The 135,780-nt window shown below is 57.6% G+C and overlaps 5 protein-coding genes and 3 non-coding genes across 18 annotated transcripts; 1 reads left to right on the top strand and 7 right to left on the bottom strand.

Moving 5' to 3' along the window:
* Positions 1–16,163: 16,163 nt before the first annotated feature.
* Positions 16,164–32,152, bottom strand: MYO1G (myosin IG). The gene is made up of 22 exons (XM_058725648.1): positions 31,941–32,152; positions 30,279–30,487; positions 30,061–30,154; positions 29,266–29,431; positions 29,038–29,091; positions 28,548–28,643; positions 28,191–28,310; positions 27,396–27,620; positions 27,141–27,286; positions 26,589–26,703; positions 26,305–26,475; positions 26,053–26,123; positions 24,879–24,953; positions 24,554–24,686; positions 23,828–23,994; positions 23,333–23,540; positions 21,429–21,652; positions 20,835–20,979; positions 20,146–20,250; positions 19,884–19,997; positions 19,198–19,352; positions 16,164–18,905 (listed from the first exon to the last, which is right to left on the bottom strand). Exons 1-22 carry the CDS (start codon positions 32,030–32,032, stop codon positions 18,749–18,751), a joined length of 3,042 nt encoding a protein of 1,013 aa, XP_058581631.1. The 5' UTR covers positions 32,033–32,152; the 3' UTR covers positions 16,164–18,748.
* Positions 32,153–34,480: 2,328 nt separating this feature from the next.
* LOC131509667 (uncharacterized) lies at positions 34,481–37,335 on the bottom strand. The gene is made up of 5 exons (XM_058725647.1): positions 36,918–37,335; positions 35,936–35,973; positions 35,583–35,787; positions 35,268–35,424; positions 34,481–34,609 (listed from the first exon to the last, which is right to left on the bottom strand). The coding sequence occupies exons 1-4, from the start codon at positions 37,284–37,286 to the stop codon at positions 35,416–35,418; spliced, it is 621 nt and encodes a 206-aa protein (XP_058581630.1). The 5' UTR covers positions 37,287–37,335; the 3' UTR covers positions 34,481–34,609; positions 35,268–35,415.
* Positions 36,627–36,758, bottom strand: LOC131511245 (small nucleolar RNA SNORA9). The gene has a single exon (XR_009261440.1). It is a non-coding gene; the product is annotated as a small nucleolar RNA SNORA9 (small nucleolar RNA).
* A 6,581-nt stretch (positions 37,336–43,916) lies between the features above and the next one.
* On the top strand, positions 43,917–86,379 carry CCM2 (CCM2 scaffold protein). 5 transcript variants are annotated; one of them, XM_058725643.1, is made up of 10 exons: positions 43,917–44,154; positions 66,194–66,367; positions 77,156–77,239; positions 77,655–77,838; positions 81,338–81,474; positions 82,711–82,810; positions 83,829–83,886; positions 84,042–84,180; positions 85,033–85,171; positions 85,951–86,379. In XM_058725643.1, exons 1-10 carry the CDS (start codon positions 44,125–44,127, stop codon positions 86,229–86,231), a joined length of 1,326 nt encoding a protein of 441 aa, XP_058581626.1. In that variant the 5' UTR covers positions 43,917–44,124; the 3' UTR covers positions 86,232–86,379. The 5 variants fall into 5 exon arrangements, with proteins under 5 accessions (XP_058581626.1, XP_058581624.1, XP_058581627.1 ...); XM_058725641.1 differs by having other exon boundaries at positions 82,675–82,810; XM_058725642.1 differs by lacking the exon at positions 43,917–44,154 and adding an exon at positions 61,702–61,859 and having other exon boundaries at positions 82,675–82,810.
* Positions 86,380–87,710: 1,331 nt separating this feature from the next.
* On the bottom strand, positions 87,711–96,841 carry NACAD (NAC alpha domain containing). 2 transcript variants are annotated; one of them, XM_058725633.1, is made up of 8 exons: positions 96,419–96,839; positions 89,144–94,618; positions 88,888–89,015; positions 88,738–88,812; positions 88,337–88,483; positions 88,115–88,264; positions 87,891–88,013; positions 87,711–87,803 (listed from the first exon to the last, which is right to left on the bottom strand). In XM_058725633.1, the coding sequence occupies exons 1-8, from the start codon at positions 96,483–96,485 to the stop codon at positions 87,789–87,791; spliced, it is 6,180 nt and encodes a 2,059-aa protein (XP_058581616.1). In that variant the 5' UTR covers positions 96,486–96,839; the 3' UTR covers positions 87,711–87,788. The 2 variants fall into 2 exon arrangements, with proteins under 2 accessions (XP_058581616.1, XP_058581617.1); XM_058725634.1 differs by lacking the exon at positions 88,738–88,812 and having other exon boundaries at positions 96,419–96,841.
* Positions 96,842–111,426: 14,585 nt separating this feature from the next.
* On the bottom strand, positions 111,427–119,798 carry TBRG4 (transforming growth factor beta regulator 4). 6 transcript variants are annotated; one of them, XM_058725640.1, is made up of 13 exons: positions 119,666–119,798; positions 118,981–119,085; positions 117,953–118,423; positions 115,639–115,956; positions 114,980–115,151; positions 114,545–114,702; positions 113,950–114,060; positions 113,120–113,264; positions 112,583–112,828; positions 112,358–112,469; positions 112,136–112,250; positions 111,575–111,689; positions 111,427–111,540 (listed from the first exon to the last, which is right to left on the bottom strand). In XM_058725640.1, exons 3-12 carry the CDS (start codon positions 118,364–118,366, stop codon positions 111,588–111,590), a joined length of 1,893 nt encoding a protein of 630 aa, XP_058581623.1. In that variant the 5' UTR covers positions 118,367–118,423; positions 118,981–119,085; positions 119,666–119,798; the 3' UTR covers positions 111,427–111,540; positions 111,575–111,587. The 6 variants fall into 6 exon arrangements, 5 of the variants coding, with proteins under 5 accessions (XP_058581623.1, XP_058581619.1, XP_058581622.1 ...); XM_058725636.1 differs by having other exon boundaries at positions 119,007–119,085; XM_058725639.1 differs by having other exon boundaries at positions 119,007–119,085; positions 119,635–119,728.
* Positions 114,801–114,934, bottom strand: LOC131511239 (small nucleolar RNA SNORA5). The gene has a single exon (XR_009261434.1). It is a non-coding gene; the product is annotated as a small nucleolar RNA SNORA5 (small nucleolar RNA).
* LOC131511240 (small nucleolar RNA SNORA5) lies at positions 115,312–115,447 on the bottom strand. The gene has a single exon (XR_009261435.1). It is a non-coding gene; the product is annotated as a small nucleolar RNA SNORA5 (small nucleolar RNA).
* Positions 119,799–135,780: the final 15,982 nt, after the last annotated feature.

Here is a 135,780-nt window from a genome sequence, read left to right as displayed (position 1 = left end):
ATATTTTTCAGACGTTTTACAGTTTTGTTGTGTAATACATGTGATTACATTGTATATATTTTATGTTTAATTCTAGTTTGTAATAAATGTTGGCGTATACTGTGAAGCAGAGAATCTAAAAAATGTCCTTTCAATGGCCAATTGTCCCAGTGCTATTTATTGAACAAGAACAGATCTTGACAGGTGGAGATGGATGGAGATTATTTGGGGCAGAGGGAACATATGTTCCCAGATGGCGAGAAGTCTGGTTTGACTGAAGCCCGGGCCCAGTCTGTGAGGAGGGGGTGGTGCACACCGCAGTGGGAGCGCCTTGACCTGTAGGCAAAGGCTTGGGCTTTGGTCAAAGGGGAGCCCCAGATATGTGTGAACAGGAGTGTGACATGTCTGCTCTGTATGTCTAGGAGGTGACCCATGGCACAGGACAGCAAGACGTCTCGAATGGGAGGCAACGACTGTTGCAGACCCAAGGGAGTGGAGATGGGACGTGCCTTTGGGGCAAGAGAAGATTCAGGATTAAAAACCAGATATGGGAAATAAAAAATAAAAATAAATAAATAAAATAAATAAAAAAATAAAAACCAGATATGGGGACATGTAACAGGAGTAAAGTTGAGTTTAGAGTGCCCAGGGCTGCTGGGGAGGGCCAGCTCGGGGGCTGATGGGGAGAACCGGACAGAGACCTCAGGGTCCTGCCCCACGCAAGTCACAGTGACTGGTACACTAGATGGGCCGCTTTGATGCATCTTTGGAATGTCAAATTCTTTCCCCAGAAGTTTGTTTCTTCTTAGTGGCCTTAAGCACCTGCTGCGACTGCCTTTTGGCAAATCCGGCACAAATGAGAGCGGGCCCAAGTGTCGGTCGGCATGTTAAATTTGAGGAGCTGGCCCGCTGCCCGAAGGGAGACCTCTAGGCAGCTGTGGGACCCAGACAAGCTAAGTCGAGCAGAGGGGCACAGGTTGGGGAGCCACAGGCAGACAGGGTGGGTCTGACTTGAGCCCCCAGGAGGCTGGGGGGGGGGGGGCAGGGGCAGGCAGACCAGATGGGGGTTGAAAGGCTGAGGAGTCAATGTCACATTTCATACTTGAGCCTGTATGTTGGCTTCCCACAAGCCCTGGCCGAGGGCGGCGAGAATCCTATGGCTCTAAGAGGTGGAGCAGAGATGGCTCGTGGCAGTTCTAAATCCTGTCTCTCATGCCCCATCTGGGGGGAGTGGAAGCCAGACGTCACTGAGCTAAGGAGGAGTGCAGGTGGAGAAGGAGGCAAATCAAGGGAGGCATCAGGCTGCTTCCAGAGGCCCGAGCCGGCTCTGAGGCTGGGGGACGTGGGGCGGTTATGAAGTGAGGGCCTGCAGCTGCCAGGAGCTGGGCATAGAGGGAAGGGCTCAGCCCTGGTGGGTGAGGACGTGTCCTTTTTCTTCTGCGACCAGGGAGAGCGGGTGAGAGACACAGGAGCTTCTGGGAGAGGAGATGGGGCATTGGGCCAAAGGTTGCACCTGCTCCAGGGCCCGAGTGGGGGCCGCCTGCTGGGCGGGAGGCTTGGGCTCGACTAGAGTCCCCCCTGAGCAGCTGGTCTGGCTGAGGCTGGGGCCAAAGCACGCTGCTTCCTGCAGCCACTGTGAGCAGCTGGCGCTGGGTGGGAGGCGCAGATGGCAGCGGGCCTTGCCAGGGCTGAGGACACACGCGAGGAACTGGGGACGAGGGTCTGTGGCCTCAGATGGCCGGCCCTTCTCCTGGTTCCTTCCCCGCCCACCCCCACCCCCCCGTTGTTTTTCCTATTAAGCTTAAAGTTGGAACAGAACCACTCAGGAATAATACTTTTGATGCAGATCCCCCAAATGTCAATATTTTCCCACTTTTCCTTCATCTCTCTCTGTTCTTTCTCACCCCCGAACCATTTGAGAGTAAGGTGCAGGCATGATGCCCCAGCGTTGGGGGTGCCATTCCTGTGGGCGCCGAGATTTCGGCCGGCACCCCATGTGCACCTGCATCTCGGCTTGATGCTCTGGTCACGGCATCCAGCCGGCTTGCGTCGTAGCCTCCAGTGACATCTTCCTGCGCCAGCCATGGAGATTGCCTCATGCTGCTGGGCAGAGGCCCGCACCTGCTGTCATTCTAGGGACACCTGTCTTCTGTGATTCCCCGCCCTGGTGTTGAGTTCCAGGCACAGTTTCTAGCCTTGGGGCGTATCAGTCAATACAGTAGCTCTTCAGGGTTTTGTAGCTCCTCTTGGCCTGGAAAATGCAGCTCTCAGGGCGCTCCTGGAGGCCGGCACAGCTCGGAGCGCACTCGCCAAGCCCTGCTGATCCCGCGCTCACCAGGCCCTGCCATGCGGCCTGGGGAGCTTAGGCTCCTCCTCAGAGCACCCCAGCCTCCACTGCCTGGCACTCGGAGGAGCTGGAGGGATGAGCGGCCTCATTCCTGCTTCCTGGCCCTGAGTGCGCCACCCTGGGCAGGGAGGAGGCCTCGTGCACCTCCTGTGAGCTCCAGAACGGCCTTGCCCCTGCTGGTGATCTTCCTGGTTGTGCGCAGACCTGTTCTGCAGGCTCCCCGTTCTGTTGGGGCCAGCGTTAAATCGAGAGCATGCGTGCATCAACCCCAGAAGTACTTTTGCCTGTGGGGGGAACTATGTTTGTAGGACAAGACAGATGAAACCCCCAACAGAAGAAACTTGAGAGGAACAGGACCCCACAGCACCGGAGTGGCTCAGTCGGTAGGGCATGTGACTCTTCATCTCAGGGTGGTGAGTTGTAGCCCCACGTTGGGCCTGGAGCCTACTTAAACAAAATAAAATTAAATAAATCCTTAAAAAAAAAGGAAAAGGAGCAAGATCCCCAGAAATAGGACACCTGGAGATTGTATTCGCTGGTTATGAATAAGCAGGTGGGGGGAGGGGCATAAGCAGGGTCACTCGTGTTTGAACCCAGTCACTCATGCCCTCAAGGGAGGGTGGCCTCTCCTGGAGGACAGCAGGGTGTGAGGAGCCCCGTCCCAGCTGCTTGGGGACCCATTTGCCCTTTCCCAGCGACCCTTCGCCCCCTGTGGTCTTTCCACAGAGCTGGACAGCAGCCGTCTGTTCTGGCTTCTCATCTCATCCAGAAAATCCTAGGGTTTTGCCCTTGCCCCAGAGCTTCCTGGGGATTTTGCTTCTGCCTCCCTGGCACCTTCCAGAAGGCTGTCTGGCTCAGCACCAGGCCCCTGCCTGGTGACTCCATCTGTCCTTTGTTCAGCCAGATGAGGGCCTCCCGCAGGCCGGTGATGCCGAAGCCTGAGCACCAAGCAAGGCGGCCCAATCAGGAGAGGATGGTTTCTGGCCCCGCAGTAACGCTGACAGCCCGAAGCAAGCTACAAACATGGGCAGGAGGAGATTCAGATCCGAGGTAGCAGTATGAGCTCGTGCTTTCATCACACAAGTGTGTGCACGTTCACACACATACAAGCACACACAGATGCAGACACAGACGGATGTGGAAATCTACGCATGCAGACACGTAGGTGTGGGCAAATGTACTTACACGTGTTTCCTAAAATCAAGGACATCCCAGCGGCAGTGAGCACACCCAGCACACAGATCTTGGTTTCTTGGTTTCTTTCTTTCTTTCTTTCTTTCTTTCTTTCTTTCTTTCTTTCTTTCTTTCTTTCTTTCTTTCTTTCTTTCTTTCTTTCTCTTTCTTTCTTTCTTTCTTTCTTTCTCTCTTTCTTTTTTTTGATGTTTATTTATTTTGAGAGAGTGTGAGCAGGGGAGGGGCAGAGAGAGAGGGGGAGAGAGAGAATCCCAAGCAGGGTCCATGCTCAGCACAGAGCTGGACGCCGGGCTCAAACTCACGAACCGTGAGACCTGAGCTGAGATCAAGAGTCAGATGCTTAACCGACTGAGCCGCCCAGGTGCCCCCTGATCTTGGTTTCTTAATTCCATTCTCTACTGAGAGGAACCAGAGCTGTTCAGAGAGATGTCTGGCCCCAGGGCTAGAGGAGAGAAAGCACAGGCTGAGCCTGGAGTATCTTGTGCCAGGCAGCACTTGCTCAGAGTACGAGGGGTGGGGGTGGGGGGAACATGTCAAAAGGACACTCCTGCCGGCTCCATCTGGGGCAACGTAAGCACCACCTAAGTAATGACAGCTACAGATGATAAGCTGCTGGGTGAGACAAGAATGTGTGTATACCTCCTGAGACAAACACACAAGAGAAATGAAAGCCCAATGATAAAGCAGAGAAGACAGACTCTGAAAAGCACCATTAAGCCACCAGCATCGTGATGATTGAGTCACACATCGCCACCGGAGGAAGGCTCACTGAGTGAAGTGAATGCATGCCTGGTCCCAGAGTAACGTGACAAGGGGCCACGGGTAGCATCCCGGGGAACAGGGCCCCTCGACTTCGGGGCCAACTGTTGTGGTCACTGAGAGGACATGTCCCTGTTGGGTACCCACCAAGAATGCAGACCCTGTGTCTGGGCTTGAGGGAACAGCAGATGAGCCCACACTGCAGGAGGAGCTGCAAGGTTCAAGTGAACCCCACAACGTGCTGCAAGCTAACCACATGGACACAGGGTGTGCATGGCTGACACAGAGCTGCTTCAGAGAAAAGGAGACGGGATGTGAAAACCTGTGGTTTGGGTGCTTCTTCACTGTAAATTACTGGGGGGTCTGAATAGGCCCGTAGATCAGATAACAGTATTGTGTTAATTTCCTGACTTTGATCACTGTGCCATAGCTATATAAGGGAATATCCTTGTGTTTAGAAAATACACCTGCAACATTTATACGTAAAAGGGGCATTGTGGCTGCAGTTTATGCTCAGACGATTCAGAAAGAGACACGTACGTGCACAGTGAGAGAGCCGACGTAGGACGATGGTAGCAGGCAGTTAGACGATGAGTGGGACACATGCTTGCCTGCCAGCTTTCCTACAGGTCTAAAATTATATCAAGATAAAAAGTAAAAAAAAAAATTCAAGTTGTCAAAATTTTAAGTGATCAAAAATTTTAAGTGATCCAAAATGGGGGCGCCTGGGTGGCTCAGTCAGTTAAGATGCTTGCATCTGCCTTTTGATTTTGGCTCAGGTCATGATCCCAGAGTCTTGGGATCAAGTCTGGCGTCGGGCTCTGCACTGAGCGTGAAGCTTGCTTAGGATTCTCTCTTCCTCTCTCTCTGCCCCTCTCATTTGCATGTGCGTGTGCTCTCTCTCAAAAATAAACATTCGAAAATTTATGTTTGTACTGGACTGCAGTCTGTTAAGTGTGCAGTAGCGTTATGCATGAGAAGGACATACACGGCCTAATTAAAACATACTTTATTATTATTACTTTTACTGTTTATTTAAATTTGAGAGAGAAGAGCATGCATGTGCAAGCAGGGGAGAGGCTGAGAGAGAGGGAGACACAGAATCTGAAGCAGGCTCCAGGCTCTGAGCTGTCAGCACAGAGCCTGACGCAGGGCTTGAACTCACAAACGGTGAGATCATGACCTGAATTGAAGTCAGATACTTAACTGACTGAGCCACCCAGGCACCCCTATAACATGCTTTATTACTAAAGTATGCTGATTGTTATTTGAGTTTTCAGTGAGTTACAGTCACCGATCACATTTCACCATAATAGATAAAAATAGTAATTAAAAAAGCTTGAAATCTTATGAAAATTATCAAAATGTGATGCAGACATGAAATGAGCAGATGCTGTAATGGTGCTGATAGACTTCTTCAGTGCAGGCTTGCTCTAGACCTAAAATTTGTAAAAAAAACAAAACAAAACAAAAAAACACAACATCTGTGAAATGCAACAAAGCAAAGTGCATTTAAATGAGGTGTGCCTGTGTTGCGAGAGAGGGAGAGAGTAGGACAGATTATTTTAAGGAATCGCTCATACTGTTGTGGGTGTTGACAAGTCCAGTCTGCAGGACAGGGGGCAGCTGGAGACCCAGGTTGCATCCCAAGTCTAGAGGCCCCCTGAAGGCAGAATTCCCTTCTTCCTTGGGTGACCTCAGTCCTTTTCTTTTAAGGTCTTCCACTGATTGGATGAGGCCTACCCATGTTATGGAGGGTGATCTGCTTTACTCAAAGTCCTCTGATGTAAATGTTAATCTCATCTAAACGACACTTTCACCATGACATCTAGACTGGCGTTTGACCAAATATCTTGGCACTGTGGCCTGGCCAAAATGACACATAAAATTAGCCATCACATAAGTGGTCTCCTGGACTTGAATTTTTTCACTCCCCATTATGGTGTGAAGATTCACACACCATCTTTCATCTAGTTGGAGTTAACTCACGTTCACTGCTGTATAATATTCCATTGAAGGAAAATGGCACCATGACGTGGCATCGGGGCCATGGTTGCTGTCACAAACAGGCTGGGTGCTCTGGGGTTTGTTTTTCTGGGGTACATGGCTGGGGCTGGGGCTTAGGTAAACACCCAGGAGTGGTTTCCTGAGCTGTTGGGCCCATGAGAGGCTGAGTGATCTTCTCAGCCTCTGATCTGATTTTGCCCCTCACCATGTCTGCACCCTTGGCCCTCAGCCTCTCCAGCCCTTGGTGTTGCCAGATGCTTCAGGTCTGCCCTGGAATGGATGAGACACACTTCCTCTTTGCTGCCTTGGTTGGCGTTTCCCCAATGTACAAGGGGCAGATGTCTGTCTTCATGTGTGCTGGCTCTAGGTATCTCCTTGCAGGGAAACTGCCTGTTCATGGCTCTTGCCCATGTTTCTGTCAGGCGGGGAACTCTGTGCGTGTCCTCAGCGCAACCGTGCTCTCTTTTCCTGTTTGCGGTTCATCTTTCCTTTTCCTTGGGTGCTCTTAGCGATGGCCTGTGTGCTGATGTACAAGCGTGTGGCAAATGCTGTAGTGTCCCCTGGCCCGTGGCTATCAGCCTGGCTGCACACTGGAGTCCAGGATCCATGTGTCCTGATGGAATTAGTCTGGGATGAGACCCACCCCAATTCTAACTGAGTGGGGCAGAGAACCTCCTGTCACTCCCCAGTGTCTAGAGGCTGCTGGATCTGAATAGGGAATAAAGAGAGTGAGTTTATGAAGACAGCACAGGGCCATCCCAGCAGGAAGGAGCAGGAGTAGAGGATGGGCTGGGGGAGCTTCTGGGCTTCCACACACACTACGTTTGGATCTGAGGGTCACTGGTGAGGGAAGTGGGCCCTGGGCGCCCTCTGTGTGCTCAGCGCCTCAGGGTCTAGGTAGAGGTCGGCCAGCTCCTTGGCAGCAGTCACCACACACCTGTGTTTGCCCACACGTCCCCCAGATGCCGAGGGGCAATGAGTGTCTTTTCAGTTAAGTGAGCAGTAAATGGATCCCTTCTCACTGGGGAGGTCACTCTCGGAGGGTGCCCAATGCAGCCTGCACCTCACTCACACTGCCACCCCTGCCCTGGGCCTCAGGGACAGCTTGTGGATCTTGTGGTGGACGGTGGCCTGGGCTTTCGCTGCCTGGATTCCCACAAAGCTGTCCCCACACCCCAGCCCTGCATCTCTTCTCCAGCCTGGGCACCTCTCCCTGCCTCCCCCCTAGGATCCCAAGAGCCCAGCCATCAGCCATCACCCGCCCCACCCCCTGCCTCCCGCCCCACTCCCTGCTGCCCCCTGGGGATCCTGGAACCTGGTCACCTCCCCTTGCCCCACCCCCTGGGGATCCTGACAGCCCCTCACATCTTCCTTGGGGGCACTGATGGCTCTCTGAGCTCTAACCGCTTTGCCCCAGGCTGACCCTTCCGGTCGCCATCAGGTGCCTTCAAGTGCTGTGTGGCTCTAGCTGGCTGTCCTGCCTCCACCTCAGACTCCATGTGACTGAGACCCGCCCCCCAGGTCCCCTCAGGCCTGGCCCTGCTGTCCCCACTGCTGGAGGCTCGGCTACGCCATCTGCTCCCGAGGCATGTGCTGTGGCTGAACTTACCCCAAAATGGAGCCCGACACCGCGGGTCAGAGTCACAGCCCAGAGCCTTGAAAATGCCTTCATTTCCAAAGCCCGGACACTCTCCTGTCTTCACAGGACAAAAGGGCAAACTCCTCCGGGTCCAGGGGATCACACTTTCCCTCTCTCTCTTTCTAATCACTTTAGTGTTTTCCTGCCTGCCCGCTGGGGTACCAGCCAGATGCCACCCCATGTCCTCCAGATGACTGCTTCCAGGCTTAAGTCAACTTACAATCCAGGAGATAGAAATGAAGTCTTTTTAAAGTAGCATTTATTAAAGCCTCACTAAAATATTACAGGAAATTTAAAAATGAAAAAAATTGGGGCACCTGGGTGGTTCAGTCTGTTAAGTGTCTGACCTCCTGGTTCGTGGGGTTGAGCCCCTAGTTGGGCTCCATGCTGTGAGTGGAGTGTGGAGCCTGATTGGGATTCTCTCTTCTTCTCCCTCCTCCACCCCCTTTCTCACTTGTGTGTGTGCTTTCTCTCTAAAATAAAAAAAATAGGGGGACTGGGTGGCTGAGTCTGTTAAGTGTCTGACTCTTGATTTCAACTCAGGTCATGATCTCGTGTCGCAGCTCATGAGATAGAGCCCCGTGTCAGGCTCTGTGCTGAAAGTTCGGAGCCTGGAGCCTGCTTGGGATTCTCTCTCTCTCTGCCCCCACCCCACTCATGTTCTCCCCCACCCCCTCCCAAAATAAATAAATTTTAAAAAAAAGCAAAATTTATAATTTTATTTCACTGGATTCAGGCATGGTAAAATTGTGGGTGATTTTTCCTTTTATTTTAAATTCTCAGGGGCTCCTGGTTAGCTCAGTCAGTGGAATATATGCCTCTTGATTTTGGGGTTGTGAGTTCGAGTCCGACATTGGGTTTAGAGGTTATTTTTAAAAAATCTCAGGGCACCTGGGTGGCTCAGTTGGTTGGGCATCTGGCTTCAGCTCAGGTCATGATCTCATGGTTTGTGGGTTCGAGCCCTGTGTTGAGCTCGGTGCTGACAGCTCAGAGCCTGGAGCCTGATTCAGATTCTGTGTCTCCCTCTCTCTGCCCCCCCTCCCCTGTTCACACTGTGTCTCTTTCTCTAGAAAATAAATAAACATTAGAAATTTTTAACAAAAAGAGGACACGCAAATGGCCGTTATGCACCTGGAAAGATGATCAGCATCACTGATCATCTGGGAAATGCAAATCGAACCTGTCACACCCGGCAGGACGGCTGTTACAAAAAGAAGGAAACAGGGTGCAGGCTGCTGGGGACGGGAAAAGCGTGGCACTTCCTCAAAGAAGCAAACGTAGAGTGATCGTGTGGCGTAGCAAGTCCACTCTGAGCTACGTGCCCCAAAGCACTGAAAGCACGAAGAGGCATTTGCACACCCAAACACTGTGTTCACAATAGCATTATGCTAGCCTGCAGGCGGGAGCACCATGGTGCCGTGCTGGGCCAGGGATGCGTGGCTTGTCACTGGTCGTCCACACAACGGATGTGATCTGGCCTTTACAAGGGGAGCCTGCCATTCGCTAAGGCATGGATGGACCTTGAGGACACTATGCCAGCTGAAATAAGCCAGTTGTGAAAGAACAGAGATTGAAACGGTGAGTCCCGGGGGCTGGAGAGGGGTGGGGAGTTAGCGCTTCAAGGGCACAGTATCACTGCAAGAGGATGAGAAGGTTCAGTGGCTGGACGGCGGTGGCTGCACCACAGTTGAATGTGGTCGGTGCCACAAGGCTGCACGCTTCACGGTTACGATGGTGATTTTATATTATGTGTATTTTACCATAATTTAAAAAAGAGAAAGAAGCAGGGGCGCCTGGGGGCTCAGTCGGTTGTGTGTCTGACTCTGGGTTTTGGCTCAGGTTGTGATCTTATGGTTTGTGGGATTGAACCCCACGTCAGGCTCCAAGCTCAGCATGTAGCTTGCTCGAGATTTGCTCTCTCTCTCTCTCTCTGCCCCTCTCCTGCTCTCTTTCTCTCTCTCTCTCTCTCTAAAATATTTTTAAAAATTTACAAAAAAGAAAGAAGAAAGGCAAAGCCCAAGTGCCTTGCTGCTCAGAACGCAGGGACACGTTGGGTGACCAGAGCCCTGAGGCCATGTTCGAGGCCACGTTCGAGGAGTTTGATGAGGCTGGAAGAGGGCCTGGAACTTTAAAGGAACTCAGGCATTTTTGCCAGAATTTGGGGCTGGGTGGGGTGGGAGGCTGGGGAAGGATGGCAGACCGAGGTAGTCCCAGACACGGAAGGACGCTCATGTGGAAGGGGCTTCCGTGGTGGGTGACATGTGGGACTTAGCTGCCACAAAGTCTGATTTCAGCTCAGCAAGAAAGAAAACTTTCTATGCATTTGGGCTCTGACCAATGTGGCACAGCGGGTCTCCTGATGTGGCCTGAGTAGGACCGGGTGCTCCACTGCAGGGCCCACCCACCACACTGGGAGAAGCCCCTGCCTGCCACCAGCACCTTCCCCCAGATGAGAAGGCCTGTGGCCCCTTCCAGGTCTGGCGTCAGCTGTGCCAGATTCCTTTGGTGACCACAGGGCCTTGGCATCTCCCTGTGGGGAGCTACAATCTGAGAGTGGCCTCAGGGAAGAGGCTCATTGCCTTTCCTGTCTCCCTACGGTCTTTGGCAGAAAGAGGCTGTTTCCCCCAGGTGAGAAATGAGAGTCACCTTGGGGTGTGTTGAAGACAGCAGGCCCCCGACAGAGCCACTTGTGCTGAGGCCCATGCCAGTGCTCTTGGACCCAATACCTTGACTTGCCCACACTCCCAGCCCCCCAGAAATGTGACCTCTCACTAGCCGACCTGGGATTTCTTGTCAGCACCAGGCGCTAATCTGCCGATACACCCCTTCCCTTCCCCTGAAGAGTGCCACCTTGCCGGAAGTGACGCCTTCCTTGCTAATAATTTCCTTCTTTCTGCCCCCGCTCTGCCTTTAGATACCGATGTCCTGTGCAGCTCCCTCCTTGGGACTCCTTTGTATTTGCTGGATGGGTTGCTGCCTGATTTGTGAATCATTGAATAAAGCCAATTAGGTCTTCAAATGTCCTTGAAGGAATTTTTATTAATTTAATATCTGAAATAACGTCCTTTTTTATAGTTTTTAAGGTTTATTAACTTTGAGAGAGAACGAGAACCAGCAGGGGAGGGCCGAGAGAGAGGGAGACAGAGGACCTGGAGTGGGCTCTGCACTGACTGCGGACAGCCTGATGTGGGGCTTGAACTCTGAAACAGTGAGATCATGACCTGAGCCAAGGTCAAGGGTCGGATGCTTAACTGACTGAGCCACCCAGGCGCCTCTGAAATAACTTGTAAACCTACACTTGGGGTCAAATACTCAGATTGGGCCTGATGTGTCAGATGTGGAAGGAGTGGACACGGGATCCTTCATTCCTCCCAGGGGGCCTGTGGCCTCCCTGCAACTGTGGCATTGTTAGGTCACACCGTCTACTGACAACCTGCTAAGGGGGGTCCAGGAGAGGCCTTGACCTTTAGGAGGGCCAGGGCTGTAGGTGAGTCCAGCAGCTGAGTGCAGGTTGAGGAGGAGACGGAGAAACCGGGGGCTTCAGCAGGGCCTCCTGCCTGCCCCCTGGCGGCCTCGCGCCGTCCCAGAGGGGATCCAGCCCCCCCACCCCGCCCCACATCTCCCCCCCCACCCTGCCCCACCTCTCCTCCCCCCCCCTGCGGCTCCGGTTCTCTCGAGTCCCTCCTGAATGATCTGCTGGGTGTCTGTGGCCCAGAGCTCCACGGCCACGCTGTCCTCCACCAGCCACATGGCTCTGGGAGTCCAAACTGAGATGCGCATCAGGTGGAAACACACAGTGGGTGTTAGATAGTACCGAAAAGGGTAAAAACTTTAATCATGTTTATACTGGTTACCTGTTGAAATTATAATGTTTTCGATAGATTGTGTTAAATAAAACATGATTAAAATCCACTTCACCTGCTCATTTTCTCTCTCTCTCTTTTTAAATATTTATTTTTGAGAGAGAGACAGAGCACGAACAGGGGAGAGGCAGGGAGAGAAGGAGACACAGAATCCGAAGCAGGCTCCAGGCTTTAAGCTGTCAGCACAGAGCCCGGTGGGGGGCTCGAACTCATGAACCATGAGATCATGACCTGAGCCGAAGTTGGACACTTAACGGACTGAGCCCCCCAGGCGCCTCTCATTTTCTCTCCTCTAAAGTGGCTACTGGAAGACTGAACATGCCATCTGTGTCTTGACCCCTCTTGCCGTTGGACTGTGCTGTTCTGCACTGTCAGCTCCCAGGCTTTGGGGTTTCCAGGGCAAGCCAAGTCCCCTGGGTCTGACCACTGGCTTTCTGCTTTGCTACGTAAGCACTGCTGGCTGAAGACAGGCATCCTGCCTGCCGAGAGGCGTAAGCGTGGTCAGAGTAGAAAATGCGAGGGGCGCCTGGGGAGCTCAGTCAGCTAAGTGTTAGACTTCGGTTCAGGTCATGATCTCATGGTTCATGAGTTCAAGCTCTGCATCAGGCTCTCAGCTGTCGGTGTAGAGCATGCTTTGGATCCTCTGTCCCCCTCCCCCCCGCCCCCACTGGGTCTCTCTCTCTCTCTCTCTCTCTTTCAAAATAAATAAATAAACAAACAAAAAGAGTAGAGAACAGTGAGCCACTCTCCACTGCCACTGATGCACTTTCTTGCTTCCCTGTGGACGCTGGTCTCTCTTCTCGGTGCCCACAGAGTGTGCAGGTGCCCTGCGAGCAGCCGTGGCCCCAGGTGGCGATCGTTGGGCTGTGGGTGTCCAGTACCCGTTAGAGCCGTGTGAGGCAGGTGTGGACACAGTGGATGCCCAGGCGGCTGGAATCCATGCCCGGCAGGACAGGCTCAGTCCGGAGACCTGGGTCCTGAGCGGCGCAGTCCCGGCATTGACCGTGACCCCCACAGCCCATGTGTTTCCAGACCCACAGCACAGGCTGCCTCCGAGCATAGTCAGGGCTGTGGTTTGGGCTCACGAGACTCGCCCTAAGACGCACAGCCCACGCTCGGACATGAGCTCCGGGGCAGGGGTGAGTAACAGGAAATGGACACAGTGCACCATGGGGAGGTCCCCCTCCTGGCTCCCCAAAACTGTAAGGAAGCTACAACTGCTCTGTATGACTCCTCTCGTTTGTGCAGGTGACCTTCCTTCCTTAGCATTACGTTTCCGTCTCGGTCCTGAGGGTGGCCCGGTGCTCCCTGCGTGGTGGCCTGCCGCATGCAGCTCACATCCCTGCGCCTGCGCATTGCCCCGGCTCTGGGCCATCTGTGCTGGCCAGTTGTGGGGTGCGTGTGGCTCCCTGAGGTGCTGTCAGAGCCGCTGGCCCGCAGCCGGTCTGCCCCCGCCGCCGTCCTCCCGCAATTCGCTCCCCTCTGGGAGCCTGCGTGGACTGCTTCAGCACCTCAGAGCCTGCCTGCCTGCCACCATGAGGACGCGGGTGCCAGAGCACCACGCATGATACGGGTATGCCGCCCTCCCCCGGATGGCTCAGCAGAAGGAGGCTGCGACTCGATTTCAGGGTCGCGAGTTCGAGCCCCATGTAGAGCTTGTTTGAAAAATAAATTAAAAAAAAAAAAAACAACCAAAAAACCCTTCCCCTGTATGCTACGATTTCCCATTTCATCAGTTGCCATGTTATTCCACGTATGGGTTTTTTTTCTTTTTTATGAGAGCATTTTGCTTTTCACATAGCTCTGTACAGACATACGACACACATATATGCATACATGTTCATTTTTCTGTCACATTCTATGCCTTGCTCTCATGCTTACAAAGATTTCCCATTGGGGGACCTGGGGGGCTCAGTCGGTTAAGTGTCGGACTCCGGCTCAGGTTGTGATCTCACAGTTCGTGAGTTTGAGCCCCAGGTTGGGATATGTGCTGGCAGCCCAGAGCCGGCTTCAGATCCTCTACTCTACCTTCTCTGCCCCTCCTGGGAGCTCTCTCTCTCAAAAACAAACAAACACTAAAAAACAAAGATTTCCCATCGCTAAGGTAATATAACTATTTAGATGTATATTCAAATTTTCTTTTACATTTGATACTTTTATCAACCTAGATTAATTTTAGTAACATCTCCCAGATTCCTAGTAATTTACCCCAAGAACACTTATTGGGAGGGCAGCAGTTTTTGTTGCTGTTCTTACCATATTTCATAACCTTAGAATGGAATTGTGCTGTGGGCTCCCTGTCTTGCATTGGTCTGTTCTTCCTGTCTGTGGGTATCAAGGGGCCTCGAAGGTAGGAGGGCGTGTCCTCCTGGTTGTGTGGTAACTGTGCGCCTCTCTGGCTATTTCCATGTGTTATTTCTTCTGGATGATCTTAAAACATGATAATATAATGCTTGTATCTAATGTAATTTATATGCTATGTGACAAGCCTCTTCATGACCCTAGAGAGAGAGCTGATAAAAGTCAAGTGCATTTACAATTAAAAACTCAATAAGAAATGTGTCTAGGGGGCGCCTGGGTGGCTCAGTTGGTTAAGCACCCAACTTCGGCTCAGGTCATGATCTCACAGTTCGTGGGTTCAAGCCCCGCCTCGGACTCTGTGCGGACAGCTCAGAGCCTGGAGCCTGCTTCAGATTCTGTGCCTCCCTCTCTCTCTACTCCCTCCCCTGCTCCTGCTCTATGTCTCTGCCTCTCAAAAATAAATATTAAAAAAAAAGCATTAAAAAAATGCATCTATTTCCTGAATAATCTCAGGTTGAAAGCCAAAATCCCCCACATGGGAGCACGATCCAGGCATCCCCTCGATCAAGAAGGCGATAGTGACTTTCACTGCCCTGCTTATTATTTAAGTTTTTTTTTTTTTCCCCTGCAGGAACTATTCTAGAAGTCTTGAGAATAAAAATGCAGGAGATAGGGGTGCCTGGGTGGCACAGTCGGTTAAGCGTCTGACTTCAGCCAGGTCACGATCTTGCGGTCCGTGAGTTCGAGCCCCACGTCAGGCTCTGGGCTGATGGCTCGGAGCCTGGAGCCTGTTTCCGATTCTGTGTCTCCCTCTCTCTCTGCCCCTCCCCCGTTCATGCTTTGTCTCTCTCTGTCCCCAAAAAAAAAAAAAAAGTTGAAAAAAAAAATGCAGGAGATAAATGAAATCCAGGTATTAAAATCACAAAGCAGAGGATGAAGAGAGTTCCATTCTCACAAGATAAGGCTTTGCACTAGGAAAACACGGGAGGGTGGGGATCACAGGTACGTGGCACGTCAATGCAGGGGGCCTGTGACGGGTCACATAGGCACACGGTAATACTCAGAGCCACCTCTAAACACACAGACACACGGAGAGGTAGACTCAAAAACACCATCAGTAAATGAAAGTAGGACTCAGGTCTACGGGAGGGAAGATACTGTCACCGAATGGTGCTGGATACTAAATGTCCATGTGGGAAAACCAATGAACATGTACATTTACTTTACACCAGACGCAAAAACTAATTCCAGACAGATCACAGACCCAGACGTATAAGTGAAAATCGTAGCGCTGGGGCACCTGGGAGGCTCAGTCGGTTAAGCATCTGACTTCAGCTCAGGTCATGATCTCATGGTTCATGAGTTTGAGCCCCGCATCGGGCTCTGTGCTGACAGCTCAGGCACAGCACCAGGTCTGGCCTTGGCTGGGGGTGTCTGGGGGAGGTCTTCTCCCATAAAAGGCTCCTGCCTCCTTTTGGTGACCCTCCCTTGGGCTGGCCGCGCCCTGGGGGGCCCTTTCCTCCTGCCGCAAGTGCATCCCGAGGGCCCACCTGGTGTGGTCCCATGACGAGGTCCGACGACTCCCCTCAGCCAGGAGGTTTGCGCCCATCTGATGGGCAGCTGGTGAGCCAGGCGCTCTCGTTGTTTCAGGTCTTTCCAAGACCATGGGCAGACCACCCTCTCCTGTGAACACCCTTTCCAGACAAGCCCCAAGCTGCTTGGCCTCCCCAGGCCCCCACACCACTCCCCTCTTGTCCCCTCAGGAGCCAGCAGGGGCATTCCGTGGGCACATTTTGGGGCCCTTCTGCAGGAGTGTGTATGCTTCAGTCACAGACACCCTCTACGTGAGCAATTCCCACCCTCAGTGGGATGGCTCGGTGGGTCAGGACCCAAGACTGCACAGCTGGCCCCTTCTGTGGGAGGAGGGGTCTTCACCCAGCTCCTGGGCCGCTCCTGACAACCCCTCTCCATGGCCAAGCCCCTCGTCTATAAACTTGGGGTCCACAATGCTGACCACACAAGTGGATTCTGAGAACTTCACAGGACAAAGAGGCTTACCATGTGGGACCCTTGCTTGGATAAGGATTGAGACAAATATGTGGATTTTATTTTGATAACAGTTCTTACAAACCACCTGTAAAAGGACATTTGGCGAAAACTGAGCGTTGACCAAGTGTTCAGCGACATAAGGGAATTATTACGCATTTTGTTAGCTTTGATCCCAGCTTTTGGTCATGTAAGATAACATGCTTCATTTTGAGAGATGCGTATTGATATATTTAGGGATGAAATGGTGTGGTATCTACAATTAACCTGAAAATATTTCAGGAAAAATTGAACCAAACGTGGCAAAATGTTCACGGTTCACTCTTAGTATTGGATATATAGTTATTGTATTATTCTTTTATTTTTTATTATATTTTTCTAATTTTATTTTTGAGAGAGACAGAGGACGAGTGGGGGGGTGGGGAGGGGGTGCAGAGAGAAAGGGAGACAGAATCTGAAGCAGCTCCAGGCTCTGAGCTGTCCGCACAGAGCCGGACATAGAGCTTGAACTCATGAACCGTGAGATCGCAACCTAAGCCGAAGTTGGACGCTTAAGCGACTGAGCCACCCAGGCGCCCCTATTATTCTTTATAAATAACATTTTTTTTAAAGTTAACAAAAAAAAATAAAAATAAAAAGTTATCATTTACAACAGCACCCAAATCCAGTGGTCCCACGAATTCATGTGATAAAGATGTGCAAGACTATTGCAGAGAAGCTCAGACAACTTATGACAGCTCATTGGCTAGACTTGGGGACACAGAAAGATACGCAGACATGGGTCAGAAAGCTTAATCTTTGTTTCCATTACCTATCACAGTGCAAAAAACATCACCACTGGATGTAGTGGCTTAAAACCACCACTGCTCAAAACTGCTGGTCTGGCCGCCTCCGCCCCACCTCTGTCTCTCTCTGTGTCTCGTACTCTTCCCGATGTGGCCCCTTGCCACGTGTCTCTGGCTTCTCAAGGCCCGGGCCCGGAGATGCCCCCACCTCTTCTCAGGGCCAGCCTGGAGTCTGGGGGATCCTGCTTGGGCGCAGACATCCACCCGAGGCCAGAGGGCACCGAGGCCCTGCCCCGTGAGGGGAAGCAAAGGCTGAGTCTCGTGACTCAGCAAAGCCAGTGCCTTGGCTGGTGTGCTGTGGGGCGTGTGTGCCTGGAGCTGCCCCACTCAGCACATGATGGCAGGTCACAGAACCTGTCCCCTCCCCTCCGTCACAGAGCAAGATAAAGCTCATACTGACCTCTGACCTCGGCAGGTACGGGGCTGAGTGTCATTTGCAAAGCGCTCCTTATGTGACAAATTGGAGGATTTGTAGACTGATGTGAGGTTGAATACAGGGGGTCCAGACCTTCCTCTTTCTGGCCTGTCTCCTGACCCCTCTGCTGGTGTCCAGACCCTGCAGCCTGGGGAACCTGCCCGGCAGCCATGACGCTCCTGTCTGGAGGCTGGAGAAACCACTTTTGGCTCTGGGCCTGCAGCACAGAGCACCCCCAGCAGGGCTGGACCCCCAAATGTGACCAGGAAGTGTTTTCTCCCTCACAAAGCCACAGAGAACCCAGAAAGGAAGCAGGCTGTCTTGCTGGCCTTGGCCAGGACCACCCGCTGTGCAGAGCAGCCAACTCTCCGGATCCCAGGGGATCTGAGCACCCTTCACCGTCAGCTTGCTCTTCAGAGAAGGGCTGGCTTGTCCTAAGGCCACCAGAGCTGGGGACAGACGCGGGAGCGGGCTATGTGGGGGTCTCCATGGGCCTCCAGGCTGGGCTCCCAGGGCAGGAACAGCCTAACACAGCCACCCACCCAGCAGGTGGCGACCTGCCGCACCCCCTGGGGAGGCCTCAGAAGTTGTGAGCCCTTCCAGGTGGCTGTGGTGGACACATGCCACGTCCTTCCATATCAACTGGGAACAACAAGGCAAGGATGCCACCCAAATTTAGTGAGTCCCAGGAGGAAGGGGCCACCTACGGACAGAGATTTCTGGAGGTGGGGATGGCAGGGCTGGGACACTGAGGGACAGAGGGGCTGGGGACCCACTCTACTGGCCAGAGAGGGGAGGCGTATCCATCTTCCTCTGGGTGGTTTCTGAACAGCCCCGGACTCAAGGTCCTTTGTGTCCCAGAGGGAGGGTTCCTGGGGCCTGGAATGCCCGCACTCAGCAGAGACACAGCAGCTGGGACAGTGTCTGCTGTGCTTAGCCACAGCCCTGCCCTGAGGTGGCCCTGGGAGCCCTGAGCTTCCCCATGGCTCAGTAGGGATAAGGCGAGGAGCCTTATGGGAGGGGAACAGGAAGAGACCCTGGCCCTGGAACATAAAGGGCACGTTTCCTCCCGGACTGTGGGCAGCACATCCAGCCGGTCCAGTCTGGGGTCCCTGGAAGAACCGGGTCTTGCTGCCCCACCGAACTGGGCCCCCAGGCCTCTTGCTCCCCTTCCCGTGACTGCACGGGGTCAGCGGAGGATGCTGGGGTTATGTTTCCCAAGTTGTTGGCAGTTGTGCGGACGTCCACCCACAGATGCAAGTCTCGAAGGGCAGAGACACGCTGCCTTTATTGTGCGTTGCGGGGCTGGCGTTGGGTGGGGGGTGGGAGGGGGTGCAGGGCACGGCCAGCGGGTCAGCGGCTCGGCCAGAGGAGGGTGTAGGCCCCGCGGCTGCAGCGGAAATCTGGCTCCGGCTGCTCGGGCTTCGGCTCCACTGACACGAGGCGCCGGGCCCCGCGCTGGCTCAGCGGGATGCAGTCGGAGACGCGGACTTCCAGGGCGCACCCCTCCCTGAATCCGGGCGGGAGGGCCGTGAGGGGCGGGGCGGGATCCGCGGCGCAGCACCCTCCCTTGTGCGCTCCGGCACTCACCCCTGGCAGTGCGCCCCCTGTCTCCTGTCCCAGTGCCCCAGGACTCACCCCTGGCAGTGCCCAGCCCCCCGCGCCCCAAGACTCACCCCTGGCAGTGCCTTCCCACCCCCGCGCGCCCCAGATTCATACCTGCCAGTGCACCCCCCCATCCCCGCGCGTCCCGGACTCACCCCTGGCAGAGCCCCCCCAACCCCCGCGCGCCCCTGACTCACCCCTGGCAGTGCGCCGCCAGCACCCCCACCAGCTCCCCGACGCGGTTGTCCAGCGGTGGCTGGGAGCGGTGCAGACACACGACTAGATCGTCCTGGCCCCGCGCGTGCAGCACCACCAGCTGGTCCCGCCCACTGGTCACGCTCAGCCCGGTCACCTGCTCAGCAAGGGCTAGCTAGGTTCAGCCGCCCACCCCCTCCCCACCGGGCTGTCCCCGGGGCCCCTGCGAGCTCCCCCCCCCCCACCGGGCCCCCGCCCCGGGTCCGCCCCAAAGGGGAGGACTGGCCCAGGCGCTGCTCCTGAGAACTTGCTCCAGGACACGGTGGAATGTTCTAGAAGGGCGCCTCTAACCCGGTGCCACCACTGCCCTGCGGCTCTCACCCTGAGTGTGCTGGCGTGGCCGGGACGCTGAACCTTCTGCCCTCCACCCATTAATGTCTAACCGGCGCCAGCGGCGTGGCCAACGCACCAGGTGGGCCCCCACGCGGTTACAGCACCCCCTCCCCCACAGGGGCAAGAGCGTGGTAGGGCAGGAGACAGGGGTGCGGGGAAGAGGGCCCCGCGGCTCGGTTCCTGCCTTTCCCGCCACCCCAAGCTGATGCTGAGTTCTAGAAAGCTCAGGTCTTCCCAGGTAGGCTCGAGGGGCGGGGCCCCGCAGAAGCCCCCACCTCACCCCCACGGGGCTCACCAAGGCCAGGGGCACGGTCCGCATCACCCGGTACTGACGGCCCGGGTCCAGCTTGTAAAGGTGCCGGTCAGTGAGCAGGAGCGCCCGGTCCTGTCTCTTGTTGAAGCGATTCACCTGCGGGACAGGTGCTTTGGGGGTCCTGTCGCGCCCCAGGGCCTCCTCTCCCTGGGCCCGGGTTTTCACGGACCGGGGTGGAGCTGACCGCCCGGAAACCTCCGCCCTGGGCTGGGCTGGGCTGCGGCTCTCTGGCCCCACTTCTCACCTTACGGACGTGGCTGGAGAAGAGCACAGTCCCAAAGCCGTCCTTCTCTCGGAGAGCGTTCAGTCGCTGGGTGAACAGGCCAGAGGCTGTGGGGTTGTCGGTGGCCTGAGGACAGATGGGGCTTGCCTGAGGGAGGTCCTTGCTCTACCAGCAGCAAGTCTGGTGAATCCACAAGGCTACCCTTCGCTTTGGAAGCCAAGCCGAGTGAGGCCCTGTGAAGCCTCCCCTGGGTTCTCTGGGGGCCCCCCTGCACGGACCGGTGCAGCCCCAGGTTCTACAGGCCTGTGCCCTCCACTGCTGCCCACCAGCCCAGAAGCTGGGATGGCAGGGGCCAGATGGGACCAGGGAAAACTTTGAGCCCCTGGCCTTCATCCCCTGTAGAATGGGGCCAGGGGCACAGCTCCCGGTGCCTGTGTGAGGGCCAAGGGGAGCCATGGCATAGGGGTGCATGAGCCCGAGAAGGGGGTGGGTGGGGGACAGAGGGTGGAGGAGACCATGTTCAGTAAAGCCCAGGCCAGCTGGTTCTGGGTGGAAAGCTGAAACTTCAGAGGCAAGGGGCTGGCGGAGGGGCATGGCCTCCAAGCCGGCTGGACAGCCAAGCCCTGGGAGAGGACACTGGGGGTGGATACCGGCAAGGTCTAGCCTTGAGCCTTTCCTTGGTGCCCAGCCTTCACTGCCCCAGCACTCACAGAGGACAAGTAGTCCCGGGCCCAGGCCCGCCGGCAGCCCCAGTCCTGCCGCAGCTCTTGCAGGATCCCCATGGCAGCCACCTTGGCCTTGATCTGGGCCATGTCTGAAGGTGGGATGTTCTTCACCAGCTGCCGGGCCCGCCACCTGAAGGGAACCTGGTGGTCAGATGGACCCCATCCCAGGTCCTGCCCCCCAGAACTCACATGCATGGCCTCTACTCCCTTCCCCCATGGGACAAGGCCCAGCCTCTCAGCCTGGCCCCGGCCGCCCTGTGTTTCAGCCTCCCTGGTCTGAGCACAGCAGTTGCTGGGGCTCCCTCCCGGAGAACTCCTGCCCACCCTTCAGAGCTCTACTAGATGCTGTGTCCCCCACTGCCTGGCCCCAGCCAGCCACCATCCTCTGCAGGCTTCCAGCAAAGAGACCTCGGGGCTCTACTGATGACCGTGGGGGTGTGGGGACCCAGCTAATGTGCACGGCCTCCTGTTTTCCCGCTTATGAAATGGGGCTTGCGAGGTGCAGGTGACTGGCACCGGGGGTTCAGTGGGCGCTAGCTGCGTGGGGGAGAGCGCAGGGGTGGGGCCGAGGGCTCGCACCTGCAGAACAGCAACCGGCAGGTGTCCTGGAAGGGCTGCAGCACAGCAGGGGGCGTCGGCCAGACCAGGTCCCGGCCATACAAGGGGGGCTGCCTCGCGGCCTGGAAGCGCCTGTGCAGCTCCGCCAGGTGAGCGCGCACTTTGTGCTTCCGGAACCAGCGCATGATGGTGTAGACGGCCCGGAGACGCCGGCAGCGCCACCTGGCCAACGTGCCGCGCCATGCCTGGGGGGCCAGCCAGGCTCTCATCAGGCCTGGCCAGGCCCCCACCCCCTCCACCCACAGCCTGCTGCTGGGCAAGGCTGACCTGTCTGTGTCGCCCAGGGGCCACCTCCACCTGGCGGCAGGCTGCTTCCCAGGTGGGCACACGGCCCTGCCTGTCGGGGCCTCTGCCTGACCCCTGGGAGAGCTCCCGCTGCACACCCTTAGACGGAAGATCCGACACCCGCAGGTGTGGGTGCTTCCCCCCCAACAAGGGGCTGAGCTGAGCTGGCCCAGGTCTGACCTCCAACCCCAGGAGGCCCCAAGATGGGGGGCACCCCAAGAATACAACCATGAAAATCCAGACTGGAGCCCCACAGCAGGCAGCCCAGACTCAAACAGATGGAGGACAGGATGGATGGCACTGTGGACAGCCCTGGAAACATGGGGCCACAAGGACCCAGTGTGAGCCTCCTGAGTCCTGTTTCTGTGACAGAGGCATTGTGTCCTGTTCCTAAAAACGGTCCCTATGTGTTAGGAGAGAGAGCAAAGCTAACAATTATTAAATGCAGTGTGTTGTCACTGGCTGGGTTTGTAAAGATGTGAGAAGTAATAGTGGGACATTTGTGGAAACCTGAACGCAGGCTACATGTGATTCAGGTATACGGATGATGTTTTATCAGCGTTAGGTTTCTTGTCTGCTAAGGTCAGCATGGTTTGACATCCTTGTTCTTAGGATATGTGTGCTGAGATATTTGGGGGTGTCATTACTTTATAGAATTCAGGAAAACAGAAATACACGTGTATGAGTGTCTGAATGTGGGTGTGGGGACAGATGCACAGAGGTGGGGTAGCGGGCACAGGATGTAGCAGTCCAGGTGGACAGGAAGTAATCAGAGAAATCTGTTGACTTTTCAGTAGGTTTAAAATGTTAAACAGGGAGAGACACGGCGGCATCCCCATCCTTTGGAAACACATCCTGAAACGACTCTAAACAAAATGATTTGCTTGAACAGAACTGAGGTGGGGTGCAGGTGTCGGCAGAAAACCACACTGGTCACAGGGTGACACAACTGATTGTGGGGAGTAGGTGGGGGAGTTTGGAGCCCCAGCATGCATGGTTTTGTCCAGGTCTCCCAAGTCTTTTAGAATAAAGAAGAAAAAAGTAAAAAAAAAAAAAAAAAAAAAAAAAAAAAAAAAAAAAAAAAAGGAAGGTAAAAAGATGGCAGCCAGATTCCTGAAAATCTTGTTCTGAGCACCTGGATCCACCCCAGCCTGAAAGAGACAGCCTCAGGACTGAGGTGAACTGAACCACAGCCATACTTTTTGATTAAGTCAGTTTTAGTCCTGGTCTGTCTCTGACTAAAGGGGATTCCTGTGGTGCCTGGAGGTGTGCCTGTGAGCCTGTCGGTGCACGCATACCCCCCAACTCCAGGTGGTGCACACCCACCCCTCCCCTCCTCCCAGGTGCACACTCATCCCTCCCCTCCCCCAGGTACACATCCACCCCTCCCTCCTCCAGGTGCACACCCCTCCCCCCTCCCCCCAGGTGCACACCCATACCCCCAGGTGCACACCCCTCCCCTTCCCCCAAGGTGCACACCCCTCCCCCCTCCCCCCAAGGTGCACACCCATTCCTGCCTCGCCCCAAGGTGAACACCCTTCTCCCCACACTCTCCATGGTGGGCACCCAGCCGGGCACACCTTCTGCAGCAGCAGCACGATGATGGGAATGAGGCGCGCGCGGCTCTGCTCCAGTGTGACCAAAGTCTGGGGTGAGCGGATGAAGAGCTTGGTGTGGCCAAAGGCCACATCGCCCTGCAGCCCGTGCTGCTCCAGGAGGGCACTCGCGGCTGCCCTGTCAGAGCCCAGGAGGTGGTTGGGCCACGTGTACTCACAGGTCATCTTGTACCTGTGATGCAGGACGGGGCGGTGGGCACCATGCTCTAGGGACAGGTGTGGAGCCACCCCGCGCTGGCCTGTCACACCTGGCCCATGCCACTGCCCCACATGCCACTCACTCCAGCCCACGGTCACCCTGTCCCCTGTCCTGCAAGGGTCCTCACTGCCAGTGTCCTGCGTGTCTGCGTCTGGCCCTGGGGGCGTCTGGGACCCTCTGCCTACCCCTCAGACTCCTCATTGGAGCCCGTGGGGGACAGACACTGGGGAGATGGGGCTCCCAGTCACAGGGAGTGGTACCTGAGCAGGAACCGAGGGTAGGGCTGGCGGGAAGCAAAGCCGGCCCTCCGGACACGCACATTCTCCAGCAGCCCCAGGTACTCGACCTGGTGGCGACAGTGGCCCTCGTCCAGCTTTGCAGCCACCTTGTCCTCATTGGGCTTGATGCAGCGGACGTAGAAAGGCTCCTGCCACGACATTGGACACTCAGGGAGACCAGCGTCAGCCCCCCCACCCGGCCACCCGGCAGGTGTGCCCCCTGCCCTACTCCCTCACTGTGTGTATGGGAAAGGGCTCTTGCAGGGGAAAGGGGAGGCTGAGGGGCTGTGCCGGCCTCCCTCTTGCCTCCGCAGAGGCCAGGCTGAATGTCCAGATGTTCTGTGGCTAAGCGGGCTCTGGGGTCTTCCTGAGGTCCCTTTTGACTTTGAGCTCCCCAAGAAGCTGCTTTCCTGTCCCTGTGAGTCCCGCCCATGCACTAGGCGGTGGGGACAGGAAAGAGGCTTCAAACCACGAATTTACTCAGACTTCAGCCCAGCCCAGGACATGTCACTGGCACTGTGGCGGCTTCCTGCTGGCTGATGGGGGTGGGCGTGGGGGTGGGGTAGAGCTCACTGCAGGAGGTGAACACCACCTTTCCCAAGATGTGCAGAAGTCGGCAGGGGGGGTGGGCAGTTTGATGCACAGGCACAGACAGAAGGACCTGGAAAGATCCAAGGCAGGGGCAGGGGCAGGGGCAGGGGGCAGTACCTTGGAGGCCAGGTTTTCCACCAGGGCCACCATGGAGTTCTTGAAGAGGGTGCCAGCTGTCAGGGGGCGCTTGGTCACCTCTGTGATGTCCTGCTGCCCGTCTGGCCACATGGCCCGCAGGGTGGGGTCTGAGCTGCAAACACAGGCCACATCCCCAGCCGCCCTCTGGAGGGCAGCCCCGCCCCAGCTCTGCCACTGGTAAGCTTTGTGGCCTCTGTGTTAAACCTCAGGCTGTCAACCCATGAGGCGGGTGTCAGACCTGGGCATCTGAAAGCCTGTCGTGCTTGAAGCCCCAGGGCTCGGCCTGCACCTCCGGCCCACACACCTGTTGTACAGCAGCCGCTTGAAGTCCTGGAACAGGTGGTCCCTGTTCTTGTCGATGAAGCCCTCCACTGAGTACCTGCAGAGGCAGGGCTGGTGAGGGGCCTCTGACAGCCCCAGGAAGTCCCCACCAGCCTCCCCCTTCCTCCCTCCAACACCCACATAAGACTCCCCTCTCTGAGAGCCTCCCTCCAGGAATATGAGTCAGTGGTTGTGCCCACAGCACTGAACCCTGGCTCTAGTGCATACGTGATGTGTGGCCTGGGACCAGTGACAACCCGTCTGTGCCCTGATACACATCACATGCTCAGAACAGCGCCTACTGAGTTTCTGTAAGTATCAGTGACAGCAATTAAATGAGGAACTCCTGACTCATTGGTGTGTTTTGACTGTGGCACCAAGAACCTCAGATTCCTTGTCTTGCCCTTTGATGACAAAGGCTAGAAATCGCTCAGGGCCAAACTCTTGGCTCCACCTGGGGCTCCGGCAAAGGCTACGGGCATGGGGTCTGACCTCTGGCTGCACTGTCTTCTCCGCTTCTTGTCCTTGTGAGGGACAAGTAGACACTTGTGCCTCTCCCTGTGGGCCACCTCAAGTCCCAGTCAGGATGAGGTGAGCAACAGGTAAATTTGTAAAATAGCACGGAGATTTCCGAAGGACTCCGCGGGCATTGGTACTGAGCTTGTTGGAAACACTGACTTTGGCCCCTTTGCGCCCCACCCCCAGCTCCCAACCTGCATCTCCAGGGAGGACGCCTTCATAATAGCGTGTCCCTCCCCCAGCACCAGCATGGGGTGGGGCCTAGATGAGAGCATCTTTTAAAGCTTCCAGAGGATTCTATGGTGCAGGCAGGACTGAGAGCTCTGATCTTAAAACCTCCATTTCATGCGTTTCACTTGTGTACCTGCTGACAGGCACGTCTCAAGCGTGCAAGAAGGGGAGATGGGGTGCCTGGGTGGCTCAGTCGGTTAGGTGTCCGACTCAATCTCAGCTCAGGCCATGATCTCAAGGTTCATGAGTTCAAGCTCCACACTTGGCTCTGTGCTGACAGCCTGCTTGGGAATGTGTCTCTCCTTCTCTCTGCCTCTCCCCTGCTGTACTCTCTCTCTCTCGCAAACTAAATAAATAAACTAAGAAAAAGTAAAAAAAAAAAAAAAAAAATGGTGAGAGGGCCTTACGTGACATCCCCTGCATAGTGCTTGATCCGGAAGTCTCGGCCAAACTCCATGGTCTTGTCTGTGGGGCAGAGCTGGGGAGGGGGCGGGCCAGGGTCAAGGCACAGGGCAGGGGTTGGCACAGAAGACCGTCCTTGAGGGGAGGCCCGGCCACCAAGGTCCCACCAAGACAGGCAGCACGGTGCCTGTGGGGCTCAGACAGGGACCAGCTGGGGACAGGTGGGGCGGGGGCGGCCGCAGGGGGCAGAGGAGCACCTGGCGGCTGGTGTAGTGTGCATGGTGGCGGTGGTGCGTGTCCAGGCTCTGCAGGAAGATCCGGTCAGTGATGGTGCCCGCGGCACTGCAGGCCTCATCCAGTACAGCCAGCACGCCACGGTGGGGCCGCTCCACCAGGTCCACGATGGTGGCGTTGTTGAAGTAGTCCACCTGCAGAGCGGCTGGCGTCTCCAAGTGTGCCCGTGAGCCTGGGCCATTCCGCGCCCCAGGGCCCCCGAGCGCACCGCCCCCCATGGCCCCCACACACCCTTGCCGGCACTCACGCTCTGCCAGGCAATGCCCTCCCGCTCGTACTCCTCCTGCTCCTGCTTCAGGATAAGCTGGATGAACAGTTGCTGCAGCTTCTCGTTGCAATAGTTGATGCAGAACTGCTCGAAGCTGCGGGCGGCGGAGGGGCCCGCGGTTACGCCCTGCACTCGCCCCGCGGGCCCGTCTGGGGCTGTTTGCTCTGTGTAGAGCCCATGCACCCATTCCGGCGGCCCCTCCCGGAATAGCTCCCCTGAAGTTCCCCCGAGGCGCCCCACTGTGGGGGAGCATCTCCCGCTCCAGACTACTCCCCCCCACCCCCGCCAATGCTCCAGAGTGGATTTGGGAGTCATGGCCAGGGGAAGTGAGCCCCAAATCTTGCCTTCTTGGGCACCACTGGATGGGAAGCACAGTTGAGGCACACTTGGGGGCATGAGCCTGGGGCTAGGGACCAGCTGAGACAGACAGACGCCGCACATCCTGCTCCCTAGCTCTGCGGAGCTCCGTGGGACTAAGGCGGCCCTAGAGGTTGGGGTCAGAGCGTGGGATGCGGTGGTTGGGCCGCCCACCTGTTCACAGGGAACACTTCGAAGCCATAGATGTCCAGCACGCCGATAACTGTGTCCTTGCCGTCACGCCGGGGGTCCCGGCCGCGGGGTTCCATGACACAGTTGATCCGGTTCACCACCCACTCAAACAGCCGCTGGTACACTGCCTGGGGGAGGCCAGGAGCCAGCTGCTTTGAGCTGCATCTGTCCTTGCCTCCTCTGGGAAGGCCTCCTGGGTGTCCCCGCCTCCCTCCCCACAGTCTGCCCCCAGAGTACCTTAGCACAAGCGTCCCGGGCATAGCTGGCCTCCGCAGCCGTGTGCCCCTTCTCAATGAGCTCCCTGCCTCCTGAGGCCACAGTGCGAGACAAGAGGCAGCGCATCACCGACTCCCGGGGCGTTGCCGTCAGCTCGGCCACGTGGTCCACCAACACCTCCTCGGCCACGGCCACGTGCCCCTGCTCCAGCCCGCTCTCCTCCATCTCCACAAACTCGATGTTTCCCTGGTGATGGCGAGCCATGACAGTCAGGCTCCCCGTCCCAGATCCCAGAGGAGCCTGCCTGCACACCTCTACCCAGGGAGAAGAAAGGACAGGCAGGGATAGGGGTGTGGGGGGGCCTGGCTTCTGCCAGGGGAGTGGCCCCAGATGAGGGAGTGGCCCACAGCGCACAGTAGAGCCTTCTCCAAGGCTTCCCACCCAGAACATTACATCCGTGGTCCCGCTGCGTCTTCCTGCACCCTCTATGTGCCCCCTGCTCTTCAAGACACCTCACAGAGAGGTTCAGAGGGGTGGAGCAACTGACTAAAGCCACACAGACCTCAAATGACAGGTGCAAGAGGCGTCCGCAGGATGCTCAGCTTTGTTGAGCCTGCTGAGTGCAGGCTCACCTGCCAGACACGGACGTGGCATGTTGCAGGCCTGACCCGTATGTGGGCACACAAAACCCATAGCTCGGGGAGGCCTCCAGGCTTCACAGAGGGCTGGCTATGGGGCTGGACTGCCAGAGGCCAGTCTCCTCCTCCAGGGGCGGCCCTAGGACACCACGGCCCCTCAGCCCCTAGCCGGGCTCACCAGGTGCAGAATGGCGGCCAGGATCCGGCGCACGGAGTCTACCTCCTCGGGACTGAAGCCGATCACCCTCATGGCTTCCATCACTGCCTGGTGGTGGCTCCTCTCGTCGCTGTCCAGGGGCTGCAGGCGGAGGGGCTCAGCCTCCCGGTGCCACGCTGAGCCCGTGATGCCTCTGACCTGTCCTGCCTGCTCACCTGCTGCACCCCTCCCCACGCAAAGCCCCCAATTCCTCCCCGTGGATCCCCGTCAAATCAGGGCCTCTGTGGTCCTGCCGCCTGCCTATACCCAGTGCCCCAGCACCTGGCGCCATGGAGCCTGGGCACCCTGGTGCTCCTGCGGAGCCCCACCCCCACTCACATTGAGCCCCGATCCCTGCCGGGTGAAGCTGTACAGGGCGGGGTTCCTCTGCAGGTGCAAGTCTTCCAGCTGTGAGTCCTCACAGCCCCGCAGGACCTGGAGGTCAGGCACACCCCTTTGTCAGGCCCTCCGAACTCCAAGGACTCCCCCCGCAAACGTGCAGGAGGACAAAACCAAGGGAGTTCATTGACAGTGTGGACACTGCCTGAGTCCAGCGGTCAGACATGCTGTAGACACCACGGGAGTACAGAGAGATCCCGCTTCAGCAGTCAGGCATGATATAAACACCACCAGAGTCCAGGAAGATCCTATCCAGGGGGCCTCACCCAGTGTAGACACCGCCCCGATGGTGTCCAGGGAGCTCCCCAGCCGCAGGGTGGGTAGGGAACTGGCGGTATCACAGCAGAGGGGAGACCGGGAGGGAAATGGGTTGTGGGTGGGGCAGTCGGAAGGCCTTCCTAGGCGCTACCACACCCCTGCTTTGGCTCACCTGGTAGAAGGCGTGGAAGTTCCGTTCGCCCACGTGCTGCTTGAGGACCCGAGACTGAGGAGAGAAGGGCAGCTGGGCCCTGGCCCCACGCAGGGGACCCCTCCCAGAGCCCCCAGGGTGGTGCGGGCAGAGTGGGTGAGGCAGGCCTGGTGCAGAGGGGGCCCCCTCAGAGCCTGGCACCTCCCAGAAAGTGCGTCCTGCCCCCGGACCCCAGGCAGCAGGGCCCACCTTCTCCAGCAGATAGCTGTGGATGTGCCCCCCGACAGGATCTCCTTTGAAGTCGAAGTTGATGTCCATGTACTTGCCGAAGCGGCTGGAGTTGTTGTTTCGGTTGGTGCGTGCGTTCCCGAAGGCCTCCAGCACGCACGTGGACTTGAGCAGCACATCCTTGACCCTGGCGGGGCAGGGGGGCTGGGCTGGAGGCCGCAGACCCAGCACCCCTGCCTGCCGCCTCCCATCTTGTGGGCTGGGAAGGCCACCTGCCAGGTGCTCTCGGAAGTGCACCTCCTTGCCTCCCAGGCACCTGCAGCCTGCAGGGAGGACAGCACACCCCGCCCTGCACCTCCAGTCCCGGGGTGGCCCAGAATTTCCAGCACTGGGCCCCCAGCCCCCGGAACTCCACCTTGGCTCTCTCGACAGGAAGGGCCCAGGAAGAACTGGGGCTCTCACACAGGAAGCTGCTCCCACGTGGCCCCACCGGTCACAGCCGGTAAGCAGCGGGCAAGGAGGTGGACAGGCGGGCCCTCATCCGGGCCAGGCACTTCCTGACCGTCCGGGCAACTACTCCCTTCTGTGGGGTCAGCCTGAGGGCCCAGCGTCTGTCTGTCGGCCCTGTGCACCTTGCCTCTTCATGTTCCTGGCGGTGGGTCCCCCTGGCACTGGGCCTGCCTCCCCCGGGGTTGAGAGGGCCTGCGCGGGTCACCTGGAGCCCTCCTGACAGATGAGCCCACTGAACTCTTATGGGTCTTCCCCTCCAGGTGTCACACCCAGGGCCACCCCTTGGCCAGCTCTCCCTGCTCTCACCTCTCCACTTCTGCCCTCTGGCTGGGGTTGGTGACCGCAGCGATGTACTGCATGATGTGCTTGCTGGCCTCTGTCTTCCCTGCCCCACTCTCCCCTGCCGGGCAGACGGACAGTCAGACAGAATTAGCGGCTGCTCCCCTTGACCGGTTCCCTGTGCACCCCCCTCCACCGGGTCCGGGGAGGCTAGGCTACCTGGGCCCTGGCGACGGGGCACGTACCTGAGATAACAATGCAGGTGTCCCTGGACCGCCGTTTCATCGCCCTGTAGGCGGCGTTGGCCACAGCGTAGAGGTGGGGCGGCCGCTCATAGAGCTCACGGCCCTGGTACTTGGCGATGGCCTCAGGCCCGTACAGGGGCAGCTCCTGGTAGGGGTTCACGGACACCAGCACCTCGCCGATGTAGGTGTAGATGCGGCCCTTCTCGAACCTGGCACAGGAGGGGCCGGGCCTCAGCGCTCAGGACTGGGGTTGTACACCCAGGTGCTGGGGCCGTGGGCCGCTGTGGGGAGCCTTGGAGAGGCCCTAGACCACCCCAGGGCTGAGAGTGGGAAGCGGGTGAGGGGTGATCTGAGACTTCCCGGTGCCATCCTGCTGGAACCCCACCCCTGCTGCAGGGTCACGTTGGGGTCCACGCTGCTCTCCACGGGGGTACCAGGAATCAGGACCACCCACTTCACGAAAGGCCGATTTGCCGAGGCCACACTGGGAAAGGTGGAACCAGGTGGTCGAGGTCGGAGAGGAGAAAGGGGCTGGGAGGCAGTGGGAGGAGACTCGGGCTGCTTCCGTCCTGAGGCCCCCGCCCAGCCCCACCCAGATGGCTGGGACTGGGGAGGAGTGCAGGGAGGGGGCCTAGGGCTGCGGCCCCTCCCCCTGCACATCCTCAGACCTCTCAGCCCTTCCTTTCGGGACCCCCCACCAGGACCTACATCCCTCCCCCTCTTGACCTTTCTGCCCTGGGAGGCACCCGGGGCTGCCTGCTCCCAAGCGGTCTGGGACCCGCCCTGCCCTAGCAGCTTGTGGCCCGTCCCTTTCAGGGGTTCCTCTTCCTCTGCTGCCGCCTCAGTAGAGGGAGTCCCCCAGCTCAGCTCCCTCCACACACCCTCTCGTCGCCCGACCTGCCCCCTGCGAACCATGTGGCCGGGTTCAGTGCTCCATCGTGAAAATGGAGCTGGGGATGCCCTCCCGTCCCATGGGCTAGGTTGTCAGAATGAAGTGAGGTTATGCTTAGCCCTGGACAAAATAGCTCTTCTCCTGTCCTCCTCCTTCAACAATGTGTGCCGGGCGGGTGGTGCCCCCAAGCTCCACAGCCGCCTTCTGTTCCCCCGGCCGTCCACCTGTCCGGGTCCTGGCGGCCACCCCATCTCCCTATCCCCTGGCTCCTGCAGGGCAAATCAGACCCCATGTCACTTCTAGCAGCCACGCCCTGCAGCACCCCATGCACCCCCCTGAGCGTCATCTCAGCTACACCCGGGACAGGGCCTGCTCGCTTCCCGTGGCGGAGGTGGGGGGGGGTGGTGGGAAGGGCCCAGCACACGATCCCTGGCCAGCCGGAGAGAGACTGTGTGCCCTGTCGGGGCTGGCACCTGCCGGTCCCTGCCAGTCCCTGCCGGGCAGGAGGGGCAGAAGGCAGCCAGACTGTGTTGAAGGCGGGGGTCTGGGAAGCCGGCCCATCACTGGCTGGCCACCCTCGCCCTGGGAGGACTGTCCTTCGTGCCCGACCAGGTCCCCCTGTAGTCACCCAGACAGTGGTCCGGGTGTGTGTGTGTGTGTGTGTGTGTGTGTGTGTGTGTGTGTGTGTGTAAGCACCACCCCCCCAACCTGGGCTGACAGGGACCAGGGAGCTTGGGGGTGGGGGAGGGGGCCCGGTGCCCTGTGTTCACCTGAGCTTTAGGTTTTCCATGAAGTCCTCCATGGTCACTTGGTCCAAAAGCACAAAGTCGGCTTTGCCGCAGTCAGGGCCTTCCTCATCCATCCTGCTGGCGGGAGGCACCCGGGCCAGGTGGCCCCGACCTTCCTGTACAGAGGGACAGAGGGGAGGGTGCTGGGAGCAGGCCCAGCCCTCTGGGCCTGTCTCCCTGGGCGCGTGTGGTAAAGGAGGAAGTGGGTTCTGGCCCTGGGGAGGGGCTGCCCTCCCCCCTTGCCGCTCCCTCCCGAGAGGGGCTTTCACCCTTGCTTCCTGGTTCCCCCACCCAGAGGGCGGACTCCCGACGGTGGAGGCACTGGGGGCTCTGGAAGGTTTCTGCTGACTGCCTTAGTAAGCTTGGACCCTCTGTGGTCTCTATGCCCACGCCTTGGCCCAAGCAGGGGGGAGGGTCACCCGTGTGGCTTGACGTGGTCATGGCTGCCCGAACCCCATGTGTGTGAACTCTCAGAGCTCAACACTAGGTGCGTTTTAGGGTGGGTACCTTGTATCTTGATTAAGAGTGGGGAATGCTGAGGCCCAGAGCTTGGGGCTGGGGTCTAGAATAACATTCTTGTAATTGTGCAAGGCCACACCAGGATGTGAATGACAAACCCTGCTCTAGGTCAGACTGCACCACACCACAGGTCTGGTGGCCTGGGATCCTCACGCTGAGGCTAAGGCTCGGGAGAGTCGTGCCACAGGAAGCCTGTCCCCCCCTCCCCCGGCCTATCCCTTCAGTAGTAAGTATCAGGAATAGTAGAGAGCTCTCTACAATGGGCAGACCGGCTGGCTCAGATTTGTCTCCAGCCTCCTTGACCCCATGGCATCCTCCAGGCGGACAGTTCTGTCTCCACCCGCTGGGTCATGCGGAGGCTGGAGTATCGGCCAAGATTGAGTCATCCGTGGGATGCTTTCGGGGGCCTGTACTCAAAAACTAGTCTGTTTAATAACTGCCTTTCAATGAGGCCACTTTTTGAACTCTGCAGTAACTGACATGCAAGTTAAGGGATTTTTTTTGCCCCTCAAATTCATTAAGATGAGTACAACCTAGTAAGACTGGGAAATGCTTATTCAAATGCCTGATTAAACTGGGCAGGCATCCTTGCACACCCTCTTCTCTTGGGAGCTGTTGGCCTGGCCCTTCCATCAAGACAGGCCTGGTGCTTTTGAAGGGCTTTTCCACACCAGCGCTCAGGAGAATCTTGACCCAGGATGTCACTTCCCCAATCTCCAACCCATGGGGTCCCCCGTCATGCATTAACACTAGAGGAACTCAGGTGAGGTCTGAAATTCCAGGGACACAAAAACCTGAACGGAATCAATTTTCACATCCCTGGATAGTTCTCTTTGGGTTTTTCCTGGTAGAAATGTCAAGACCATCCTGAGGTTGGGGATTTGGCCCCTGGGCGGAGCTTGCTATGGGCTTTATGGGCTGTCAAGTGTGACCTCAGGCCTAACCAGTCTTGTCTGGAGATGGGGATGACATCACACCAAGTCCTTTCCCTTCCTGGTTGCCTCCCCCTCATCTTGGAGGGGGACGACAAACCCCTTTCGGGATTTCAGCTGGGGCACTGAGCAGGAGCACAGGGGCTGTGTGTCACTCTTCTGACCTCATGGGGTCAGCGGAAGTTCCAAGATGCCTCCCTCAGCCAGGTCCCTCTCCTTCCCGGCCCCACCCTGGCCCCCGCTGATGCCCTTGATCTTTTTGGTTTCTCCCTGGCAGGTTCCCGGATCACTCAAGATTTATGTCCATCTGGGGGCAGTCAGTTAAGTGTCCGACTTCTGGCTCAGGTCATGATCTCGTGGTTTGTGAGCTTGAGCCCCATGTGAGGCTCTGTGCTGACAGATCGGAGCCTGAAGCCTGCTTCAGATTCCCAGTCTCCTCCTCTCTGTGCCCCTCCCATACTCATGCTCTGTCTCTCAATAACGAATAAACGTTAAAAAAAAAAAAAAAAAAAAAAAAAAAGATTTACACCCACCTGACTGGGGAGGGCACCTCGTCAGCCACCGCCCACTCTTCTCCCTCCACCCCGGGGGTTTCCTCCCAGAAAGTACACTTCTGGTGTGGCCTGGAGTTACACCTGTGGGCACTGTGCATTCACACTATCAGTTAACAGACTGACCGCATATGTTTTCTGATGCAAGCAGGGCCTGCTGACATTCCTTGCTGATAGCCTCACCAACATGAGCTAAATAAACACCTAAACCTGGGAGTGGGCAGGTGTAGTCCACCAGAGGGCCGGCGTCAGTTTTCCAACAAGTCAACTGGGTGTGCATCGCTCACACTGAGTGTCAGCCCACACATGGGCCTGGCCACCTGCATATGTGTGCAGGTGTGAAGATGTGCCCCACACCCAGGTCTCACCGCGCTGGTGAGGACTAGAGGGAAGTCCGTCAAGGCAGCAGAGGCTGCTCTGAGGCTCCAGGTAAAGCTCCTGATGGTAGGGGGCTGGCGCCCCATCACCTACACAGCCATTTGCAAAGACAGGAGTGACAAGAAAGGAGACCCCTCCGGGCTGAACCACACACTGAAAAGATTTTATTAACTATCCCCATCTTCCCACACAGGAGCTGTCAGAGGGGCCGGGGTCACAATGACAGCGACGAGCCTTGTTTTGGAAGCAGACAGCGCAGCGGCATCCAAACCTGAGATCAGAGAACGCCAGTTAGAGTCGCACACCAGGCCCCAGGCCACCCTGACCCCAGCCTGGGCAGAAAACAAAAAATTCCAGCTGCCTCCATGAAGGGGAGCATGCCAGGACTTGCACCTGCTTTGAGAATGGGAGCAGCACAAGGGCATGTCTGTGGTGAGGCCACACCTTCAGGCAGGAGGAGGAGGGACTTGGAGGCCTGCGGTGAAAAATTAAGTAACTTGAGCACAGCCAGGGACTCTCAAATGCCAGTTGCCATAGAGGCAGGGACAGAACTGGACCAGGATCCACACCCCTGGCCACACCGTGAGCTAACCAGCCCTGTGACGGGACTCAGCAGCAGCCTGGCCTTCCCAGGCCAGCACACCACCAACCCTGGAGGTTCCTGGGGAAAAGGCTGCAGGTCGAATCCAAAACCACCAAGGCAATCAACACCGTGCCAAAGAATCAGGGCCTGAAGAGTCCAGGTATTAGACCACTATCGTCCAAAAATAGTCTTGTGAGCTTGAAAGCAATTAATCTTTCTGGGACTCCATCATCTGATTTTCAATATGGGAAGATCAGAATAAGTTGATGGTTTTGAACTTCTCGGGCAGGGGACTCAGGGAAATTAGTAGACATGAAGTGAAGACAGACCTCTCCAGAACACTCACCACTGCAGATTCCAGGAACAGCCTGGCAGCCACCGACGAGGCCATCTCTCAGGGCTCTTGCATCTTGGGATTGCGGTGGCTGACACACTGGGGGACCGCAGACAGTACTGTCATGTGCTGGGCAGGGTGACAAGGTGGCCCGCCAGTTTCAAGCATGCTGGTAGGACACACAAGGCCTTTGATTAGAGCTGACCCTTCTCAGCAGCAGCAGTCAGGGCGTCGGCATCTTCCCCCAGCCCCAATTCCCACCAGGGGAGCTGGAAAACACCCACACACAGGGAGGGCCGTGTGTTACAGGAAAGCCAAGCCTTTTACCTGCTCTCTGCCCCAGAGGGAGGCACTCCCTTGTATGTCCCAAGGCTGGCTGCTATTCGAACATCTGAAGATGGGCCAGAGTTCAGTCAACGCCTTGCTCACAGGACCGCAGAAACATGAGACTGAGTGTGTCCTCGAGGCCGGTGTGGTTAGTGTCTGCACGTGGACTGAAGAGGCAGATCCCAAGTCTGCTGAAAGCCTCAACCTTCAGAGGAGACGTGGTGTGACCCGGCCACCCAGTGGAACTATGCTGCCCTGCCATGACCACACTGGCCCATCCCTGACAGCACCCAACAGCCCTCCCACCAAGGCCAGGACACCCCGGGCATTCCCCTCCCACCTAAGCTTCCCACCTGCTTCCAGATTCCACTCCTCCCTCTGGGTCTGGCATCTGGAAAAGGGCAGACAGTAAGTAGGGTGGGAGAGGCCTGGTGTCCAATCGCGATCTGCCAGTTTCTGGCTGGGCAACCCTGGACGTGGGCCCCTGTTCCATATCGGACCCAAGACCACCTCTCGGGGGTCCCCAAGGATTTGAACTGGGGGAAGAACAAAGACCAACAGGAATGCCCTCCTTTAAGATGAGCACACGCTGGCTTCACCCTCCAGCAGCCCCACTGCAGAATTTCACCATTTTTTCCCTACAACTTGTGATATCCCATCCATCCATCCATCCATCCATCCATCCATCCATCCCACCGGGCTCGTCTGGCACTGTTTTCCACTCATGATTCCCCGAGGCTCCCCCTTTACCACTCCCCCTAAACTTCATTTCCAACTTTTGCAAGGCTTTTAAGGACAATAAAATCTGCAGCAAGCGTGAACACAGCAAACACCCCCAAATCCACAATTACTTCTGTAGATGTGAACGTTCTGTGAGCTGCATGGTCTCCAACAGTAGCCACTTGCCAAAGGTGTGTCTCCTGAGCACCTGCCAAGTGAGCAGTGAATAAAAACCCGGATTTGAAACTTTACTTCCTCTAAACTCACGTGGCAACTGCAGATGTTTACAACGTGCAGCACATCAGAAATGGAAAAAACGCGGTCATCTGTTCGAAATTTCTATAACCTTGCTCTGGATGGAGCAGGGCAAGGCCTCAAACCGTTTCCCAATGTTCTTGCAAGCGCTGCAGGAATGCACGGGGCCACCCCAGACCCAGGCACGCTGGAGGCTTGCCGCCCACCTGCCCGAAAGCCCCTAGGCCTGGGGCACCGGCCCGGCCTGCAGACCAGACGGGAGGGGCTACCTTCAACGCTGTCCCCCACGACCCTGGAGCTCCTGAGCGGAACTCCCTCAACTCCCAAGAACAGAGAAACAGCCGTACGACCGGTCATTACCCAGAGCTGCCCTCCTGCCAGTCTTCCCGGCAAGTACTCCCCAGCTGCGATCAGTCTCCGGAACGGCGGGCCGAGACCCCCGGGCACACTCGGCGGATTCCGCAAGGGCTTCCGGTGAAAGCGGGGTGGCGGGCGCCGTCGGCCGGGGAGCAGCGGCGTGAGCGGCGTCACTTCCCCGAGGCAGCGCCGCGAGGAGGACACGCGGTCAGCCGCCGCCGGGACGCCGTCCCCGGCCGCGACTCCATCCCCGCGGCGCTGCCTCCACGGCCGATCCTCCCCTGGCCTTAGCAGGGCGCGAGCGCCGCCGGGTACCCGCGATGGCCTCGGATGCCCAGGCCGCCCGACAGCCTCCTGTCGCCAGCGACACATGACAGCGCCGAGCACAAATCAGCGCGCCGGAAGCCGGCCGCAATGACGTCACGCAGCGCGCCGGAAGTCGGCCACCGGGAGGACGCGGGCGGAAGTCGGGTAACGGCTGTCCGGGGCCGCGGGGCCATAGAGTGGGGGGCCTGCCTCCTGTCCGCTCCCATCGGGGTGCGCGCCCCCCTTTCCGCCTCACGGCCGTCTCCGCTCGAGTGGTGTCCCTGACGGCTCAGGGATCCCGGCTCCCGACGCGGGGAGGGCGCACGGCCGGCGGGCAGGGCCGGTCCCGCTGGGCTGAGCGCGAGAGCGCTTTCTTTGTCGTCGCCTCCCGTGAGCGGTTTGCCCGTAGTGGGCAGCCCGTCCCGGTCTATTCTTTCGCTGAAATAAAAGTATTTTCTTCTCTTCTGCTTTTGTGGAGCGCTTGACTGGGTTGGGAGGGCCGCGCCGGGGAAGGTACTGAAGCCGGAAAGGGTGCGGCTGGTCGGAAATTGTAGGGCCTTCTCCGAGGGGACCGGGGGCACGGACTGCATGTTCGGGGGTCTGGGATCAGGGATCAGGCTCGCAAGGCGAGAACGGAGTTCTGTAAGTAAAGAAGAGCTGAGCAGGGCTCGAAACTCATTTTACTTATGGCACCTGCTAAATCCATTCAAGCACTTCAGCGTGTAAGAATCCCATTATGTATTTTATTAAATCTTATGAGACGGGGCAGGAGTTTTACTTCCAGATTGCTCACATGGAAAATAACATTTGCCGAAAGAGATTAGGAGGCTTGCTCATGATCTCTTGGAAGGCTAGGTTTTTCTAGCTCAAGAGTTTGGTGCTGCTTGCCTTCCGTGAGTCTGCCACGAGATAGAGAAACGGTGTGAGGATGTGGGTGTATATGTGTGACCAAAAAAGGTGGGCTCTCCCCAGGACGGAAAGAGAAGAGCTGCTTTCTAAAATCATAACAAAATTCACTAGAGAGGAGACGATGCTCTATGGAAACTGTTTTCCAAAGAATAAGAAAGTGCCAGTGGCTTCTGGGTGGCTCAGTCAGTTAAGCATCTGACTTCGGTTCAGGTCATGACCTCCCAGTTACTGAGTTTGAAACCCATATTGGGCTCTGCACGGATGGCTCTAAGCCTACTTGGGATTCTTTCTATCTCCGCCCCCCCCCCCCAAATAAATAAATACACCTAAAACAAAAAGGGTGCCAAAACATTAAATACCATAGAACCAAAGCTCACTTGAGTTGTACAGGGAGGGTGCATGAGACAGGGACAAAGGGAGACAGACCTCTCAGCAGCATTTTAACGACTTAACAGACTATCAAAAAGAACTTTCTTCAAATCCACATCTCCAAAGAATAACTCCACTATTCTTCCAAGCCAACTGGGATATATGCCTGGAATAGAATATTACCAATTTGGCTCTGGAAGAATACATAAGGAGTTACAGCCAAGGAAATGTCAAGGGGGAGCTGGTGGGGTCTCTTCCACAGGAGGCCACACAGGGTGGCTGTACTCACAGGGACTGTCACAATCTAGAGCTGGTTTGGTCCTTTATCATTTACAGGCCTGGAAACTTGAAACTATAAAGAGAATTCACTCGAAGTGAGTTGAAATTCTTTTCTTTGCTGAGTAAATCAACCCACTGGATTTGTCATGGGCACAGCATGGTATGAGGTGCATGTGTCCAAGGACAACTTGGAGACCTCTCGTTAGTTATGTGCTCTTTAGTCTCATGAGGGAGATCCTGGATGGGGGAGAGGGACAAAGAAAACACTGAAGTTAGCCTTCGGAACAGTGAAAAGATTCACTTAAAAAAAAGGGGGGGGGCACCTGGGTGGCTCTCTCTGTTGAGCATCCGACTCTTGGTTTTGGCTCAGGTCACAATCTCACAGTTCATGAGTTTGAGCCCCCAGTCGGGCTCTGCACTGACAGTGCAGAGCCTGCTTGGGATTATCACTCTCCCTCTCTCTCTCTGCTTCTCCCCTGCTCAAGTGCTGTGTGTGCGTGTGTGTGCGTGTGTGTGTGTGCACACGCTCTCTCTTTCTCTTTGTCAAAATAAATAAACTTCAAACAAACAAAACCTACACCAATTAGCTGGAATCTAGCCAAGACATGAGTCCATTGAAAACTGTCTTTGAGAGGGCCAGTTGAAGATAAATCTTCACTTGTTCAGGGCTTTCTTGAACACTCGAGAGCTTAGCCAGGGGAGACTGTGTCCATCTTTGTCTGGCCAGGTGCACATCATTTGTCTCATTAGAACTTGGACACAAAGAGGAATCCCACACAGTCTCTAAAGGGCCTTACAGTCTAGTAGAGGAAGTGTCCTAACATTAACTCTAGCTAATTAACTCTAGCATCAGGACACACAAAGTATTCTGGGGCTGGAGGAGGGAAAAACTGCATCCAAAGATTGAGTGGAGGAGAAGATACTTGAGCTGGGTGAAAATGCCCAACAGTCAAGTCCACTAGGGATAAACCTAATAGACCAGGTCTGGTTTATTAACCTGTTGCAAAGAGAGAACCCTAGAGATTTCTGTGTTGTGTCTCATGAGGAGACTGGAGAGGGAATTTTGTAAGGTTTGGGGTTGCACTGAATAATTCTGAGGAGGGGAGAGGGGAAGTGAGGGCCATCTTCAGATGGTTGCTGTCACAAAGTGTGGACCACTTAGTAACTGGGTCTTAGGTATTTTTGTTCATGAGGTGGGGCCACAGAGCAGGCTATGGAAGTTACCGGTAAGAAGGAAGAGGCTGTCAGGACACTTCACAGCTGAGTTGTGACCTTGGGAGAAATGTTTTCTGTTAACACTGTACTGGCTCATCAGTGCCTATTATAATAAACTGAATATACAAGTGGCCAGTGGCCAGACCATTTATGAAAATAGGCCCACGGCCTGCAGCAGCCCGCCCAAAACCAATGCCTCCTCTGCAGAAGCCCGCCCAGGAAGCCGGCTGCTCAAAGTCAGACTTGGGGCAATTCAGACTGCTGGCTCTGGTGACAACCCAGAAAGCCATACAATACCCTGTGACAGTCCAAATAAGCCAGATGGCCAGGACTCGGTCAATAACTGACATCTTACCTAAATTTTGTTCCCGGGTCCAACTCAGGACCAACCAGAGAAAATCGAACACAGGAGATGCCCCACTTCTCTAGAGTTCATCTCTGGCTCCCTCAGGCCCACAGCCCCCATCAGGGCACCCCTGAGTCCCCCTTTTCCACCATGAAGCTCTCCCCCTCTCTTGCTGCCTCTGGGCCTCTACCAGGCCAGGTGATGGAGTGACTCCCTCACTATTGCAGGCTCTGAACAAATATAGCCTTTTCTTGTTCTCATTTGGTGGGTCCTCATTATTTCCCTGGGTTCAAAGAGCTCCTGGGTTGGTGAGCACATGGTGGTGCTGGTGGATTGGTGACCTGGAGAGACATGGAATCCCCGTGTCCGTTCCTATACCTTGGTCCAGACATCTCTTTCATCTGGAGAGCTTACCTGTAGCTTTTGTCATATCCTTTTATAATAAGTTGGTAAACAGTCCGTGAACTCTTTTTCTGAGTTCTGTGAGCCACTCTAACAAGTTAATTGCACCTGAGGGAGGGTCATGGGAACCCCAATTCACATTCATAGCCAATTGGTCAGAAGCACAGATACCAGTTTGGACTCGTGGTTGGCATCTGAAGTGTGGGGGGTCTTGCAGGATGAAGCCCTCTATCTGTGGATCTGATGCCGTCTCCAGGTGGATGGTGCCAGAGTGAGTTACTGTGGGATACCCAGCTGATGTCACAGAATTGCTGGGTGTCAGGATCTGGTGTCAGAATCGCTGCAGGAGCGGTAGCTGTTAAGAGTAAAGGAGACACAGGAGGAGAGTGGTTTTTCCTAAAACATGGGCTACCGCAAGCTGTAGTAGTGTTATGGGCTGCTGAGAGTATAGAAAAAGAGTATGGGCACTGAGAGTATAGAAAAAGGTACGTTAGTGGGAGACCCAGAAGACCAGACCTCTGTGCTGGGGTGGGAGCCCTGGGCTGCACTGCTCATGTTTGCGGGGGTGGGTGCCAAACGATGCAGATGGAAGACTGAAAGATCATTTCCCCCACCTCTGCTCTATATGCCAAAGGGCCTGGAATACCTTTGGGAGTGCTAGGGACCAGCTATTTATTTGGTATCTGTCTCAAATAGGGTCCAAGGGATAGGCCAGTAAACGTAAAGAGAGCTCTGAAGAATGGGAGAATAGTAGAGGTAAGAAGGAGCCGCTATTCTGAGGGCTGGGATAAAGCCCCCGGGGGAAGAGACCTCCTTACCCCCAGGGCTGAGGTCCAACTTGCTTGGAGAGAGCCTAGCTACAGCTCACCAAATGGCGGAGAAGCGCTGGCAGGACGTCTGGCAGTCCCTCCGGAGTGCCAGGAAAGCTGTTCAGGGGCGCGCCTTTGCGGCTATAGGGCAGGAGCTGGAGCAGCGTGCTGGCAGCCTGCACCGCGGAGTCGGGTGCTCGCGGAACCTGGAGCTAGAAGAAGCCGTCCTTGGTGCGGGGAGGTGGGCTCCGGGGAGGCCTCTCCTTCTGCAGCTGTCAAGGGAACTCACTGGAGCCGGGCAGCAAAGCCCCTTCCTCCCGCACTGCCTCCCAGGGGGTTTCTTCCCCGGCACACCTCTGCAATGGCCCCACCTGGCAGGGGAAGAGCGCTCAGAGGGCCCAGCTCCATCCTGCAGGGCATGGAATGAGAGTGAACGCGCGGAACTAGAGATAACACACAACCGGCGCAGCAAGCAACATTGTAAAACATCAGTGGAGACAAGTAATGGTTTGTTTGGTATCAGTTTACATTCTAGCTGTGCTGCAAGGTTCTGGAAACAGTTTTTAAACATTTTTTTTTTTTTTTTGAGATAGGGCGTGAGCTCGGAGGGACAGAGAGGATCCAAAGAGGCTCTACGCTGGCAGCACACAGCCAGATCCGGAGCTCTAACCCACGAGCCACCCACGAGCTGTGAGATCATGACCTGAGCCTAAGCTGGGCGCTTTACCGATAGAGCCACCCAGGAACCCCTGTGCTGCAAGGCTCTTGCTAGCAGCTTGGCTTAGTGGCAAAATAGTGTCCTCCTGCTGCTGGCTCCCACTTGCAGTGTGGCGGGCAAACCACCAGACTCTCCAGACTCGTCTGTAAAAGGCGGCAGTTACCCTGGTGACCGTTAAGGTCATTGACTGTTACGGTGACTGTTCTGATAGGACCCAGGCGTTGCTAGTTACTGCATCCCCACCTTCCTGAGGGCTTGTCTGAGCAACACAGGCACTGCAGCAGAGGAAGTCGCGGAAAAGGGCACGGATGAGGCAGACGAAATTTAACGTTTATTTATTTTTGAGACAGAGAGAGACAGAGCATGAACGGGGAGGGGCAGAGAGAGAGGGAGACACAGAACCGGAAGCAGGCTCCAGGCTCTGAGCCATCAGCCCAGAGCCCGATGCGGGGCTCGAACTCACAGACCGCAAGATCGTGACCTGAGCTGAAGTCGGCGCTTAACCGACTGAGCCACCCAGGCGCTCCGAGGCAGACGAAATTTAGGCGCAGATTGAGAAAGATAAAGGAAGCGGCTTCGCCCCGCTGGCCCCGCCCAAGCCTTCCGGTGGCCCCGCCCCCAGCCCCCAATCTCCCTTCCCGCCCCCAGCCCCCAATCTCCCTTCCCGCCAGCCACGCCTTCCTATTCCTGTTGGCCCCGCCCACCCACCCGGCAGGCCCAGTCCTGGGTATCCTACCAGCCCTGCCCCCTTCCCCTTCCTGTCCTCACCTTCCGGCCGGCCTCGCCCCTTCCTGCCAGCCACGCCCTCCCTCCCCGCTAGTCCCGCCCCACCCGGCGGCTCGCACTCAACTCACATGGCCCGCCCCCGCCTTCCTGCCAGCCACGCCCACCCTTCCCGCTAGCCCCACACCACCCCTCCGGCCTCGCCGCCATCTCATAGGCCCCACCCTTCTCTTCGTGCCAGCCCCGCCTCCTTCCCATTCCCCCCTCTCCACTTTCTTGCCTCGTCCCTTCCCTACAGGCCCCGCTCTCACCTTCCTGCAGGCCACGCCCCTTCCAGCTAGCCTCTCCTATCCCCGCCTGTCCCGCCTTCATCTCACAGTCCACGCCCTCCCCGTCCTGCTAGCTCCACCCCCTTTGCCTTCTCGTCCCGACTTTCCTACCGGCTACGCACCTTCCCGACAGCCCCGCTCCTCCCACCAGGCCAGCCTCTTCTCCATACCTGGCCTTTACCTTTCTACCGGCCCGCCCTCCTCCTGGTAGCCCGCCCCTTCTCGCAGGCCCGACCTGCTCTTATGGCGTGCCCAGCCACGCCCTGCTCTTATCACTAGCCCCTCCCCTTTCCCCGCCCCCGCCCCCTGTTTCCATTGGGCCGGAGCGCGGCTTTCCCGAGCGCGAAGCAGGCCGGGAAATTGGCTGCCCTAAAGATGGCGGCAGAATTGAAAAGTTGGAACCACTACTGCGGCCCTGAGGGGCGGGGCCCGGGCTGGGGGTCGGGCTGGGGGCGGGGCAGGCGCGCTCTCACCCCGCCGAAGGGCAATGGGGCGGGAGAGGGGCGCGGCAGACGCGCTCCCGCGGCCGCGAAGGGGCGGGGCGCACCGGGAGCGTCCCCGGCCGCCCCGAGGGGTGGGGGCGGGGCGGGGCGCGGGGCGGGGCCGCGCCTCGGCCCGGAAGTGCGGGGTGCGGGGTGCGGGGTGCGGACGTCCCCTGGCGGCCGCGGCCGGAAACTGCGGCCGCGCGGGCGGGAGGCGCAGGAGCGGCGGCGGCGGCGGCCGCGGGGCCGGGCGAGCATGTAGCGGCCACGGGCGGCGCGGGGCTCCCGGGGCGGGCCGGGCCGCGGGGGCCGCTCGCGGCGACATGGACGAGGAGGGCAAGAAGGGCAAAAAGGTGAGCGTGCGCGGGCGCGCGCCCCCCGGGGGCCGGGCGTGGGGCGAGCTGGACCCCGGGGCCGGGCGGAAGGGCCGGCGCCGGGGGTGGACCGGGAAGGTCCCCCGGGGTCGCGCTTCGGCCGGCCGGCGCGGGGTTCGGGAGGTCTGGTTGGAGGTCGGGCGTGGAGAGGTCGGGGGGAGCGCGGTCGGCGGGCGGGCAGGCGGGAGCTGGAGCGCGCGCGGCCGGGCCCGGGACAGGGCCGCGGGGGTCGGTGCGCGCGGCCGGGGGTGGGCGGCGCGCCCCCGGACAATGCGGTTAGGTGGTCCTGGGCCCGGCCGGCGCGGCGGGGGAGGAAGGGGCCACGCCTTTCCTCCCCTTCCGGCCAGTGCACCCCCCCCTCGCCCCCAAACCGGGCTCTGCACATGGCCATCCCCGCGGGTCAGCGACCGGGGGCTGCCGCGGAGCCGGTCCCAAAGTTTTCCGGGGCCGCAGCCCTGGGGACAATGGGGGGTTCGGCCAGCCCCAACAAGGGCTGCTCAGCGGACCCGGGTGGGAGCAGAGGCTGCACCCTGCAGGGCAGCCGCTCGCCGGCCGAGGTTTGCTCTGCCCGAGTGTAGCCGAACGATTTCAGTGACGCTACATTTGGCAGTTGTGTCTCGGACATAGTTCAGGAGGCGCCGTACTTAGTTCCTGCAGTTTTAAAAGTGTGGCTTTAATTATAGGCTGGAGTCGTTGGTACGCTCAGCGGGGTAAGCTGGAAAATGGGTCTTAGTGCTAAAGGATTTGTCTTCTGCAGAGTTTCGGTAGTGTGCACTTCGTGCGCGAGCTTAACACAGACCTTGGTGGGTCCTCCGAGCTTCGCAGCGGGAGCTGGCCCCGGCCATGACCTTCCATGACCCCTCCGCAGCACCGTGCTTTACAAGGCGCCCCGTTTTAAAAAGGCTGTATTTGAGGTCCAGTAGCGGGGGTCTTCAGGGGGTCGTGCCCAGCTTGTCCTCACTTTCTTTCCGGGTTGTTGTGTTGTGAGCGCTCTCGCTTCTAGTTTTGCAGTTGCCTACAGAGATGGTTAAGTCTGGAAAACAGCCCAAGAAAGTGATTCAGCCTGCAAGCGCCAGACTGCAGAGTGAGGCTGCCCACCTGGGGGGAAAGCTCCAGAAGAGTCAGTGCACTCCATTCTGCTGTGCTGCAGGCAGGCAGCAGGTGGGCCGGGACGCCCAGGACACGGCCTGTCCCCAGTGCATGGCTGCCAGAGGAGCTGTGTCCCAGCACAGCACCAGTCTTGGCCTCCAGGTATATTTCACACCCAGGCCAGATGGTGCTGGCTAAGGAGAGTCACTCCCTTTGAATGGATGCTAACCTGTCTATGATGGGGAAGCATAGGGTAGGCTGAATTCTTTCTAGAGCCTTCCTTCTAGCAGGTTTGGTAGAAACAATATTCAGCAGTGTTGAGAGAGACGGGAAATCAGTGAGGCATTCCTGAGCTTTTGAAATAGAAGTGACAAGCCAGCAAAACTCAAGAGTTTTGGAGTTGGGGCGGTGTTGAGATTCAGGCTAGAGAGAAGGTTAAAGATGAATTTCATTGTCTCTGTTAGAGAAGATAATCTCTTGTTACATAGTTGTCCAAGTCAGGCTTCAGTGTTTCTCTGTATCCTACCACTGCCCTACCTCTTTTTCCCACGGGGGCGGCGGGGGGGGGGGGGGGGGGGGGCGTGGTGCCGGTCCCAGCCGGCTCTGGGACACGAGTTCCCATCCAGGCCACCACTTAGCACACTTTCTCTGTTGCTGTCTGCCAGGCATAACTGCTCTGCTCCTCCATTCAGTGTGAGGTCACTTCCAACTCACGAAATTTGGTGCTTATGTTGTTCTCGTTGGGGTAAACTAACCAGATTAATCTATTTTAAAACTGATACACAAAGGGGGGCACCTGGGTGGCTCAGCCGGTTAAGAGTCTGACTTCAGCTCAGGTCCTGATCTCACGGTTTGTGAGTTCAAGCCCTGCATAGGGCTCTGTGCTGACAGCTCGGAGCCTGGAGCCTGCTTTGAATTCTGTGTCTCCCTCTCTGTCCCTCCCCCACTCGCACTCTGTCTCTCTTTCTCTCTTAAAAGTAAATAAACATTAAATTAAAACCTGATACACAGAACTCAATAGCTAAAATAGCAGAAGTAATGACCTCATCATTTTATGAAAGTACAATTTGGGCATGTAAATTCTCTCTTCAGGGGTGCCTGGGTGGCTCTGTCAGCTAAGCATCCAACTTTGGCTCAGATCATGATCACACGGTTTGTGAGTTTGAGCCCTGCATCGGGCTCTGTGCTGACAGCTCAAAGCCTGGAGCCTGCTTTGGATTCTGTGTCTCCTTTTCTCTCTGCCCTCCTCTGCTCGTGTTCTGTCTCTTTCTTAAAAGTAAATGTTTAAAAAATTTAACATAAATTCTATCTTCAAGTTAGCTCCCTCAAAAAATGCAGATTTGACCTTTATTTTTAATTTTTATTTAAAGGTTTTTAAGGTAACCCTTAGGTCCATCGTGGGGCTTGAACTCATGACCCTGAGATCATGAGTTGCATGCTCTACTGGCCAAGCCAGCCAGGCACCCCCAGATTTAACCTTTAAAAACATGGATTGATAGGCTTTTTCAGGTCTTCAGACCCCAGTCAAGCAGTTATTCAGGCTTGTTCTAACGTGGCCTATTTATTTCCTCGGGATGGGAATCTGTGAGCTGCCAGAGAATAAATAGAACAGAGTGGGTTTCATACAGAGTGGCCCCAGGTACAGCCCTGTCCTTTTTTTTTTTTTTTTTATTAAAAAAAATTTTTTTTATGTTTACTTTTTTGAGAGAGAGAGAGAGAGAGAGAGAGAATCTGAAACAGGCTCCAGGCTCTGAGCTGTCAGCACAGAGCCCGACGCAGGGCTCGAACTCGTGAACTGTGAGATCGTGACCTGAGCTGAAATCAAGAGTCGGACACTTAACTGACTGAGCTGCCCACGTGCCCCTGGACCAATGCCTTTATATGTTCGTCTCTCCAGCCGTCAGAGAGCCTTCTCCACGGGCGTGTGTGTGTGTGCGTGCAAATATTTGTATACCTGAAATGAAACTTTAAAGAAATGGTGTTTAATATAAGCAATACACTCTGATTTTTTTATTCTGTTTTCCCCTCCCTCCCATTAAAAAACTGCCAGTCACGCTTTGTCGCAGCCGGAACTGCTGAGGTGAATTAGCCAAAGGCACTTGGGGTGAATCCCTTGTTTCATCTTTCCTCTCGGGTGGTTTTCAACGGTGATTCTTGGGTGACCATGTGGTGCCCCGAGCATGGAGGCAGGAAGAGCAGTGCACGACGTGCCTGGCAGAGACTGTAGGTCAGGCGGCCAGTAGGTGAGTCCAGGGAGACCAGCAACTGTGAGGCTCATTCCTCTCTGAATCGGAGAGCGTTACACAGGCTCCACGCCCAGCGCGGAGCCTGTCGCGGGGCTTGAACTCACGACCGACCATGAGATCAGGACCTGAGCTGAGGGTCAAGAGTCCAGCCCTCAACCCACCGAGCTACCCAGGTGCCCTGAGATAGTATCCTGTATTTATTAATTTCCAACATGAGGAACGTGGAATCCCTGCCACCTTCAGTCAGATTCCGTGATCCACTGGCCACTGTGCTTTAGAGTCCGAAGGCGCCAGAACCTTGCAGGGCTTGGCTGTTACTGCTCTGAGCATCATTCGGGAGGAATGTCGTGTGGAGGAAAACATCTCTTTCAGCAACCGTACCGTGATGGGCGCGGCTCTGAGGTGAGAATGCCGTCAGCCCTCTGCCCGTGAGGTCAGGGACGAGTGCCTTTTGTCCCAGTGCGCTTGGTCGCCGCGGTGACCGCTGGTCTCATGTTTCTTCATTTCTGTCGGCAGCCCGGCTCTGTGGTGGGAGTCAGACTGTAGGTTTAACACACGGCATCTTCCAGTTTGTTCATCCCAGTGCCTTTGACCTGCCACGTGCAGTGAGGAGAAGGGCTAAGGACACTGCACTTGTTGGGGCCATCACCTCTCACACGTCATTGGAGAAGGAGGGGGCCAGCGCCACTGCGTCGGGAGAGACACGGTGGGCAGCAGCCTGTCTCATGTGGGCGCCAGTTCATGACGCTCAGCAGCGGGGGAGGTGCAGGGACAGCCTGGGCCCAGTGGGGTGGGGGGATTTGGGCCCCAGCTGCAGCAGAAGACCCCGGAGGTTTTCGTACGCCTTTAAGAACTGTTTGTTGGCACTGACCGTGTGCTGGACTGGACGCTGGGGGACACATGAGCTCTGTGGCCACTGAGCTGGAGATGCGGCTCAGAGGGCAGATGAGAGTGAAGTTGGAGAAAGCTTTGATGAGAGTGCGCAAGACCCCTGTTGTTATGAAGACGTCAGGTGCAGGGATGGAGACAATCTTGTACTAGAGTTCCTGTGCCCTGAGTGCAAACATCATCGGTCTTCTCATCCAGCATGTTCCCAGCTGTGATGGGCTGGACCAGGGCCCCCCAGTCCTCATGGGGAAGCCTGGACCCCCGGCACCCCAGAGCTGGTGTGTAGGTGCAGACGGGTCTTTGAGGAGGTGATGGAGGTAAAACAAGGTCACGAATGTGGGTTCTACTCCAATGTGACTGGTGTCCCTATAGAAAGACAGCTGGGACACAGACATGCACGGAGGGACAACCACGTGAGGATACGGAGATGACACGGCCATCTGCACCCCTGGAGAGGCCTCGGGAGGGACCAGCCCGGCTGCGCCTGGATCTGGGACGAGCAGGATTGGGAAAGAATAACTGTGTTGTCTGAGCCACCTGGTCTGGTGCTTTGTCAAGGCCATTCGAGACATCAGGGTGATGTGGCCAGAGTCTGTGCTCGAACTCTGTTGGGGGGAGTGGTCTCAATGTAGCCCAGGGGTTCTGATTGTCCCCACTGACCCCTCAGACACGGATGAGCCACTCAGTGGCAGGATGATGCGTCGCACACTCGGGATGTGTAGCCCATGACAGGCTCGGTGCCTGGGGGTCTGCAGCGGGGGGCGGGCTGAGGGTGTCCGTCCTGCCCCGTGGTCTGCACAGGTACATGTCTCTGCCCTTCCCCATCTCTCAGCCCAGGAACGGCAGCTTGGTTTTAATGGTTCCGCAGGGAGCTCCGCTTTGGATTTGTCAGTGGACAAATAAAAAGGAAATCCCCCCCTCCTGCCTCAGCCAGTGCCAGAAATGTTACACTGTTTCCTCTTGGCACTGTAAAAGTAGCAGTTTCTGGCCACGCTGCCAAGAACTGGGGCACCTGATTGTGGGCATTGGATCCGAGCAGTGAAACCATCCCTTCGCCAGGTGCAGCAGGCAGTCGGAACTGGGGCTTTTGTCTGAGGCTTAGGGTGCTGGGTGTCCTGTAACTCGGGAGGCGGGAAGAACAGTGGACTTCTCAAAGAGCGGCTGGTGTGGGCGGGTGTGGCGCCATGCACTCGTGCGTGGTGGACTGCTCGACCTGCTGTCCCATGTGACTCTGAGAAGGAGACTTCTGTCTTTGAGTCTTTACGGTCCGTCCTATGGTTAGAGTTGCACGCGGTGTCTTTCCCCAAATCCACTATGCCTCCTGGGTATTGTTACAACCTCCCTGCGCTCAGGCGTGGTTCAGAATCCCTCGCTGTAGACCTGGTGGGGACACAGTTCACTGATTTCATGCCTGTGTGTCAGGTCTGTCATCCTGTGTGTCACATGTCATGAAACGTCCCAGGTCTAAGTGCCAGTAGACACGTCACCATACATGGCTCTAACCAGTTCATGTTTGGCGGGGGAGCAGTGGCCGGAGCCGACCTGCCCTTGTGTGCCCTGATGTCGGACCCATTTCCGGCCCCGTTACGAGGCTCCTTTCCCCCAGCACTGAATCTTCAGCCCCCTCTGTGGAGGGAGAGTGTACAGTCCGCCCCCCAGTATTTTATTATGAATGTTTTTGAATACACTGAAGTTGAAAGATTTTACAGTAAATACCTGTCCGCCCACTCCCTAGATTCTACCGTGAATGTTTGCTGTGCTTGTCTTGTCCCGTACCTACTCCTCTGCTTCTGTCTGGACCCCCATCAACTCACTTTGTCCTCCTGATGCACTTGAGACATCATTCGCTTCGATCTGAGTATGGCAACGTGCACATCATTAGCTAGAGTTCAGTGCTGTTTACAGGTTTTTTTTGCAGTTCTCTGTGCAACCGATATAGAGCGAAGTGTGTGTTGTCAACTAAATTTTGACAGTTGTGCATACATACAGCCCAAACCCCTGCCAAGATGTAGGCCGTTTCCCTCACTCAGAAAGGTCCCTCGTGCCATCCCTGGGGCGGGTGTCGTGCCAATCGTGTCCACTCTGGAAGAGTTCTGCGGGGTTACTTTCTGTTCTCAAACCTCACACGTGGGTTCACGCAGTACACGTTCTTGTGTGCTTGGACCCCGTTACCCAGCATCACGGCTCTGAGACTCATCCGTCGTGTCGAGTGGCGCTCTGTTGTGCGCAGAGAGCACAGCATGTTGATGCGTTCGTCTGCCGCTGGCCCTTCGGGTCCGTTCCAGCTTCGGGCTCTTAGGAGGAGCTCAGAACGTTTGTGAGCAAGTCAGTGCGTGGATGTATCTTGTCGTTTCTTTTGGGCAAATACCAAATGCTGGCATTGCCAAGTATATGGTAACCACGTTTTAACTTTGAGACACCGCCCCACGGCTCCCCAGTATCTTTGTCACCTAATTGTGGCAGCTACTGCGAGACTGGGCGCTCAGATCTCGGGAGATCATCCTGGGTTTGTTTTCTGTAGTTCCGTTCATTTTGGCTTCAATCTTTTTTCTAAAGGATGTACACATTCAGGATCATTGTGTCATTGAAATGACTCTTTTTCATTGTGAAACAATCATCTTTATTTCTGGTATTATTTCTTGTTTCGAAATCTACTTTGCCTGATGTTAATATAGGCACACCAGCTTGGTTTTTTTTTGTTTTTTTTTTTGCGTTTCTGAAAATCTCTTTATTGTCTAGGTAAATAGAAGGGTGCTAGATTCTCATATCTGCTTCTGCATTCAGTCTGTTGCTATATGTGGTTTTGGTTGAAAAGTATGAAGAAAATCTGGCCTCACACGGATATGTAGCTGGAAAAGGAAGAAATATTTTAATACGTTTTCAGATAATGGTGGATTCTTTTTTTTTTTAATTTTTTTGATTCTTTTTAAAAAAATTATTGCTTTATTAGTTTTTTAAAGGGCTCCACACCCAGGGTTGGGCTTGAACTCCAGCTCCTAGGATCAAGAGTCACATGCTCTACTGAGTGAGCCAGCCAGGTGCCCCAGTGGTGGTTTTTCTTTCTTTCTTTCTTTTTTTTTTTTTTTTAAATAAATATGTTTACTTATTTTTGAGAGACAGCAAGTGGGAGAGGGGCAGAGAGAGGGAGAGAGAGAATTCCAAGCAGGCTCTGAGCTGTCAGCCCAGAGCCCCAGGTGGGGCTCAAACTCATGAACTGTGAGATCATGACCTGAGCTGAAATCAAGAGTCAGACACATAACTGACTGAGCCCCCGGCTTGTTATTGATACTATACCAAAACTCAACAAATGGTGGTCTCCTAATGGCTAGTCACAATGTGCAGTTGGAAAGCACTGTCATAAACTTTTCATGTTCTGTGCCGTTGAACCACACCAGCTTCCTTCGACTGCACATGGGCATACTATGTCTCCCAGCGTGTCTATAGCTTTGTATCTAAACTGCATCTCTTACAATCCACGTACTGCTTGTGTGGTTGTTACGCCTTTCTAATCTAGTCTAACAACTTGTGCCTTTTAATTTTGCCTTCACGGGGCGCCTGGGTGGCTCAGTCGGTTAAGCGTCCGACTTCGGCTCAGGTCACGATCTCGCGGTCCGTGAGTTCAAGCCCCGCGTCAGGCTCTGGGCTGATGGCTCAGAGCCTGGAGCCTGCTTCCAGTTCTGTGTCTCCCTCTCTCTCTGCCCCTCCCCCGTTCATGCTCTGTCTCTCTCTGTCTCAAAAATAAATAAAAAACATTAAAAAAAAATTTAATTTTGCCTTCACAGGTAATGTAATTATTGATAGCCATTTTACTGTTCATTTCCTGTTTCTCTTCTGTGCTTTGATCCTCCCTTCTAGTCTTTTTTGGGATCGAGTATTTTTAGGGTTCTGTTGTATTGCTAACCACTCTAGTTTGGCCTGCTGTGGGGGCTGTAGGGTGCACAGACAGCCACAAATCACTGCCATGCTCCCCCCCCTCCCTTTTTTAAGTGGGCTTCTTGCCTGGCGTGAAGCCCAACACAGGACTTGAACTTATGACCCTGAGGTTGAGACCTGAGCTGAGATCAAGCGGCAGATGCTTGACCGACCAAGCCCCCAGGCGCCCTGCCATGTTCTTTCTTGTCCTGCTGCGGGAGACTGTCAGCAGTCTAGCTCCTGATTTATTCCTGTACGTGTTGTAAAGCCAGCATTATCATTTTTGCTTTAAACAATTGATTTTTTCAGGGTGCCTGGGTGGCTCAGTCGGTTGAGCATCCAACTCTTGATTTTGGCTCTGGTCATGGTGTCGCGATTTGTGGGATCAGGCCCCGCGTTGGGCTCTGCGCTGACAGCTCGGAGCCTGGAGCCTGCTTTGGATTCTGTGTCTCCTTCTCTCTCTGCCCCTCCCCATTCATGCTCTGTCTCTCTTTGTCGCTCAAAAATAAATAAATGTTAAAAAAATTAAAAACAAAACAATTGATTTTTGCTTTTTTATATTGAAATAATTTTAATTGTGCGTGAAATTGCATAACTAGCACACAGAGTCCCTGTATACCTTCCCCCCCAAACTCCCCGGCTGTTAACATTTCTAAATCGTTTAAGAGTTGATTGCCGACGTGATGCCCCATGACCCTGTTGCCTTCATTGTGTGTTTCCCAGGTGCAAGGACCCTCCAACGTCAGTCAGACTGTTGTGATCAGGAAAATTAGCATCAGTCCAGTATTGCTGCCTGGTTCTCAGACCTCATCCACACTTGCTAACTGACGCTGATTTGCTCTCTGGTGACACTGACCCATCACTTCCCAGGTTTCTGCATTTTAAAGTCTGTTCTTATTTTACTCACAAGGCTATAATCTTTTATTATCATTATTTACTTTTAAGTTCAAATTGTCCCAAACTCAGCCAAAGGGAGCCACTTTAGGCTGGCTCTGGTCTCTATTTATTTATCAAAGTTTGTGGATTTGAGAGCGAGAGAGAGTATGAGGGACAGAGAGAGAGAGGGAGAGAGAGAGAGAGAGAATCCAAAGGAACTCCGCATTGTCAGTGCAGAGTCTGATGCAGGGCTCGAGCCCACACACCATGAGATCATGACCTGAACTGAAATCAAGAGTCCAGACACTAAACTGACTGAGCCGCCCGTGTGCCCCTGGTGTCATTTTAGTTTTAATTGTGGTAAAAAACCCATCACCTACCTTTTACCATTTTAACTTTATTTATTTACTTATTGTTAAATTTTTTTAAAATCTTTATTTAATTTTGAGAGAGACACAATGTGAGAGCAGGAGAGGGACGGAGAGAGGGAGACACAGAATCTGAAGCAGGCTCCAGGCTCCGAGCTGTCAGCACAGAGCCTGACACGGGACTCGAACCCACCGTTCATTAGATCATGACCCGAGCTGAAGTCGGACACTCAACTGACTGAGCCACCCAGGTGCCCCTTAACCATTTTTTTAAATCTTTATTTATTTTTGAGAGATAGAGAGAGCATGAGCAGGGGGGGCAGAGAGAGATGAGACAGAGAATCCCAAACAGACTCTGTACTGACAGCTCAGAGCCTGACACAGGGCTCAAACCCAAGAACCGTGAGATCATGATCTGAGCTGAAGGCAGACACTTAACCGCCCGTGCCATCCACGTGCCCCGCCAGTCTGGTCATGTTAAGTGTGTTCACATTGTTGCATGGCTGGTGGCTTTTGACCAGTCCCCAGTATTCTATGAGCTCTCACTTACATTTGCTACAAGATGTTCTGGGCTAATCTGCAGCTTTCCTGCCCCAGCCCAGAACCAGACATTTGTCCAGGGGCCTGGTTGTTCTCAGTGGAGGTGGTTTCTAGAAACCAAGATCTGGTCAGTGGATGTGTTCACTGCTGTGGGGGTGTTGTTACTTCTACGAGGGGACTAGTAACCTCTTGTGGATTATTTTTCTTGACAGCGTATTTTTGGAGAGCTTTCATTATGCATTTGTTACTCCTCTTTGGGGCTCGGTGGCATTTTCCCTTGGATTAATAGGATTCATAATTCAACAGTAGCCTATTTATAGAATTTTACGTTGTCATTTTGCTCCAAAAGAAAATGCAGAGATTGGCTGTCTACTAACCTTTCACACGTGTGTACTGTCTGCATGGATTAGTTCCCCAAAATGGAATTGTCAGGAAGGCTTACGTACATTTGTAATTTTAGTAGGTACCTGTAAGTTGTTCCCTACAGCAGTACAGGTTTTGATTCTGGTTATCAGACTGTTGAATGCTTGTCAAGCCAATAGGTGGAAATGGTATTTGCTAATAATTTGGGGATTTATTTTCCAAAATGAACTTACATTTTTTCTTACTGAAAAATGCACAGCTGAGAAAAAGTAGCAAAATATATTTAAGAAATAAATGGAAAAAAATCCCATCTTCTAGAAACAACCATTAGAGCTTTTCAGGTGGCTTTCTTACATGTGCGTTCTTTTCTGTGTTTGTGCACGGTTGTATTTCCTTGGTTTCATTCATTGCAAACACTGGTTTAGTGCCCACTGAGTGCAGGGCTTTCTGGGGAACTGTCACTGCCTTCCCAGAACTCCTTCACCATCTGCTGGGGGAGCTTTTAGTGCCATGAAATAGAGAGAGTGAGTGCTGTTAGAAGGAGCACAGGGCGGTGGGTCAGGATGTGCACTTTGCAAAATGAGTGGATTCTCTGAAGGGCCCTTCTTCCATCTCCTTGCTATCTTCACCTTGTCACGTGGTCCTCTTGTTGCTGGACAAGTAGGGCCCACCCTGCCTGCCCCTGCTGGGCTGCTCCTTGGTGACCAGCACAGATTTCTGTAGCTACATCTGGCCTGTGTAGAGACAAGCAGGAGGTGGAGCTCACCTGTGAGGAGTTACTTGTCCTGGAAGAAGGTGGAGGCATCAGGGTAACTGGTTGCAGGCATCCCTTGAAGATTCTGTTGTGTTTTAATGCCTGTTACAAAGAGACATCCGCGGACCCTATTTCTGGGGTGACCCTTCTGCGTCTGTGTGAAGTGTTCTTGTAAATTTGCTCCTATAGCTGAAGTTTTGCTGTAATTACCAGAGGGAGAAAACCCGGTTGCGGCACACCCTGTCAGCGGTGTTTTATCACCTGGGGCATGCAGAGAAGACACCATGCGACAGCCACGGATCTCCTGGAGCATCCTGCTTGGGAACCCTCATTTCCAGAGCTCCTCCTGAGTGTCTGGATCCTACACATTATAAGAAACTCGTGTTTATCTCCTCAGTGCCACAGCATTTTGGAAGGGGCATGATTTGACTTTTGCAGGGAGGTCCTGGACACCTGGCCTGCCTCGTGTCCCCAGTGCCTGCCTTCAGCTGTGGGACATGGTTGTCTGACCCCCTGTTTTGCTTCATCCGTTGTTGGGGTTTGGCCATGGAATGAGTGGCGCCCCTTATTGGTCCCTTGTCCTGGACAGAACGAGCCCCGTGCCCACCAACAGGGGATTGCGGGGAGGGCCTCACCCAGAACCCAGACGTACTGCGTGGCCACCACGAAGCTGCCCCTGCTGGGGCTCCCCAGCAGCCCCCGCAGGGTGTCTCGCAGTTCCTTCTGCAGGAGTGTGGCCTTCCCATCACAGGCCAAGAGCCCGGGCGCTCAGTCTGAGGCCGGCAGGAGGGGGCCCGTGTACTCAGGGTGCTCCAGCTGGGCAGTGGCGCTGATGTGCAGCAGCTTCTGGAAGGTGCTCTGGTCCTTTGGGGACTCGCTGCCTGAGGCAGAACGAGAAGGGAGGGTGAGCCAAGGTTGACGCCGGGCGAGAGAAAGAGGGGGACCAGGCAGGGGACAGTGACACCCTCGCCTCCAAGTGACCCTGAACTTGGCATCATCAGGGGCAGAGACAAGAGGTCATGAGGGCCACGTATAGGGAGGGAACGAGGGGGGCGGAAACGGGGGGACTGGTCCCTGGTGGGCGGCGGGGAGCTGCTTGCCTCCAGCCACACTGGGAGGAAGCTGTGGAAAACCCACACGTGGACGAAGCCTCCTGTGTGTCCCGAGAGGCTGTGCGATGTTGGGTGTCCCCTCTGCTGTTGGTGGCCGTGGGGCCTGCCTGTGTGGGGCTGTCCGTGGTCCTGTCCAGGTGGCTCGGGGTGACCTGGGGAAGCCAGGCCATTGCCTTCGCCTTTGTCACGACCTGCCCTTTAGGCAGAAGTGCGGAAACGCCTGGTACCCTTGCAGGTGGTGCTCTCTGGAGGCCATCAATCAACCAGGACTCCCCCCAGAATGAGGCCCACCGTCACTTGGCACGTGGGGGCGTCATGCAGCCCATGGAGAGGTCAGATGGCGACGGGCTGCTCCTTGTCTCCTCCTCAGAGGGCGCACGAGGGGCCAGCAGTGGTGGCGGCACGTTCAGGCCCAGTTACTTAGCCGGGTGGCGTGGGGGCAACAGCCCTGCTGTTTGGGGGCTCCATGCACCATGGCTTCTGCCCAACTTGGGCTCCGTCGTGTGTCTTGGCCCCTCTAGGGGTGACGGCCTTACCGCGTGGCGGCATCGATGCCCTGAGCCGTGTCTGCCAAGCACCCCAGCACCAGTGCTCACGTCAGCACGGGCACTTGTGGGCGGTGGGGAGCCTGTGTCGCTGGCTCTGCTCAGCCCGCTGGCCTGTAATAGAGAGGGCCCCGCCCATGGGTGCTCTGGGCTGAGAGCAGACCTGGCCAAAATTGTCCGCGAGACAGACTCCTGAAACAGACCAGCGCTGGTGGAAACAGGACCTGTCTCGTGATTGGACGGGATGGTGGCCCCGTGATTGTGTTGGTCCCCCTGGGACCCCGCGAAGATGCCACCCGTCTCTTCTCTGGAGCCCAATGACTCAACTTCACTCTCCCTCGAGGAGTTGCCGCAGGCGCGGGGCCGCACACAGAAGGGTAAAACGCATGCGTCCTTCGTACTCTGTGCTGACGAACAGCAGATGGACAGAGACTGAAGTGAGAAACAAACTAGTTGAGCCGTAACATACACATAAGCAGAGTAAAAAGACAAACAGGTGGAGAGAACAAGACCTGCAACTTCTAACAGGGAAGGTGAACATCTCGTAAATAACACATGGAAGGCAGAGCAGAGGCCCGGGGCTGAGAGGAGAAACAGGCAAGACGTGGGAACAGACAGCTCATGGAAAGAGAAACGCAAAAGGGTTTTGATGTGTGAAGACACAGCTCAGACTCCTTAGAACAGAAATACAAACCGAGAGCACCTCTGGCCATCAGTCCCTCCCCCCCAGGTCCGCAGAAACCCCCCAGCTGACAGGGCGCCGTGGCATTGACTGAACCAGCATCCCACTTCCGAGGACCACCCAGGGACCTGCTGGCAGCAGTGGGGAGCAGTTTGTGCCCTGAGCCGTGCATCATGGCCACACGCCATGTGTAGGTGCGCGTTCCCCAAACCGCGCTGCGCCCACACGCTGGCTGTCGGGGTGGCATAACTGGAGAGCCCTGTGAGTGGGCCCCAGGACATGCGTGTGGGTGTACTCACTCTGATAGTTTGTAAGTGGTCACCTGGAGGCAAGGAGAGTGGGACCGCTTAGCATAAGCCTCATGACCGCAACCATCCAATGTTCTGTAATATTACAAATTGAATAGAAGCTTCTTAAAATGTCACTTGGAAACGAAAAGCAAAACGTGTATCAAAAATGATGTAGGGGCACCTGGGTGGCTCAGTCGGTTAAGCGTCCGACTCTTGGTTTTGGCTCAGGTTGTGGTCTCACGGTTCGTGGGATGGAGCCCTGTGTGCTCTGGGCTGGCAGTGCAGAGCCTGCTTGGGATGTCTCTCTCTCTGTCTCTCTCTGTCTGTCTCTGCCCCTCCCTGTCTTTCTGCCCCCACCTTCTCTCAAAATAAATAAATAAACTTAAAAAAATGGGTGTAAACCAACAAAAAGGATAACCCCTCAGGGAAGAGTTATTTGAAGTAATTAAACCGTGGACATTTGACGCATGCCCCCAGTGGGTTCTGCACCAAGGACGAGACCTACAAAAAAAGCCCTAAACAAGTTGTTTTCTATGATCGTCTTATTGGTAATAACCCTGGTATCATTTTGCACCTGCTGTGTGTGTTTGAGGATAAAGTGGCAGTGTGCTTGCATTTGCATCGTTACGTGTGGACTCTCGTCATGGAGGCTGGGGCACAGCCTGCCCAGGAAGCTGATCCGTGACCCTGTCATCCCAGATGGATTTGGAACTGTCACTCTGAACTCCTAAGGTCTTTAAATGCAGAAAGCTCATCTCCTCGCTCTGTCACCAAGTCCCCAGAACGAGTGCCAGCAAACACCTCAGTGCTTTCCTGCAGGGGCAGTAGTGCTCCTGGTGGCTCCTCCCCGGTCTGAGCTGTCCCTGAACTGTGCTCCGAGCTGTCCTCCAAGCTGTCCCCGAGCTGTCTCCTGAGCTCTCCACCAAGCTGTCCCTGAGCCATCCTCCGAGCTCTCCCCTGAGCTGTCCCCCAAGCTGCTCCCCTGAGCTGTCCCCTGAGCTCTCCCCTGAGCTGTCCCCTGAGCTCTCCCCCGAGCTCTCCCCCAAGCCATCCCCCGAGCTGTCCCCCAAGCTCTCCCCTGAGCTGTCCCCCGAGCTGTCCCCTGAGCTGTCCCCCAAGCTCTCCCCTGATCTCTCCCCCCAAGCTGTCCCCTGAGCTCTCCCCTAAGCTCTCCCCTGAGCCATCCCCCAAGCTGTCCCCTGAGCTGTCCCCAGGGTCTCCCCCAAGCTGTCCCCTGCCACTGGCCAGAGGGTGGGCTACATGAGCATCCACAAGGCGATGGCCATGGATTGTCCTCAGTTACGTTGGGTGATGATAAAGGATCAGATTTGCTGTGGCTGCTGTGACCAGAGAGAAGGGAGGATGACCGGAGCAAACTCCGGAGCAGCCTGTTTCCTTTAGCTTTGTGCTCAGCTTTTGTCATGGGGGCGGGGAGGGGGGGGTACGCCAGGTGCTCTGTGGTCGCTGTGACGAGCCCCAAAGTGCTAGGACCTGGTCAGACATTGGTGTCCACCTTCCTCCTCTCACATGTCCTCCTCCTCCTCCTCCTCCCCCCTTCCCCTCCCCTCCCTTCCCCTCCTCTCCTCTCCTCATCCCCTCCTCTCCTCTCCTCATCCCCTCCTCTCCTCTCCTCATCCCCTCCTCTCCTCTCCTCATCCCTTCCTCTCCTCTCCTCATCCCCTCCTCTCCTCATCCCCCTCCCCTCCTCCTTTCCCCTCCCGTCCTCCTTTCCCTTCCCCTCCTCCTCCTCCTTTCCCCTTCCCCTCCCTTCCCCCTCTCTTCCCCTTCTCTCCTCATCCCCTCCTTTCCTCACCCCCCTCCCCTCCTCTCCCCAAGAGTTTTTGGGGTATAAACATTCCCCAGCACTGCACATATGAACTTGACCTTGCTCTGCCTGAACTTGATGGACAGTTTGACCTCATATGAACTTTTAGGTTCAAAATAATTGCTCCGCAGAGCTTGACAGGGATGCTTCTGAGCTCCTTCCAGAACGGGAAGCCCTTCCACGTTTTCTTGTCAGAATGCTTTAAGTCCCCTGTTGGAGCCCTGCAGTTTTATGACGCTGGGTCTGCGTGTCTGGGGTCCATCTGTCCCAGTCGGCCTTCGTACAAGGTCTTTTCCAAGTCTGTAGAGCCAGTGTCTTAGCACTGTCTTCAGGATTTGAGTCCCTTCCAGTCTGCCCCCCCTTGACCCTCCTGGGTTGTCATGCCCCTCCCGACCCCTCCTGGGTCGCCATACCCGCCCTTGACCCTATGCTCGCCCTTGTCCCCTCCTGGATCACCTACAGGCTGTGGGTCTGGTGTCCATGGCCTGTAGTGTTTCTTTCTTGTCTTGTTTTTCATGTTTTGCTTTGTGTTCTAGAACAGGGCAAGCAAACTTCCCGTAAAAAGGGACTGGTAGTGCGTATGTTCGGTTTTGTGGCCCAAGAGGGAAAATCAGGGACACGGAGAGGGAACGGATTCCCACAACATCTTCACGGATGAAGTTCAAAGTACGATGATCGTTGAGTACAGTGTTTTTGTGTCACAGCCCTACTGAGAATGGAATTGTTTTGGGGGCTGGTGTGTGTTGTTTAATTGGGGTTCAGCGTTAGCGCCATGGGCACATTGGCCAGATGGTCTACTAGTGGGCTGGTTCCATCCACGCCCTCCCCAGACACCTGCAAGGGGCATGTGTCCGTTCTTGTCTCTGCAGCGTCTGCTAGGTGTTCACTGGCCTGTTTCTTTCTCATCCAGCAGGCAACCGTGGTATGTGTGGGAGCAGGCCACCTGGCAGGTAGGCACTTCCCAGGGCTTCCTGGAGTTGTGCCTGGGTCGGGGGGCCAGCCCGCATCTGCTCTCATCGGCCAGGTGGGGACCAGGGCCATGAGGTCCTGCTTCACGGGGGCGGCTTTGAGGAAGAAGGAGAAATCCGAGGTCAGGCAGCATGCGGCCGCAAGTTCCTAAGGAGATAAAGGGACAGTCCAGCCAGGACCGGGTCTCCTTCCAGCCAGGACCAGGTCTTCTTCCAGCCAGTCTGATACGGCAGCCTTCCTGTGCTATGGCACCTTCTCCATCTGGGGTGCACGGGTGGTAACTGAGGCACAGAGTGATCACCTTGGAGCTTTGGTCTTCTCAGAATCGGGAAGTACTGAACTTTGCCACAGTCTAAATGGAATCACAGGCATTGGCCACTTTCATGGGCAAAAGGCTGTTGAAAGTCAGCACGTGGATTGGGTTCATGCTAATAACAAACCTGTTGTAATTGTTGAGTTTGACTGTTGACCAATGAGCATACGTGCTCGCTCTCACCAGACGCTTAGTTGCTAGCCTTCCCTGTTGGCAGGCTGTTCTGGAATGTTCTGTGCAAGGGCCTTCACCGGCAGCTCACAAGCTTCCGCTTTTCCACATGAGCGGCTTTGACCCCGAAGACGTTGACGGGAACTTGCTCAGAGACATGCTCTTCAGGGTCACAGTGGGGGCCCCAGCTCAGGAGCCTGGGGGGGGGGGAGGCTGAGGGCCAGGAGGCACCCCCCAGCGGTGGAGGGGGGAGCCCCGTGGGCTCTGGGTTTGCTCACTCACTCTTGTTTGCGCTGGTGCAGGATTGCAGTCATGCGGTTTGGTCGAGCCGTGGCCCCGGCTGGAAGCGTGGGGAGGCTGCCCGTGTGCCCTGCTGGATACGCTGAGGCAGTGAGGGTGTGGCTCCGCTCCCGTCTGTCCGTGCCCGCGGCTGTTCTCGGGCTTTGCGGGCACTTAGACGTGCTGCCCACCTCTCATGCTGTTGACAGAGCTGAACGGCTTCAGTGGGTTTGCAGAAGGAAGCTGTGGTCTCCATCTTCCTGTTTCTCATACGTGTCTTTCGGGGGGAGGGCTGCCATCCGAGCGTGTTTTCATCACGATCAGGAGTGAGCAGAGGAGGGAGGAGCAAACGGCCAGTGCAGGGAGGAACCAGTGCTCTTCCCAAGTCCCTCCCTAAAGTTCCTCCCCGAAGTCCCTGTTCGGACACACCTGCTGGCCGGCCCGTGTCCCATGGAGAACGAGGTAGGTGTCGGCCCTGTGGGGCTGGAGCCAGCGAGGATGATGGCGTGGGCCTGGGCCGCCCCGGGCCCCCCCACTCCTGCTTTGGGAAGAGGGGAGGAGGGTTCTTGTGGCTTCCGGGTCTGAGAAGTGGTGGCTGGTAGCGGATGGTGAGTGATGCCGTCGTCATAACTCAAGAGGCAGGAGGCCTCAGGTGTCCCGTGTGCAGGGGACGGTGGTCGGCTGGGACCCAGGATCTGAGCTGGAAAGCGAATCAGGGAAAGGATGAAGAGAAAGCACATGTACATGTGTGGCCAGGATCTTGTGGGTGACGCCCGTGGGTGGCCTGCATGTCTGCAGCCATGGGGACCCAGGCCTGCGGGAGGCCCGAGGGCATGGGCTGTGTCCTATTGGCAGGAACTTAGTACTGAAGATGATTTAGAAAGCTTATCTGTTGGGGTTCCCAGCTGGCTCAGTTGGAAGGGTGAGCGGCTCTTGCTGTCGGGGTCGTTAGTTTGAGCCCCACATTGAGGCTGAAAAATAAAATCTTAAAAAAAAAAAAAAGATGAGCAGTGTTGCAGCACAGGTGTGAGACGAAGGCGCTATGTGTGTGTGTCTGGACGCTCACCGCAGGGGGTTTCCACTTAGCCGCGTGTGCCTGGGGCAGATGTGAGTCTATCGGGCAGGAGCCGCTGTCGTGCCCAGCTGGACAGAAGCGTAGCCTCGGGGCCTTCTACCTGACTCCCACTCTGGCTCCAGTGCCTCCTCCAGTGTCGACCACAGCCCCGCATGGCCCCTACCACCGTGCACAGCTGCCCCAGTGCCGGGCACGAACGAGGTACTCATTACACATTTGCTCAGTGCTGAACTTAAGGATGCCATGGCCTTGCACTTGGGGTGGGTTCTGTATCATTAGGTAAAGGATTAAATACAGTACGTCCTTGAGAATGCCTGCACCTGCACGGAGGCGCCCCCGTGCTCAGCGCGTCCCCTCCCTTCTGGGGCTGCTGGGGACTTTGTGCAGAGCACACTGAGCTCCGAGTTGTGCACACGCGGCCAGGTGGTATGTGTTGCCTTACGATTATGTTGCCTTAAGATTAATGTAGGTTCCCAGTAGAGACCACTGTCCCCTGGTTCTGTCAGAGATACACAGCAGGCATCATTTTTTATTGTGGATTTAATGCCTGTTCACCTGCTCTGGGCTGACTCCCCTGCCTGACTGCGCCTTCTCGATGTAAGAATTGTGTCATCTACCCATGGGGCCTGCCTGTTGGCCGGTCAGCACAGGCACTGAGTGTTCACCAGCTAGTATCCTGCTCTCCCAAGCGCTGAGGTCCTGTGCGGGGTCCCGTGCAGCAGAGGCTGATGGTGTGGGGCTCAGTAGGGGGACGGTGGCCCCTGGGCAGTAGGAGGTGGCTGTCCTGGTTTCCTCTGCCTGCAGGGGCCAGACAGGTGCTGTTTATAGGCCCGCAGAGGGCCTGCCCTGAGAGCGGCCTGCAGGGGGAGGCCCGGGTCCCTCGCAGCACAGACCGTGTGCGCAGACTAACTCTATGAGCTGTGTCTCAACCTGAAAGTAACACTGCGGGTCACGTGTGATCAGTGCGCCTGGTAATCTGGCCTGGGCTTCGTGGCGAGAAGCTGACCTTGGCAAACCTCTCCTCTCAGAGGTCAGTTCCCGTTGCTCCCAGGTGCCGCAGCTGGTTGTGATCCAGGAGTGTGAGCTCTGCGGGGCTGCCAAGTGGAGGTGGTATGGGGACAGACGTCAGCATCTGTGCAGATTGTAGGTTTCAAGAAGGTTGAGGTTTTTGTGTGCTGCCTCAGTTTTTCCGCAGCCCTGGGGCAGTGCACACCTGTCACAGGGCCTGGGAGGTGCTCTGTGTTCAGAAGCCAGTGATCAGGAAGGGCCCTGATGACGAGGGTGCGGGCCAGGGTGGTGGCCACAGTCCAGTGTGGCCCGCCTGGAGTGGGGCTGGTGAGACGCGGTGTTCGCTCTACTAAATTTCCAGGGTTGTTTTCAACTTGAAGTTTACTGTTGGTGTCGGGCCAATTGTGGGTGACTGTTTCCCACCGTTCCCTGTGGGAGTTGCACACAGTGCCCACCTGCTCTGATGCCCCCAGGCTTTCACCCAGAGCACCCCCACTCTCAGCCACTCCCCAAAACTGTGTGGGGCTGGAACCCCCTGGGGTCCACCCAGACCCCAGGGGCAGGTGGGCTCCTTGGAGATGCTCTGTCTCTTTTCAGTCCGTCATGTGCCTGTGGTGGCCGTGTTCCGGTGACACCAGGCATCTATCTTGTCTCAGCTGAATCACTGGCAGGAGCTGTGCTTGTCCTTACGTAAGACACTTAGTGAGATGGAAGGTTCGAAATACAGATGAGAGTAGAGACAAGTACGTGAAGCTCCGCGTGGACATCATCCAGCTTCCATGGTAGCCCTGTGGGCCTCCTTCCTTATTCCACTCACCCCTGGCAAGAGCGCTGAGGCCTTCCATGGAGGGGGCATGGGGAGTGGGAGGAGAGGGGTGCTCCAGGGCAAGAGGGAGATGCTCCAGGGGAGGAGGAGATGCTCCAGGGCAGGGGGGAGGTGCTCCAGGGTGGGGGATGAGGTGCTCAGGAGAGGAGGAGTTGCTCCAGGGTGTGGGGGAGGTGCTCCCGGGCATGGAGGGGGTGCTCCAGGGGAAGAGGAGGTGCTTCAGGGAGGGAGGACGTGCTACAGGGCAGGGAGTAGGTGCTCCAGGGGAGGGGGAGGTGCTCCTGGGTGTGGGGGAGGTGCTTTAGGGCGGGGAAGAGGTGCTCCAGGGCAGGGGGGAGGTGCTCCAGGGCAGGGAGGGGGAAGTACTCCAGGGCGGGGGAGAGGTGCTCCAGGGTAGGAGGAGGTGCTCCAGGGCAGGGAGGGGGTGTTCCAGGGCAGGAAGGAGGTGCTCCAGGGGAGGAGGTGCTCCAGGGGAGGGGGGAGGTGCTCCAGGGCATGGAGGGGATGCTCCAAGGGAGGAGGAGATGCTCCAGGGGAGGGGGAAGTGCTCCAGGGCAGGGGGGAGGTGCTCCAGGGCAGGGAGGGGGTACTTCAGGGGAGGGGGAGGTGCTCCTGAGGTAGGAGGAGGTGTTCCAGGGCAGGGAGGGAGTGCTCCAGGGCAAGGGGGAGGTGCTCCAGGGAGGGGATGAGGCCGCGTAGCAGAATGTGCTGGTGGGTGCAGGTGTGCTGAGAGGCACCGAGGCCTTGCCTGCCTTTGCTGGGGGGTGGTCCCTGCCCCTCTTCACCTCTGCCCGCGAGGCTGACGGGCTGGGGAGGAGCCTCACAGCTTCAGAGGTCATGGTGGTGGGATTTGTGTGGGATTTGTCCTACGGCCCTATCCCGTGCATAGGGGACACAGAAGCAAGAGCTTGTGAGGAATGTTCTGTGGTGTCGGCCTCCAGCTATTTCCGTGAGTGTGGGTCCAGGCTGGGCCTTGGGTCTCGGCTGCATTAGGGCGCCAGGCCACATAGGCTGGCGAGCTGCCCTCTTGGACTGATGGGACGCTGCTTCACAGTGAGGCTGTGCGTGGGTTTTCTCTGGTTTGCGTTCCTTCGGGCTGGCTGGACACAGTGCGCCTCGGTATCTGTGTGCGGGCGTGCGGCGACTGTGGTGTGACTGTGTGAGCATCTGTGCCCAGGCGTTGAGGGGCTTTCCTGCAGAGTCACAGGGAGGGGACCTCAGGCCTGTTCCTGGGGCTGCCAGGTCAGGCTGACTTGTTGGCCGCACCCCCTTGCTCATGCTCTGTGGGTTGACTTTGGTTGTAGGGTTGGGCTCCAGGGGAGACCCCGATCGGCGTGTGGGTCGCCCCGTGCTGGTCAGCACCCGGGGTCAGCGAGGCCCTGGACGAGGGAAGGGAACGCAGAGTGCACGTGTCGAAAAGAGGCGGGTAGGCATGGGGCTGTTGTGCTGCAGCCTTTGTGAGGCCATGACACCTGCTCGGGGTCCTGGGGTGAAGTGACCTGCTGGTGTCAGGGGGTTGGGTGGCACTACATTCCTGTCTTCTGAGGAGCCCCCTTCCCGTTCTCTTCTTAGCCATGAGGTCACTTGCCTGGACAATGGGCCGTTGTCCTTCTGGGTGTCTGTGAGTGGGTAAGGGACGGGCCTGCGTGCACCTGCGTGTCTGTGATGGATGAGGGATGGCCCCCCTGTACACCTGCGTGTCTGTGAGTGGGTGAGGGACGGGCCCCCACCCCGGTGCGCACTGGCCCTTGGCCTGTGCATTCCAGGCCCACAAGTGTGGCCCCTATGTGTGGGGACCGTGCTTGGTGGCTTCAGCTTGTTAGCCGTGGTGGCAACACAAAGCCTTCAGGAATAATGAACTCCAATCCTTGCCGTTTCTGCCCGCAGCCCGGGATTGTGTCGCCGTTTAAACGAGTATTCCTAAAAGGTGAAAAGAGTAGAGATAAGAAAGCCCATGAGAAGGTGACAGAGAGGCGCCCTCTGCACACTGTGGCTCTGTCCCTGCCTGAGCGCGTGGAGCCTGACAGACTGCTGAGCGACTACATCGAGAAGGAGGTGAAGGTAAGTCCGGCCACAGGACGTGCTGCCCAGTGCTCACGCCACGCTGCTCTGCCCGCTGTCCCGCCTCGGTGGCCTGTGGGGACTGTGCCCACGCTCCAGCCTCCTGCCTTCTGGCCCCATTTCCGGCTCTTTCCACCGGAGCAGCCTCCTCCTTTCTCTCGAGGGCGGGCGGGCATGCGTGTTCTGTGTGTCATGGTCATGGCCTGAACCTTGTCAAATCCCGTGCTCGCTGGGTGGACACGAGCCAGAGGGGGGCCGCGGCCTCAAGGTCAGGGAGGTGTGGAGGGGGCTCCTCCAGGACCATGGCCCCCGTGCTCAGAGAGGGAGCACGGTGTGCGGAGGGGATGCATGGCGGTCCAGCCTGACCCCCAGGTCAGAAACGCCTTGGGCCAACGTGTGTCCCTAGAGGGGGTTCCACTCTGGCCGGGCCATCAGGTGACAGGGAGGTGGGCGGTGTCCCAGGCAGACACATGGGATTGGGGAGGCTCAGACGTGGGGACGCCTGGCATGGAGGAGGGTTTGGGCGACCCAGAGTGAAGACGGGGAGTCAAGCCAGCCTATGCACAGAGTGGAAGGTGCATCCCCGCGGCCTGCTGTCTGCGTGCTGACCCGGTTACCACCCCGCCGCCCATGCACGGCTTCTGTCAGGGGCTCTGAGGTTCGTATACATTTGAGGAAAGGTGACCTCAAGATGGAGCCCGAGACAGGCACAAGCAAACGTGGATGTGACAGCAGCCGTGCAGGACACAGTGGGAAAGTGGAATGTTCTGGAAGAGGTAAGAGGAGATACTGCGAACTGTGAGGTGACAGGATCCACTTTTAAATAAAGGGCTGAAGACCAGAGCCTTTGGGACAAAAGGATGTCAGTGTGTGTCTTGTGGATGAAAATCAGGAGAGGCACTGGGAAAGAATAATGGGAAGATGAAGAGATAGGAAGGTTGTCAACAGGAGACGGAAAGGGAGCCAGAGGAGATGAGAGGTCGGTCCAGGAGGCCCATCAGGTGTGGAGGAGGAGAGGTGGCCTCCGGACCGTGAAGTGGGACCTGTGCCAGCCGCCAGTGTGACCTCGCGGGACACGGGCCCCCGTTGGGAGGGGACACAGTGTGAGGGTGGAGATGTGGGCCCAGAGCCTAGGCTCCAGCCCAGGCAGGAGCCCAGACCCCTGTGAGAGTGTGTGGACTGGCCGCGGCAGCACTGGGACAAGGGACAGGCTGGTTTTGTGTGGTTGCAGGAAGAACTGGGAAGAGTCGGAGCCACGTGAGGAGGGCAGAACAGGTGCTGGGGAAGGTGGCCTGCATTAAACCACAGAGTAAGGTTAGGGATTTCTGCTGCACGTCCTTGTCCCTCTTACCATGACGACTGAAGTCCTGGGCGTCATCCGTGCAGTGACAGTGAGAAAGCTCTGCAAGGTTGGCAGAGGGCAGAGCCCCAGGGGCCTGTGGGCCCGACAGGAGGCCCCTGGTATCTCTCTCTCCACCTGTATCCCAGGCTTGGAGCCAAAGAGGCTGGCAACCCAGAGACACCCACAGGTGTGGACACACCCCAACAGAAGCCGCTCCCTCTGGCCTGAAGACCAGGAAGGCGATGGTCTAGCAGGACAGACAATGTCTAAGAACAAACATGGTGGGAAAGCCTGAGGCCCCAGCTCTGCCCCGCCACCGAACAAGGGTGAATGGGGGCCCGTGCCCTCCCTGGGAACAGGGACTTTCGCCCCCAATGAACCCAGGGGACACTAGGGTGTCTGGGGGCCCTGGGGGAGCCGGAGCGCCCTTCATTGCCCAGTGGGAAAGAGGAGCGCCCTGGATGGCCTCTGTGGGACCAGAGCACACTTCCCAGTGTGGGTGTCGTTAGAGTCCTGGAGGGGGCACCGAGAAGCTGTTTGGGGCAAAAGACAAACCTAGAGATTTGAGAAGCCAAGCACAGCACGAGTGGTTCACACCCACACGTCATCAGGGAACTTCTGATGAGCAGGGACGGGGAGGACCACGTTGTCCACAGGGAGAACAGAGGACAGCAGCCACGGGGCCCAGGGTCAAGGTGGAAAAGATGGCGGCCAGCAGGTGGACCGCCTCCTTGAGCCCCGCCACATGTAGCAGGAGGACAGGGTGGTTTGAATTGCGCTGTACCTAGTGACCATGCTCAGCGGCCCATCCAGAACCTTCCATCCAGAAGCCTCCAGGCCCCCGTGCTCTCCCTGGAGTGCTCTCTCCGGCGTTTGGAGAATCGACACCAGTTCCACACGGTGTCTCCCGGGAAGAATGAAGGGGACAACTTCCTTTGTGAAGGGATGAGGGGCTGGCTCAGTTTTCCGAGGGAGCCACAGCCCAAGCCCGCACCTGTATGTACAAAATGTCACTTGGAATGGGCAGGGCCGGCTGACACGAACCTGTCCCTGGGCCACATGCCAGGGCTGACTTGGCTCCCTCGCGGGACGGCGCCTTTCGGGACCACAGAGTCTGCCGCTGTGATGAGGACTGCTGTGTGCTGGCATGTTCCCGGGTACTTGAGCCAAGCTAGAGCCTCCGCCTTCCGTCAGCTGCATGTGGGCATCGCGAGGCCATAGGGTGAGCTAAGGGGAGCCCCGCGCGTCTATGGGGTCCCGGGGCTCTGCGGTAAGACCGTGATCGTGCTTGGGCATGGGATGTGTTTGCCCAAAGAGCAGCTGCCAGCTGGTGCCGAGCTGGGCTCAGCTCTCACAGAGAGTCTGTCCGGTTCACTTGTGCGGGCCACGGCCATAGCCACGTACCAGGCACCAGTGGTTTTGCAGGAGCTGGGCACAAGGCGGGGCCCAGTATCCTGGAGCCATGTAGGGCCTGGAGGGCAGCACTTCTCTGCTTTTGCGAGTGGCAGCGACCTGTTCTTGCTTTGGTACTGTGGCCAGGGACAGCTGTGGGATGAATTCCAGGGGCTTCCGTGCGGCCGTTTGTGTGCCAGCAGCTCCTGCTTGCCCGTGGCACAGGGGACGTGGGTCTGGACCCTGAGGTTGCACCCTGTGCTCACCTGGGCCCGGCCCCTGTGCGGTGTCCCAGACTTGCCTTTCCAAACCTGTGAAGGGTTTCCTGTTCCCCAGGGTGCCCCGGGGTGCCCAGGGGTGTGGCGAGTCTGCCTGTACTGTGGGCGCCTTCTCCTGGGACTGCGTCTGCTCTGGCCCCGCTTCTGGTCTGGAAGCGGCTCACGCCCTCTGTGTGGTCCTTGTCTGTGTGCTGTGCGTGTGCGCTAGGTGGTGCCCCGGCTTTACATCCCCAGCTGCTTGGTGCTGTCTGACTCTGCTCCCTGAGTCCCGTCGTCCCCTCGCTCCAGGGTGTCTCATGCGGTCACCTGCACCTTCACGGAGCCCCTCGTGGTGCCACTGCCTCCATTCCAGCGCACCTTCCAAAGCTGGGTGTCCACCTGGCCCTCCCAAGGGGCGGGGATAGCAGCAGCCTGGGGGTCCCTCTTACATGGGGGCCCTGGCCACCACAGCCACGGTGCAATGTCCCCTGCATTGAGTGCGGCCCTCACTCTTGCTGAGCCGCTGACAGCCGGACCAGTGGCGTTTGTGCCGTGGGGAGAGGCCCATAGCCCGTCAGCGTTCAGTCTCTAGACGTGTTCTGTTGAGATCTGACTGAGGCCAGACCCTGGGAAGGGTGAAGGGTAGTGAAACGTGCCCATCCCATTTGAGGCCTGAGTGTCGTTGCCCAGCAGGGGGTGTGTACATGCCTGTGTGTGCGTGTGTGTTGGGGGGGGGGGGTTGTCTGTCTTCCGACAAGTGGGGATGGGCCACTTCTGCAGGCCTGGGGCATCGAGAAGACATTTAGGTCCCCACGTGCACCTCCCTGTGTCCCCCTCCCCGTATGAAAGCCCTGCCCTCCCGCCAGGCCGGCCCCGCCTGCCATGGGGTATCGCTGATCGAGTCCCGCACGGGGTGGACGTCGTCAAGAGGCCAGCCTGGGGTCAGCTGCAAATGGACTTGTATTGTGTCCCCTCGGCAGGGAGTTTTGGAAGCACCTTCCATGTCTGGAGCGTGAGCTTGCCAGCACACCGCTGTGGTCCCCGTGAGGGTGGTGGGAAGGCGGTGGGGTCAGCGGTGCCCGACACGGCCTGGCTCTATCATCTTGCCCCTCGCTGGTGCCAGGCCACCGGGCACATGACTGCCAGTCAGACGTCCCCTCGGTCTGTCATGCTTCATCATCTTGGCCCTGCTGTGGTGGCACCCTGGGTGTGCTGTGGGTGTGGGCCAGCTGCCAGGCCTGCAGGGGTGGCCAGGGACCTTGCAGGACCTTGGGAAGGGTGTGGTGAGAACTGGCCAGGCCACCCTGTTTCACCAAGACCCACTCGACCGCGAAGAAGATCTCGAATGAGGACTCACCTATGAAGGAAGTAGACTTCTCTTTGGAGATCCGCTGGCCTGAGTCTGAAGCTTGGTGGCGCTAAGAGGAAGGGAGGATATGGGCGGCGTTGTCCCCGCCCCCCGCCTCCCCCCCCGCCGCCCCCCCGCGGCTGCAGGGAAGCAGGGCAGTCCCCGCGATATCCCGCACACGCAGAACTGGGACACGTTCACTTCAGCCAAGCACTGAAGCTAGGAGTGCTAGTTAACACCCAGTATCATGTTGATGGTGATTCGAGACATTTCTAGCAAATGAAGTGAGTAAAGTTAACGTGGTCATTTTTTATCCTGGTAAAACATACACGACAAAATTTGTCACATTAACCACGTTTGAGTGTGTGTTTTGGTGGCACAAAGGACACTCACGTTTATGTGCAGCCCCTGCCACCATCTGTGTCTGGAACGTTCTCATCTCCCCAAACTGAAGCTCCGTCCCCGTGGAACCCCAGCTTCCCGGCCCCCGGCACCCCCCATTCTGCTGTGGGACCTCTGACACGTGGAACCTTGCAGTGTGTGTCCCTCCGTGTCTGGCTCGGTCCACCCGGCGCCACGTCCCCCAGTTGTGGCTGTGTTGTTGGAGGTGTCAGAGTCTCTCCTCATGGCTGGGTGCGTGCCGGCGTGTATACGCACATTTTACTTATTACCCCTCATCCAGCAGGGCAGTGGGTGGTGTCCGTCTTGTCTGACCGTTGTGAATAGCGCTGCTGTGAACACGGGGACAAATGTCTGCTCAAGTCTCTGCTGTGGCTCCGTTGTGTTAAAATGTACATAACGAAGTCTCCCACCTCAGCCGTCTATGAGCACACAGTTCAGAGGATTGAGTACATCCACGCCGCTCCGCAGCTGCCGCCACCGTCCGGCTCCGTCACTCTGTCCTCTCGTAAACCTGAAGCTGTCCCCACACAGCACCTCCCCGCTCCCCTGCCCCAGCCCCAGGGAGCCCCCGTTGTGTCTTCTGTCTCTGTGGTTCTGACCGCTCCGAGTGCCTCATCTAAGTGGCATCACACAGCGTTTGTTTTTTTTGTGACTGGCTTATGTCACCTGGCGTAGTGTCCTCACAGTCCACCCTGCACCTTATGGCACGATTTCCTTCCTTGTTTTGTTTTCTTTTGTTGTTGTTTATTTATTTTTGAGAGAGAGAGAGAGAGAGAGAGCATGATCAGGGGAGGGGCAGAGAGAGAGGGGGGCAGAGAATCCCAAGCAGGCCCTGCGCTGTCAGCACAGAGTCTGACACAGGGCTCGAACTCACGAAACCCTGAGATGATGACCTGAGCCAAAAACGAGTTGGATGCTAACTGACCGAGCCCCCAGGTGTCCCGGGGTGCACCTTCCTTCTTAGGCTAACTCACTTTCCATTGCGTGGATAGACTCCGTGTTGCCTCCAGCCTGAAGCTCTGTGGTTCGTGCTGCTGTGGACGTGGGTGTGCGTATCTTTTTGAGATCCTGCTCTCCAGTCTTGTGGGTGTAGACCCGGGAGTGGAATACTGTGATTTGATTTTTCATTTCTTGAGGAGCCAACACACAGTTTTCCCCAGCAGCCACACCATTTCCCACCAACAGTGCACAGGGCTCCAGTCCTGCACGTCCTTGCCAGCACAGCATTGTTTTGTTTTGTTTTTAAATTTTTTTAAATGTTTGTTTATTTTTGAGAGACAGAGCACGAGCGGGGGAGGGGCAGAGAGAGGAGGCAGAATCCAAAGCAGGCTCCAGGCTTGGAGCTGTCAGCACAGAGCCCGATGCGGGGCTCGAACTCACAAACCGTGAGATCATGACCTGAGCCGAAGTCGGACCCTTAACCGGCTGAGCCGCCCGGTCTCCCCTAAAACATTTTAGAACAAGTGTGTGTCTCCCTGCAGAGCTGCCTGGCACCTGCAGACAGCTGTTGAAAGCAGCTTTTCTGAAGTTTAGTCCGCTTGACTTGCACCTGCTGCTGTGTGCGGTGCGCATTTCCACCAGTTTCCTCCTCGAGGGGAGGTGAGCAGGTGATTGCCTGGCATAGCCCTGGGCAGACCAGCCTGAGCCTCCGTGTTTATCTTGCTCGTGCTCAGTGACTCCGTGTTTACCTTGCTCGCGCTTGGTGATCTTCAGAGTAACCTACCTGCTCGGTTCCCCGGTCAGAGAGGGCTCTGCATATAAACACAGTTTGATTTTTTCTTTCCCAGTCTGTGCCTCTAATTTCCTTTTCTTGTCTCGTTGCCTTAGCTAGGACTTCCAATACAGCGTTGAAAAGCAGTGGTGAGAGGGGACATCCGTGTCTTTTTCCTGTTGTAAGTGATGTTCAAGCATGTCACCGTTAGTTATGATGATAGCTGTAAGGTTTTTGTTCATGCTCTGTATCAGGTTGAGGAAGTTTCTTTCTGTTCCTCCTTTGATGAGTGTTTTTGTCACGAACGGGTGTTGGATGTTGCCAAAGGTTTTTTCTGTGTCTGTTGATATGATCATATGATTTTCTGTTTAGTCTGTTGATGTGTGATGGATTACATTAATTTATTTCTGAATTTGGAATCAGCCTTGCCTACCTTGGATAAATGCCACTTAGTCATTGTGCGTAATTATCTTTATACCTTGTTGGATTCAATTTGCTAATATTTTATTGAGGATTTTTGCATTTATGTTTATGAGAAATACTGATGTGTAGTTTTTCTTTTCTTGTAGGATCTTTGATTTTGATACTAGGGTAATGCCACCTCATAGAATGGGTTAGGAAATGTTTTCTCTGGTTTTATTTTCCAGAAGAGATTATAGAGTGTTGGTATCATTTCTTCCTTCAGCGTGTGCTAGGATTCACTCGTGAACGTGTCTGGGCCTGGTGCTTTCTGTTTTAGAAGGTTTTAAATTGAATCAATTACTGTAATAGATCTATTATGCCTATTCAGATTATCCATTTCTCTTTAGGTGAATTTTGATAGTTGGGTCTTGCAAAGAATTTCATTGTGATTTGAGAACATACTGTGTGCGGTTTGTAGTCTTTTAAATTTAAGGTGTATTTGATGGCCCAGAATGTGCTGCCCCTTGGTGAATGTTCACGTGAGCTTAGGAAAAATGTGTGCTCTACAGCTGTCCGTTGAAGTCGTCTGTAGATACCAGTTATATCCTGTTGATTGAGGGTGTTGAGTTCACCTGTGTCCTCACTGATTTTCTGCCTGTTGAGTCTTTCCATTTCTGATAGAGAGGGGGTTGAAGCCTCTGGTTACAGTTGTAGATTCATTTATTTCTCCTTGCAGTTCTTAGTTTTTACCCTGTGTATTTTGATGCTCTGTTGTTGGGTACGTATATGTTAAGGATTGCCACATCTTCTTAGAGAACTGTTTTCATTATGTAAGGCCCCACTTAAAAAAAATTTTTTTTTTTTTTTTTAGACTGTGTGCGCACAAACCAGGGAGAGGAGTGGTGGGGGTTAGGGGGTGGGCAGGGAGAGGATCTTAAGGCATGGAGCTTGATCCCATGACCCTGGGATCATGACCTGAGCCAAAATCAAGTGTTGGATGCCCAACCAACTGAGCCACCCAAGGCCCCTTTGTGTTTTACTTTTTTTTTTTTTTTTTTTTTTTGAGAGAGCACAAGCTGGGGTGGGGCAGAGAGAGAGGGAGAGAGAAGGAGTGAAGCAGACTCTGTGCTGTCAGCACAGAACCTGATGTGGGGCTTGAACCCATGTACCGTGAGATCATGACTCAAGCTAAAGTTGGTCACTTAACTGACTGAGCTACCCAGAGGCCCCCCCAAGGCCCCTCTTAAATTTTTTTTTTTTAACGTTTATTTTTGAGAGAGAGATAGAGCAGGGGAGGGGCAGAGAGAGAGGGAGACACAGAATCAGAAGCAGGCTCCAGGCTCCAAGCTGTCAGCACAGAGCCTGATGCGGGGCCTGAACTCACAGACCAGACCGCGAGATCATGACCCTGAGCTGAAGTCGGACACCCAACTGACTGAGCCACCCAGGCACCCCCTAAGGCCCTTCTTTTTTTTTTTTTTTTTTTTTTTTTTTTAATTTATTTTTGGGACAGAGAGAGACAGAGCATGAACGGGGGAGGGGCAGAGAGAGAGGGAGACACAGAATCGGAAACAGGCTCCAGGCTCCGAGCCATCGGCCCAGAGCCTGACGCGGGGCTCGAACTCACGGACCGCGAGATCGTGACCTGGCTGAAGTCGGACGCTCAACCGACTGCGCCACCCAGGCGCCCCCCTAAGGCCCTTCTTTAAAGGGGATTTCTTGTAGTCAACTTAGAGTTGGGTCTTGAATTAAAATTTTATTTTTAGCAAGCTCTGTGTCCAATTGGGGCTTGAACTCATGACCCCAAGATCAAAAGTTACATGTTCTACCAACGGAGCCAGCCAGGCATTCCTGGGTCTTGAATTTTGTATTGAGTCTGACAGTCTTTGTCTTTTAATCGGTATATGCAAACTGTCACATTTAAAGTGATGATTCTGACACTTGGATTCGTGTCTATCATATTTGTAGCTGTGTATATTCACTGCCCTTGTTCTTTGCTTCTTTTCTCTGTTTTGGTTTTTGGCCTTCTATTCTTTTTCTGCCTTCTCTGATTTTATTTGAACTCTCTGAATACATTCTTTTAACGTCTCTTGCCAGGTAACCATTACATCCCTCCAATTTTGTTTGTTGGAGACAGGTTTTTTTTTCCCCTTTGCTTCAAGGGACAGGCTCAGTGGATACAGAGTTGTAGGTTGATGGGATTCTTTCCACACCTGAGTGTTTCATTCCTCTCCTGTGGGCCTGGTATCTGGAGAAGTCTGATGTCCTTCCTTGGCCTGTTCCTCGGTAGGGATGTACTGTTCTCCCATGGCTTACTTTAAGTTCTTCTCTTTGTCCTTGATTTTTTATGGGGTGAATATGAAATGCCGAGGTGTAGGGTTTTTCTTTTATCTCGCTCCTCTCTTCTCCCTCTACGTCCTGCTTGGTGTTCCCTGAGCTTTCCGAGTCTGTGGTTTGGTGTGGGGGTCGTTCCGGCGTCAGATATTTCTTCTTTCTCTTCTTCTCCTGGTGGTCCCGCGACATGTATGGTGCACCTCTTGTCATTTTCGTACCGTTTTTTGATATCCTGTCCCATCTTCTTCATGCTTCGGCCTCTTTTTCTGCGTTCTGGCTGACACACCTCCACGCTCACCGATTCTTCCCGTGGCCGTGTCCAGCCTGCTGATGTGTCTGTCAAAGGCGCTCTTTGGTCCTCATCTCTGTCGTGGTGTTTTTATTTATTTTTGGGACAGAGAGAGACAGAGCATGAACAGGGGAGGGGCAGAGAGAGAGGGAGACACAGAATCGGAAACAGGCTCCAGGCTCCGAGCCATCAGCCCAGAGCCCGACGCGGGGCTCGAACTCACGGACCGCGAGATCGTGACCTGGCTGAAGTCGGACGCTTAACCGACTGCGCCACCCAGGCGCCCCATCTCTCTCTCTCTTTTTTTTTTTTTTTTTTTTTTTTTATTTTATTTTTGGGACAGAGAGAGACAGAGCATGAACAGGGGAGGGGCAGAGAGAGAGGGAGACACAGAATCGGAAACAGGCTCCAGGCTCCGAGCCATCAGCCCAGAGCCTGATGCGGGGCTCGAACTCACAGACCGCGAGATCGTGACCTGGCTGAAGTCGGACGCTTAACCGACTACGCCACCCAGGTGCCCCTGTCGTGGTGTTTTTGATCGTCCATGTTTCCCATTGATGCATATTTGGAATTTCCGTGTCTCTGCTCACATCACCCATGATGAGCGATGTCCACTTTTTCTGTCGGAGCCCTTAGCGTACCAGGCACGCTGCTTTGAGCTCTGGGTCTGGCGGTTCCTGAGAACAGCTCTGGCGCGTCTGCATCTGGCTCTGATGCTTGCCCTGTCCGTTCAAACAGTGTTTCTGCCTCTCAGCGTGCCCCGTGACTTTTTGTTGGAAGCTGGACAGGATGTATCAGGTAGAAGGAACGGAGGTAGACACGCCATGCGTGTGAGGTTGCGTGTTGATCTGGCTGGAGGTCGATGTGTGGGGGCGGGGTGCACTCTCATCCCGTGGCTGGTCTGCCTGCACCCTCCCGCGAGCCTGTGCCCCTGTGCTGCCACGGCCACACATGCCTCTCACTTTGCTTCCTCTTCCGGAGAGAAGGCTGGGGGCCGGAGTCGGGGGTTCCTGTCCCTGGTGGCTCTGGTGCTAGGAAGCGAGTTCTCCTTGCGGGAAGGCCCTTGTCACGGAGAACAGAACGCTCTGCTCAGAGTGCAGGACGGCGGGGTGTGTGGGAGCGTCTCCTCCGCCAACAGGGTTTCCCCAGGAGCTCAGGGTGTGCTTCCTCGGGGGGCCTCCGCCCCGAGCCGGGCCAGCAGGCCTGGTGGCGGAAGGTGGAGGCCGGGCTGTGCCCTCTGCATATCCACGCCGGCTGATCTTCCCTTCCTTTCCCTTCCTCACAGCGGCTTCTCTCCTCGCTTTCTCTCAGTACTTAGGTCAGTTAACGTCCATACCAGGATACCTGAATCCCTCCAGTAGGACCGAAATCCTGCATTTCATAGACAATGCAAAGGTAACCCCATCCCCCTGACCCTGACCTCTGACCCTCCCTCTGCTCCAGCTCCTAGCTCTGGCCTCTGACCCTCATACTGTGACACCAGCTCTTGGTCCTCTGACACTGGGCCTCTGTGGCCGTGAGCGATGGCCCTGTCCCGTCATGTTATGGGTGCGCTTGGCTCTTGGCCATAAAGACTGTTTCTGTCCAAACATGAACTTTATTCTTCCTTGTGGCCTGGGGCTGTTTCTGGAAATCACATTTCCAAGATAGGTAAAGCACACGCTGTAGTCTGAACCCAGGCAGCTCCAGAAGCCACAGAGCTCCTGGAGCACGCGTGGCTATGCTGTAGGGCGAGTCCCGGCCTCTACACGCCGTGGGGCTCCTGGGGCCACAGCCGGGCCTGCGCTTCTGATGCTGTGGTACCTTCCAGAGAGCCCACCAGCTCCCCGGACACCTGACCCAGGAGCACGACGCTGTGATCAGCCTGTCTGCCTACAATGTCAAGCTGGCCTGGCGGGACGGGGAAGACACCATCCTCAGGGTCCCCATCCATGACATCGCCGCCGTGTCCTACGTGCGGGACGACGCCTCGCACCTGGTGGTCCTGAAGACAGGTATGGACCTGGGAGGTGGGGCCAAGGGGTCCTTGTCGGGCGCAGCCCGCGGCCTGGTCCTCGGTAGTGAGTCTGGGAATCCAATGGAGCCCTGGAGACGGTGCCTCCGGCGTCGGGTTGCTGCTCCGGCCTGCCCTGCTAGCTCTGAGGTCAGCTTCGGCCGGAGGTCAGTGACCCGGGAGGCCAGGAGAAAGAGGTGCTGAGCCGGCCCCTCTCCCTGGGGGTCCGTGGGCCTGCCGCTGTGCCTGGTGCTGCCCCCTCTGGGACACTGGAGTGTCCTCTAGGTGTGCGGGTGCGGTACAGCCACGAAGTGCGCCTCAGCTCAGCCCTCCAAGTATTTGGGCTCTGCCTTTGGCCATGGCTTCTCAAAGCTGGGTGCAGAGGTGAGACCGCACCGTCACGGAGCTCCAGGTCCTTGAGACGTTCTGCGCGTGTCCTTGTAGGAGTCAGGAGGGCTCTAAGACCCGCCCCCAGGGGGTGGGCCCCCTGCACCTAGCCCACCCCTCTTCCGGGGATGGGCGCCCAGTGTTGCCTGCTGGGCTCTCCCCATGGGCCGCCCACCAGGGGCCGCAGCCTCTGCCTGGTACCCAGTCCCTGAGACATGAGGAAGAAGTCACGGTCTTGCTTGAGCTGTGCCCCTCGGGGAAATCTGAGGTTGGCGCCACGGTACCGATGTCCTGGGCTCCTTTGGGTGCTCTGGGGGCCGGTGGGGTCCTGGAGCCATTCATTTCCAGGGGGCCTGGGAGCAGGGCCTGCGGGGGGCCAGGTGGTTCACCCAGAGCACACTTTAGGCAGTGTGGGCGGAACGTTGTTTTTCTGCCCGAGGTTGGCGGTTCGTGGGGCATCTGAGAGATTTTCTTAAGAGACCGGGTCCTGGTGAGGCTTCTCACACACGCCCCTGAGCGTGGGCGGCTCTCGAGGACAGTCGGGAGGTTACCGCCATGAATCCAGGAGGCCTACTGTGGGGCCACCACACGGTACCTGCAGCAGCTTGTGGGGGCTGCCCTGAGAGTGACAGGCAGGCCCTCTGCTTGTGCGGCTGTGGCTTAGCACTCCTGCACACACTGCACATCACACACGTTCCCACCACACATTCACACCACACACGTTCACACCACATTCACACCATGCACATCCACACCACAGACATTCCCGCAGATGCCACACACGTTCACACCACACACTCACACACTACATATACTCGCACACACACCAGACACGTTCACACGACACACACACACCAAACATATCACAGACACCTTACAGGTTCACACCACACACCCCACACATCAGGCACATTCATACTCACACCCCTGATGACACACTGTGCATCGAGGTCCCCTCTGTCATCTGCTTATTCTTGCCTTAGCTGAGCGTCTGATGTTTAATGATGGGCATTATTTCAGGTTGAATGATGCAAAACTTACCATACGTAACCATTTTAATTTATAAAAATGGCGGTTTGGTGTGGCTCAAACTAGTAGAAAGTGTGGGCCCCGGATCATCTTGTGCACTCTCCACATAAGCTGTGAGGAAGATCCCGTTCTCCCGCTTCACGGATGAACCACCAGAGCACAGAGGTTGCGGGACTGGCGGAGGGCCAGGGGGGAGATGGGGGGGGCTGGCTGGCCTAGGAAATGGCGCTGGAAGTGCTCCCGCCACTGCTGCCTGGTGCCGCTGTGGCCGCCCGTTTCCCTGCCTGGGGACAGACAGTCCCGCGGGAGGCCCGAGGTCTGCGGCATCCTGAGGGACAACAAGCGGTGGGAAGACCGGCCTCTGAGCAGCGCCTGCCAGTGTTGAGCCTGCTGGGTGGGCAGCCGGGCCCCCCTGGTTTCTTGTGTTGCGGGACATTCATCTGTGTTCATCATTAGAGCCAATTGCTAGGAAATGGGGAATGGATTTTTCTAAAGGGAGAGAGCGAACTCCAACACTTGGCAAAGTGAGACGAAAACTTGAGAGCTTTCGAGTTGAAGGAAGAGAATGAGTCCGTGTGTCCTGGGCATCTTCGTCATTTTAGTGGCTGGCCCTGCAGCAAAGGCCCAAGACCGTGAGCCTGCACATCCGCGAGGCTCCTGTGTGCGCCAGGCATGCTGTGTACGAGGTCCTGAGCAGAGCGGCCCTCAGCACGCTGGCACGGGCAGCTGACATTTGTTAAGTGCCTACCGCGTGCAGCGCCTCTGGATGCCTCTTTGGGTCCAGGGTTCGCAGGTGCTGGGAGGGGCGCGTGGGGGTCACGTCTGGCTGTGGGGGCTTCCGCGCGTGGCAGGCCCGGCTCGGAGGGCGGGGGCCAGATGTCCAGGCTCACCGGGCTGGAGCGGACTGCGCAGTCTCGTGGAGGGGTTTCTGTGGATGTGTGAAGGTCGGTGGGGATCTGAGGCAGCAGCTGTGGGACGGCTGGTGGGGATGCTGCTGGCGGCCAGACGTGGGCTTGTCGGAGACCGCACACGCGCACTGGACCTGACTGTGGGGCCGTACACCCTGCGTCCCTGGGAATGGCCATGGAGCTACTTAGACTGTCCTCGTAGCCACAGCAGTGACAGCAAGCAAGGGAAATAGATGTCCTTTGTGTCCCAGATGTGGTGCTGGCATGTCACCAGTTCAACCATCATTAAGACATCACGTGTTCTTCTCCGTACTTCCCGAGACCCTGTGTGTCATTCACATTCCATGCGCACCACAGGGTGGACTTGTCACATTGGACGTGCGCAGTGCCTGGTGCCGACATGGGGCTGTGCGGCCCTGGGGTCTCACTGTGGCGTTTGTGGGTCTTGGCCCCACATGGGGTGCTGCCCGCCCTACAGGGCCCCAGTCTCTGTGGGCACAGGTGTCCCGACTGTGGCTCCTGCCTGGTTCCCGTGTCAGGCCACGTGTGAGTCTTGGGTGTCCTCCATGGTGAGGTGGGCTTGCCCCCAGACACCCCAGCATCAGGGAGGCTCCACCTCCCATTCCTGCTCCCGGGCCGCCCAATGGGGGCCTCCCCACTGCGTCTGCCCCAGGGCACCTTTGGGGAGGTGCTGTGTGGGGTGTTAGAAATGTGGGCGGGAGCGTGTGCGGGCCAGGCCCCCTCCTGGCCTCTGCTCCTCTCATGCCCTTGGGCCCGGCCCTTCCGGCCCCCGTGCCTCACTTTCCCCGTCTCCTGTCGGAGTTGTGTTCATGCCCACGGTTCAGTGACGCTGTGAATAGAACCCCGGGAATACCTTCTTCGTGTGGATCCAAAGCAGCCGAATATTGGCAATTTCGTGTCTCAGCCTAAGGTGCTTGCGTCATCGGTAGCGGGGATGCCAGGAGGTCCTGCAGGGTGCTGATTCTCAGTGAGCAGTGGCCGAGCAACGGCCCAGGGTGAAGGCGTGTCTCACCTGTTACCCGCTTTGTTTAGAGGGGGTGAGGGAGGGGCATACCCGGGGCAGGCCTGTCCCTCACCTGAGCCAGGTAGGGGCTGCCCATAGCCTGCTCTTGAGCTTCCACACCTGCCCTAACCTGCTGCAACGTTGCTTCCCAGCCCAGGACCCTGGCATCTCCCCCAGCCAGAGTCTGTGTGCAGAAAGTTCCAGAGGCCTCACCACAGTCTCCCTGTCAGAGAGCGGAGTGGGGCCTGTGGAGGCGTGCTGCCTGGTCATCCTGGCGACCGAGAGCAAGGTGGGTAGAGGATGGGCCCTGGCACTTAGACCTGTCCCCACCAGGTCCCTGAGCCTCCTAGAGCTGGCCCAGGCCCCGCCCACAACCCAGGCCCCGCCCCAACCCAGACTCTGACCCCTCCCACACCCTAACCAGGCTCCTCCCAGATGCCCCCCACCCAGGCCCTGTCCACACCCTGACCCAGGCTTCTCCTACACTCCTCCGACCCCGGGGGCTCCTCACACACCCTGAGCAGGCTCTGCCCACACCCTGACCTAGACTCTTCCCACGCTGCAACCTAGGGTCCGCCCACACCCTGATCCAGATTCTGCTCATACCCCTGTCTAGACCCCGCCCACACCCTGACCCAGGCTCCTCCCACGTGCCGGCCCAGGCCCCTCCCACAACCTGCCCAAGTCCTACCTACATCCATGACCCAGGCCCCTCCCACATCCCCGATCCAGGTTTCTCCCACATGCCGGCCCACGCCCTTCCCACAACCTGCCCTGGTCCCTCCCACAACCTGCCTACATCCATGACCCAGGCCCCTCCCACATCCCAATCCAGGCTCCTCCCACATGCCGGCCCACTGCCCTGCTTAGGCTCCTGCCAGCTACACTGAGTCTGGTGCCTTCAGGCTGTGCTGCTTTTTTATTCCAGGGGCCTCACCCCTTTTTCTCTAAAACCGATGGGGGCAGTGGTCTCCCATACCCCAAGCTGTGCCCTGAGAGGGGCGAGTGTGGGCTTGGGGCCCCCCAGCTGCCTCAGGGCTGGCAGCCTGGGAGAGCTCTTTAGTAGTCGTCAGTTTAGTTTATGTCTGTAAGACTAGTGGGGACCGCGGTGCGCAGGAGCCTCTCATCAGTGCCCTTCCTCAGCTCTGCCTGCCTTCCAGCCAGGCAGCTCTCAGGGGGCTGTGTCCCTGGCCTGTCCCCACTGCAGGTCCCTCTAGACACCACCCCGTGACCGGGGGCAGAACTGCCCCCGACGGGACCCACATGCCTGTAAAGCTGTGTGCTCTCCCCGAGCCCCGGGCAGCAAAGGGGACCTGGGCAGCCCCGGGCAGCAGATGGGGGCTGGCGGCTGACGCACCTGGCCCCTCGGGTCCAGAGAGCCTTCTGGACGTGGGCTGGTCCCCTTGGGGACCTGCTGAGAGGTGGGGGGCCCAGGGCCCGAGAAGCAGGTGCCCGGCAAGCCGCCCAGGAGGGTCCAGCTTTGTTGCAGGTTGCTGCTGAGGAGCTGTGCTCCCTGCTCGGGCAGGTCTTCCAGATTGTGTACACAGAGTCCACCATCGACTTTCTGGACCGAGCCATATTTGACGGGGCCTCGACACCCACCCACCACCTGTCTCTCCACAGCGGTACGTGGGCCTAGGCAAACAGCCATGCTGTCAGGCGTTGATCCGTGGCCTGACAAGGCAGCCAGGTCCCCTGCCTTGGCTAGCCTGGTGGCATCCTGCATGACTGGGGGCCAGGGAACGCTCTCTCAGCCAGTTGCTTCACTGACCTCTGAACAGAGGGCCACAAGGGGCTCGGAGCATGGGGGGCTGGAGGGTGGGTATGGGGCAGGACCCCCAGGCCTTGCTGCTCTCGGGGTGAGGGCTTCTTCCAGGACCAAGGCTGCCTGGGTGGTGGGCACTTGGAAGCCGCCACGTCCTCTGGTATCTGTGGAGCATTTTCAGGTGCGCTAGAGCACGGGATGGGCTTCACCTGCACACGGCTGGCTCACTGTATCTGTGTTTTGCACACCAAGGGTGTCCATTGGTTCCCACTGCCAGGGATGCCCCTTGCTTGTCCCATCCGCCCCTCTCAGAGCTCACCAGCTGCACATAATGGTGTCCGTGTTCCTCATGATCTGCATCACACGGACCTGAGGTCATCTGTCCAGTGTTTCCCGAGGAGCTGCTGTGCACCAGGCTCTGCCGGTGTGAGGGTCTCAGGCCCCCGGGGGCCGCCTCTGTCCTCGGCGAGTAGCTGTCCCTGCATGGAGCTCCCTGGGTCCAGGTTGAGGGTCAGACCCACCTCTGATTGTGGCTTCTGCACCCCCGCCCCCCCCGCCCACCGCGGCCGTGAGATGTGGGGCAGGTCGTCCGACCTCTGGGATTCAATTCCTCATCCAAAGGGGGCAACACAGCCTCGAGGACGCTGCTGGCGCCCCCAAGTTGCGTTTCCCTTATCCTTGGCCACTGGGGAGCACTGTTCAGGCGCCCGCTTGGTGCGTCCTCTGAGGCCAGAGCCTTGCGCTCAGGCCCAGACCTGCAGCAGGTGGTGTGGCTCAGGACCCCCCAGGAGGGGCCCGCATCTTCTGCCAGGTGCTGGGCCGCCGGTCTCCGTGCCCCCTCCCCATGTAACCCGCAGCCTCTTCCGCACTCCCTGCAGACGACTCTTCCACCAAGGTGGACGTGAAGGAGCCGTATGAGACAGAAGTGGGCACGTTGTGAGTACCCCACCCACTGCCCCTCGCTCCTGTCAGCCGCCCGGACTGCCATGCTGGGCGCCCCCTGGCTGTCATTGGGCCCCCGCGGGGCGCAGTGGGGCGCGTGCGTGGGGCAGAGGCGGGGAGCCGCGTGCCCATGGCCCCTGTCCTTGCAGCTCCTTCCCCGAGTGCGTGCACGCAGGCGGCGTGTCGCCCTTGTCCTTCTGTATGCAGACGGCGCCCCACTCCAAGACGGTCAGTGAGAGCGAGCTGAGCGCCACTGCCACCGAGCTGCTACAGGACTACATGCTTACGGTGCGCCTAAGGAGGGGGGGGGGGGATGCAGGGAGCAGGGACAGGGGACCCTGCTGGTGACCTCGTGTGCTTCTCTGTGTGCCCGCACCCTTAGGGCGCGCTCATGGTCAGAGGAGGGCTGCCGGGTGGGCTCCTTGTGGGTCTCGGTCAGCGTTCCCCTCCCTGTAGGAGGACGGCAGCTGTGGGGCGGCAGGGGGTGGGGGGGGATCAGCAGCTGTGGGGGCGGGGGAGGACAGTGGCTGCGGGGGTGGACATTGGCTGCAGGGGGGGTGAAGGAGAGCAGCTGCAGAGGGGGAGAACCACGGCTGTGTGTGTGGGGGGGGACAGAGGCTGCAGGGGGGAGGACCATGACTGTGGGGGAGGACAGCGGCTGCAGGGAGGAGGACTGCAGCTGAGTGTGGGAGGACAGAGGCTGCAGGGGGGAGGAATGCGGTCGTGTGTGTGTGGGACGACCACACCTGTGTGTGGGGTAGGACTGCGGCTGTGTGGAGGAAGTCAGCCGTGTGTGGGGGGAGGATTGTGGCTGTGGGAGGGAGGACCACAGCTGTAGGGGGGAGGACTGTGGCTGTGTGTGAGAGAGGACAGTGGTTGCTGTGGGGAGGAGCACAGCCGAGTGTGGGGTTGACAGCGGCTACAGGGGAAGAACCGTGGCCGCGTGCTGGGGAGGATCGTGGCTGCGTGGGGGAGGATCACGGCTGTGTGTGTGGATCACAGCCGTGTGTGTGGGAGGATGGCGACTGCAGTGGGGAGGATCATAGCCTTGTGTGTGGGAGGATTGTGGCCGAGTGTGGAGGGAAAGGGGCTGTGGGGTTTGTGGCAGTGCCGCTCATCCCCGCCCCCCTCCCCCGGCAGCTGCGCACCAAGCTGTCCTCGCAGGAGATCCAGCAGTTCGCGGCGCTGCTGCATGAGTACCGGGATGGGGCCTCAGTGCATGAGTTCTGCATCAATCTGCGCCAGCTGTATGGGGACAGCCGCAAGTTCCTATTGCTGGGTGAGTCCCGCAGGGGTGTGGCTGGAGTGTGGGAGGCTCCATTGAGGATGGGATCAGGGTGGGTCGGCCTGGAGGGCTCTTTCCGTTGACTGGCAGGACCTGCCCACGGGAGCCAGACTGAGGAAGCCAGGACTGTGTGCGCGGTCAGAGCGACTGCTGGGGGTGGGGGGGCTTCCTCCAAGAAGGTGGCACTTGAGTGGGTTTTGGTGGGTGACTAGGAGTTCGCTGGGCGGAGAAGCGAAGGCACCACTTCCAGGTAGAAGGACCTGCCTTTGTTGAGACGCTGGCCCAGAGCTCAGGCAGTGGGTGGGTGACATGTGGCCCTCCATGCCTACTATGCACACCCTGTGGGATGACCGCCTCGGCTGTGTCTTCTGAACCCTGAGCCTGGAGAAGGCAGCCGGTGATGTGGGCTCTGCCCCCCACTGTCCAGGGAGGGTGCGCTTGTTCAAGCTGCCACCTGGCACATCCAGCCCGAGCTCTCGCCGACCCCCAGCCTCCCCGCTGGGGTCAGTTACCCGCAAACACCCCCACCGCCCCCATGTTCCTTTGTGTCTGGTCCTCGCATGGAGGAGTGGGAGGTGCCGGGGGAGGTCCACCCACCCCCTCTGTTCTGCACTCAGAGGCCTGTGAGCAGCCGCAGCCAGAACCAGGCAGGGATGGGAGGCCAGCCACCTGCTGCAGAGCCAGGACCTGCCGGCGCTCCCTCTGCGTCTGTTGGGCCAGGGGGGCGGGGCTGGACGCAGGGCAGGAGCCTCAGGCGAACCCTGTGTCCACAGGTTTGCGGCCCTTTATCCCGGAGAAGGACAGCCAGCACTTCGAGAACTTTCTCGAGACCATCGGGGTGAAGGATGGCCGGGGCATCATCACTGACAGCTTTGGCAGGTACCGGCGGGCGCTGAGCTCCACCTCCACCTGCACCTGCCCTGGGAACAGGGCCACGGGCAGCTCGGACGACCAGTCTGCGCCCTCGGAAGGGGACGAGTGGGACCGCATGATTTCGGACATCAGCAACGACATCGAGGCTCTGGGCTGCAGCATGGACCGGGACTCGGCCTGACCCTCTACTGTGAAGGACGCGCCCCAGGGCGCCGGTGCACGGGCCTGTCCCTGGAGGGATCCTGGGGGTCCCTTTGGTTTTGCACACGACGTTCCTGTCGAAACCCTCAGAGACCTTCAAAGAAGTTTACTGCGATGTGAACGATTCATCCGTGGTCCTGGTGTGCTTGTGATCTGGTGGGTGGGGGGCTGGGGGCCTGGGGTGGCTGCCCTTTGGCTCTTGGGGCAGCAGGTGCTGGTGTGACCCCTCACCTGAGTCCCCGGTTCCTTGGTCTCCCTGCTGTCACAGGTGGTCCCACCCCAAACCTGTCCCCCTTTCTCCACCCTGAGAGCCCAGGGTCCTGGTTTTCAGGGGGCCATTGGCACTGTGTCCTAGGTCTTTCTTGGCTGGGCCCTTCCTGTGCCCTTGGCACATGGGGAGGCAGCAGGGGTGACCCACCCTGGGGTCGGGGCCTGGAGATTGTAGTGCAGGAGGGTCAGGTGGAGAGCCCCTCCTCACCCAGGAGATGCCTCTGCCCGGGGAGACCCCTGGCAGCATGTGTAAGAAGCTCCAGGCTGAGCTGGGTGGGTGCTGGGTCCCCAAGGAGGGAGGACAGGGCCCTCAGCTTCCAGGGAGGCAGGGGTCCCAGCAGCAGGTTGGGATGCAAAGAGGGGTCTCATTCTTGGCTCTGGCCTGGGCTGTCTGGGAACTGGTCGTGGGCCCGGGCAGGCAGAGCTAAGGGGACATCCAGTTGGGGCCAGCCTCTCCCCAGCCCACTATGGGTCTGAGTGGCCATAGTGGGGGTGGGGGAGGTGGCCACATGACAGGCCCTGGCCTAAGTGTCCTGTGTGGATGGCAGGAACGGCTCCCTCCCCTCTGCGGGCCCCGCTCCCATGTGGCCCCACTCAGCGGGTCCCTGGACTTTGGAGAAAATGTGGAGAGGCTGCATGGCCATTCCGGGCACAGTGAGGGGCCAAGGACTTTGGGGACCCACTGCCCCAGCAAATGCCTTTCCGCAGCTGATCATCCAGAGCCCCTGAGTCTGGGGGTTCCTTCCCGAAACTCCCATCCCCAGGCCCACGCCTTCGTGACTGCCCACATTCTCTGGGCAGGTGAGGCATCCTGGACATAGATGGGCCTCCCCCCTGGGAGACGGGGGAGGACTCCCACCCTCCAGAGACACGTGGGGACAGAGCCCCACTTGGGGGTGGACACAGGACCCCCATTCTGTGGGACATGTGGGAACAGAGCCCTGACCTCTGGGGACAGAGGGAGAGGACACCCACCCTCCAGGGGCATGGGGAGGCCACCATTTCTGGGACATGAGCGGGTGGGCACACCAGCCTTTACGAACACAGGGGACAGACCTCTACCCTGTAGGACATGGGAGGGGAGACCCCCCCGCTCTCCTGGGGCTCTGCATGGGCCCAGGAAGTGTCTCCCCTTCACAAGTGCCATGTGGCCGCAGCCTGCCCGGGACTTTGGAGCAAGAGCAGAGGCTCTGAGGAGACACCCATTTATTGAGCAGCACAGCTGGGGGTGGGGACGGATCCGTGGCGGGCGGGTGGCGGTCGGCGGCTACATGGTGAGTTCCTGTGGGAAATGCAGAAAGACAGGGCAGGCTGGGGAGGGGCCCGGCAGTGCCAGCGACAGGGGTCTGGGAAGGGGCCGGCCGCTCACCATGATGGCGTTGACGATGTCACTCTGGTTGTCCCTCAGGGCCCGCACGGCCCTGGCCCTCGACACGTTGGCCTGCGCCATCACCAGCTCGATGTCCCGGAGCTCCAGCCCTGCCTCGTCCACCTGGGCGGGGTGGGGGGAGGTGAGCAGGCAGGTTCTGGGGCTGCCCCCTCCCCGGGAAGAGCCCCGAGAGCCCCTGGCCCCCCTGTGTCCCTGGGCCTCACCTCCTCCTCCTCTTCCTCCTCCTCCTCCTCCTCACACTCGGGCCTCACTAGCGGCCCTGGCGTGGACTCGGGAACCAGGGCGGAAGTCTCCGTGGGCACTTTGAACTTCTCGGCAGCGGCTCTGTGCACTTGCTGGGACAGGTCCTCGATCTGCAGCAGGGGGCACGGCTGTCAGCCAGGCCCCCGCCCCGAGTCCCCACCCCCACCCTGGGCCGGCCAGACCTTGGCCTCCCCGAAGACCACGTAGGTGTCCGAGGCCGGGCTCTTGAAGACGTCAGGCTTGGCGATGACAAAGAGGATGTTCTTGGACTTCTGGATGGTGATCCTGGTGACCCCCTGGATTTGCCGCAGGCCCAGCTTGGACATCGCCTGGGGGCACAGTGGGCTCAGACCCGGTCATCGGCCGGGGGGGTCCCAGGCTGGGGTGGGGGGGCAGCACGCCGACGGGGGAAGGGGGGCTCTGCCGCCGACTCTGGGGGACCCTCTGTGGGCTTTGGGCCCACCCTGCCCGGGGCGTACATGGGGCCCCAGCTTCGCACCGGTGTCCGGGACTGCGTTTACTCGACGGCTCGTCGGCCATTGGCTCTGAGGGGTCCCCTTAAGTGGCCGGCCCCCCCACCCACCTTTCGGGCCTTCTTCTCACTGCGACTCTGCTTGGCTTTGGCGACGGTCTCCTCGCTGCCACCGCTGGCCGGGGCCTGGGGAGGACAGGGTCTGAGCCCCTGAGTAGGGGATGCCCTTCCAGGGGTGCGCCCTCCCCCCTGGCCGGGCACCTGAGCTGGGCACTGTGCGCCCTGTGCTCCTGACAGTTCCTGCTCCTCTGGTTCTGCTGACGACTCCCCATGGCTGTCGGAGTGCTGGGCCGATCCCTGGCCGGATCCCGGGGCCCTGGGTGGCGAGTCTGGGGAGGGGGGAGGTGTGAAGAAGGCCTCTGCCTTCTGACTTGGCCCCATAGCCCGCCCACCCACTCACTCTGGTGCCCCGCTCAGGACTGCGCTCCGGCTGTGTCCTCCCCTGCCCCCCACTCACCTTCCTCCAGGCTGTCCTGGTCATCCTGCTGCTCGGCGGCCGGGAGCCCTCGAGGGCCAGGAGGCACTTGGCAGGGGGGCGAGAGCCTCCAGGCCTGGTCTTTGGCATGGGTGTCCCCCACAGGGGCCGTTTTGGGGCTGAGGAGGGGGGAGTGGGGCGGGAGGCCTACACGATGCCCGGCCCCTGGAGGCTTTGTGATTCCTGAGAAGGTAGCTGCCGCCCGCTGGGCTCCTGCCCGTGGTGGCTGGAGGCCCGGAGAGCCCGAGGGCTCCTTGCCTTCCACCGAGTCTTCCCTGGGGCCCTGGCAAGGGCAGGGAGCAAGGAGTGCCTCTGTGGGGACACGGGGAGCAGAGGGCTCGGGGCCGAGGACCCTGTCCCGGGGCACGCTGGGTGGGCCTCCGGCAGGGCTCTCCAGGGACTGTGCTGGGGACGAGCTGGGTGCTCCTGGTGCCACCTGCGCCCATGCTCCACTTCCCGGGCCCGGCACGGGCTCCCGCTGAAGACAGGGTGCTGGTGCGTGTGGGGTAGGCTCTTTGGGGCAGCCCCTGCCTGGCCTGGGTGCGGACCTCAGTGGGGACTCTGCACTGGAGCCCGGCCCCGCCTCCGAGGTCACAGCAAGGGGAAACCCGAGCCCCTGGTTTGCTCTTTGGCCTACCTCAGGGCGCGCGGCAGGATGTGCCCTCCTAGCCCCCTGGGGTGCTGGCTCAAGGCCCCCAGCCCGGCAATTCTCACCCCCTAGGGCCTCCTTCGGGGCTGAGCAGGACCCAGCTGTGTGGGCAGTGCGCACACGGGCCCCGGGATGGGTTCCCTGCTCAGGTGCCAACAGGACCGCCACTGCTTCCTCTCCAGCAGAGACAGGAGTGGGTGGGGCCATGGCCTCCGTGGCAGGCTCAGGGCATTCTAGGGCCTCTCTGGCAGGTTCTGGAGGTTCTAGGGCTGCTACGATAGGCCGAGGGAGTTCCAGGACCTCCGTGGCAGGCTCAGAATGTTCCAGAGCCTCCGTGGCAGGCTCTGGGTGTTCCGGGGCCTCCAGGGCAGGCTCTGGGTGTTCCGGGGCCTCCGGGGCAGGCTCAGGGCGTTCGGCAGGCTCAGGGCATTCCGGGGCCTCCGGGGCAGGCTCAGGGCGTTCCGGGGCCTCCGTGGCAGGCTCAGGCTGTTCCGGGGCCTCCGTGGCAGGCTCAGGCTGTTCCGGGGCCTCCGTGGCAGGCTCAGGCTGTTCCGGGGCCTCCGTGGCAGGCTCTGGGTGTTCCGGGGCCTCCGTGGCAGGCTCAGGCTGTTCCAGGGCCTCCGTGGCAGGCTCAGGGCATTCCGGGGCCTCCGTGGCAGGCTCAGGCTGTTCCGGGGCCTCTGTGGCAGGCTCTGGGTGTTCCGGGGCCTCCGTGGCAGGCTCTGGGTGTTCCGGGGCCTCCGTGGCAGGCTCTGGGTGTTCCGGGGCCTCCTTGGTAGGCTCTGGGTGTTCCGCGGCCTCCTTGGCAGGCTCAGGGTGTTCCGGGGCCTCCGTGGCAGGCTCTGGGTGTTCCGGGGCCTCCTTGGCAGGCTCAGTGTGTTCCAGGGCCTCCGTGGCAGGCTCAGGCTGTTCTGGGGCCTCCGTGCCAGGCTCAGGCTGTTCCGGGGCCTCCGTGCCAGGCTCAGGCTGTTCTGGGGCCTCCGTGCCAGACTCAGGCTGTTCTGGGGCCTCTGTGGCAAGGTCAGGCTGTTCCCGGGTCTCAGTTGCAGCCTCAGGGCATTCTGTGGTCTCCGTGGTAGGCTCAGAATGTTCCAGGGCCTCTGTGGTAGGCTCTGGGTATTCTGGGGCCTCCATGGCAGGCCCAGGATGGTCCGGGGTCTCTGGGATGGACTCAGGGTGTTCTGGGGTCTCTGTGGTAGTCTTGGGGTGCTCCAGAGCCTCCATAGCAGGCTCTGAGTGTTCTGGGGCCTCCCTGGCAGGCTGTGGGTGTTCTGGGGCCTCCATGGCAGGCTCTGGGTGTTCCGGGGCCTCCGTGGCAGGCTCTGGGTGTTCCGGGGCCTCTGTGGCAGGCTCAGGGTGTTCCAGGGTCTCCGTGGCAGGCTCAGAATGTTCTAGGGCCTCTGTGGCAGGGCCAGGATGTTCCGGGGTCTCTGGGATGGACTCAGGGTGTTCTGGGGCCTCTGTGGTAGTCTTGGGGTGCTCCAGGGCCTCCATAGCAGGTTCAGGAAGTTCTAGAGCATCTGTGGTAGGCTCAGAATGTTCCAGGGCCTCTGTGACACGCTCAGAGTGTTTTGGGGTCTTGGTGACAGGCCCAGGATGTTCCAGGGCCTCTGTGACAGCCTCAGGGCATTCTGGGGCCTCCATGGCAGGCCCAGGATGTTCCAGGATCTCTGTGACAGGCTCAGAATGTTCCAGGGCATCTGTGACAGGCTCAGAGTGGTCTGGGCTCTCGGTGTCAGGCCCAGCATGTTCTGGGGTCTCTGTGACAGGCTCAGGGTGTTCTGGGGTCTCTGTGACAGACTCAGGGTGTTCTGGAGCCTCTGTGACAGGCTCAGAGTGTTCTGGGGCTTCTGTGGCAAGCTCAGAGCGTTCTGGGGCCTCTATGACAGGCTCAGAATGTTCCAGAGCCTCTGTGACAGGCTTAGAGTGTTCTGGGGTCTCGGTGACGGGCCCAGGATGTTCCGGAGCCTCTGTGACAGACTCAGGGTGTCCTGGGGTCTCGGTGACAGGCCCAGGATGTTCTGGGGCCTCTGTGACAGACTCAGGGTGTTCTGGGGTCTCCGTGACAGACCCAGGATGTTCTGGGGCCTCTGTGGCAGGCCCAGGATGTTCTGGGGTCTCTGTGGCAGGCCCAGGATGTTCTGGGGTCTCCATGGTAGGCTCAGGGTGTTCTGGAGCCTCTGGGACAGACTCAGGGTGTCCTGGGGTCTCAGTGACAGACTCAGGGTGTTCTGGGGTCTCCATGGCAGACCCAGGATGTTCTGGGGCCTCTGGGACAGGCTCAGGGTGTTCTGGGGTCTCGGTGACAGACTCAGCGTGTTCTGGGGTCTCCATGGCAGACCCAGGATGTTCCAGGACCTCTGTGGCAGGCTCAGGCTGTTCTGGGGCCTCTGTGACAGCCTCAGAGGGTTCTGGGGTCTCCGTGGCAGACCCAGGATGTTCTTGGGTCTCTGTGACAGGCTCAGGGTGTTCTGGGGCTTCTGTTACAGGCTCAGAGCGTCCTGGGGTCTCAGTGACAGACTCAGGGTTTTTTGAGATCTCCGTGGCAGACCCAGGAAGTTCTTGGGTCTCTGTGACAGGCTCAGGGTGTTCTGGGGCCTCTGTTACAGGCTCAGAGTGTCCTGGGGCCTCTGTGACAGACTCAGGGCGTCCTGAGGTCTCAGTGACAGACTCAGGGTGTTCTGGGGTCTCCATGACAGACCCAGGATGTTCTGGGGCTTCTGTGGCAAGCCCAGGATGTTCTGGGGTCTCCATGGCAGGCTCAGGGTGTTCTGGGGCCTCTGGGACAGACTCAGGGTGTCCTGGGGTCTCAGTGACAGGCTTAGGGTGTTCTGGGGCCTCTGGGACAGGCTCAGGGTGTTCTGGGGCCTCTGGGACAGGCTCAGGGTGTTCTGGGGCCTCTGTGGTAGTCTTGGGGTGCTCCAGGGCTTCCGTGGCAACCTTGGGGCATTCTGGGGTCTTCGTGGCAGGCTGTGGGGGTTGTGCGGCCTCCGTGGCAGACTTGGGGGTGCCTGCAGTTCCCCTTGAGGCCCAGAGTGTACCAGTGTCTGCAGCTGGCTCCACGCCTTCCAGCTGGGCTTGGTTCCAGGCCGAAGGCTCCAGGCCTCCAGCATGTCTTGTGTCCCTCTCCTCAGGTGCCGGCCTCGGTTCCAAGGTTGTTTGTCCTTCCTGCTGGGCTGCGGTGACCACAGGCTTGATCCTTGGGGTGTGTACGTGCAGCTTCTGAAGCCTGGCCGCAGCGGCAGGCCCCCGGCCCAAGGGGAGGCCTGTGTCCTGTGGGGGCCGGGCTGGGGCCACAGAGTCAGGGTCCTGGCCTGCTTCTTGCTTCAGGGTCTGCGGAGAGTCTGGGCTTGGTGTGAGGTCCCCCTCTTCTGGGGCAGTGCAAGGGGCCAGGCCTACGGCAGCGCCGTCCTCCAACTGCAGGGGCTGAAGTGTGACTGTGGCAACAGGCGCTGGGCCCAGGACGGAGCCCTCCTCCTCCCCCCAGGCCTGCGAGGTCACCCAGGGGTGGCCTGGGGCTTCCTGCAGGGTGGGAGCAGGGACCGCCCCTGTCTCCTGGGCACCCGGTTCGTGGCCCTCCATGGCCCGGCCGGCCTCTCCCTCAGAGATCCCAGGAACGGGCAGCCCCCCAGCGCCGTCCTGGAGCAGGGCGGCGGGCTGCGCATGGGGCTCCCCGCTGTACAGCCTCTCGTCGTCTGCCCCCGCATAGGAGGCAGAATCGGGGTCGGACGAGGCCGCTGAGGTGTCGTCCCGGAAGGCGAAGGCCTCGTCCATGCCCTCGGTGATGGAGAGGTCAGACAGTGACTGCAGGGAGGAGGCGAACGTGCTGTCGTCCTCGCCCTCCCCGGCTGGGTCCCCTGCAGAGTCCCGGCTGTCCTCCTCCTCCTCCTCTTCCTCCTCCTCTTCCTCCTCCTCAGGGGCCCTTGGCGTCACCTCCACGGCCTCCACCTGGAAGAGGAGGCTGCCCCGGAAAGGCAGGAGGGAGGCGGGGATCATTGGGTCGTTGGCCAGGAAGTCCAGCTCGAAGAAGTGGCCATCCTGGCCCCAGGAAGAGCTGCTGTCTGCCGAGATGCTGGACTCCGGGGATGGGGGCCCTGGGGGCCCGGCAGGGGACGGCTCCTGCTCGTCTGCCACAGACCCCGGCGGGGAGAAGCCCCAGCCTGAGGGGATGTCCAGCCCTTCGGCCGGGACCAGTAGGCTCAGGGAACAGGACGGGGACGAGGCCCAACTGTCGCCGTCCGCTGTGATGTAAGAGCCCGAGGGCGAGGCTGGCGGCGAGTCCCCCAGCTCAGCCTGGGTGTCCCGGGCATCCCTGCGGGGCCCTGCGCCGAGGAGCAGGGCACAGGTGGTCTCGGTGGGGGTGGAGGGAGGCGTGAAGTAGGAGTCGGGGTCTGGGGCAGGGCAAGGCACAGGAGGGTCACCCTGAGAACACAACTCGGAGGGTGGGTTCAGGCTGGGATGCCCACCTTCCCGGTCCCTGAGCTCTGGCAGGGCTGCCCTGGGTGGCGGGGGCGCCCGGCGGGTCTCCTCGCCCATCACGATCCGGGGCTCCAGGGTGGCTGGAGGGGGACCCCCGGCGGGCCGGGCTTCGGGTGGCCCAGGGCTGGGGCTGCCTTCTGCGGGGACCGCCCAGGCGGAGGGGGTGCCGCGCGGCCCCGCATCCCAGCTGGCTCCCTCCGGCGGGGGCCGGGTGCCCGGCTTGCTGGGTAGGAACTCGAGGGCCAGGCCGCCAGGACCCGGGCTCAGGGCACAGTGCTCCAGCCGGTCCCCTCTAGGGGTGGAGGCCGAGGCCACATCACAGGATGACTCTGTGGGAAGAGAAGGGCGTGAGGAGGGTACGGGGTGTGGAGTGCAGGGCGGGCGGGAGAGTGACCTGGGGCCGCACCATCTGGCGTGGGGCGTGGGGCGCAGCGCAGCAGCCACGGGGGGGATGGGGAGTGGCAGGGGGTCAGCCGAACACAGTAATGGGCTTCTCTCTGAGGCTCTGCAGGGGTGAGGCTGGTACCCGTCTCCTTGGGTGCCAGCTGGCTGGCCCCCTGCCCTCAGTCTGTGACCTCTCGTGACCTCTAGGGAGAGGCCTCCGCATTCAACTGCCCTGGGACAATGAAGGCCTCACAGCTCCTGTGACACGGGGGCCCGGGCCCTCTTCCTCATCCCTCTCCTCACTGCCCCGTGGGCACCTGAGGCCAGCCTGCCTGCTTGTAGCCGGCCCTGCCCCGTACCTGCTCCCAGAGCTGACGGGACAGGCCCTGGGCTGGAGCACACGGCGGGGGCAGCGCTGCAGTGGGGATGGGCCCTGGGGGGTCACGGGGGGCTGGAAGAGCTCCCCCCCCCCTGCCCAGGAACACACGAGTGGGTCCCCTGGCAGTGTTAGGGAGGCTGCCTCTGGGGGTCCTGTTCTATGACGCTCACCCGCGATCACCCCTCAAGTACCTCTGTGCCCTGGCTTTCTGTCTGCAAAGTAGAGTATTTGCCAGGACTAGAGAGGAAACTTTCACAAAGGGGCAGCCCCCTCCCGGGCCTACCCGCGGGCCTGCAGTCGTGGCTGAGCCCGGGGCCCTTGGGCCACACCACTGGGATTCTCAGGTGGTGGGGGGACCCTGAGAAGCGGGTTCACAAGCTGGCTGCAGTGTGACAGACACCCAGGGCCTGGAGGTGGGTGTGGTGGGCGGGGTCGGGTGGAGTCGGGGCTCTTGGCACAGAGCCAGTGTGGTGCCCTTACCAACCTGCACTGGGGCAGGGAGAGGGCAGAGCTGGGCCAAGGGGGGAGGGGAAGGGAAGCCAAAGGTCAAAGGTTTTTGTAACCATCAAGGTCATCAAGCGGCCTGAGCAGAGCCAGCCTGAGACCCTGGGTCTGGGGAGTCCTAGCCTCCATCCACTTTACGGGACCCCAGAGGGAGACCAGGCCCCTGGGCCCAGGACTGGTCACATTGCTGGGTGACTTCTATCCACAGCAAGGTGCCCATGGCCCTCCAGGACCCACACATGGCTGACCTCCGGCTGGTCACCCTGGCTGGTCCTCCCAGACCCAGGCAGACCCCCTCAGCCTCCACCAGCAGTGCTGGCCCGGCCTTTCTGAGGATGTGGGCCTGCGCCCCGGCCCTAGTTCCCCAGACCCTGCTCCCCCAGGGCACCCCGGCTCACAGCGGCCCCTCTGCCTTCCCCAGGCTCCAGCTCCAGTCCTGCTCCGCAGACCCAGGCCCGACCAGTCACTGGCGCTGGGGCGGCCTTCAGGCATCTGAGGGTTCATATGAGACCTGAGCCGCCCAGGACTGCCTGACCCTGGGCTCCTCGAAGACAATGGGGCGGCGGCCCAGAGGGCGGGCGGTGGGCCCGCGAGCCCCAGAGCTGGGGGATGATCCCCACAAGGCCCCTCTGGCTCCTGGAGGACACCCGGGTTCCCCCTGCCCTTCCCCGCAGTCCTGAGTTGGGACTTGCGGGGCATTGGGTGGGGGCGGGGGGGGGTGTCAGGATTCAGGTGCTCGAAAGGGCAGGACGCCAAAAGGACCCGGGAGGGGACGGGGAGGGGGCTGGGTAGAGAAGGGCGGAGAGGGACAGGCGGGGAGAGGCGGAGGGCGGCAGAGACGCACGCAGGAGCGAGACCTCACCTGTGCGGGGCCCGGGCCCGCCCGCCTCCGGCAGCAGCAACTCGGCGCGGGCAGCCTCCCCGGGCATGGCCTGACCGCGCGCCCTTCCCTCCGTGCCCGGTCTGTCCGTGTGTCCGTCAGGCCGAGCCTGCGCGGCCACCGCCCCTCGGCCGGGGGGTGGGGGTCAGCGGATGATGTCAGAGGCGCCCCGCCCGCTGGCGCCCCGAGTGAGCGTGCGCGTGCGCTCCGAGCACTGCGGAGGGCCGTGCAGGGGGGAGGCGCCGGGTGGGGGTGCAGCCTCCCTCCCTCCCCCGACCCAGGCTGCGCCCTCCTTCCGCGCCGCGCGGCCCCGCCTTTCCTGCAGCATCTCCGTCTTTAACGGGAGGAGCCCGACCCCATGGAGCATCACCCCTAAGCCGGGAACTGGCAGGGGCGGGGGCGGGGACGGTCGCCAGAACTCGGGCTGCGGGGGCCTGGGCGCTCTGGGGGAGGCGGCGGCGCAGTCCTGGTGCCCGGCCTCCTGCGCCCCCCACCCCTTGCCTCCATCCCGGAGGTGAGCTGGAGCCGCAGCTCCACGCTGATTGGCTGGTCCTCGCCGTCGGTCTCCGTGGCAACCGCCTCCCGGCTCCATGGAAACCGGAGGGCAGGGAAACCGGTGGGAGCGCCGCGGGGCGGGCAGCCCCGAGGGAGGGGGAGCCGCGGCCAACCCCAGTTCCCGCCCCGGTCCCCGTGCCCCCCGCCGCTGGGCTCTCGGGCGGAGGAAGAGGAGACACGCCTTCCTCGTCCCGGAGGCCGCCCGGGCCACACCCCAGGGGCGACAGCGCTCTCGAGCCTCCCTGATCTGTGCCCTCACTCCCACCCAGGCCCTCCCGCGCTCACACCCGCCCAGTGCCAGGCTCCGGCCCGGGGACACAGATGACCATTGTCACCACCCCTGAGCTGGGTGCAGGCAGGGAATCAGAGCGGCGGTTGTCGCGGGTGGGGGTGGGGGGAGTGTCCCCCACCTTGTCTGCTGCTGGCACGACCCCAGACGCAGCGTGGGGCTGGCTCTCTGCGTCCTGCACCCTGTCACCTGCTGGCAATGCCGGCGACCCGTCCCCTCGTCCCCCTCCCTCTCCCCCCCCATGGGCTCCCCTTCTCTTCCTCTCCTCCCCCACACCCTTCATCCACACCTCCCAGGGTTTCCTAAGTTGCCTCCTTCTAGGGCCCTTCACCTTTTGCCTTGGCAGACCCCCTCCTAGCTCCCACTGCCCTGCAGACCCCCTACCATCTGGACAACACAGATTTTCCAGAAACCCAAAGTCCTTCAGCAGTCCCGAGGGGCTTCCAGTCTGGACATAGGCTGGTCTCTCCCTTCCTCCTGACTAATCTAACAAGAAATGCAGGAAATAGGAGACAACCAAAACAGAGGCGCCTGGGCAGCACGGTCACTTAAGTGACCAACTCTTGATCTCCACTCAGGTCATGATCTCAAGCCCCACGTCGGGCTCTGCACTGATAGTGCGGAGCCTGCTTGAGATTCTCTTTCTCTCTCAAAATAAAAAACATTAAAAAAAGAGGGAGGGGGTCACCTGGGTGGCTCAGTCGGTTGAGTGTCCAGCTTTGGCTCAGGTCATGATCTCACGGTCCATGAGTTCTAGCCCTGTGTCGGGCTCTGTGCTGACAGCTCGGAGCCTGGAACCTGCTTCGGATTCTGTGTCTCCCTCTCTCTCTGCCCCTCCCCTGCACGTGCCCTGTCTCTCTCTCAAAAAAATAAATAAGGAAAAAATAAAATAAAAACTAAGGAAAAAGAGTATTCAAAGAAATGATAGCTGAAGCTTGTAGGCAAAAAATAGAAACATATCTTCAAGCAGCTGAGCAAATCTCAAACCCTAAGGCAACCCACGTCGGGACGCCTGACCTGTGACGTCTAGCGCTGAAGACAAAATCAGGGAAGCGGCTGAGAGACCCAAGGGAGCACCGAGGAGAGCCCCCGTGCACTTCTCCCCTCAAGCCAGCCTGTCATGCAGCATTTCTGCCTTTCCCAGGCCCCACCCCTCCTCCCTCCAGGTGCTCACTTGTCCTGTCCTTCCTTTGTCAACAGGCTTGCTTTTCCAGGCAGGCGGGGTGTGTACCTGTGGCCAAAGCGCCTTCCTTCTCCAGCGACAACACTTTCTTTCAACGACACTTTCTTTCAACGCTTGAGAACCCTCCTGCCTCCGGGATGGCCCAGTCGGTTAGGCGTCTGTCCAAGACTTCGTTTTGACCCGGTTTCGGCTCAGGTCATGATCTCACCGCGTTAGTGAGACTGAGCCCTGAGTGGGGCTCTGTACCGAGTACTGAGTGTGGAGCCTGCTTGGGATTCTCTTCTCTCCCTCTCACTCTGCCCTTCCCCTCCTCGTGCTCTTTTTCAAATAAATAAATAAATAAATAAAAATAAATTCACAAATCAGGAGGCAAAGATTTGCTGAGTGGATAGAAAAGCAAGACTGGGGGTGCCTGGGGGGCTCAGCTGGTTAAGTGGCCGACTCTCGATTTCGGCTCGGGTCATGATCTCAGGGTTGGTGAGACCGAGCCCTATGTGGGCTCTGTGCTGACAGCGTGGAGCCTGCTGGGGACTGTGTCTACCTCTCTCTGCCCCTCCCCCACTTGTGCGTGCGTATGTGCGCACGTGCACTCTCTCTCTCTCAAGTTAAATAATCATTAAAAAGCTAGACAACTACATGCTGTTTATAATAAACTCACTTCAAGTCCAGTGACAGCTGTGCTGGAAGAAAATAACAGAAAATGACACGAATAGTAACCAAACACACACAACACACAACCACAAGCGGGGGTGGCTAAGTCAGTACGTGAGAAAGTGCACTTTGGGGCAAAGGGGTAGGCGGCGACAGACTGACACACGTTACGGGTAATGGAGCCACACATGCTGGCTCTCGGAACCTCGGAACACATGAGGCCGAGGCTGACTGAGCTGAGAGGAGGGGGCCGGTCTGCAGGAACGGTGGAGGACTGGACTTGACCCTCAGGACCTCTAGACAGAAAAGCAGCTGGATGTAAGGGAGTCACGTCGCCCGCCCGCAGCGGTCTGCGGGGTGGTCCCCCCAGCAGCGCAGAGTGACCCTGTGTTCAACGTGGGAAATGTTCCCCAAGACAGATCAAACCCCAGACTGTAAGGCAAACGTCAACATGTCTAAAATACCTGAAATCACAGGGTTTGTACTTAGACTGCAGTGGACTCCCACAAAGTCAATCAGCAAGAGGAAAATCTCCAAACACTGGGAAGAAAACCACACTCTTGTAAATGATCCTGGCTCAAACTGCAAGTGCTCCAGGGCATTTTTAAAAACACAGAACTGGTTAAGCATCTGACTTCGGCTCAGGTCATGAGCTTGTGGTTCGTGGGTTCGAGCCCAGAGTCAGGCTCTGTGCTGACAGCTCAGAGCGTGGAGTCTGCTTCAGATTCTGCATGCGTGTGTCTGTCTCAAAAATAAATAAACGTCAAAAAAATTAAAAAAACACAGAACTCAACTGGATAAAAATAAAAATACGGAACATCAAAGTGTGTGGTCTGCGAGTGCCAAGAGTCATCAAGGCCTCAAAGTCATCGTAGGTCCTACCTTGTGAAACTTGGGAAGAAAGAGCAAAATAAAACCAAAACAAGCAGAAAGAAGGAAATAATAAAGTCAGGAGCAGAAATCAGTGAAATGGAAAACAGGAAAAGAGAGGGCATCAATGAAACCAAGAAAAGGTTCTTTGAAGAATTGGTAAGATAGATAAACCTCTAACGAGGCTGCCAACATTAAAAGAGCAGACACAGATGACCAGGGCCAGGAGCACACCGGGGGGCCTGGATGGTTAGTTCCATGTCAGCCCGAGGGGGCCACAGGAAGCCCGGGTGGCAGGTGAGATATTCTTCTGGGAGCGCCAGAGTGACGCATGAAATCCCGGAGGCATGAGAAACATTAAAATCCACCAAATTCGAGCAAGCAAGATGAAATGGATAATCTGAACAGTCCTGTAACCATGAAAGAAATTACTTTTTAATTTAAAAGTTCACCCAAAGAAACTTTCAGGCCCAGATGATTTCACTGGGGAATTTTACAAAGTATTAAAAATTTTTTTTTAATGTTTATTTATTTTTGAGAGAGAGAGAGGGGCAGAACGTGAGCAGGGGAGAGGCAGAAAGAGAGGGAGACACAGAATCCGAAGCAGACTCCAGGATCTGAGCTGTCAGCACAGAGACCAACATGGGACTTGAATTCACAAACCGTGAGATCGTGACCTGAGATGAAGTCGGATGCTTACCCGACTGAGCCCCTCAGGTACCCCTAAAGTAGAATTAATATCAACTTAAAGCAATCTCTGCCCAGGGCCCCTCGGTGGCTCAGTCAGTTAAGCATCTGACTCTTCATTCGGCACAGGTCATGATCTCATGGTTTGTGGGTTAGAGCCCCACATCGGGCTCTGTGCTGATGGTGCAGCGCTTGCCTGGGATTCTCTCTCTCCTTCTCTCTCTGCCCCATCCCCTGCTCTCTCTCTTTCTCTCTCTCTCAAAAAATAAACTAAAAATTAAAAAAAAAAAAAAAGCGATTTCTGCCAGAAAACAGAAGAGGAGGGAATGCCTCTTTTTTTTTTTTAACATTTATTTTTGAGACAGAGAGAGACAGAGCATGAACGGGGGAGGGTCACAGAGAGAGGGAGACACAGAATCTGAAACAGGCTCCAGGCTCTGAGCAGTCAGCACAGAGCCCGACGCGGGGCTCGAACTCACGGACCGCGAGATCGTGACCTGAGCCGAAGTCGGATGCTCAACCGACTGAGCCACCCAGGCGCCCTAAGAAAATGCCTCTTAACTCGTTTCCTGAGACAAATTTATTTTATTATTTTTATTTGTGAGAGAGAAAGAATGAGCTGGGGACAAGGGCAGAGAGGGAGAGAGGCGGGGGGAGGGGGGGGAAGGCGGAGAATATTAAGCAGGCTCCATGCTGAGCATGGAGCCCAACGTGGGGCTCGATCTCAACCCTGGGGTCATGACCTGAGCCCAAATCAAGAGTCAGACACTTAAAGACTGAGCCACCCAGGTGTGCCACGAGACAGAGTTAAATACTGTTACCAAAGCAAGGCAAGGACATCACCAAATACAAACAAAAAACTACAGCCCAATCTCTCCCATGAACTTAGGCACAAAAATTCTCAATCAAATATTGGCAAATCCAATCCAACAATGTACAGAACAATCACACACCTCTGACCAGGTGTGCACGGGCAGCTCAGCATGTGAGAATCATTCAGCGGAACCTGTCAAGCCCGCAAGCTGGAGAAGAGAAATTATGTGATTGTGTCAATCGCATAATCCGACAGCCGTTCCGATTGTAAAAGACTTCTCAGCAAGTTAAAATTACCTCCATAAAAAGCATACGCAAAAATCTTAAGCCGACACCAGGTCGGGAGCCAGAAGACTGAACGCTAAGGCTGGGCCGGGACAAGGGCCTCTGCTGCTGTGCCCGTTTTCAACACAAGGCCACAGATCCTAACCCTGCAACGGGGCAAGAGAAGAAGGCAAAGCAGACAGACTTCCAGAACGGAAGCATGAGGGGCTCCACCGGCCAACCTCCCCGTGACACCAGTGGAGATCTTATGGCCAACAGTTAAAGCTCCCAGAAAAGGGTCTGATGCGCAAATGAAATAGCTGTTCAAGACACTGAGTGCCAAGTCCTCGAGGAAGTGGAACCGAGGGGCGCGAGCTCCTGCTCTCCAAGGCAGAGAATGCACCTGACCCGGCGGAAGGTCCCCCAGCACCTGACAGGGTACACCTGACAGGGCCCCCGGTCCCCCAGCACTTCCTGGCCAGAGGCGCCACCTGCTGCAGGGGTGGGGGCAGGAGTCCCAGGCCAGTGTGACCGAGGTGGCCCCTCCTCCCTTTAGCCTCCGCGTGTGGGAGGGAGACCCTCCCTTGGGCCCGGCAGCCCCTCGAGGCCATGGTTCCACACCAGAAGAGGCTGCCATCCCCCGTCCGCTGAGGGCTCAGCTCCCACACTGGGGGTGTCTCTCCAAAGCCTGCCTGCCCCGGCTGAGATTTGGCCGGGCTGTGAAGTGGGTGGCTCCCAGTTTCTTCCCACAGGATCTGGCTTCACTTGCAACTGAGCAGGGAGTAGTGTGAAGCTGAGCGCCCCCTCGGGACTGTGGAGGTTGTGGTCAAAGGCCTTTGGGAGAAGACACACTGAGCCAGTGAAGACGCGGCCTAGGCAGCGGGCCGGGGTGACTGGGGGCCCAGCCACGCACCTCACCGAGAAAAAGCCCCAGCGCCCTGCAGGGGAAGAGGAGTGGGCTTCCCCCAAATCATCTAACCCATCACCAAGCAAACGGGCAAGTAACGACAGTAACAAGCCCCAGAGGAGAGGGGGTGTTGGGCCAGAACCCAGAGTTGTTACAATATTTTATTTAAAATGCCCAGTTGCCGGGGCGCCTGGGTGGCTCAGTCGGTTGAGCGTCCGACTTTGGCTCGGGTCATGATCTCACGGCTTGTGGGTTCCAGCCCCGCGTCGGGCTCTGTGCTGACAGCTCAGAGCCTGGAGCCTGCTTCAGAGTCTGTATCTCCCTCTCTCTGCTCCTCCCCCATTCACGCTCTGTCTCTCTCACTCTCAAAAATAAATTAACATAAAAAAAATTAAAAAAAAATTTTTTTAACGTATATATTTTGAGACAGAGCATGAACGGGGGAGGGGAAGAGAGAGAGGGAGACACAGAATCGGAAGCAGGCTCCAGGCTCTGAGCCATCAGCCCAGAGCCGGACGTGGGGCTCCAACTCCCGGATGGTGAGATCGTGACCTGAGCTGAAGTCGGACACTTAACCTACTGAGCCACCCAGGCGCCCCTAAAAATTTTTTTTTTTTTAAATGTCCAGTTGCCAACAAAACATTACCGGGCACAGATAGGAAGTATGACCCATGTACTGGCGAGAAAGCAGGCAACACAAACTGCCTACAAGAGCGACCGGATGCTGTATGTCACAGAGAAAGATGGTCAAGGTGGTTGTTGTAAGTTATGCTCACTGCTAAAGGAGAGCACGGTTAAAGCAAAGGAAGGTACGATGATGAGGTAGCAGCAAGTAGAGAATATCCACAAGGGACAGAAATGACGAGATTCACTTTAGGGGCTGAGCAGAAGATCTGAACTGGGAGGAGAACTAGTGAACTTGAAGACAGATCACAGGAGATTACGTGAGCTGGAGAAGGGAACAGAAAAATGCACAGAGTCTCCGAGAGGTGTGGAACACATTAACCGCACCAGCACATGCGGACCGCACACGGACCGGGGTACCAGGAGGACAGCATCCAAAGAAGGCACTTGGGGCGCCTGGGTGGCGCAGTCGGTTAAGCGTCCGACTTCAGCCAGGTCACGATCTTGCAGTCCGTGAGTTCGAGCCCCGCGTCAGGCTCTGGGCTGATGGCTCGGAGCCTGGAGCCTGTTTCCGATTCTGTGTCTCCCTCTCTCTCTGCCCCTCCCCCGTTCATGCTCTGTCTCTCTCTGTCCCCAAAAAAAAAAAAAAAAAAAAAAAACTTAAAAAAAAAATAAAAACAAACAAAGAAGGCACAGCTGCAGACTTCCCAAGCTGAAAACAAAACCCTGCCACACACTGAGGGGGCTCGATGGACCCCAGGCAGGGTGGATGTGGACAGATCCACAAACACGCGTATCATATAAAAATGTGTAAAGTCAGGGGTGCCTGGGTGGCTCAGCTGGTTGAGCGTCTGACTTCAGCCCAGGTCATGATCTTGTGGTTTGTGAGTTCAAGCCCCGCGTCAGGCTCTGTGCTGACAGCTCAGAGCCTGGAGCCTGCTTCTGATTCTGTGTCTCCCTCTCTCTCTCTGCCCCTCCCCTGCTCATGCTCTGTCTCTCTCTGTCTCTCAATAATAAACGTTAAAAAAAAAATGTGTAGGGGCGCCTGGGTGGCGCAGTCGGTTAAGCGTCCGACTTCAGCCAGGTCACGATCTCGCACTCCGTGAGTTCGAGCCCCGCGTCAGGCTCTGGGCTGATGGCTCGGAGCCTGGAGCCTGTTTCCGATTCTGTGTCTCCCTCTCTCTCTGCCCCTCCTCCGTTCATGCTCTGTCTCTCTCTGTCCCAAAAAAAAAAAAAAAAAAATGTGTAAAGTCAAAGACAAAATCTTTTTAAAAGCAGCAAAAATCATTAGGATTGATAACATTGGTTCAGCAAGGCTGGAGGATTCAAGATCAGAATATAAAAATCTGTGCTGACAGCGTGGAGCCCACTTGGGATTCTTTCTCTGTCTCTCCCCACTTGTGCTCCCCCTCCTAGCAAATAACATAAAAAAAAAAAAAATCAACTGTTGACCTCAAATAACCAAAGCAATCTTGAAAAAGAACAGAACTGGAGGCATCACACTCCCAGATTTCAAACTATACTGCCAAGCAAATAAGTAATCAAAACAGTCGGTACTGGCAGGATGCACAGATTAACAGAATTGAATAGAGAGCCCAGAAATAAATCCACATTTATAGGGTCAATGAACCTATTTTTTTAAGATTTTATTTTATTTATTTGCTTTGAGAGAGCAGGAGAGCTAATGCAAGTGGGGGAGGAGCAGAGAGAGGGAGAGAGAATCCCAAGCAGGCTGTGCATTGTGGAGCCCAACATGGGGCTCGAACTCGCAAACTGTGAGATCAGGACTTGAGCCGAAACCAAGAGTCAGACGCCTAACCGACTGAGCCGCCCAGGTGCCCCGACGATCTATGATGAAGAAGGCAAATATATGCAATGGGAAAAAGCCCCTTTCTTCAGCAAGTGGTGCTGGGAGAACTGGACAGCTGCAGGCAGAGGGAGGAAACCTGGACCCTTCTTAAACCACGCACAAACGTGAACTCCAAATGGATCAAAGACCTCAGTGTGAGACCTGAAACCTTAAGAATCCTAGAGAAGCACACGGGCAGTAAGTTCTCTGGCTCTGGTCTCGGCAATGGTTTTGTGGACCAGTCTCTTCAGGCAAGGGCGAGAGAAGGTGGGGTTGTTTCAAGCTGGAAACAGAACTACTGAGTGGGAGAAGACATTTGCCAATCATACAACAGATAAAGGGTTAACATCCAACTATATAAAGGACTTACACACCTTAATATAAACAACAATGACAAATAACCCTATTAAAAAATGGGCTGAGGGGGCGCCTGGGTGGCTCAGTCAGTTGAGCGTCTGACTTTGGCTCAGGTCATGATCTCACGGTTCAGGAGTTCGAGCCCCGCGTCGGGCTCTGTGCGGACAGCTCAGAATCTGGAGCCTGCTTCGGATTCTGTGCCTCCCTCTCTCTCTGTCCCTCCCCTGCTTGTGCTCTCTCAAAAATAGATAAACAAACATTAAACAAATAAAAGGGCTGAGGACTCGAGTAGACATTTCTCCAAACACCTGCAGATGGCCAACAGACGCATGAACGGTGCCACACCATCGTCATCCGGGAAACACAAGTCAGAGCCCCAGGAAGACACGACTCTCACCTGTCAGGATGGCTAGTATCAAAAAGAAAAAAAATGACCAGTGTTGGTGAAGATGTGGAGAAAAGGGGCCCTTCACGCACTGTTGGTGGGAATGTAAGTTGGTGCCACTGCTGGAAAACGGTATGGAGGTTCCCCCCAAAATTATAAAATAAAATACAAATAAATCTAAAAAAAATACACCAAATGGAAGCACATTTGTAGATAAAGCAACTGTTGGTTACCACAGGAGGGAGGGGTTGGAGTGGTAAACAGATAAAGGAGATTAAGAGGGTGCAAACCTCCAGTCACAAAACAAATGGGTCACATATGTTAACACAGAGCATGAAGAATACTGTCAATAATATTTCAATAACTTTGGTGACAGATGGTAACTGGACTTATGGGGATCATTTCACATGTAAAAATACTGTATGTGAATTCATTGTGTGTGAGTTATACTTCCATTAGGAAAAGTTAATTGTGGGGTGCCTGCATGGCTGTCAGTTGAGCATCTGACTTTGATTTCAGCTCAGTCATGATCCCAGTGTTGTGGGATCGGACTCTGAGCCGAGCGTGGAGTCTGCTTAAGATTCTCCTGTCTCTTTCTCCCACCCTGCCCCTCTCCCTTGCTGTCATTCTCTCTCTTAAAAAAGAGAGAGAGGGGCTCCTGGGTGGTGCAGTCGGTTAAGCGTCCGACTTCAGCCAGGTCACGATCTCGCGGTCCGTGGGTTCGAGCCCCGCGTCGGGCTCTGGGCTGATGGCTCGGAGCCTGGAGCCTGTTTCCGATTCTGTGTCTCCCTCTCTCTCTGCCCCTCCCCCGTTCATGCTCTGTCTCTCTCTGTCCCCAAAAAAAAAAAAAAAAAGAGAGAGAGAGATGGGGTGCCTGGGTGGCTCGGTCGGTTGAGCGTCTGACTTCGGCTCAGGTCATGATCTCACGGTTTGTGAGTTCAAGCCCCGCATTGGGCTCTGTGCTGACAGCTCGGAGCCTGGAGCCTGCTTCGGATTCTGTGTCTCCCTCTCTCTGCCCCTCCCCCACTCATGCTCTGTCTCTCAAAACTGAATAAATGTTAAAAAAAATTAAAAAAGAGAGAAAATCAATTGTATTTCTTTAAACTTGCAATAAACAATCCAAAATTAAAATAAAGAAAATCCCATTCATAATGGCACCAAAAAGAATAAAGTACTTAGGAATCAGTTTAGCCAAAGAAACTCAAAATTTATACTCTGAAAATTACAAAACTGTCGAAATTAAGGAATACCTAAATAAACATCCCACGTTCACGGATCAGAAGGCATCACGTTAAGATAACACTCCCCAAACTGATCTAAGGCTTCCTTGCAATCCCCACCATAATCTGAACTACTTCTTTGTAAGAATCGATAGGCTCCCTTTTTTTTTTTAATTTATTTAGACAGACAACGAGCACACACACAAGCGGGGGGAGGCCGAGAATCCCAAGCAGGCTCAGCACTATGATGAGCGCAGAGCCCAAAGCAGGGCTTGAACTCGTGAACTGTGGGACCTTGACCTGAATCGAAACCAAGAGTTGGACACTTAACCAACGGAGCCACCCAGGTGCCCCAACAGGCTACTTCTAAAATTTATACGGAATTGCAAGGGCCCCAAAATAGCCAAAACCATCTACCTGGAAAATAGAGAATAAAGCAGGACTCACACACTTTTTAAAAATCCAGTGTAGTTAACATACAGTGTTGTATTAGTTTTGGGGGTACAGTATAGTCATTCAACACTTCCGCAGATCATTCAGTGCTCAAGTGTAGGGGCGGCTGCGTGGCTCAGTTGGTTTCAGGTCATGATCTCGCAGTTCAAGCCCTGCATCGGGCTGTGCTGACAGCTCAGATCCTGAAGCCTGCTTCTGATTGTTTCCCTCTCTCTCTGCCTTTCCCCCACTTGTGCTCTCTCTCAAAAATAAGCAAAAAAAGGGGCGCCTGGGTGGCGCAGTCGGTTAAGCGTCCGACTTCAGCCAGGTCACGATCTCGCGGTCCGTGAGTTCGAGCCCCGCGTCGGGCTCTGGGCTGATGGCTCGGAGCCTGGAGCCTGTTTCCGATTCTGTGTCTTCCTCTCTCTCTGCCCCTCCCCCGTTCATGCTCTGTCTCTCTCTGTCCCAAAATAAATAAAAAACGTTGAAAAAAAAAATTAAAAAAAAAAAAAGAAAAACATGCTTAACCCCCTTCACCTGTTTCCCTTACCCAGCCCTCACCCTACCCCTCAGTTAAGAGTCTGTTTTCCGGTTTGTCTTTTTTCCTTTGTTCATTTATTTCTTCAGTGAATGAGCGACATCATATGGTAGTTCTCTCTCTGACTTCTCTCACTTAGCATAATACTCTCTAGGTCCATTCATGTCTCTGCAAATGGCAAGACTTCATTCTATCTGATGGCTGATATTCCAGTGCGTGTGTGCGTCTGTCTGTACATGTCTTCCTTTATCCATTCATCAGTTGATGGCTTGGCTGTTTCCAGAGTTTGGAGTTGTAGATAATGTTGCTGTAAACACTGGGGTGCACAGATCCCTTTGAGTTGACGTTTTTATATTATATGAGTAAATAACCTAGTAGCGAAATTGCTAGATTGTAGGGTAGTTTTTAACTTTTTGAGGACCCTCCATACTGTTGTCCAGAGTGGCTGCACCAGTCTGTATCCCTACCGGTGGTGCGGGAGGGCCCCCTTCCTCCACATCCTTGACAACTTGTTTCCTGTGTTGATTTTAGCCACTGACAGGTGTGAGGTGATCTCATCCTGGTTTCGGTTTGTATCTCCCTGAGGAGCGATGTGGAGCATCTTTTCATGTGTCTGTTAGGCACCTGGAGCTCTTCTTTGGAAAAACGTTCATGTGTTGTGCCCGTTTTCCACATCTTTTCTTCAAGTTTATTTTGTTAGGGGTGCCTGGGTGGCTCAGCTGGTTGAGCATTTGATGTTGACTCAGGTCGTGATCTCACCATTTGAGGTTGAGCCCGATCAGCACGGAGCCTGCTTTGGATGCTCTGTCTGCTCCCCCTCCCCCTGCCCCTCCTCCACTGTGCTCTCTCCCTCAAAAATAAACAAACCTTAAAAAATAAAGTTTGGGGCGCCTGGGTGGCTCAGTCAGTTAAGCGTCTGACTTCGGCTCAGGTCATGATCTTACGGTTTGTGGGTTTGGGCCCCACATCAGGCTCCGTGCTGACAGTTCAGAGTCTGCTTGGGACTCTGTGTCTCCCTCTCTGCCCCTTCCTGCTCACCTCTGTCTCTCAAAAATAAACATTAAAAAATTAAGTTTATTTATTTTGAGAGAGAAAAGTGCAGTGGGGGAGGGACAGAGAATTCCAAGCAGGCTCCTTGCTGTTAGTGCAGAGCCCGATGTGGGGCTTGAACACCTGAACCATGAGATCATGACCTGAGCCAAAATGAACTGGACGCTTAACTACCTCGCCACCCAGGTGCCCTGTTCTGCCCATTTTTAAGTGGATTATTTCACTTTTGGTGTTAAGCTGAATAAGTTCTTTATATTCTTTGGGTACTAATCTCTCCTCCCGTTCAGGAGGCTTTTAGTTTTGTTGGTGGTTTCCTTCACTGTGCAGAAGCTATTCTGATGTAATCCAGGACTCAACGCTTTCTAGTTTCAAAATGTCCTGCAAAGCAACAATCAAGAGACAGCTACCGAGAGCCCAGAGTTAACCCCAGACACCTGTGGTCAGCAGAGTTTCAACAAAGGTGCCAAGAACAGAAGACAGAATGATCTTCTCTGTGACGGCACTGGGGCAGCTTAAGAGTCATGTGCAGAGTGGAGCTGACTGCACACCAAATACAAACATTCACTCGAAGTGGAGAAATCTGTAAGGGCAAAATTAAGTAAATCAAATTCTCAGAAGAAAACAGGTGTATTTCCATGACCTTGATTCACCAAAGGACTCTGGGACAGGATGCCAAGAGCACAGGCAAATCAAGAAGATATGGTGGATGTTGCCAGAACAGGAAGCTTGCTGCCTGAGGGCCACCACTGAGAAAGTGAAGATGGAACCCATGAAATGGGAGAAAACATTCACAAACCATTTCCTGATGGGGAACTGAGTTCTGAGTGTACAGAGAACTCTGACAACTCCGTAAGGTGACCGAATCAAGTCCTGGACACGGAACCGGGCCGGGAATTTCTCCAGAGCCCATGCAGATGAGCAACGATCCAAGTGCACTGGCTGTCAGGGAAATGCAAGGCCCAGAGGCAGCAGCTGGTGCCCACTGGCCGCTGGAGTGGGCGCTCCCTGGCACCGGCCAAGGGAAGACATACCACCTTCTGGAATGCACAGGACGGCATAGTGACTCTGGAAGGGCTGGGCAGCTCAAACTCCCACATAAATGCACATGGCGGGCATCTATCCCGGAGAGTGAGGCCCCCTCCACCCCGAGTGTGGGGTGACCGGTCACCTGCAGGAACACGGAAGCAGAGCATGGACCCCCGGATGAGTCTCCCAAGAGAGCCCAGGCAGATCCAGCCTGAGGGCTGTGCAGACTCCTCTACAGAAAGCTCTGGAAACAAGAGTGGAGATGAAGGTCAGGCTGGTGGCCGCCAGCAGGGGGAGGTGTGGGTGTGAAGGGTGGCAGGAGGGGCCCCTGCATGGAGGCAGTAGATTCCTATTCCGGGTGTCCTGGTGACACAAACCAGTTATAGATGTCATCACCAAGAGTAATAGAGGACACAGGGACCACTGTGATGTCTGAAGACTGCAAAGAGATCTGAGCATCTCCAGTGAAAGCCTGTGGTCCTGAGTGGACAGGACCAGCTCCACACCCCAACCCTCATCCATGCCCGTCCTTCACTGCATGATGTCCGCCCTGCTCCCACATCTTGCCTACACTCGGGGACACCGGCTTCAGAGTCCTCTCAGCTGCTCCTCCCTCTGGCCTGTGCAAATGACAAGTGCCAGAGGCCCCCCTCCACCTGTACCCCAACGCCTGTGGGAGCCGCACGGTTTTGGGAGACTGGACTAGCTCTTCCAGAGGGACCACTTTGGAGATGGCCCTTCTCCCCGCCCCGCTCTGAGCTGCTGGGGGCAAATGGCAGCATGTGGCGGTCACCCTGCTTTTGCAGCAGAGGCTTGGGGAAGGGACAGACTACTGGGCGGGGCAGGGATGAGGCTCGGGCCACTCAGGGACAGGGTGCATCCCCCTGGTCTGGAGGTGATGGTAGCTGCATCCTGTCAGCTGACTGCACCTGTCCCCTGTTCCAGAGCCAGTGACACTGGTCAGCTGGGGTCCTTGGGGGTCCTCCACTCATCTGAGACCACAGCACAGGCAGGAGGAGTCCCCCAGGACGCTTGTGGTCAGTGCCCACACCAAGATCAGAACCCCAAGCCGTGTCCTCAAAAACCCTACAGGCCTGACCCAGGAAGTCCTCGCGGCCCAAATGCTGGAATCCCAGGACCCTGGGTGTGGACCGCACAGTGTCAACAGCAGGCAGCTCTGTGTGAACATGTGGGACAAGGGGACCTGGGGAGGCAGAGAAGCCGGGACAGACAGGCCGCCATGAGAGCAGGGTGGGTGGTGGCAATGGTGACAAAGTCTGGGACACCTCCTGGTGTGAACACTGGAATTCACTGTTTATTGCCCACAAGAGAGCAGGAGCTGCGGGCCAGCTCCCCCATGGTGCAGTCCAGGCTGTGAGCTGGGTCCCCCAGGGTGCAGTCCAGGTCACTTAGTCAGGGTCCCCAGGGTGCAGTCCAGGCTATGGGCCGGGTCACTTGGCCAGCTCCTCCGCCACTGCTTTTCGCATCTTGTCCTTGAGGTAGGCGCCTTTCTGCCACTCAGACTTGAGCTCCAGCCACTCGTAGTAGGGGACCTGCAGGGGGCGGGGGCACCTGTGCTCTGTCCACTGCTCCACACCTGGCCTCCCCACCCTCCAAGCCCACGAAGCTGCCGAGTGTGGCTGTGGAAGTTGCTGCTGGGGCCTGAACCCCTGGGGCCAGGGATCTGAGAATCTGTGGCACCTGATGACAACTTTTTCATTTTTGAAGTGAAAAACAAAAACCCACTGAGATACCAAAACCACAAGAAGTAAATGTGACAAAACCCTCACACGGTGTCTGGCGCTCCTGGGTTCCCCGGCCCATATAGGACTGTCTGCTCTAGAAGGGGTCAGCGGCCCCGGGGCGGGCACTCGTGGGGTGCAGACCTGCTCTAAGAGCCCTGAGCAGACGCTTCAGGGCCGCGGCCACAGGGAATCTACGAGGTTCCAGGGTTCCCTTCGTCCTACACAAAGGAGCCCACTGGACTGGCGGTACTCACGTCTACCACCAGGAAGCCGGCGGCCCGCACGTGACGCCGGGCCAGGGCGAAGCGCCCCAGCAGGTCTCTGCTCCGGCTGCTGAAGTTGGGGAACTCCCAGCGCAGGAACGCCAGCCTGGTGGGGGAGGGGCAGAGCGTTAGGCATCCTCCCGGGGGAGGGGGAAGGAGAAGGACGGGCACCAGAGAAGAGCCAGAGTCCAAGGCTGGCCATAGGCCACCTACCTCTTGGCTCCAGGGGGCAGTGGCTGGGTCCCCGAGGGAGGAGTGAGATGCGGGGCTACAAAGTCTCTCAGGGGCAGGAACTGGCCATCCGTGTCCAACAGCACCTCGGCGTCTAGGGAGGGGCACGGGTGGACATGGAAGGGACCGTCCCTGGGGCACAGAGACCTTGTCCTGGACAGAGCTAGCCCCGTGCCCACCACCAGGGTAGTGCAGAGAGGGCCTCACCGAGAACCCAGCCGTACTGCGTGGCCACTGCAAAGCTGCCCCTGCTGGGGCTCCCCAGCAGCCCCTGCAGGGTGTCCCGCAGTTCCTTCTGCAGGGGTGTGGCCTTCCCATCACAGGCCAAGAGCCAGGGCGCCCAGTCTGAGGCCGGCAGGAGGGGGCCCGTGTACTCAGGGTGCTCCAGCTGGGCGGTGGCGCTGATGTGCAGCAGCTTCTGGAAGGTGCTCTGGTCCTTTGGAGACTCGCTGCCTGAGGCAGAACGAGAAGGGAGGGTGAACCGAGGCTGACGCTGGGCTAAAGAGGGGGGCCAGGCAGGGAACAGTGACACCCTCGATCCCAACTGACTCTGAACTTGGCATCATCAGGGGCAGAGACAAGATCATAAGGGCCACGCACATGGAGAGGCAGAGGGATGGAGGAACAGACGCCAGCCAAGTGAGCTCTGGGCACCATCTCGCTGCTCCGGAGCCCCCTCCCTGCCAGGCCTGAGGCCTCCAGACCCCTGGGGTCAGGGAGGGGAGGGGAAGCCCCAGCACTCACCCAGGAACCGGGCATGCAGTTCAGGGCAGAGCACCGCTCGCAGCGCCTCCCCCTGCACGTGCTGCAGCACGCACAGTGCCCACACCACATCCACCTGCAGGGCCGGGTGCAGGCTCCGCAGCTTGGGCCCCAGCTTCTCGTGAACCTGGACAGGGGCGGGGCGGGGGGGCTCTGCTCAGCAGCCGCATACCTCCTGGGCCGGAGGCAGTCAGAGCACTGGAATGGCTTGGCTGCGCTGAGGCTAGAACAACTACTGGGAGCAATCCTGGATGACGTTCTTGGCCAGGCTTGGAGCCCCCCCTTCCCCCAGTAGAAAGTACCAGAAACCTTCTTCCTCACCCCGGACTAATGGACAGCACAACATGCAGCAGGACTTTCCTGCTGCCCCTCCCAGCAGCAAGGGCCTGTGGCACAAAATCACAGGCCCCTGGGGACAGGGATGGATTTCTGGCCCTGAGAGAACTTGGAGAGTACAAGGAGGGCAGTGTCCCCGTGGAGGCCCAGGTGCACACGCGAGATGTGTCATGCCTGCGTGGGCCTGCTTGGGCCCGCTTTGCATGGTGGTGTGCCAAGGGTTCAGAGCACCAGCAGGACAGTAAGGGAGAACCAGTGGCCCCCTAGCCCTGACTGCGGCGAGTGAGCCAGCCGACACCTCCCGACCTGTGCACACGGCCGCACAGCAGGCATGTAGAGGACCTCACATCTTCTGTCCCCAGACCATCCCTGTGACACGGGGCTCCAGCTCCCCTCTCACCCCTGAAGCCCCTGGGTCAGGGCCCCCCTCTCTTGCCTCCACACCCAGGATGGGTGAACAGGTGCACAGACCATACCAGGCTGAAGAACTTGTCCTCTCGCTCGGGACGGAAGTTCAGGTGTGCGAAGGCCAGAAGCACGTTGCACAGGTGCGGCACGGTGACGGTGTGGGCTCGGTCTACGACGTGCTAGGCCGGCCACACGGGGTGGAGGACAGAATGAGAGGGGCCCTCCCACAGGGCCCACGAGGCCCTAGCTGCCCGGGGGCCACCTGGACAGGGTGGCGGGCCAGACCTCCCCCTGCTCATTGCCCCCACCCAGAGACCGGTGGTAGTGTCACAAATGCCCCGGGTGATCTGTGCAGCCTCAAGCCGCTGCAGGTAAAGTTAAGTGTCTCTCCTCGCTGTTTCAGGGGATGAAGTTTAGAGTCCTGAGCAAATTCCGAGCCTCACGGTCCACACTACGTCCTGCTATAGCCACCCGAAGACGGATGGAAACTCCTCCAGAGCCCAGTGACACGACGGAGGACACCGTCCTCACCCACCATTCTCCACTGCCCACAGAGGCTGCGCCTCTACGAGTGAGGCGGGTAGGAAGCCCCTGTTCATAACCGGGTAGTGTCAGGGGCGGCCGTGCCTCCCCGGTGGAACGAGCAGGGTCTGCCCGGCTCACCTGGGCCAAGGCCTCGAACAGGGGCGGGCTGAGCCACTTGAGGAGGGCGAAGGACTTGGCGCCACGGGCCACCTCGCCAGACGTCAGGCTGGGCACGTGGGGCAGCAGGTCGGTGGCCAGGCGTTGGAGCACCTGGGTCTGGTGGAAGCCAAGTTTGCCTTCGGGACAGAGCGACCCCAGGGTTCACCTGGTGAGGGTGGGCAGGCTGCTCTGCCCTCCCTCCACCCCCGGTGTCTGGCCTGGAGCTCCAGGGGCTTGGTGTCCGTGACCGAATTTATCCCTGAGGCCCAGCACAGAGGATCAGGGCCCATGAGCCACGGTGTTCCTGTGGCAGCCTCTTGGGCCGGCGCCTGCCACGGGTGGGCGGGCACCGAATTTGACACGGCTGCGGCCAGCGCGCCTCCCTTCTGGCCGCTCCCCATGGGGAAGACTCACCGTAGGCATAGGCCAGATCCAGGAGCATGCCTTTTGTCAGCGGGAATGGCTTCTGGACCAGGTGGTAAGAGACGGCACGCAATAAGGGCACTGAACGCCGGTTCTGAGCCGCCAGCGTCACCAGCACCTTCCGCAGCTCATCGGGGCCGAAGCGCTCCACCAACTCCAGGCACTGTCAACCACAGCCCTCAGGGTCAGCTCGGCGGCCCAGGCCGGGGATCCCATGCAGCGCCGCCCCTGCAGGACAGCGACTGGACCTGAGCTCAGTAACCCAGTACCCCGCCGTGCGGGCCTACTTGGTTCTCAGCCGGGGCACCCCTGGGCCCGAAGTGGCCTGTCTGCAGCCAAACTTATCCCCGGGTCCCAGGGCAGGGGATCCGGAGCCCATGAGCTGCGAGCTTCCTGTGGCAGCCATCTAGGCCAGCTCTCGCTACAACAGGAGCGGGGGCCGAATTTGACTTGACTGCCGGGGGCGTGTGGCACATCACCAGAAGCGTTAAGCAGAGCCCCCTTGTAAGCGTGGCTTAGGCTCTGCCCTACCCCCGAGGCCCTCCGGGGAGAGGAGAGCCGGCAGCCCGCTAGCTAGGTCCACTCTCAGCTAGGTCCACTGTGTGGCCACGGGGCGCGCCTGCAGCTGCCCGGGGCTCCTGCCGCAGTACCTTGTCCTCCAGGCGGTTCATCAGCGGCTCAGAGAGGTGCCCCGTCTTCGCCATCAGGGCCACCGCAGTGCGGCCATCATCGATCTCCGTCCAGCGCCGCTCTAGGTGCAGCAGCAGCTCAGCCAGAAGCTCCGGGGACTCCCGCATGTGCGTGACGCTCGACTCGGCCAGGAAGGCCAGGTGCCTGTACTTGAGCCTGCGCAGGCGCCAGCGGACCTCCTGCTCCACTGAGCGCAGCTCCCTGCAGGCCGCGGGCAGTGCCAGTGCATACAGGCTGCGGAGCAGTTTCACGAGGGTCCCGTGCCACACAGCACTTATCTGGTGGCGGTTGGGGGGGGAAGGGGACACACACGGGGCAGTCACAGCCGGGACCCCACCTGCCCTGGGATGGTCTGCAGCCCACCACCAAGTCTACCTCCCGTGCCACCTGGTCAGCCGTGCAGGGTCACCCGCGAGCAAGAACCCCTGTGTTGAGTCAGAAGATTTCCCTTGAGGGGAGACCACAGACACTCGCTGTGGCTCCGTGTGCCCAAACCCAAGCAAAACCGTGGAGTCCAGAAGCCAGGGGGAAGCGTGTGGGACAGACTCCGAACTAAGAGTTTTGTCAACCCGCTCGTTCTGTTGCTTGTAGCGACGGTAACAGTTTTTAGGTGTTACAGACCCACTGGCCCTTCTTCAGAAGCAGCAGCCACATCGCATCTGACAAACCCCGAACCCTGAACCTCTTTTCTCCCACAAAGCACTCCTAAGGTTTCCGGAAACGTAGTTTCTTGGGAATGCGACCACCGAGGACAGCAAAGGTGACATCCCTACAGAGCATGCCCAGGCATCAGCACCCCGCCAACCCCCACCTTCCAGGGCTGCTGCTGACACCAGCCAGCACGCAGGGATGCCCCTGGAGCGTGAAGGTATGTGAAAAAGCACTTGATATGCGGGCAGAGAGAGGCCAGGTGTCACAGAGTCCTGCCTACCCCACACTCCCTGGCACCAGCGAGGAGTGGGGCGGGGGGGGAGTGGCTGGCCAGCCACCTGCTGCCACAGGCACCGTGTCAGACACCGGCACGCCGTGACGCTTCAAGCCGGGCTCCACGACGTCCCCAAAGCCCCAGTGCGCACGGCAGAGCTTCCCTCTTCCTGGGGGCCTGCCTGTTTCTGAACAAGGGGGCCCCCTGTTCTCAGTGTGTCACAGTCTGGTGCAGGACCCCGCGGTCCAGGTGTGGCTCCACCTGCAGCATGCAGCCTCTGCCCGTTAGGGGGTGCGGGGGGGGCTGAGTGCAAACAGGGAAGATGGCGTGGAGGGGCTGGGCAGCTGGAGACACGCATGCTCCGTGACAGCAGGGACACTTTCAAATAAGAGAGCCTGGCCACCACCTGCATTACCCATACTCTGGTCCCCGCTTGCTTTCGGCTTACGACTGTTACAAGGTTCACTCTCGTCTCCCAGAACTTGCTTCGGTTCCATGTGTGCGTGTGAAATGTGCACTGACAATTACAGGCTTACAGCCTCGGAACAAGAAGGGACTCAGTGAACCGTCACCAGGTATGGCATCACCAGGAAGCAAACTGGTGCCCTGACCCCAGCACACACCTCTAACTAAAGCAAGAGGTTCCAGGATGCCATGCTCCCCTTACCACACATGCATTCTGGCATTTTCTCCATTACCCTATCTCATTAAAACCAGCCAGCCACATCCACTACTCTCACAGCCTCTGGTTTGGAAAACACTGTTAGTGCAACCGCCACCCCGATCCGTGCCTCTCCTCCCCATCCTCTCGGACAACTGAACACAGGGTCCCCTGCTCAGTGTCGGAAGCACGGCTTCTTCCCGGTAGCACGGACCAAGGCAGGGAGTGAGGGCCGACGCAGCCAGTGCCACGGGCCCCTGGCACCGGAGCGAACAGCCTGGCTGAAGGGAGTCCTTCCTCAGCCAGCCCAGAGAGGGCCTGAGGTCTGACCACCCTGCCCGGCTGCCTGGGATTCCCCGTCAGTCACCCCACATCCCCTGGCAAGGGGATGAGCACCCAAGGAACCGGGTGGAACCAGTGCGGCTTCCTGTGCTTCTGTGTCCCGTGTGCTGCTGAAAGGACGGTGGAAGGATGGCAACGTTCACGTAATGGGACCGCTCTGAGATCAGTGGGGAACAGCAAGCAAAAGTAGCCTAGACTCTATACGACAAAAACTTCTCACAGGATGGAGAGAACTAAGCAAGGCAGCACAGTTCCCGTCTATAACTGCAAAGTGACTGGCTGCTTTGGACTCTGGTGCCATTGTTTTCTGCATGGGGAACCCTGAGAGAACATTTTAGAAACCCACCTGGCTGTCAACGAGATGGAGAAGCTGCTGAAAGCGGGCATCCTGCACGAGCGAGGCTCTGTCTTCCGGCTTGTCAGACAGCAGGCGAGAAAGCTGGATAAGCATGAGGGCCGCATGGTTCTCTTGCAGGCAGCGACCGTCACTGAGCAGCTCCAGGAGCTCCTCTGGCCGGGTGGCCTTCTCAATGAGCCGCTCCACCTCCTGGTGCTCTGGACAGGGGGCAGACAATTGTTCCTTCTCCACAAGCCCCGACAAGGGGCCTGGGAAGTGGGAACTGGGGCAGGTGGCTGAGAAAGTCAGAGTCCTATGCGCCACGCTGGCAAGCCTCAGTCGGCCTACCGGAGCCACCACAGGGGCCAGAAGGGTGGCCTCTCTCAGGAGGCACGCGCATTGCTTCACCAGGCGGGCTGCCATGATGGCCTGGGTGGCAGGGAGGGCAGCTTCCTAGTGAACAGGTCCAGGTCCAAAGCCCTGAAGAGGAAAAGGAGAGAAAGGGGTGATGCAGGAGCAGCTTCTGAGTCAGAGATCCGAGAACACGGCAGGTGACACAACGTTGTGGCCACTCTCCACACTAGTCAGAACCTCTGCTTTCTGCCTGCCCCATACCCGGGGCACAGAGGCTTTTTGTTTCGCTGTAGGATGGAACCAAATGCCAACCCCAGGAGCATTACAGCTAGGGCTGGAGAGCACAATTGCCTACGGGGTGGTTCAACCATTCAGATCCCCAGGTTCAGCCCCGGGTTCCTAGGTGGGAGTCTCCGCAAGATCGGACCGTGTCCTTTCATTTACTTTAAAAGTAATCCAGGATCAAGAACGATGGATTTCCAGAAGCACAAGACGATATTTCACATCAGACTGCTCCTGGAAAGCCCTGGACGTATGACCCACATCCCGCAGCCTCACAACGTGGCTCAGAATGACCTCCTGGGTTTACGTCCCTCATCCCGACAGGCCCTGCACCTTCAATAGACCCAGCCAGGGCGACTGCCCCCCACCCCCAGCACAGCACCCACAAAATCACTCATCACCTCTCCACACCCAGGCAAGACGTTACCTCCTCCAGGGGTGTGTCACATATCCCGATACTGTTCACTCCTGCCCGCCTCTGCGATCAAGTGACGGGGTCCGCGCGCCTGCCAAAGCAGAGAGCGTAGCGTGTTCGACCTTCGGTTTCCCGGAACCCGGTCGTGGCCCACGCATTATTGCCGCTGTAAAACGCTTAGTCTAATTACACAGCATAAGAGGCTCAGGAAGAACACCGGCCCCAAGGTAACAGCCCGCACCCGCTGAGCCCGGTCAGAGGGAAGCCGGAAACAGTCACGACCGGTCGATCCCACGATCTGGGGAGCGAGCTGCGGTCCAGGAGCGCAACTGGGCTACACCGGCCCCGAAGCTCCGCCCGCAGATGCAGACCCCGCACCCGCACCAAGGCGCGAGGGTCAGCGCGCCGCTCGCGGGTCACCATGCAGGATCGCGGTGGAGGTGCGCGTGCGCACACGGGCGGGAGCCGCTCCTTCCCCCACCTCGCGCCGCGCCCCGGCCCCCCCCCCCCGCCTCCACCCCGCCAGCCCAGCCCCCTGACGCCCCGCGTCCCGGAGCGCCTGTCCTGTCTCCTCCGGCCGGCCACGCCCTCCGGCCCTCGGCACCCACGCCCCGCAGCCCCTTCCCCGCCGCCGGGAGACCTGAGCTGCCGCCGCGAGGGCCGCCGCTGACCTCCATGCGCGCCCGCACTGTCCTCGGACCACGCCGCGCGGCGCCCTCGTCACGTCACTCGGGGCGCCGCCGGAAGCGAGCCGAGCCTCGCTCCGCCCGGCCGGAAGTCACGCCGCTACCCTTTCCAGTTAGATGCCATCTTTGCTGAGGGCACGCAGCCAGGTGGAAGTCACGCTGGCTGTTCCTTTCCGGACAGGTGCCATCTTTGCTGAGGGCGCGCAGTAGGCGAGGGGGAGCGGAGAGGAGAGCGTTGGGCAATGGTGGGGGTGGGGGGGGGCGGGGAGGGGAACAAAGATCCCCCTTAGCGGCGGCCAATGGTGGGGGGGGGGCGGGGAGGGGAACAAAGATCCCCGTTAGCGGCGGCCAATGGTGGGGGGGGGGCGGGGAGGGGAACAAAGATCCCGGTTAGCGGCGGCCCGAGGCTCGGCGCTCTCCGGCCTGCACCCCAGCGTGTGGGGTGGCTATGGGGTGGACGGCGTCCAGGGCGGCCTGAGGTCCTTCAGGCAGTTTGCCCACATCTTGCCGGATTTTTTTTTTTTTTTAAATCTGGAATTTTATGTGCAATCTTCTGATTTTTGAGAGTGTTGACGTTTAATTTTGAAAAAAAATTAAAGTGCGGGTAAGCCAAGCACACGAGGCACCTGCAGTCCGTGTGCGAGCTTGATCTCCCTTCCTGCCACGCTTTTTCACTTTCTCTGAATTAGTAATTGCCTTGTTTTCTGTTGTTGGATTAAGATTCCACGTGTTTGATTTGGGAAACAAAGGCAAGTGAAAAATCAAATTCCCTTGCTGCCTGTGGACAAGTCCTTGAAACAGGCAGAGTGACCTCTCTCTTTCCCTCCTTCCTTCCCTCCCTTCCTTCCCTCCTTCCCTCCCTCCTTCTCTCCCTCCCTTCCTTCCTTCTTCTTTTTAATTTGTTTTGTTTTTAATTTCTAAAAGCTTGTGTCTTGTCATGATTTCTGATATTTCTCAATGATGCAAGTCTCCATCCTGAGCACCTGATGGGCCCTCAACCTAAAAGCACTTGTCTTCGGGCTAGAGTTCGTTGTTGTTTATTCATATTCCCTTTCTTCCATTTCCTCTAATCTGGCTTTCCAAAATGCCCACGTTTGAATACTGGCTCTTGTACACCAATTTCTGGTTTTCCCTGGTTTTCCTATCCTGTCTTTGTTATTCTCTCATTATTTCTTTGCTTGACCTTCTGAGCTATTTCCTCCTTAGCTTCCAGCTCTTCTCCTGAAGGTTCCTGTCAACACGTTTTTCTTTACCAAGAGCTCCTTTTTTGGCTTCTGAATGTTCCTTTTTACAGTTTTTTTTTTTTTTTTCACTATTGCCATCTTTTGTCTTACCCCTGTAAGGATTTTGATGATAGGGGTTTCCCCCCTGAGTTTTTCTTCTCCCTGTTTACTTGCTGTTATTTTTTTCCTCTTGCTGTTATTATTCGTACTGTTTTGGTTTCTGTTCTCAGATGTAAGGGTGGCGGAGAAGGAGCTCTCATTTGTGCTGGTTGGAACTGCAACATGGTGCCGTCACTTTTGAAGTTTACTAGTTTTTGTTTTGTTTGTTTTTTACAAAACTAAGCATACTCTTACTGTGCAATGGGCTGAATGTTTCTGTCCTCCAGGTTCATATGTGGAACCTAATGTTCAAGGTGACAGTGCTAGGAGGTGGGGCGTTTGGGAGGTCACTGGGTCATGAGAGTGGAGGCTTCAGAAGAAACCCCAGAGAGCCCCTGGCTGTTCCACCATGTGAGAACCCAGCGAGAAGTGTATACTACAAGACAGACAGCCCCCCTCCACCGTGCCGGCACCCTGACCTCAGAGTTCCAGCCTCCAGAAGTGTGAGAAACAGGTTTCTGTTGTTTGTAAGTCACAAAGTTTATGGTATTTTGTGACTGCAGTCTGAAAGGATACCGTGCAGTCCGGCAACCTTGATCCGTGGTTCACCTGGGGGAGGTGAAAACATATCCACACAGAAGCCTGCACACGGGTGTTTACAGCAGCTTCAGTCATAATTCCCAGGACTTGGAAGCAACCAAGGTGTCCTTCAGGAGGCGGATGGATAAATGAGCTGTGGTGCCTCCAGAGGATGGGATATTATTTAGTGGCGAAAAGAAAGGCGCCATCAAGCCATGAAAGGACATGGAGGAACCTTAAATGCGTGTTACTAAGTGATAGAAGCCAATTTGAAAAGGTTGTGCATTGGGTGATTCCAAGGACATGACATTCTGGAAAAGGCAAAGCTGTGGAGACAGTAGAGAGGCCAGCGGTTGCCAAGGGTTAGGAAGGATGGGAAGGATGAATGGGGAAGGATGAATGGGCTGAGCACAGAGGGTTTTTGGGGCAATGAAACTATTCACATGATATGTGATGGATGGGCTATTACAGCTTTGTCCAAACCCATAGAATGTATACTCCAAGAGTGAACCGTAATGTGAACTGTGGGGTTTGGTGGTTGTGATGAGTCATGATGGGTTCATGGATCACAGCAAATGCACTTTTGGTGGGGGATGTTGAGACTAGGTGTGCGGAGGGGACAAGAGGTAGATTTCACTGTATTTTTCACTCAGTTTTGCTTGAACCTAAAATTGCTCTAAAAAAATGAACATTAAGAAAAAGCAATGAGGGGTGCCTGGGTGGCTTAGTCAGTTGAGTGTCTGACTTCAGCTCAGGTCATGATCTCACAGTTTGTGGGCTCAAGCCCCATCTCAGGCTCTGCTGACAGCTCAGAGCCTGGAGCCTGCTTTGGATTCTGGGTCTCCCTCTCTCTCTCTGCCCCTCCCCTGCTCGCACTGTCTCTCAAAAATGAATAAGTGTTAAAAAAAATTAAAAGAAAAAGCGATGAACACCTGTGCTGGCAAGGACATGGGTGAGTCTCAAAATGATGATGTTGAGGAAAGAACCCTTACGATGTAACAGTAGAAGGCAATTGCCCAGGGAAGAACCGCTCAAAGAATCTGAGTAGACGTTTCTCCAAAGAAGATACATGGAAGTCCGGGGAGCACGTGGACACTGCTCAGCATCCCTAGCCATCAGGAAGATGCAAATCAGAACCACGATGAGGGGCCCCTTCACACCCACTTTGGATGGCTGCAATTAGAACAACAGGAAAGCCCAGAAAATACCAAGCGATGGCGATGATGTAGAGAGATCAGAACGCTGAGGCAGTGTTGGGGGGCATGTGAAATGGCATGGCTGCTTTGGAAGACAGCTTAGCAGTTTCTTGTCAGAGAATTACTGTGTGTCACTTAGGTGTATACCGCAGATAACTGAAAACACGGTGCAAAAACTTGTACGCAAATGTTCACAGAAGCGTTTTTCATAAAAGTCAAAAAACAGGCACAATCCAAATGCTAACCAATAGATGTGTGAACAAACACGACGCGGTATATCCACTGTGGGATATCAGTCAGCCCAAGTTAACCTAGAAGAACCTTGAAAACATTACACTTCATGAAGGAATCCAGACGGCCTACTCCTGTGTGATTCCATTTGTGTGCAGTGTCCCTGAGAGGCAAGTCCACAGAGCTGGAGGTCGATTAGTGGTTTCCAGGGGGCTGTGGATGTTGGGTAAGATGGGGAGTGACGAATGGGTCTGGGATTTGTTTGGGGTGCTGGAAATATTCTGGGATTGGGTGGTTGCACAATTAACTGTGAAGGTACGGGGAGCCGCTGGGTTCTACACGTTAAGGGGTAAATATCCGTCATGTGAGTTGTATCTAAGTAAAGCTGGTACCTTAAAAAAAAAGTGGCGGGTCATTAAGAGGACTTGCTGGCAGTGAACCTCGCCGTCAGGCTGTTTTTGGGGAACCTACAGTTGCCATCTTGTTAGTTCTTTCCTCTTGGGCCAGAGCTGCCGACGTTTGGGGAACCTGATGGGGGGAGGATGGCTGGGTGGGGGAACAGACAGTCTCAGGCTTGAGCGCACGTACCTTTCCTCTGTCGGGGTTCCTGTCGCTGTTGCTAGTGGGGGTTGTGAGGGGGGGCACCTCCCCTGCAACGGCTGGGGGCCGGAGATCCCCGCCGAGAGCCCCTGTGCCACATGGCAGCCTCTCCCATGAGTGAGCAAACAGGAGGTCCCTAGAGGTGGTCTCAGCTCCGCCTCTGACCTCACTCTAGCGGGAGCAGTGTCGGGCCTGGGGGCTAATTTAGAGCGGCCACGGTCAGGTTTTGGCAGGGTAGCCCCACGCTCTGAGACTCTTGGTCAGGCCAGATCCCTTGGCCACTCTCTGCAGAGAGGAGCTCCTGGCCTAGGTGGGGGGTGGGGAAATGTAGTGGCTCCGTTTTGCGGGCCGGTGGAGAGGATCTTACTTTGCGGGATGTGTTCAAACATGTTCCTGAGCTTCAAGCATGGCATTGCCTGGGCCACCAGAGGCAGTGGGCCGGATGGATCGGATGTGGGGATGTGGGGATGTGGGGAAGAAGCGGCGGTTTTGTTCATTCTTGTCTCCCTCCCGATTCTGCTCCGTTAGAGCCCCTCCCTGTTCCTCCTCCTTACCTCCTACCACCCACCGTTTCCGGTGCCCCCTCCCAGCCTGGTGGGCCCAGCACCAGGCTCACAGGAGCACTGGTTGAGATGGGTTTGTCTCCCCTTGAGGGAGAGGAGGGATTGCTGGGAAGACCTCAGTCCTTCCGTCCAACACGCTTGCTGACGGACGGATGGTGGTCAGGGGCATTAGGGTTGGCTGGTGTCCGGAGACACGACTGCTTAGAGGTGCCATACACGTTGCGGCCTTCCTGGGCCTCCCTGGGGACATGGGGCCGTCTTGCACCTGCTTGCCCTCTGCGGGGCTGGGTTTTGGCACACTCTGGGTGGAGCGCGTCCAGCCCAGTGCGGGGGGGGAAACCCTGGGCACTGAGCCCCTCCCGGCAGACGTCACATCACTTGTGTTACTGCGGAATTCATCGCCTCCTGGGCAACTTTTCCCGAGAGATGTATGGAAGCTCCTGCCTGCCCTCCTCCAGAGTTCACCGCCCCCCCCCCCCCCCCCCCCCGTGCCTCTTCTCTCCTCCTGCTGTAAGAAGTCTTAGCTTTGCAGAAGCACAGATCCTGGGGACAGTCTTGGGGACTCTCCACCAAAGGGCTTTCCTTTCTCAGGAAAAGATCCTCCCTCAGGGCCTGCATGGACCCCTGAAGAGGAGGAATCAGAGCTGGTCAGCCTGGCCCCGGCTCTGCCCAGCACATGAACCTGTCCCTCACACGCTCTTCATGTATGGGAAACTGAGGCCAGGGAGGGCATGGAGGGGACTGCCCAAGGGCACCTGGAGAGTGAGCACCCAGGGTTCCTACAGACACCTGAACTCCCAGTGCCTCTCCATCCTGCCTGGAGGCTTCCTCCCAACTGGGGAAGGATGATGAGCCCTCTGCCCTCCCAACCCCCAAATCCTGCCAGCAGCCAGGTCCCCAAAACCCACAGACTGACATATCCCCCCTTCTCCTTTGTCTTTCCCTTCTCCTGCATCATCCCTCCTCCTCCTCCATCCCTCCTCCTGCATCATTCCTCCCCCTCCTGCATCATCTCTTCTCCATCATCCTTCATCATCCCTCTTCCCCCTCCATTATCCCTCCTCCTCCATCATCTCTTCTCCTCCTCCATCATCACTCCTCCATTTTTCCTTGTCCATTCCTCTACCTTGTCCACTTTGGGGGGATGGAGCTTAGTGGCCTGGGCAGATCAGCCTAGTAGGGCCTGGGAGCTCTGGGCTTGGCTGCCGTAAGCACGCGGTGGGAGATGGTGGAGGAGGGAGACAATTCCCCACGCCCCCGGGTCTTCTCTGAGATGGACCTCCAGTCCCTGAAAGCGATTGTCTTTAAAATATCTTTATTAACAGAAAGTCCTGGGTCTGGTGAGGCCAACAGATCAGGAGAGGACTGCCGTTGACTCTAATGTATGAGTCACAGTTTTCAGGGACAAGGCAGGGTCACACAGGGAAGCACTGGGTTGGTCAGGAGGCGGGGGTGGGGTCACTGTGGTACGGACCTCTGCTGTGGTTTCTGTGGAGAGCACCAGACAAGGGAGGGCAGGCGGGCTTAGGACTGGCTAGTGTGAATAATTAGCATGCTCTGCTGTGGAAGGGCTGCCCCTAGCTGCCCCTGGGAGGGGAGGAGGGCTGGGGATAGTGGCCTGGATGGTAAGACCCCAGAGAGAAGGGGGTTGGGGCATGGGCTCTGCATCCTTTGATTTGCATTTGAAAAGTGTTCCCCTTACCCCATGGGAGGAGAGGAGTCCTGGGGCAGTTGTGGGGGAGGTAGGGGTGGGCTGGGTAAGTTGACTCAAGCATGACATCAGTGCCCAGTATGCCTGCGGGGCAGATGTTAGGGCACCAGGCTTACAGAAGCTGGATGTAGGGCTAACGCAGGGATGGAGGGGATGGGCGTTCTCTGCAGGGGAGGAGTTCTCCAGCATGGGGGTGGTTCACTCTGAGCTTGAGGAAGGGTGAGCTGGGTGGTTCCAGCTGCCCAGACTGGGCTCAGGCCCCCCCCCCCCCCCACCCATCCCCTTCTGGAACCCTGAATGGAAGCTGCGGTCATCTGACGGCATCCTCGTGAAGACCGTTGGTGCGTATCTCTGGCACGGCCACCCCTTTGGGTTGCACGGGGACACACAGCCATGGTGGGTCCTAGGATGCCGGGTTTGATCCCTTGGTTCAATTAGGGGCCAGCTCTCTGTTGTGGGAGGAGCTCCCCCTTGTGAATAGCGGGGCTGCTTTGAGACTGTGATGTTTCTGCAGGGGTTTCTGGTCATCTGGGTCGTCTGGTGATGCTTGGCTGGAGGAACGATTACTTTGGAGTTGGGGATGGTGGGTTTCTAGTCCTTCTCTCCCCCCTGATGTGTTGACTAGCATTTTCCGCTAAGAAGAGCCTCCTCTCCTCTGCATGCTGGTGGCGCTGGGGGGGGGGGCAAGGTTGTCTGGGGGTGGCTGCAGGTTGGCTCCCACTTTCTGACACAGGGTGTCCCCCACGGCCTTGTTCTTTGTTCCCTCAACGGCGTCTCCCAAGGAATCCTGCTTCCTTTTGCTGGAGAATGGTCCAGGAACAAAATTCAGCCACTGGTGAAAGCCCTTTTTATTTGGGACGATCCGTCCTGTCTCCCTGGCTCCTGACATGTTGTCTGGCATGTGACAGGTGGCTTCAGTGTGTGCGACCTGGGGCCAGGCTGGGGGAAAGTGCTCCCCTGGGCTGGCTGTGCATGGGGGCATGGTGAGGAGCTCTGGTCTCTCTCTGTCCCCTTCCTGGAGCAGCGCTTCCACACCTTGTGGTTTCCTGGCTGATGCAAGTGTCGTGTGTTGTTTGCAAGGACTCCTTTCTCACGCCTGAGTTTAAGCAAATGCGGTGACTCTGGGGTAGGGGTTCCTCATGGCACAGGACGGGCTGGTGGCCTGGAGCCAACCGTGTGGTTATGTGGGGACTGAGCTGGTCAACAACGGCTTCATCAAAATGCCTACTAATGGAGCTTTGAGAAAACCTCAGGGAGCTTCCTGGTTGGTGACATGTGGATGTGCTGGGAGGTGGCACACCCCAGCCCAGTGAGGACAAAGGCTCCTGCATCTCCGCTCCCACCTTCCACGTGTGGCCTTTATTTGGCTTTGCTGGTCTGTGTCCTTTATCACAGGGTGTGATCTGAAGTGTTGTGCCTTCAGAGTCCTGTGGGTCATTATCACAACTTATGGGAGCTGTGGGGTTCGTGGGACCCCAAGACTGGTAGCTTGGGGTTCGTGGGACCCCCAGGACTGGTAGTTTGGGATTCGTGGGACACCCCCCCCGGGACTGGTAGCTTGGGGTTTGTGGGATCCCCGGATTGGTAGCTTGGGGTTCGTCGGACCCCAGGGCTGGTAGCTAAGTGAGTCAGGGTGTAGGGCAGGTGTCTACGGTGCTGGCAGCCTGGTGGGAACTTGGGGGTGCCTAGCATCAGAACTGCAGTGGTCTCTGGGGTGCCCCCTGGGTGTTGGGTGGGGTGCATGTGCTTCACTGCAGGTCCTAAACAGGGCTTCCTGGGAGCAGTGTCTGTGTGGAAACTCCCCATAAGCACGCCTGCCCTCTGCACACTGCCAAGTGGGTGGGGGCCACACACAAGCCGTGGAGAGAGGCCGTGGCAACCTCCAAGCCCCAGCCCTCCCTGCAGACTCCACTCTCTTCCTGTCCCCACGCCAGCAATGCCTCTCAAAGGGGCCAGACCCCAGAGGGCCAGAGCCCCGAGTGCCGGTGGACAGCCCGGAGCTCCCAGAGGCCTGTGTGCTTTGTCTGCCGCCCCCACCCAGAGGTGCCCGGTACATGTGACAGACAGACAACAGAGAGACATGAAGCTGAGTGGGTTTTTATTAGCAGTAGGTAGGAAACATCTTGGGCTTTCTGGATCCGAGAGAGAAGGCTTTTGCCAGGCAGGCTCAGGTGGGTCACTCTGGGCAGCCAGGGACTCCTGGGGAAGCCCGTCACTGAAGGGGGTCCTCTGCAGGGGACATGGAGGCTTCAGAGGTGCAGGGTGGGGGCAGGGGAGGGAGGGATGCTGTGTACAGGTGGGCCAGCGAGCTCTCCACACCCACCCCTCCCCGGCCCTCACCAGAGCCCACTGGCAGGAAGGTGGGGTCACAGGTAGCCAGGAAGCAATTTCCCAGCTCCCGAGCCAGGTCTCCTTGCAAGATTAAGTGGCCAAGGCACAGACCCCGCTCGGGTAGCCGGCCCAAGTCCCGCCAGCCAGGTCTCTGAGCCGCCTTTGTCTGCCCGGCAGCCCCAGGGGCCAGCGGCTGTGTCCTCGGGGCGGGTCTGGGGCGCTCACCTGTCGCAGGGTCCAGACACCGCATGGCGCACGTGCTGAAGCAACACTTCCTGCTCCCTGCACACTGGCTGTCCACAGAGCACTCGGTGCTCTCTGAGCAGGGCTCGGGGGCCAGCGGGACGGGTACCCGGGGGCAGCGGCCAGCCTTTTGCAAAGGTGCTGCGGAGACACGGGCCAGCCCTTCAGGTCCCAGTGGCCCACCCTGCTGCTGGGTCCCGGCGGGGGCCCCCACACCACTGTGCGGCACCCTGGACGGCAGCCGAGCCCTCAGGGAGGGGACCCTGAGCGGAGCCCCGTGGCTGGGCCAGCAGGTGGGTGGGGTCACTGCCTAGTGGAGTTTAGGGGGCTGTGGGGCAGGCCACTGAGAGGGGGTGTGGACGGTTCCTCCCTCCACCAGACAGGGTCTGGCGTGGGGCACAGGGGTGACTGTTACCCATGATGGGGAACACTCAGGAGTGGCTGCAGGGGCTCCTGGGGCAGCATCTGATGCCTTGGGGGCAGTCATCATCGGTGCTGCAGGAGACGATGCAGGAGTCCTCCTCCGAGGAGCTGAGCTCCGGGCACATGGCCTGCCCTGCGCACGGGACAGGCAGGTGGGTGGGCGCCGCTCCCAGGATGGGAACCTAGCACCCTGACACGCCGTTTCTTGTAAGGAAAAGAATCTGCCGGAGCGTGATATGCCTGCTCCAGGCCTGCGACAGCAGGTGGGGTTAAGACCCAGGGGGCCAAGGACAGGCCCCCCCATGCTCAGCTAGCTGTCTCACAGTGGCCTGGGCCCTGTTGCATGGGGGTCTCTGGGCAGAGCCCTGCCCTGCTCTTCTGCCTCCTCTGCTCTGCTCTGCTCCTCCGGTCCCGGTGCTGTCCTGGTGCGTGTCAGGGAAGCGCCTCGGAGACAGGGAGGTCGGAGGGCCCTCCTGGGTGCCTCCTGGGGCAGTAGCTGAGGCCTACCTGGCACAGTGAAGGCCGGGGCCGCGGCCAGGGCCACGGCAGCCTCCAGGGCGAGCAGGACCAGGGCCAGGCTAGCAAGACAGCGCATGGTGGCCAGTGGCAGGCCGTGGTGGATGGTGGCCAGTGGCCCCGGCCCTGCTTTAAAGGATGCAGTGGGAGGAGCCGTGGGGGAGGAGAGGCTGGTGCCTGCCCAGCCACTGTGGGGCTTCCGACTTGGAGGGGCGCCAGGCTGGACAGCCACTGCGTCAGGGTCACGTTTTAAAACATAGAAAAGTTCCTGATAAGGTGGGTGATTCCACTCCCTTATGAAAGCACTGCCAGTTCATAGCCAGGATCAAGCAAAGGACTGACCAAGGAGGGGGGCAGAAGGGCGTGATGGGTGGTCTTCGTGGTTCACAAAACCATGTTGCGTTTGGGGGGGTCACTTGGACAGTACATCTTGAACATTCTCATCACAAGAAAAGAGTGTTTGTCAGGAGGTGACAGAGGTAATGAGACATTGTGGGGATCACTTCCCAAGGTTTGCAAACATCAGTCACCCGAAACCAATATCCTCTTGTGGACGATGATACCAACTAAGAAGAAGGTAAAACAGAATAAAGAAGTGCAGGGCAGAGGACGGACGACACACATCTTCCCCATCCCGGATGGCCCTGCAGGGCCCCGGAAGACGTGCCTGTCCTGTACTCAGAGCGGGGGGGCCCAGCTGTGGCGGGGCAGCCTCTGGGGACATTCTGTCTCTCTTGTGGTGCCTTTCATCCCTTCTGGAACTTTCTAGGAGCAGCGTGCTGTTTCTGCGCAGGGCGGTCACCGGGAAGGGCTTTTCCCAGAAGGTGTCAGGGTGAGACTCCTCCTCCATTCTTCTTCCCTGAGGACCTGGGCAGGAAGGGGGCCCCAGGGTGGGTAGGGAGGGGGCCCCAAGGTGACTGTGGGCTAGGGCTGCCTGGTCTAGGCCGCACTCCTCGACCTGGCCGCCTGGCTGGGGGCCTCCACCTTGGACAGCACTCCCCTGGGGCCCTCAGCCTGTGCTGCGTGCATTTCCAGATGCTTCGGTCCAGAGACTTCCACTCGGGCCCCCAGCTGTGTCCACCTGGCCCCGGGAGCACCCTCTCGGCCGAGTCCTGGGGCCTCAGCCCAGGCCCGGCCCAGGTGGATCACCCCTGGGATCCTGGCCAGCGACAGTGAGTTGCAGCCTCTCTGCTTTTCCAGGCTGGCAGTTCACGGGATGTTTCTGCACCAGAGCCCAGGAAGGAGGCAGCAGACAGGCCTGAGTCAGAAGACCGAGCCCAGGAGGAGAGGGCGGGGAGGCCACTGTCACTCACTGGAGGGCCCTCTGCTGGCCCTTCTGCCTGTTCTCTGCGCCTCCCCTACACCGAGACTCAGGCTCTGTCTTGCCTGGACGCTGGGTCTGAGGCCAGGCTGAGTGCACCTGCCCCCCGCTCCCCAGGACATGGCCTGCTGCCTGTGGGACCTGTGGGCACAAGTCCCTTTCTCCAGGACCACTCACACCTTCTGAGCTGTGCTGTCCTGCATTGGACCTCTCCCTCCTTCTCCCCTCCCTTCCCCTTCCCTTCCTCCTCCCCTGCTTCCTCCCCTCCCCCCTCCCCACCCCTTCCCGCCCATTCCCCACCCCATCTGCCCTTCCCCACCCCTTTGCCTTCCCTCCCCATGCCCTCCCCCTCCTGTCCCTCCCTTCCCCATCCTCTCCCCCACTCTCCTCCTCTCTCCTCCCCCTTCCCTCCCTTCTCTCTCCTTTTCCCTCCCCTCTCCTTCCCTCCTCTAGTCCTCCCCTCACCCCCAGCTCCTCCCCTATTCCCCCTCCCTTTCCCTCCCCCCCTTCCTCTCCCTCCCAGCCCCACCCTCTTCTCTCCCCCTCCTCACTTCTCCCCCAGCCAGGCCCCCCCAACAACTGCTGCTTCCCCACTGGGGTCCTCTGCCCAGCCCTGCTGACTTGGCTTCACCCCTCCCAGCACAGGCAAAGGAGCCTCCCCTCTGGAAGCAGCTTAAAGGCTCTCAGGCATCTGGCACTTCCTTGACACACTGTGACTGGTCCTGGCTACTCCTTGGGTGTCTGTTCCTCCAGAATGAACCCCCTGTGTCAGGGCTCATGTCCATCCCCCTGATCAGTGTGTCCCCAGTCTGGGCTCCCATGGGGAGGGGACTACATCAGGCCTCCCTCCCAGACGGTTGCCCACGCAGTGGCCAGTGATCTCACACCTTAGGTGACCCTCTCCCCTGGGGGGTGGAGTCCAAGCAGGGGTGTGGCATGAGGGTCCCTCCAGAGAGGGACGTTTGAGCCCCTGTGCTCATGTGGGTCCCCAGCTCTGTCAGGTGCGGGCCTACAGCAGCTCATGCTTCCTCCCTGCAGTGGGTGGTGGCGCCTCCCGGCCCACCTGCTGCCCAGAGCACCCAGAGGGGGTACGCAGGGGGGTCGGGCTCTGCCCTCATCCCGGAGGACCTTTCCCTGCTCTCCTGGGCTCTCCTGGGTCCTCGGGACTGCATGAGGCCACTGGTACCAAAGGTGCCACCAAATCTGGAGAGTTTCTGTGATGCGATTCAGGTTGTGGAGGAGACAACCTCCAATATTTCCCATCAGATAAAAAACACATGCATTGCAGGAAGCTCGGACAATCCAGAAAAACACAGAGAAGGAAACAAAACTCACAAGATCCACATCCTGGAGGTCTCTCGTTACCAGTCTGGTTCCACGTCATCCAGGTGTTCCCTGTGCAGACATCTCTGTCGTCTATCATCCATCAATCATCTATCTATGTGTCTATCTATGTATCTATCTCCTGTCCCCCCCATATACATAGATACTCCCCCCCCCCCACCAATCTCGGTCACTATGGTCATGCCGCAGGTGCACGTACAGGCACATTATACCCGGAGCATTCCCTGTACCCTCAAGACTTCTGGAAAGCGGAAAGCACTGTGTGGCCAGTGGCTGTGGAGTGTGACACTTCACCTGCGGGCTGCCATCATTTAAACCATTTCCTTGCCTTGGAAGGGAGGCTTTTAAGCACTGTGGCTGGGCCACACTTCTGCCTGAGCTCGGGGTCTCCTGTGGGGGGCATGGAGGTCAGGAACTGTGGCCAGGAGGGGTGCACAGCCCAGAGGGATGGGGGGGCAGGGGCCAGAGGTGTTGGCAGGAGAAGCACGGGGGCAGGTTCACCTCTGAGGTCACAGCCCCGAGGGCAGGTGGAGAAGCCAGGGGTTCCAGGAAGGATGTCGCCTTGAGCTCTGCGGCCCCAGGACAGGGATGTGGGGTTCTTCTTGGCCTGGGGATGTTTGCTGGCCCCGCGGGCCGAGCCTCAGCCCGTCTTCTTCTGAGACAGGCATGACTTCCTGCTTCCCAGCAGCTCCTGAAAGCCAAGACAGGTGGGGAAACGGGCCCATCTGTGACCACCTGGGGCATCATGGACTTAGTGGGCAAAGCACAGAGGCCCCCACTGGTCCTATGGGGTTGGCGGGCTGGGGTTTCCTCCAGTTCTCCAGGTCGAGGTCGGGTCAGGGCGGCCACACCATTCTCTCCACTTGCCCCTCTCAGTGGGGACCATCCCGGCCCCTGAATGGGGGTCCTGTTCCCATCACTGGTGTCACAATCCCAGGGTCAGTGTCACATCCCTGTCACCAGGTGATATGACCCTGGGGTGAGGGTCCTGTCCTCAGCCCTCTGCATCGGGGCTCTCACGGCGCGAGGACCTTTCCACACCCGTCTCACTGAGCCTCGCCCTTGTGCACAGCGGCTGCACCTCCTGCCTGTTGCTCCTCTCTGGAAAGTTCTCTCCTACACAGAGTCTCTCAAGGCTGTGTCAGCACCTCTGGTGCTGGTGGGGACTGTGGGCCTATGGATCTGGGGGGCTTAAGGAGAAGTGGGGTGTCCGTGTGACATAAGTATGTGTGTATTTGTACTTGTGCATATGGATGTGTATCTGGCCACAGACACGTGCACACGTGTCCCTCTACATGTACGTGGACACGCACACTTACACATGCACTGCTCACACCTGTACGTGTGCACCTGCCGTTATTGTGGCCCCGTGTGACAAGGGTGTATGTGTGTATCCATACGTGTGCATATGGACGTGTATGTGGACATTGACATGTGCACACGCACGCTCACACCTGCACTGCTCACACCTGTACGTGTGCACCTGAGGATATGTGTGGCCCCTTTGCCTCGAGGCTTCCCATGTTCCGTGCACTTTCCAGAATGATCAGTGAGTTACTTCTGTCTGCAGTAGCCTCCAGGAAGGGTCTGGACGCTGCCTCTGGGCTCAGGACTGCCAGAGGACTGCAGTCTCTGGGGGTCCCTGGGGTACACAGCTGGCACCGGGCTCTCCTTCCTGCAGGAGGTGCTGAATGGGTTTGACACAGCATACAGGCAGGTCTGGGATCTACACCACAGTGCTCTGAGCTACGTGGCCCCACCCGGGGTTGAGGGACTACCACGGGAAAGTGACTTCGGGTGTGTCAGCTCAGGGCTGCCTTGGGGTCCCCTGACCCCCGTCCCCCACCCCCCCACCCCCACCTGCAGACCACTGCTGGGACAGCCGGGTTCGGGCATCCAGCGTTCACCTGCAACCCCAGGCCTGCAGGGTGTCTGAAAACGGAGACTTATTTTTTAAAAGTTTATTTATCCTCGAAAGAGAGAGAGTCGGGGGGAGAGAGAGAGAGACAGAGCATGAGCAGGGGAGGGGCAGAGAGGGAGACACAGAATCCGAAACAGGATCCAGGCTCTGAGCTGTCAACACAGAGCCTGACACTCTGGGGCTTGAACTCACGAACTGCGAGATCATGACCTGAGCTGAAGTTGGATGTTTATCCGACTGATATACACAGGATGTTTAGTGTTAAAAGTACGTGCTGGTCTCTGTATCAGCCATTTCCAAGTGCGGGACCACCCTTGGGAATTAACCACACAGGTCACGGCTGTTCCCTGTGACCCTCCTTGGGACATCTGGGTCAGGACTTCTATAATTCCAGAAGCTCTCACGCAAAGCCAGGTTTAGGGACCCCCTAGAATGAGGGAGTTGTAAACACAAATTCCCAGTGCGCTGTCTCTAGTGCCTACGAGAAGTGTGACCTAGGGGCATGCGGGAAGGGTGGACAGCTTCTCAGCAACACAAACGACTCCACGGTCATCTGAGCTCCACAGGCCTCAGGACCACGTGGTGAGCAGGTCGTGTCAGGGCAGTGCCTTTCCCTGTGTCCCTCTGAGGGGCAGGCAGAGAGCTGGAGTGGACAGGGGTTGGGCTGGGCCCTCTCTCTGTGCAGGTCTGGGCCCCGGAGAAGGGATGGCCGGGGCCCCTTCCTGATTGGAGTGAAGAGAAAAGCTGGCCTGCGAGGCGGGAGGCAGACGGTGGACGGTGGGCTTGGGGCACGGGGCCGCCTGGGGAGCCTGCCGCAGGGACCTGGCTACCTCCCCTGCAGCCCGCGTTAAAGAGGACAACATCAGTACGTCTCTCTCGACACATGACAGAATGGCTGCTCGGACAATCAGCAAGGACGTGGACAAATTCAGCACCAGCTGAGTCCAACAGGACCCCTTTGGCAGTGACAGAACTGTCCATCCGCCAACGGCAAAGCGCACCTGCTGTCCAAGTGCCCGCGGACAAAGGAGGGCCGTGTCGTGGCCGTGTCTTCTGGGAGCACAGGGGGTTTAAAGTGGGAATTAGTAGCAGGAAAGTTTTCAAGTCCTGGTAAGTAAGTAACACCTTCCAAATAGCCTGGGGCAGAAGGAAGGGCCACAGGAGGCAGAAGAACCACGGAGGATGTGGCATGTTGCAGCTTGGAGGTGCGGTGACGGCCATGAGAAGCAGGGTGGGTCCCAGGTCAGTGGTCTCGCCCCCCCTGCCCCCAGAGGGACTGGGGGCAGAGCAACGCTAGCCCAAGCCAGCCACAGGAAGGAAATGGAAAATACAGAAAAATATATGGAGCAAGCCCCCCACAAACTCTGGTTCTTGGAAAGATCAATCATATCGGCAAGCGTTGGCAAGAGGGACAGAGAAAAAGAAGGACAGGTGAGCACGTGTGTTCAGAAACCAGGGATGGGGTGCTGTAGGGGCGGTGAGGGAATCCTGCAGGTGGCTCTCCGTCGCTCATCGTGGACCACTGTGCGGACTGCGAGGCACCCGGAGGAGATAGTCCAGGGGTCCAGCTTGTAAACCGCGGCTCCCGCAAAAGCAGTTTCCAGCCCAGGGGGCTTTGCTCCAAACATTTAAGGGAGGATCAAGGCGGGGGCATCTGGGCCACTCAGCCACTTCCACACCTGACCCACGATTTTGGCTCAGGTCACGATCTCATGGTTCTTGTGATCGAGCCCCTGTTCGGGCTCTCTCCCTCCCTCTGCCCCTCTCCCCCTGGCTCACAGACGCTCTCTCCCTCTCTC

This window comes from Neofelis nebulosa, chromosome 4 (assembly GCF_028018385.1).
Source record: "Neofelis nebulosa isolate mNeoNeb1 chromosome 4, mNeoNeb1.pri, whole genome shotgun sequence".
NCBI lineage: Eukaryota > Metazoa > Chordata > Mammalia > Carnivora > Felidae > Neofelis > Neofelis nebulosa.
This window is presented reverse-complemented; position numbering and strand designations above follow the sequence as displayed.

Coding starts and splice junctions, on each gene's coding strand:
- MYO1G (XM_058725648.1), bottom strand. CDS start 32,032: ATGGATGAGGAAGGCCCTGACTGCGGCAAAGCCGACTTTGTGCTTTTG. Junction 30,155..30,278: donor CACCTGCATTGTTATCTCAG/GTACGTGCCCCG, acceptor TCTGCCCGGCAG/GGGAGAGTGGGGCAGGGAAG. Junction 26,124..26,304: donor CACACTACACCAGCCGCCAG/GTGCTCCTCTGC, acceptor CCCCCTCCCCAG/CTCTGCCCCACAGACAAGAC.
- LOC131509667 (XM_058725647.1), bottom strand. CDS start 37,286: ATGTGTCGCTGGCGACAGGAGGCTGTCGGGCGGCCTGGGCATCCGAGG. Junction 35,974..36,917: donor TGGCAGGAGGGCAGCTCTGG/GTAATGACCGGT, acceptor GCCCTTTTCCAG/ATGCCAGACCCAGAGGGAGG. Junction 35,788..35,935: donor GGAGTGGAATCTGGAAGCAG/GTGGGAAGCTTA, acceptor TCTCCTCTGAAG/GTTGAGGCTTTCAGCAGACT.
- CCM2 (XM_058725641.1), top strand. CDS start 44,125: ATGGACGAGGAGGGCAAGAAGGGCAAAAAG. Junction 66,368..77,155: donor ACATCGAGAAGGAGGTGAAG/GTAAGTCCGGCC, acceptor GCTTTCTCTCAG/TACTTAGGTCAGTTAACGTC. Junction 85,172..85,950: donor CCGCAAGTTCCTATTGCTGG/GTGAGTCCCGCA, acceptor CTGTGTCCACAG/GTTTGCGGCCCTTTATCCCG.
- NACAD (XM_058725633.1), bottom strand. CDS start 96,485: ATGCCCGGGGAGGCTGCCCGCGCCGAGTTGCTGCTGCCGGAGGCGGGC. Junction 89,016..89,143: donor CCAGGACAGCCTGGAGGAAG/GTGAGTGGGGGG, acceptor CCCCCTCCCCAG/ACTCGCCACCCAGGGCCCCG. Junction 88,014..88,114: donor AGGAGGAAGAGGAGGAGGAG/GTGAGGCCCAGG, acceptor CACCCCGCCCAG/GTGGACGAGGCAGGGCTGGA.
- TBRG4 (XM_058725640.1), bottom strand. CDS start 118,366: ATGGCAGCCCGCCTGGTGAAGCAATGCGCGTGCCTCCTGAGAGAGGCC. Junction 114,703..114,979: donor GGATCTGGCCTATGCCTACG/GTGAGTCTTCCC, acceptor TCTGTCCCGAAG/GCAAACTTGGCTTCCACCAG. Junction 114,061..114,544: donor TGTTCGAGGCCTTGGCCCAG/GTGAGCCGGGCA, acceptor TGGCCGGCCTAG/CACGTCGTAGACCGAGCCCA.